Here is a 122601-nt window from a genome sequence, read left to right as displayed (position 1 = left end):
TATTGTACAGCACTTTGTATAAGCTGTGGTTGTTTTAAAGTACTTTATAAATAAAGTTGGTATGGTTTGGTATGGTATAGAATAAATAGCACACAGAGATGGACTGATTACTAATTAGATGACTTGAATGAAGGTAGGTGCACTTGTACAAACACACAAAGAACTTTCTCTATTTTTACTGGCAAAAAGATCTGAAAACCATGTATGAGTTCCCTTTCATCTTACATTTGGGCACTATTTTAAGATGCTCTTTCATCAAAATACACTGAGGTGTATGGAGATGTTTCTTAAATAACAAAATATAAAAACATGTGTGAAAGCATTTGCAAGGTATACAAATTGTGTATGAAACCAGAGTTATTTATTTCAGATTGGTAGAAGTAAGTTTTGTTATCAGCTTATTTGTTTTGTTGAGCTGTCAATATTTTTGCTCTTGAGACTTGCAAATACTATGTGCTTCAGGTGCAAAATGGCTTTTCATGTTGCCCAAGTTGTGCTATGTACAAATATATAAAGAAAATTACACTAAATGTTTGTACTTACTTAAGTATTTGGAAGTTTGAGTCTAGAAAAGCATATTCTTCATGTAAGAAAAAAAATAAATAAATAAATAAATCTGTCCTATGTTGCTGCTTAACTGTAGTGTGGGTTTCAAACAAGCCGGAGCCTGGAAGAAAGAGCCATTGGGGTTCTGGAATTTTGCTTTGGTGGCACAAATGCGATATGAGGTCACCTCGGGCATTAGTCATGAGGAGGGAATGCATTGTCGCTGTTTTTAAGACATGGCGGCCGTCCACATCCGCAGCGGCCGCACAATGAATGCAGGCCTTAGAAAGTTGACTTGAATTGGCTCCGGTGAACAATGTGGACGGCATAGTTCAGGGAATGTTCAACAGCTGGCGGTTGGACGTGGATTAGAGGCACCTTAGGGGAACGGCAGCGGCGCTCGTGACGCCTTTTCAGGCAAAAATAAAACATTTAAATATGTGCTCATCTGAATATTCCTCAAAATGAAACTATAGCATTGTTTTTGCTTTATAACTTTGTGCATCTTTAATTTCAGTAAAATCATCCAGTAAAATGCCTGTTTGCGAAATATGATTGTTCTTTACAAGACAAGAGTTTTACCTTCACACATCATTTGCATTTAATCAATAAAACACTAAACAGACGGGCTAATAATGTACAGACAGAACATTAATAAATTATGCAACAGAAAAACAGTACTGCATGTTTCTTTATACAAGATGCAAAGCTTTGGAATAAAATTGAAACCAAACTGAAACCAAACCATATTGACTGGTAAAAATCTACATAATGAATGATTACATCTTTGCATTTTGTTTACACAGCTACAAACACACAAACTGTCAAAACAAAAAAGCAAACATTATCTTTTTATTATTATTATTATTATTATTTTCTAATTTTAAGAAAGCAGAGCATAACATTTCACATTAGGGATCCATTTCCTCTGAAATTTCTTTTAAACTATATTTCACCTCACTAAATTACACTACAAGAAATGAACTAACACCGTCAAGTAACAAATCCAAATTCATCTGTACAATTTTCCAAAACACAAATCTATAAGTAGGAGGATGTCTTGAACTCCTCTGGGATTTCGCTGTCCAGCTTACAGATCACCTTGTAAATGGCCTTTTTCCACGAGGAGTCTGAATCTTTGGTGGCAGAGATGGCGTTGTAAAACTCATGAAGGGTGATTTCAGCGACCTCCAGGAACCTGTCGGGAACCTAGAATACAAAACCAAAGCAGGTTAAATTATGAGTGGATCTCAGCGTTGAAGAAGCTTTTATGTAAAGCTTTGCTACAAAACGGACTCATATTTGTTTCTCCTAAATATGTGAAATGAGGACCTGTAGAGCATTTCTTCAAACACTCAAGCTGATGAAAGGGAGCTTTTCTCTTTGTTCTCTGAGCAGATACTACAAAAGCAACACAGCAATCATTAACCTTCAATTGTAAGTCTCTTTCATTATAAATTCTTATTTTCTTGAACCTAAAGTAACTACCATTAAGGTCTAAGAGTTTATGCTAAGCTTAAAGCAACAAAAGACAGCAACAAATAACCACTCTGACACGCCTAAAAAAAAAATCCAGGACAATGTACTGCCTTCAGGGTTTATTTAATTGATAGTCTCTGTGAATGTAACACAGCAGACTAAATGGCTGTTGTGACTCTGGAGGAGCTGCAGAGATTCACAGTGAAGATGGGTTAACATGTTGGCAGGATATATGCAAAAAAAAAAAAAAAAAGAAGAGAAAAGTCAAATGACGTCTTGCCTCAAAAAGTGTATCAAACACAGCACACATGTGGATGAAGCTGCTCTTCTTACAACAAACTAAAACTGAACTCTTTGGCTGAGATGTAAAGGAACATGATGCAGTACATTTCTCTGAAAATACATTTCTCATGGTTAAACACTGTGGTTGCAGCATCATGCCATACAGATTATCCTCTTCTGCAAGGGCAGAGAACCTGGAGGGAGCTACATACAGGGCGATCCTTGAAGAAAAGCAGTTAAAATGTGAAAAAGGCTTGATAGTAGGGAAGATGTCACCAACAATATAATGGTTTATAATGGAGCAAAGTGTATGTGTTACAGAGGCCCAATCAAAGTCCATAACTTAATCCAAGTTGAGAGCCTGCATCAACACTTGAAAAATGACATTCACAGTCATGTGATGTACAACATTACTTTAGAGTCTTGCAGCTATTATGCCATGTAAAGGTACAAAATATTGATTAAGAGGGACTGAATGTATTTGCAAGTCACACTTTTCTCCAATTCTATTTGTAAAGAATGTTGAAAATGTATAAAGATCTAAGTGTGTGTATCCTGATTAAAGCATGGTTTGTGATGAGTGAAGCAAATCAAATATTGTGTTTGGTTATCGTTGCAGAAGGACTACAACTACTACAACAGAATCCATTAAAGTTTAGATGCAAAGGATGATGGGAGAAAACCTCAACTCAGCACTTGTTTCCCATCCGTTTGTCAGTTCAGACAACAATTGTTTGCATAAGTTATTTTTCTTTCCCCTCATCTCCTGACACAAAAGCATCCCTGGGAAAGGAATGTCTTGGTCCCAAGGTAAAGAAAACGCTCCCATCCCTTTCCCACCACACAGCCTTCTCCCTCGGAATCCACAGCATCTTTCTCAGCATTCCGCATCAGTAGCAATCTCTGCCCCACTCAGGCGTGCGAGCCCTCTAATCCTGAGTTGTTTTAGCAGGATTTTGTGGCTTCCTCTTCCCACAGTTTGATAAAGCGTCACTCTGGAGTTTAGATAATGCCAATAAAGGCTGGCCAGCCACAGGTGCAGTGTGACACAAATAGGTCAGCAACACAGTCAAACATGTCCACAGACATGCGACCAATGCAATAAAGACTGATTTATGTTTATATTCCTTGAACCTTTTCACATGAACAAGCTAAAATTTATTGTTGAAATTTTAAGTTATAGACCAATATAAAGTTGGTCGGATTTGCTTCAGGCACCAGTAACCAATTGAAGTGGGAGGAATGGGGTAAATATGTTTAAACATTTTTTTTAACTAATAAAACTCTGAAAAGTGTGGTTTGCCTTTGTATTCGGCTTTCTTTAATATAATACTGCTTAAAATCCATTGCAACTAACTGCCTTCAGGGATACCTGCAGGGATCTACAGCAAAACAGGACAGCTATTAGTGATGTAATCTACAATCTGACCTTAATGGAAGAGAAGAAGAAAGTTATTCTTGAAAGAAAAAAAAAAACTTTCAGAAGCTGGAAACTAAATATGCAGCGAGAGTTATGGAGTGGTTTAGATCAATGCATGTTCATGAAGTAGAATCCAAGTTTGTTTTGAAATTTCAGTCCTTTTATGTGTAAAGATGGTAAAAAGATGCCCCAGAGGACTTGCAGCTGTCTTGCAGTAAAAAGTGGATATACATAAAATATTCATTGGGAAATGTAGCTCCGTGCCACACACTTCTAAATTTATTTGTGTATTTCTCCGTCCACTTGGTAATCATGCACTACATTGCATGTGTACATGTTTGGTCACATGTACTTCTTCACATGTTGCTTCTTCCAACCAATTTCTGTGCTTTAAGGCCACACAGGGGATGGTGTTACAGAGATCCAGTGAAGTACCTCCCAGAGACAACACAGGGACAAATAAGACAAATAACCATGCTGACATAATCACACATATGTCCAGTGTAGAATCTTCAGTTAACCTAATTTTCATGTTTCAGGACTGTGAAAAGGACGTAAAAGCACCAAAGAAATTAAACATTCAAATGCAAAAGCCTCAAGATTTAACCTTAAAGCTTCACTCCAGAGGTGCTAACCACTATTTAAAATTTTGAAGAAGAAAAAAAAAAAACAATTGGACAACAAAACTTTCTTAAACAGCCATACACGAGAAACCACAACATATCTGTGTGATGAAGGGTGAGTGGCACCTACGTGAAAATCGTTGGCTTTGTTGTAGTGCATGTTCAGCGCCCGGAAGAGCTCAGAGTCCCTGCTGACTGTAATATCTTTGACGTCGCGGACGCCTTCAGCGATGGCCTGGCGTGCAAACTTCTCCATCTGGATGTAGTAGAACTCCCTGAAGTTACTGAACCACTTGATCAGCTGAGAGGTGATGCAGCGATTGAACTGGGAAATTAAAAAAAATAAATAAAATTGGGGGGGTTAAGTAACAAATTAATTTACCTGCGCTTGCAACAAAAATTCTCGCACTAACAAGTCTGTGCAGTTGGAGTGTGGCACTCTGAAATTTAAAGCTGCAAAATAAATTGAAAATGTAGCTTATTTGTACAGATTAAATGTGTAAAACATTTTTCAAATTGTGCACGAAAGTCTTCAGCACAGGTTTGCACACTTATTAGATTCACCGTAGTTGGAGGACAACATGCCACCAAACAGTCAGTCAGAGTGTAATATTAATTGCTCTGATCTTTTCCCACCAATGAATGAAACAACATCTGTCAGGGCTGTGTTTTTAAACTCAGTCTTGACATTAGTCTTGTTATTCTATCTCATCATCCAGAAAGACAAGAAAAAAAAACGCCTAAGGGCTGGGCAGGCATCAAAGACGCGTCTTCTGTCTGCTGTGGCGGATGAGAAAGCAGCAGCACATAAGGACAGAAGGAAGCTTCCCTCTCATTGACTCGGCTGATAGGATGGAATCAGACACTGGGATTATGTGCCCTTTTGTCCGGTGCCACTTCCCACCACTGGATTGCAAGCAAGAAGGAGACGTTCGCAGGGCTGCAGCACCAGCATCATCCCCCCCTTCTGACCCGAGGGTCAGCGCAGACTGAGGGGCAGGGGCCCGCGTCGGCTCAGAGATCCCAGAGATGAGATAGAATAGGTAATGGGAGAGATGGCTGGAAGATGTTTTTGAGGAGATTTGAAGGAGATGGTCCAGGTAAAATGAAGGAAGAAAAAAAAAACTCACTGAAGATGACAAAAAACTGAAAGAAAAAATCAAAAAGGTCTAAAAACAAAAAAAAAAAAAAAAAAAAAAAACACAGGATGTTGTGTTTAGTACCACATTGCCGCCTCGTCGCATCTGCAAAGGTCTCTAATACCAACTCTGTGTTGACACTCAATAGCAATGCCTTGCCTAGAGAGTCCTTTGTCACTCCATTTGCTGACTGGAGAGGCTTTTTTTCCAAGAGAGAATGCCCCTGTATCTCCCTCTGCCCCCAGGACAAACTAGCAGATCAGCGGCTTTGTTATTTAAACCCTCTGCGCTTTTTGTCTCTCTCCTCCGACACACTGCTGATTATTTCTATCACAAATGCACGCTGACAGGTAGACACTGGAGGTTAAATAGCAGGACAACAATTCTGTACATCTACCTTTTTTTTCTACTGGTAAGCATTTTACCTTGACATCGGGGAAGAAGGTTTTCAGCACATTGGAGCTCGGGTAGCGGGTGTAGAAGAACATGAGCTTCGCCTTCTTCAGATGACTCGGAGTGAGGCCCTCCTGGATGTTCAAGTCGGTGTTAAGGAAAACCCACAATTAAAGTCAACGACAGGACCCGGCGCAAAGTGATAGTGGGCCGGAGGATCGTGTTGCCTCCATCTTGGGCCAAATTGGATTTCGCTAAAGAACAGCTCGGCATTAACTTGGAAGTCAATAATGACCCTAACTTGCGCTTATTGGCAAAACAGAATTACAAATTAGATTAGGGATTTTTAATTAGAGAGCCAAGCACTTAATGCCTAGGAGTTAAGACAGCTTGTGTTGAAATGTTTTGAAAGGAGATACTGATTGTTAGATACAAGCAGGGAGGAGGATTTTAAGACAGCATATGTTGTTGGGGGGCTTTTTTATTAAATAAAGTGGCCAAAATGTCAGCATGCAGACCATACAGTGCCTCGCAGAAAAGTATTTCTGTCTCTATGCTTTATTTTAACAAGATACAAAAAACAAGCTTCTGTCTTTTATATACAGTTTTTTTTATGATTGATCGAGACAAAGCAGTGCATAATTTTGACATTTAACATTTGAACAAATAAAGAAACATGAAATTTGTATTGCTCATATGTGTTTATAACTAAAAATCTAATTTGAAAGTTATCTAAGCAATAAATAAAATAACTGATATCTAAGTCACCCAATTAGTTTGTTAGTCTAAATTAGTACAATTTAATTTCAGCATAAATCCAGATTTTCTACGAAGGCCTCTGAGGTTTGTTAGACAACATTAGAGAACAAACAGCGTCATGAAGCTCAAGACGGACAGGGATAAAGTTGTGGAGAAATAGAAGCAAGTTTAGGTTATAAAACAATATCTGAAGCCTTCAGTATCTGTTCAGTACATCAGTCAGAAATGGAAAGAGTTTGAATGGCCTAGTCAAAGTCCAGACCCAAATTCAAAAGATTTTCCGAGGCAAGACTTGAAAATTGATGACCTCAGATACTCTCCATTCAATCTGACTGAGCTGAAACTATTTTATCATATTTACCCCAATAAAACAACTTTGCCTTAAACATGGCACGAGTTCAAGGGATATGAAATATTTTACAAGGCACCATATTTGTCAAATCTCATCTTTACTTGTGTTATTTATTGAAGGTAGACATGACCCATGAATACAGACTAAGGATTTTAAAAGTTACTGTTTTAAAGCTATGAATTTTTTTCTGTTATTGTGTTTTAAAATCTTTTTAAAGAGATGCCAGGCTGAGTAACACAAAACAGAGTAAAACAGCACTTTACCTCTGCAATCTCCAGCTGCACACTGCAGGTCAGCTGTCAGTAAGAATGCCATTGTCTGTTTTCTACACTTATAAAAAACTGAAATGATTAAAATTTAGAATTTTGTGGCCATAACACACTTGGGTAGTGATGTTGTGGACATTAAATGGAGCCAAATAAAACTCTTCTTGAGGCTACTCTGCTTTAATACCACAGCGTACAAGGTAACCAATCATATGCAACCTGATTAAATAACCAGATAAAAAACAGATTGTTAGACTTGTCTTTGTGTTCAATAAAGAGCATTTTTTTTAAAATTAAACTTATTCTGAACTAAATTTAGTAATAGGCAGTTGGAATATTTATTGAAATGGCTGTTTTAAATAAAATTGATTAAATTATATATTTTTGTTTTAATCTTAACAATAATTTTGATGTTTATTCTATTATACTGTGGTAGTTGTTACTCAAAATTAGCATGATTGTCACAGATATATTAAAGGTGAGTGCCTAATTCAATGTAGGTAATTAAACAATGCAAATAAAACGTATGCAATTCTATCAGAAGTTCTTCTCCTGGAGGTGATTCTGACCATCTCCTATGTAGTTCACTGCCTTTAGGTCATAATATCTCTTATCGGGTCACAACACCTCACTTTTATAAGGGAACCATGCCTTTGAAATAAGGAAGTATGGATGAAAGATTTATGTGGCATTGTTCAAAGAGGAGCAGAGCTCTTTGCACTGTAAAGATAAAGTGAATCCTAAGAGGCACCACGCAATATACCTCTCTAAATCCTTGGCAATACGACCATAGACCAAACTCATCACCTCTGGGATTATATTGAAGAAAATGTATTTTATTTTTGAGGAGACTCTAAGAAATGTCTTTTCCTGTGAGCATGGAGTTTACGTAAATGGTCACGCAAGTAACACAGCAAAACAAGCATGTTCTTCTGGTCCACAACACTAACTCTGTTATTTTCTTCTCAATTTCCATCAAATGTATTCAACAACAAATGCTCAAGACAAGAGCTCAAGTGCAATGGTTGGGAAGCACTTGTGGTTTCCACCAGCACTCACATGTGACCTTTTAGATGCACCCCTATCACTCTGATGATGGAGAAATAGATCCTGCACCTTTTCAAGTCTGAGGAAAAAAAAACTGATGCTTCCTGAAACAGAGACCGAAGCTTTCTCTGCCTTTGAAAAATTGGCTTTTGTTCCCGGCAATTCTTATCAAAGCCTTGTATTCCTTTTTATTTGTCTTTCTCTAGACTTAAAGTCATTACTCTGCTCAGATTAAAGAAGATGCTATAATTTTCTGTGGGGTTAGCAAGATCAAAGGGAAAATTCTCCTTGAAGTTTGTTGCTGGAACTGCCCACGTTGAAGTGAACCTCGACCAGCAATTGTTCAAATGGATGCACTAAAAGAATAGAAAGCCTGGTCTAAATAAAGGGAAAATATTGTGCATATGGAATTTTCTAACGTATGTTTTCCTACGTGAACAGGTGGCATCAAGATCTCCAAACGGCAACCATGTAAAACAAAATATGTTGATGGAAAGCCATGGCGTTTGGTGAAATTATAAAAAAAAGTAGCTTTACAATTGTAACTGCAATAATTCACATAAAAAAACCAAATACATGACTATGATTGTATTTTTTGCTGAATTTTTAAAAAGTGAAATAAGGTTCTACCTGGTGCCTGACAGAAACATTTCTGCATCTTGAAAATTTGCACATTTCATCACAACACGAGGAAGGAGAGTTAATTATGGGTGAATAGCAAATTATTTTTTTTAGAAATAGAAATTTAAAAAATGTAGTGTGCATTTATTTTCAAACCCTCTTAACAGCAATTCCTCACAATAAAAGTCAGTAGAACCAATGTTCTATAGAAGCCACCTAATTAATTCATATCCTCCAAATGATTACAATTAAATCTCAGATTAAATCCAGCTGTTACATGACGGTTTCACGGGTTTGTTGTGGAACATTAGTGAACAAACAGCATCATGACAACCAGCGAAAACAGCAGACAGGCCCAGGAGGACGTGGTGGAGAACTTTAAGCAGAGCTGGGTTATTAAAAAAAAAATCTAAAGCTTTGAACATCACACAGTGTTCACTTCATTCCATCATCTGAGACTAAAAAGTGTACGACACATCTGCAAAACATACGAAGACATGGCAGTGCACCAAACTGACAGGCTGAGCAAGAAGAAAAGTGATCAAAGAAGCAGCAAAAATTGATCAAAGAATCAGTAAAGAGGAGACTCTGGAGGAGCTGCAGGGATCCACAGCTCAGGTAAGGCAATCTATTGACAGCTCAACCATTAAATAAACTTATATAGTGCTTTTCCAGTCATTTTGACAACTCAAAGCACATTCACAAACGCTCACACATTTATACACCAATATGCAGATTGATAGTCAACTTTCGGCTAAGTGCCTTAGCCAGGGGCACATCAAACTTACAACCTTCTGATTACAGGGCTGTAACCACTGAGTCACCCCAGTGGGTTGTCTCTAATCCAACTTTATGGCAGAGTATCATTATTGAAACTATTGTTGAAAGCAAACCGTAAGACATCCGGTCCAATCCTAAATCCAATTAACTTGAATCTGCTGCTAACAGATACTCTAAACTGATTTGACAGAGTTTGAGCTCTAACAAATAAGAAAAAGTGTAAATCTTACTTTTTCTTCATGGAGAACTCGTGTCTCTATGAAACCCAAAGTCATGGACACAAAAGTTAAAAGAAGGTCCAGCAAGTATTGACTCAGACGGGTTGTATATGAATCAATGCAACAGTTTGCAGTTATCTATTTTTTTCTAATTTAAAATCTATTTTTTACTTTCATTTTAGACAATGATTTTTAAAGTGTATGTTACAAAAAGTCCCGTTCAATATTTTTGAAAATTGTGGTTGTGTGAGGAAATGTAAAAAGGTTCAACGGGTGTGAATACTTTTGCAAGGCACTGTAAATTAAGAAACTTAAAGCTGCTCTAGTTCAACCTTCTGGAAACAAAGGATATATTGAGAGACATGTAGGGGTTTCGTTCAGCCAGGCTCTGCAGTTCGCCGCTCTCCATCTTGACATGGGGCAGACAAAGACCATCAACTCCCACCGCTCCCATGGAGGAGGGGCGATGGTGGTGGCCGAAGTGACTGGATGTCACCTTGGATCTCATGGCGACCGCGTCCCAGGACAGGTCCACCGAGTCCGGGGAGGTCCTGTCCATTGAAGGGGGCATGCAGGGGAGTGCGCCAAAGTTGGAGTGGGGCCCGTACTTGAGGAGGTGCTCCAGGATGTGGCTCTCGTGGAGAGGGGGGGTGTAGCTGAACTGGAAAGGCGTTTGATGAACGGCGTACGGCCTTTTCACCGTTGGAGTGACGGAGCTCACTTGGGTCACTGGGGGCTTACGGACAACTAGTGAAAGTGCTTCTGTCTGGTCCTGTGAGGTTTGAGCCTCCGAGCTCTCGCAGAGCTCTGACGATCTGGATTTTGACATCTCTTCGGCTTGTGAGTGATCAGGGGCCAAGCTCTTCCTGTCTGCACCCAGGCTGATCTGCATCTCTGGTGTAGAGCACACACGCTGCTGGGGGGATATGTCCATGTCTGTGGAGGAGGACACCTTCTTGAAAACCCTGTCGATGCAATCATTAACTGCTTTGGAGAGCTCCTGCTTCAAGGTTTCCTGAAGGTTCTGACTTTCTCTCTGGTGCATCAGGTAACTATCTGCTTTGATTCTGTCATTACAGTTTGCCGTTGCTGTACTGTTGTTTGTCTCCAAATGCTCTTCGGGGCTTATGTAGCATGCGTCTGTGCTATTTCCGATGATGTCATGCTCAGAAACAGCTCCTGCGGCTTCTCTCACAACAAATTCTGCATCTTCTTGGCTGTAGACTTGCAGAAACTTTTCCTGGAGTTGACGCAGAAGCCTTTGCATGCTGTGCAGCTGCTCTTTCAGCTTGTGGCATTCCTCTTCCTTGGTGTTGCAGTTATCATTGCAGCTGCTTCCAGGCTTTCTGTTCATCTGCCATCCCATGGTACTGTGCTCCTGATGCTGAGGCAACCTTTGTTTACGTTTGTTCTCCCTGCACGATTCTCTGGCCTCCCTCATTTCTCGGGCGTCTGTGTCGCACCGCTCTCCATCACAATGCTGCCTGCTGTTGGGAGAGCCAGCCATGACTCTAATAATGTTCTCCACTCTAGCTCTCTTGGCTTTCAGATGATCAGGCAAAGGGTGATCTCCTTCTGGGCTGACTCCTGTGGAGACATGATCGCTCGGGGAAACGGCCTCGATTGTGCTGTCCTTTGAGGAGACACTGCTCTCGTCCTCTTGGCCAGAGTCAGCAGCAGCCACAGAATTAGAGAGGTAAAAATGGTTGTCATCTATTGCCCTTTTGTTGTGAATCGTCTTCCTGAGGAGCTGAGAGATGATGGATCCGTTTGAGTAGGCGGCCAGCGGATCTTCGTGCATGTTTCTACGGAAGCAGGGCAAAATTACCTCAGGTTTGTCGTCCTCTAGGCAGCTTTCACTGGAGCTGTGCATGGTCTGGTCAGGAAGACTGAGGTTCATGTCCGGTGCCGATCGTCACACTGCAAATGTCAAAGAATTTGAATGGACAAGACACCAATTTTAAGATAAAAATAATTGAAAAATGGGTTGCATTAACAAAAACATTTTTCACATCATATACATACAGTTTTATCGTCCTTCACACCTTTGTCATTTTTATATTCCCTTACCCCACTTTGTAATTCAAAAACTCTCCACAGCCTTTAAATATAAAATTATCTACATGCATTGTATTTTTGTACGGCAGGCTCATTCATCTTTGTGCAACATGCAATCTGAAAGAGTGTGTAAAACATTTTACATTTCTTCAATTTAGCAAAGAAAAGTAAGAAATTACTAAATACCTTAAATGAAGGAATGTTAGAAATTTTTCATTCTCAGTTTGTTATAGTGGTTTACAGAAAGAAGCAAAGAAAGGCTCTCACGAGAGCCGAAGACCACACATTCAACACAGCAGCAAGAAGTATCTAAATCATGAGATATAAATGAATTTACTTATTCGTTTATTAAAGGGAAATCCAGATTGATTGGGGTTTTTTTAAAGAAAGTTGTGATAAAAAGCTCTATGTTCATATAACAAATAAATATGGAAACTTTTTTAATGGTAATAGGGGAAAAAAATTCTAAATTATTTTGAAACATCAATGTCGGAACTTATAATAAATTACATTGTATCTTATTTTTAGTGGATTCAACTGAAAGATGCTATTTATTTTATTGATTGCCCCCCAAAAATAGCAATATTGAACTATAAATTAAGATATCTCCTTTTATTTAGACTAATGTAAATGTTTACTAACAGCAGTAAACAAAATGTGATTTAATCAAGCTTTAGAGATAGGTGTTACTGTTCCTATTATTAATATTAATATTATTATTACTTGTAGGAGCAGAAGCAACAGGAAAATGATTATAATATAATACAATATTGGAATTAATTTTAATTGAAGATTAGGTGTAGTAAAAGTATTATTTGTTGACATCGGACGACTAAAAATACTAATGTGCACAAAGATTTTAATTCAAGTTCAGCTGCAGAAAATTTGAAACGTTTCAATGAAAAATACGCAAAAATCTGTCAAGAAAATTCAAATGACTGATAAAAAAAAAGTGATTTCAAATGGACAGCAACACTAAATTCATAAGTTAAAAAAAGTAAGCACATCAATGAATTAAGCATCTTATAAACTAGTGGCAATATTTTCAGTACAAACAACATATAACAACGATAGTATTAAAAAGCACGGAATTACAAGAAGCGAAGAGAGTTGCATGCATTCACTTTACCATACTTATTCGTGTGTACAGCCTAACCGGGGTTGGTTCACAGCGGCGCTGATGGGACCTTACCTGTTGCGCTGGGACGTGCTGCCGAGCTGACGGCCTGCGCAGACTGCGAGTTGGCTGCGGGGAGTGCGGCGGAGTCGATGCATCAAAGCCGGGGCGTGGCCATGCAGACACAGGGAGGTGGTCTGAGGGTCGCATCAACCAGAAGATACTCCTGCACCTGAGATATATGACAGGGGTTGTTTTAGAAATGATGACGGACTGAGATCTGATGACAAACTTCAAATAAATGAGTCGATGTGCGCAAACTTATTAAATATCCTCCGTTAATATTTAAAAGTCATTTGAAAGAGACTCAAATAGAGTCATGGCTGTAAAATACAATATAGGTCACTTTGTATTATTATTATTTTTTAAATATGTAAGTAAAGAAAACAATACTTGAAAAATAAATGTAAACAATATTGAAGTTGTGTATTCACTGTTAGACAGGAAAGATGAATTAGAAAAGCAGGTATTCTAAATGAAACATGCAGCTTTGTCTTTTCTTTTAGCATAAAATAATTTCACAATCAATTCATCAAACCAAACAGTTTTAAAAAAGTATTTTGCTGTTTAAGTCAACTGTACTGTGAAAAATCATCTTTACACTCTGGACTTTAATATACTTTGCACTTAAAAAAACCCTCAAACAGTACTAATGCTGGCATTATAAGTTTATCAAGGACTGAATCTAGGCACCTCCAGGCCCAATAAGAGTCAATATAATCCAATTCATAATTTGTGGCAAGTCTGAAAAATGTATGTTCACAGATGCTCTGAATCTGAGCAACAACTTTTCTTGTTTTTATTAAATTCATACTCAATATGTGTAAAGCTATAAGATATAGCCTGAAAAGACTTATGTGTAATCATTCACAATTAAGTAGTGCTTTATGTTGATCTAATCCATAAAATCTATTTTTTAAAGTCTGTAGCAGTATGTTGCAAATTTGAGAGAGAGAAAAAAAAAAGCTAAACGGGAGGTAACACAATTAATTGTACCACTCATGGTGGTAACATACTCCACTACTTTAGTTCTAATTTGTTGTTTTTGTAGACTTCTGATCATAATTTTTGTCTCTGGAGTAGCTAGAAGTAGCTCTGTCATGCAACTAGAAGGATTTTTGCATTACTCTTTTACTTTTGGACAGTTGCAATAATGCTTAAGCTTGGCAATAAGACAGTTGTAATAATGCTTAAGCTTGGCAACAAGACAGTTGTAATAATGCTTAAGCTTGGCAACAAGATATTGTAACTGTGATTACCCAATTAGCACCTCAAAAGCTCAAATAATGCCTGAAATAGGACACATTGAAGGCATCCATGAAGGAGGCTTCATGGATGCCCAGCAGGACTGAAGAGACTCTTCTGTTGTTCATAGCGAGCAAAGATCATCTCTTCTACTCCAGCCTCTCCCTGCCGGCCAATCATACAGCCAAAGGGATGGCAAAACCAAATGAGGTGTCTAGGAGTGATTGTCTATAGCTGATTGTATTAAGAACATGTTACTGTGGAATACTGTTTCTGCTATTGTCTGATATGGAGCTGTTAGCATGTCATGTCACCAAGTCTTCAGTCAGAGGCCTCTTGTTGTCAGACTGACTGCTACTGCAGATATTGCCCACTGAATCACCATCAACAACTCTTTGAAGCTACTTGGATGATATGCGTCATGACAACATTTAATAATTCTTGGGGACATAAATAAAAAAGTATTTTCCGTTTCAATTTAAATTCAATACTTGTGAAACGCAATGAAGCAGTGACATGTACAATTTTATAATGTTACTTAACAATAGGCTAATCATTATTTATTTATTTTTCAATCAGCTAATAATATTTTACAGATTACTAGCTGATTATTATTTGTCGGTATTAAACATAATTTAGTTTGGAAATGGACAGCTTTACGCCCTGTCCCCCCTTCAGCCTGAGAACTTGGTTTATCCCATGCAGCTTCCTCGACTCTTGCCCGCGCCCAGTCTGTCTCATCGGTGTGACCGGAGTTCCTCTTCCGCTGACAGCCTGCTGTCACACAGCTACCATGTTATCCCATTCCCGGTGTCTCACCAGGAATTTCGGCCGCTCCCTCTCTGCCATCCGCCAGGTAGGTACAAAATTTACCAACTTTGGTCGCTGCTTAGCTCTACTTGCTTGTGGCTGCGGAAAAACCGCAGCTTCTGTACGCTCAGCTCTATCCATGCTAGCATTAGCTGCCCCCGCTTTAGGCCACGGCTAGGCCGGAACATTGCGAGCCAAGGACAGGGTGACACTTGTCAGCACAAACCAATACTGCAACCCTCATTAATATGTGGATATCAACACTGGAGATGTTTGACTTGGATATTTAATGTTCATATGAGGTAGTTTTGTTATATTCTCGCATCCTTGTGGAACATGCTAGCTATCCAAAGCTAAAAAGTACTCTATTGTTGGCTAATGCACTTAGCTGTTATTAGGCTGAGGTCATATTGTGAATGAACGCAAATTTTTTGAGTATTTGGGCAATTTTCCAACTAATGTGTAAGTGTGACCGGCGACATTGTAAACTCGTTGGTTTCAGTCCAGGCTTATTGCCGGTGTGTTTATAGTTTCACACTTAGGATTCCGTGCAGTTGTTCGAACTTAAACTTTCTTTTGCACTTATTGATAAGGTCTCCATATTAAACTTACATTTAATATGAAACAACTTAGAAAAACCTATTACATAGTAATAATATCGATTGTGTCAAAGGTCAAAGTTAACCTGCAAAAGTGACTTTTGACCCGCAGCACCTCACTAATATCCTGTCTTGCACTGTAGTCCCCAGTCTTCTGAGGAAGATTTCTGAATGCAATCAGTTTTGCACATTTGTATATGTTTTTAAAGCTGTGGCATGCAGACATAGTATTGATCACATGTACAAGTTTCAGGTATTTTGACTAGATTGTATGTTTTTTGCAGGGAAACAATGTGTTAGCTCGTCGGGCCACTGCAGGTATGCTTTGTTATTGCTTGTACCATAGGCTGACCACATACATGCAAGATGTTGTTTACATGGCTTTTCTATTTATTTTCAGTTCTATCAGCTTGCCATCCTATATCTGTAAACAACAATGTGTAAGTACATACTCTCTCTATAATAGGGATGTACTGTCAAAGTCATGAACATGTTTGATATGGCAGATATGCCTTGGAGGGGGCCATATTTCATTGAGTAATATTTGGCTGCGAACCATGCTGTCCTAAATCTATTTTTATGTCAGACTGACAAATAATCATTCAGTAGTGACTCTAAATTTATAAACTAATTTAAAGATTAATGATATTCTATTTAAATGAGAACGGTAGAGTTGTGCCTACACTCATTCTTATTTTTCTTTCTCATCAGACCATATAATCCCCGTTCCAGTGTCTTCCAAATCCAGTACTTCAGGACATCTGCAGCTTACAGTATGCAATCTGTTTGTCCACCAGTTTTAAACTTATCTGAACATAAAATGCAATGGTTGATGTCTGAAGATAATCCTTTTCCTTTTGACTTTACTCCTTAGGAGATGAAGTTATCACAGTCAAGACTCCTGCATTTGCAGAATCTGTCACAGAGGGGGATGTAAGGTGGGAGAAAGGTAACACCTCTGAGAAGACTATTTTACTCGCTTTTCAGAGGTTATCGGACGCTAATGCAAAGTTATGTGTTCCACAGCTGTTGGAGACTCTGTCTCTGAGGATGAGGTGGTGTGCGAAATCGAAACAGATAAGGTAAGTTTCAAGTAAATTAGTTTACTTTTGATTCTTTGCGATTTCTGTTCAGGTCATGTTATAAATCTGCAAATTTGTGCTTAACTTTATAAGTTCTGTTTCGTAGGTGTAATGAACTGCTGAGCAAACTTGTTGACACTCAAGAATCATTGCATCAATTTGGTAGCAACCAAATCAGGGCTTCTATTAGCATTTTTGTCTCACAAAACCTCAAAAAGAATTGTATTTTACTTTTATAAAAACAAAATCTTGAGCATTTGTTTCATACCATTTAACATATTAAACAATTGAAGGACTCTAAAACACATGTAGAGTGATAAATAAAACAAGAGAAAATCATATAAAGCTGCACTTTTGTTATTTATAAATTGCAGGGAAAAAAAGTTTGAGTGTCAAATACAAAATGACCAAAAATATTTTTTTCTGTTGCACGCTTTATTTAAAATATGATGGATACTGTAATATATCCCCCCAAAAAATCATATCAATATGCATTTATTTATGGACTATTAGTGGATTGTTGTTCTTGGTTTTTGTTTTAATTTTTGAGTATATGTCATCCTTTCAGACATCAGTGCAGGTCCCCTCTCCTGCTGCAGGAGTGATACAGGAGCTTTTGGTCCCAGATGGGGGAAAGGTCGAAGGAGGAACACCACTTTTCAAGCTTAAAAAAGGAGGTATGGAAATCCAGGCTTATCAAGAGTCTCTGATCCTACAAAAGAATTATAAATCGAATTTCACTTTTAGAATATAAAAACATCTGTTTTTATACGTGTTCTTGGATTACATTTTAAATTTCAGCTCTGAAGAAAATAATTAAGTATTTTTTTGGGAAATATCAGTTATTTTATCCAGCACTAGCCTCTTTGTCATGCAAGATTATGTGTTTAATAAACGGGATGGGATAAAACCTGCGTCACCATTAGATATTCATAGTATGTTGGTCTATAAAAATACCACGCTGTCATATTACCTCAGAAATTTAAATTGGCTATATGTAACATGATCTAATAGCTTTCTTTGTTTTGCAATTGGAAATATTTTCAGAACACCTCATGTGTTTCTTGTAAGAGATAAAAAGTTTAGTAGTAGAGGTGTGCCGATCGATCGGCCACCGATCATAATCGGCCGATTTCCGTGAAAAAGTGTATGATCGGTGATCGCCGATCACGGTCTCTTGTTGCCGATCACACAAACCGATCACCTGCATCTAATTTCGCAGCCTTTCTGTGCAGCTGGTCTCCTTTTTCCTTCACACTGCGCAAACGCGCAGCAACAAATTCTAAGCGATGTGGAACGATATCGCACTGAATGAATGGGGAAGTTTCAGCGGAAAATTACCTTGGGGTCGCGGGTGAAGCACGTCAAAATGCATCAACACGACGAGTCTAATATGGCATAAAAACAATGCCATACTTGACGGAGTTTGGCTACATCGAGGCTCACTGCAGTAAAAAAAAAAGACACATGGAGCGATCAGATAGCAGGTAAAGCAGCGCACAGCTACAAACACTCACCCGGATTAGCATGACGGCCAAAAAGCTAAACAAATAACCCGCAAAATTATTTAAGTCTTCGAGCTGCGATGTAAGACTCTGGTTCTGCTCTCACTGTTGAACCGTTGCTACGCGCTACAGGTAGTAATATTTCACAGACGGAGCTTCGCTTCTGCTCCACCTGGTAGTGACTCTCACACCAAACCTCTGTTTAAAGTTGTAGCATCTAACCTAAAAAAATAAATTTTACATGCGTATTAAAACTTTCGCTGTCCTAACATGAGACAGATAATCTCTAAAAAAATAATCGACCTCCTCCCTGTTCTGCATAATTACTCCGCTCAGTCAGAAACAGCCAATCAGAGCTAGCAGTAATCAGCTAGCCGCCATGCTATCAGGAAGTTTTCATGCAGTAACTCAGGATTGTTTATTGTAATGGATCCTGTATTTGCCTTTGAATGTAAAGTTTTATACTTGAATTTTTTGGCAAAGTTGACAGTTTTTTTTTGTTTTTGTTTTTTGACTTTTTGCATTATTTAGCGTCTTCAGAGCCTTCATATGTTTAAAGTTTTTGTCTAAATTAAGGTGAATTAATGGTTCTTTTTTCCACATAATGTAACCAGTAGTGCTTATGATTAAAAAAATAATAATTATGTGATCGGTATCGGTGATCGGCCCTCATGGGTGATCAGAATCGGCAGGAAAAAACCTGATCGGCACATCTCTATTTAGTAGTCTTTGTTCTGCCTGGTGAATAACAGTAATCAGCAACAAGTGAGGGAGGGGCCAGCTTTAAATCCAGGGTCTTCAGTGAAACCTGGAACCGGCCCATATCATAATTGTTACGAATTGTACAAAGAATCTTAAACTTAACTGAAAACCAATTAAATTGACATAGTGGTATACACCTTAAGGTTAACGTAACTTGGGTGCTAAATTACATTTGTTGTAGGGCATAAATGTAAACATGGATCTTAAAAAACACCATAAATTTAATCCACTTTTTTTTTTCTTTTTTTCCTATATATGTTTTTTGTTTGAAACATGCAGGAAACGTCTTATAGCATCTGCCTTCACTTTTTCTTTGTGCCCCTTTAGCTGGGGCTGCTCAGGCTACAGAATCTCCAAAAGCTGCTGCGGACCCTCCACCACCTTCTGCTGCTCCAACTCCCCCACCTCCTCCCTCCACCGTGGGGCCCATTCCCACCACCATGCCCCCCGTGCCACCTGTGCCAGCACATGCTATGGACACCAAACCAGGTTAGTTGTCATGGGACAGACGGTCCGTGTCATGTGAGAACTCATTTGCCCGACATCTGCGTTTGTGTCCTCCAGCTTACACAACTAATTGCTTTGCATCGTTTTGGTCAGCGTCTTTTTTTTTTTGCCATCTACGTCTGGAGGTGCTGACTGCTTCATTGTTTTTCTTGTCTTGAAGTTTCAGCCATCAAACCCACTGCTGCTCCAGCTGCGCCAGCAGCCCACGCAGAGGGAGGAGTTAAAGCAGCAAGGACAGAAAGCAGAGTAAAGAGCACCTTGATATTTTATTTTATATGAAATCTTTTAGGTTAATGATGTTTTCTATAAAAAAAATGTTTTCTGTGGTGTTTCTTTCTTTTTGTAGGTTAAGATGAACCGCATGAGACTAAGAATTGCCCAGAGGCTGAAGGAAGCTCAAAACACCTGTGCTATGTTGACTACGTTTAATGAGGTCGATATGAGGTAGGAAATTCTCAATTAGTTGACCTACATTATTAAACCCTCAAAGCTATTTTGGATTATATGTGAAATGCGCTCTGCTGCCTTCCGAGTACTGATTGGAAAAAGTCAAATTTTAAATCTTTAAATATTCACACATCCTGGTTTCTGTGCAAATCTACTTTTTGGTCATTTGTATTTATTCAGACTTCCTGTCTAAGTGCCGTTTGCATGCACCCCTGTTAAAAGGCACAACAACACTTCCACAAATGGTTATAGATTGGAATCTGCCCAATAAAAAAAGCTTTTTGAAACCCAATATCCTCTTAAACACTGGAATGTAAATATTTGGTCATAATTTCATCTAAAACGAAGATAAGAATTGTTAAAACAGGTTTTATTAATTTACAAGGAAGCGTTAGTGTCTGCACTTGCCCCCCATGCTGAAGAGGACACTTTGAGGATTTCTTTCTCCCCGCAAATGTGTGGTGTCGGCTTTCGGCTATTCAGGGTTTTCTGTGTATCCTAATTGGATTGACATTGACGGTCTGGAGGAAGACTTCCCAGTCCTGGGCTCATCTGGAGCCGAAGGAACTGGCCAGAACAGGAGGCGGGAGCATCTGCAGAGGCCCACAGAGACCTGCGCTCTGAGTGGAAGAGCTGCCTGCACTGATATGGGCTTTTATGACAGCCCAATAAGATTTACAGGCTCTAGAAAGTGAAGATTTTTATCGCTTCTTCTCTCCTTTCTCGGAGAGTCTGTGTCTTGGGAGGGGCTAATTATGTTAGCGGAGAAACCCTAGAGCTACAACAGGGTTAGAGACAGGAAAACAAACAATTAAAAAGAGAGATACAAGAGAAAAATGAGCAATACAGAAACAATTAGTAGAACAACTTCAATAGATGTATACCTCACTCTCTTCAGCACCATTATCAAAAAATAGAACCTTTGTCTAGATTTAATACTTAAATGTATTGCCAAATTATTTTAAGAGCTTTAAACATCCATTGTTATTTAGGGAAAAAGTTAACATCAACATTTAATTTGAATAAGTGAACCTCATTTAGATTGATTAGAAAGAAGGTCATATACAATTGAAACTAGAAGTTTCCACAAACTGAATAAAGACATACAGATTTTTCCTCATCATCTGAACTGTAATCAGACCGAAGTTACTTGTTTTAGGTTAGTTAGAATTACCTAAATTATTTCTATTAGCTACATGCCACAATGATGAGAGAATATGTCAGATTTGTCATCAAAATCAGAAGTGGTGAATGGTTTGTACTTGCATAGCTCTCCATCTAGTCTAGAGGACTCCAAAGCGATTTCACTCCTAATGCCACACCTGGAACACACTGCTTTATTGCTTGACATGATGGGAAAGTCAAAGAAAATTAATCAGCAAAGGCATAAGCAAGAGAACTGTGGAGCTTCGCCAGTCTGATTCATCCTTGGGTACAATGTCCAGATTCTTGACTGTGCAGTTTTCATCTGTTCAGTTATATACAAGTATATACATGATGGGAAAGTCCAACCATCACACTGATGAAATTAATATGAAACTGTTTGGTTGTAATGACCATCATTATATCTGGTGGAAAAAGGGGGACTTACGTAAGCCCAGCTGTGATGCATAGGAGAGGCAGCATTATTTTGTGGGGCCGTTTTTGCTGTAGGAGATGCTGGCACACTTCATAAAATGGATGGCATTATGTGGAAATATTGAAGCAACATCTGAAAACATCAGCCAGGAAGTTATATCTTGGGCGGAAATGATTTGTCCAAACGGACAATAACCCAAAGCAAATAGCCAAACTACTTACAAATGGCTTAAGGACGAGGCCATCGCAAAGTCCTGATCTCAGTTCTATGGAGAAGTTGTGGGTAAATCTGAAAATGAATGTGGGAGCGAAGCAGTCTTCAAACGTGACTCGGTTCCTCCAGTTGTGTCAGGAGGAATGGGCAAGAACTGCAGCAAACTGTCATGAGAGGCATGTGGAAAGAACTGAAAACATCATTACTGTGGTATTGAACAAATGGAAATAAGTTTGGTAATTCTAACTGAATTATTGACTCTGTTCTAAAACAACAGAGTCCATGCAAGTTTTGGTCTGATTTAACTTGAAACTGAAAAATATATAATAAATTATTAGTTTTATGTAAACATCTGCTTTCAGCTGTGTTCTATGCTTTTACTGCTGTTATTTATTGATTATGAGGTAAAGGTAATGTAAAAACAACATCAAGCTATCTGAAATTTAGAATATTACATATTACCAATTAAAAATCAAGACTTTTAATTCAGAAATGTCAGCCTATTGAAAGTAAGTTCAGATCCTCTGCAGTTTATGCACCGATTCTTTCCTTCTGCATGCTTTCCTCATTGAGGCGTGGTAGAGAGGCAACTTAAGGAAGGTTTGTAGGTTTTAGCTCATCTAGTATTGCTCATCTTTCCCCAGACATAGGTCTCCACAAATAATCACAAACTGTGGAAATATCACATTGTTTTCCTTCCACTTAACTTTCCATTTTGAATACAGGCATAACTTGGCCAGAATGGAAAATTTCTGTTAACAAGAACTAATACAGTAGTCTAATTACACTTCTTGAATTTAATTATTTAAATAATTAAATTCAAAAATAATAGCTTTATTTATGCAATATTATGTTTTCAGATGCACTTTTATCTTCACATGTAAAATCTTTACGTGAACATTTATACTTTTCAAGATTTCATTCCCACTTTTATTCACATATTTGCAAAGACTCCGTTCCTTTTCAGGCTTCATCGTTGTCTTAATGCCGTGTTTCACTGTGACTTCTGCTTTATTTCCGCAGTAACATCAGCGAGATGAGGAAGGCTTACAAAGATGCTTTTCTGAAAAAACACAACATCAAGCTGGGCTTCATGTCTGCGTTTGTGAAGGCTGCCGCCTACGCTCTAGTTGACCAACCTGCTGTCAACGCAGGTACAAAATTAAACCTTTCAAGACTAGGAAACCTAAACGTTGTGGTGGATGTTTCACTCTGTCTTTGCACGTTTGGCTTCAAGGCGGGCCAAGTGTGTGTGTGGTGAAGAAAAAGATTTAAGTTTCATTGCCCGACCTCAAAACCAACTCCTAACTTATTTTCTTCCCCTAGACTACCCTGACCTATTTAGATAGACCACAGTGAAACTAGGGTGGGACGTGTTGCTGCCTTTTAAAGATCTATAATGGTCTGCGGCGTTGATTACCCACAACTTTTGACTTGCATGTGAGAGCGAGTGGTTTACAAGAAAATAGCTTTGCCTTGATGGAACTGAAGCGAGAACTTGTAATTTATCCTGGACAAGAGATTTCTGTAACATTCATGTTATTTGTGTTTCCAGTGATTGATGACACAACCAAAGAGATCGTATACAGGGACTATGTTGACATCAGTGTTGCAGTAGCAACACCAAAGGTAAGAGAAGTGGAGTTTATTGTATTAAAATGTTTGCTTCAGAAGTAAAAGGTGTACTATATTTTTTTTTCTGTCAGGGATTGGTGGTTCCTGTAATACGAAATGTGGAGGAAATGAACTTTGCTGATATTGAGAAAGCAATCAATTTGTTGGGAGAAAAGGTACGATTTCGTATCACTTTATTAAGCAGTTTTCTGACTCACTTTTGATGTTTTATTTAATTTATTCGTTTTTTATTTTTTAAATCCTACATTCACAGGCGCGTAAAAACGAACTAGCTGTAGAAGACATGGATGGAGGCACCTTCACCATCAGCAACGGTGGTGTGTTTGGGTCCTTGTTCGGCACACCTATAATCAACCCACCTCAGTCTGCTATTCTGGGCATGCATGGCATCTTTGATAGGCCTGTTGCAGTAGGTGGAAAGGTTGGTATTTAAATTCCTGTTAATGCACCGCAAAGTTGGCTAATTTCACACTTGATCGACGGCTAGAAATGTGCCACACCACACGCAGGTCATGCAAATAGCCCTTCAACTTGGCATGGAAATCATTGCTGAGACAAAGAGTTAGCTGGCCATTTTCAGTAAAACTAAGGTTTAAATTGTATTGTCTGCAGAGGCTTATTAGGTTTTCCTTAAGTAACTAATTTTAAAAACTAAATCTGAGCTTCAGCAAATGACAGAAGCTGACTATGTCACAGCAAAGTTTCTCTGTTTTATCTGATTCTGTTGATCGTGATTTACTGAGGCTGTATTTCTCAAATAGGAACAAGACTTTTTTTTGCCCCCTCCAATAGTTCTTTTTATTCATGTTAGAATGACAAACAAGCTTCCTGTCACTAGGTGGCAGCAGTGCTCAAAGTAAACATGCTGTCTTTTTGAAACAGAATAAGGAAACCAATGTTTACAATTTAAAAAAATCATTAAGCCCAGTGTCCCAGTTTATCTAATAAAAACAGACTGAGCAGACTTGAATAAATGTTACAACAATTTTCAAATTCAGTTTAACCCAATTTGCAAGACTTCAAATAGTAAAAGAAGCAACAACTTAAAACCTAAGTTGCTGCAGCTCATTTTATGAAATTTGTTGTGACAATTAGGTGCATAACAGAATAACTAAGGACCACTGGAATAGAGAAATGTTGAGGCTTTTGGTGATGTCAGAGCTGAGGTTTAGCTCACTCACAGGGACCGCTGTTTCCAGTAGGGCTGCACCATATTGTGCGATAAAATGGGTGAAAGTTGTGATAACCATATAAGTCAGTGTCAAATTTATTTACATAGCATATTTAAAGGCATCAGTTGACCAAAGTATTTTACTATTACAACCGAAATTATAAGGTGATTATAGCTCACTCATGCACAATAATATAACAGTCCAGGCCAGGTTTTCTGACTTATGATAAATAAGTAAACGGTGTTAATTTTTTTCTGCTTGGTGTTCATGATGGGGCTAAACTCCAGATAAGCTACGTCTACTGGGAGAAATATAAAATTCCTTATTGTCATCTCAACACAGTTTAATGAAATAAACAGCAAATGTTCCAAACTATATTAACAGACAGCCTTAATTTATTGCAGTCCAGGCAATTGTTCATAATGCACATACTGCATGCTGCAGTATTGTGATAATGATAAATTTTTGATATATTTTTTAGTTATAAGTTTCAGTTTGTAATTCTAACCCTGCTCTTCATGCATAAAGCCGATATTAGATTCTAAATACAAATCGTTAGTTGCTGAAGTTGCATTGTGAAGTGTGCAGTCACAATTTCTTTGCTTTATAATAATGGTGAAGTCCTTATGAACTGCAGAGCTGTGTAACATGTAGCTCCTCCCTCCTCCCCTTTGAATTAATACTAATCCCCTCCACACCCCCATAAAATTAGTTATATTTTCACATTTATATCACACCTAAATGTTACTAAAGATTTGCACTTTTAAGTCAGGAATAAATAAAAATGAAGCCTTTTCATTTATATATTAGCATATAAAGACTTGGCACCCAAAATGTTTTCAGACTCCCCTCAGTTCAGATGTAAATGCATCTCCAAAGAAATAATCTTTCTATTTCTCATTTTCTCTACAATGATGGCGATAGACTGTAACATCTTCATGTAACTTAAAAATGAGTTTTACTGTAATTCTTGATTTTGAGTGGTTTGAGTTTGATCGCTTTAGCTGAAAGCTATGCAGTTAGATATGATTAAAATGGGATGAAATAAAACAAATTTAATTTCACCAAATCTTCAAAAACAAATTTAGTATTCATGGTTCCTGAGGTGAAATCTGATCCTTAGAATCAGACAGATTTCTGTCTAAAATCAGAAATCTGTCTGATTGTAAACGGAAATCTGTCTTTTCAGATTTTATTTTATTTTTTTTTTAAATCAGTAACCAGAAATCATCCACAATGTCTTTGTTTGGTGCATCTAATTCCAGTGGCACCAATTTAAAACTAAAATTTCTCAGATTTGTATTGACGGAACTGAAAAAAAGACTCCAAAATGTATGTATTCTTTTGCGTAGGTGGAGATCCGTCCCATGATGTATGTCGCTTTGACGTACGATCATCGTCTCATCGATGGAAGAGAGGCCGTCACTTTCCTGCGTAAGATCAAGTCTGTGGTGGAGGACCCCAGGGTGCTCCTCCTCGACATGTGAGCCTCTGTCAACTCTGGGCCCACTAAACCAACCCCACGCCAACAGCGGCTGTACACACGTAAAAAAAAACACTCAAAAAAAATTTACCATAACTGCAGTTAATGTATTGTTGTCTTGGTTAACTAGGGGAAAAAAAGGTTTGTTTTGAAAAGTTCAATTGTGAATGGACATTTGTAAGACCAGCTGGGCTGCACGGTTTGGCACTGGGCTCTGCGGTTTCAGGTGCTGGTCTCTTGATCAAAGAAACAAAAAATAAATATTCTATAACTTGTTTGCCAAATGTCATTTTCTACACAGAATTTAATAAAATCCAGTTGTTGTGAGATGACAGGCAAGTAAAGGTGCAACTGCATAGAATTTTATTATTGTGGTTGAGAGATGAACAATGAGCACATATTGGGCTAGAAAACAAGGAACACTATGTTTTAAAAATCTCCAAAGTGAAGGAATCCTCAGAGGTTTTATGCCGTCTAGTCCATGAAATTCTCTTTTTGCTGTGTGACATAGACTATTTAAGAGAAAAGGAAAGTTTTAAACAATAAAAACTTCATTACCCCACTGCTGGTTTTCTGCTGGATGGTTTTTGTGGATAATTGTTGAATGTTTAATCTGTGGACATGAACTACAAATAACAAAAGAAAAAAAAAATAATAAAAATGGGGTATTGTGCTTTAAAATGGTGTCAATTCCTCCAATAGTGCTCAGACTTTAACTTGTTTGACGAGCTCTGACGGTTTGAAGGTTTTGCAAGTGTTTCCAGGTATGTCCCATTATGCTGATAATAGTTAAAGAAAGGAAAATGTGCAGCTCAAAACATGAATGTTATTTAATGTACCATGATTGTAGCTTAAAGCTAATTCAAATCTGCAATCGCTCAGTTTAACAAATCACTTCCTAAAAAAATATTGATACTTAAGCTGATTCTATGTTGGAAAATAGTGATTGACAACTATTTGGAAAAAAAAAAAAAAAAAAAGAAAAAAAGAAAACTGAACAAATTGATAAGTTTGTAAAACTGGAATCAAAAAAAAAAAAAAAAAAAGAAAACTGAACAAATTGATAAGTTTGTAAAACTGGAATCAAATGTTTTGACTGCTTTCTTTCCAGCAACTGAGAAAAATGTTTAAAACCACAAAAATAATCTTAATGTGGATATTAGCATTTCAATTCCAGTTCAATTTTTATCTAGTTCTCTTGAATCAAAAACAAAACACATAGATTGCTTTATCCTGTGATGGCTTCTTTCATTGTTACAATAAGTTATTTTCCTGTCAACAATGATTAAAATCCATCCACAATTTTGATTTAAAAGGGATTTTATTCACATGCATGGTGATTATGAAGATATGTAAAACCTAATTATCAAAATTGCATTAAAACACATCCGAGTTCCCATGGGATAAAAGTAAATCTGTGCATTTAAGGAACACAGTGCCTTGGAAAAGCATAATATTTTTCACATTTTCCCACATTACAACCAAAATGAGAAAAACGAACACGGTTAAGTGGTTAGCAGAGATGTGGTCGGTAGAACAAACTTTTTTCCCCCCATCATAGTGGCAGCATCATACTGTAGTGATGCTTTTCTTTCTCTTGGACTGAGAAACTGGTCAGTTAATGGGAAGACCGATGCAGCTAAACACAGGATCATTCTGGAAGAAAACCTGTTAGAGGGGTAAAACATTTCAGATTGGTGTGAATGTTCACCTTTCATCAGGACAACAGTAAACAGATCCGGAGCCGCAATGGGGTGGTTCAGATCAGGGGCGCCAAGTCCGGTCCTTGACAATTACTACAAGGCATATTTTAGGTAAATCCCTTCCCCAACACACCTGAATCAAATACATACTTTGCTACCAAGCCTGTGCAGAGCTAAATGAGATGTTGAGGGAACTAAATCTTTTGATTTAGGTTTTTGTTGAAAACGTTAATGGCATAAAAGTTTTCCTGATAGTAGCTCTTGGAAGACTGGACCCAGGTCCTCCTGGTTTTGATCAAAGCCTATTTTCCATATGTTTATAGAATAAAGATGGTTCACTTCAGGGAGATAAACATCAGTGCACTTCATATTCAAAGATTAAAATCTTGTAATTGTTTTGGAAACCGTGCTACTTTGTGTCACTCTCCCACATAAAATTCCAGTAAAACAATGTTTGTAATGTGACAAAAGTCAAAGGGTATGAATACTTTTGCAAGGCACTGGGTATCCCCAACCTTTGTTCAACCGTTTCTTTGGGAAGCTCCTGTAAAATTGCAGGATGTTTCAATCCAGCTGATCTGTTTTTTTTTTTTTTTTTTGTAAGTCCAGTATGGCACAAACAATGGGAGGTCTGCTAGCAGGACAGAGCTTTCCAGGAGACTCCGCTGAAGAAGGGGTGGCATTTGATGTCGCTTACTCCTCCACCTCCAGAACCCAAACGATAACCTGCATCAAACTGAAGCAGCTATAGAGAGAAAAAAAAGTCAGTTACACTCTCTAGTTTTTTTTTTTGTTTGTTTGTTTTTTTTTGTAGAACCTTACAAAACTGTTCATGTAGTTTAAACTTAAGCTCTGAGCTGGAAGGTTGAAGATAACATTAGAGCTGGTGCAGCATTTTGAACTGGGACAGACAACACCAAACATACAGTCAAGAGTTAAAAATGGTTTTGATGAAAGCATATTTATGTTGGAATGGTCTAGTCAAATCCAGATCTGAATCTATGGCAAGACTTTAAAGTTTGTGAAAAATGTGATCAAACATTTATGTCCCTAAATGTTCAAAGCTAAAATCTACTTAGATTAATGTTTGTGGTGGGTGTGAATACTTTTGTAAGGCACTGTGACCTCTAACCTCAGTGAGCAGGGATGCAGCCGCAGCACTTAGGTGGTCGGGGATGAGCAGCTGGGTGTGGGAATGGATTCCTGCTGGATGGAGCTGCCAAAGGGGCTGGAGGAGCAGGAAAGATCTTTAGCTTCATCACAATATGTGGAACTGCTACGGAAACCAGTTTCACTACTTTTATTGCGTTCATCTCACCATTCCTGTTAGAAGTTCAAAGAGCAATGCCCCGAGACTCCACCAGTCACAAGCCTCTGTAATCCTCGACACTCCTCCGATTTCTAGGAACGCACATTGAGCTGGGTTTAGTTATGCCCATGTTTAACATTCCTTCAGAAATCTCCGGTACCACCGGCTTGTTGCCACTAGATGGCAGGTAAGACTAAGGAGCCTGGAGCTTGAGGTGATGTGTGTGTTTACCTGGAGCACAGTACATCTGCTCCATGGCTTTGGAGCTAATCTCTGACTGAACCTCACTCCACTGGCTGAAAAACGTCAAACACACCTTTCCTGTGAAAACACGTCACTTAGTTAAACTTCACATTTCATTTTGTGTAGACTTGAAGCGGACATTCAAGTTTACGCACCCCTGTTATAGCGCCACATTATTGGGATGTAAACAGTGAGACTCAGGTGATTACTTCTCAGAAATGTTTGCCTTGTTTAATGTGTCCTATAATTGTAGGAATTTAATTGAAAAACCAAGAACTGGAGATTAAAGTTTTCCAATCTCCCACCCAGAGATCAAACCCGTTTTTGATTTAATATCTGTGGCAAGATATTCAAGACTGGTGTGAGTTTAAAGTGTTTTTGTAAACAAGAGTGGGCAAACAAAAAATATCAACACGGGCTTCACCAAAAATATTAGTTCAAGTATGCACACAGTTTGCTGTTCAACTGTGTTGCACATTTCAAAGGTCACATTAAAGTTAGGGAAAAGTTCTGAAATAATTTATCTGGGTCTCATTTTTTACATCACTTAAACCTGGTCATTTGACAGGGGTGTGAAGACTTGTTGGTCTTACCGTTGCTGGTGAGCAAAATGTTCCTCGGGTTGAGATCCCGACACAAGACGCCTTGCTCATGCAGACTCTCCAGGGCCAACAGAATCTGCGCCCCCCACACACGCACCTCCCCTTCTGGAAGCCCCCAGTAGCTCTGCAAGGCCTTCTCTGCAGGCGTGGAGGTCGTGGCAGGAAAGCGTGGCAGGTGACACCAGCCGTCCACCTCGATGATCTGGTCTTCTTCGTGCCTCTCTGGTCCCTCCGTGTTCTTTCTGTCGCTGTGGGATGTGGCTCCCAGTGGGTCGGGAGAGAACCAGCTTACATATGATTCCGCTTTTAGGTTCTTCGCTCCAGGACTCAGTACCTCACACGCCACGTCTGTACCCTGTTTTTCACATGTGGGACAATTTTCTCTTTTTTGACATACTCCTGATGACTTCACCTGTGCATTAACGCTTCCGTGGAAAAGAGAAGCAGGAAAATCACGAGAACTTTCCAAGATGATGGTTGTGTCCGCATGGTCAGAAAATACTGCTCTGTCCGTACTCCTGATGACTATCATTCCATTTCTTTCTTCTACAATGGGACTGCTTTCTTGCTTTGACTCTGCATTTATCTCTTCAGAACTTCCAGCAACAAAAGATCCCTGATGAGAGCCATTAGTTTCCCATGATGCCCTGCCACGGATTTGGGTTTGGCAATAGAGAGGGAGATGCAGAATGGCAGGAGAGGAACTCAACGCGTCTTTTTGACTTTTAGGAGGTTCTGTTCTTTTAAACGAGATCTGATTTGTCTGAGGTGTTGCTCTTTGCAAATTATTGCCAGTCACTGCATAGAGGTTGGTTTTGTTATAGCTGTGTGTTGGGTCTGCAGCTTTCCAGGCTGCCTCAAAGTCTCGACTGCACTCTACGAGTCCCATCCCGGCTTTCTTTTTATGGAGATCTGACATGACATCGAGAGCTTGGCTGACACGGGCACAAGAGAGAGGAAGAGCTGGCTTTTCCTGAGCTTCGTTGGAATGCAAACACAAACTAGGGGCTGGTGGATGGATGTGGGTGTTGACCTGTGTCCTTGTGAGGCCGGAGAGCAGCGTCTGCTGATCCAGCTTGGTGTAAAACGACGCGGCCGATCGGGTGTTCTGGAGACAACCGGTCTCCTCTATGTAAGAGTGAGTCCCGCAGCTGTCCAGCCGCTGCTGAGTCTCGTCCCATGAGTTTGGGAAGTCTGTATCCGGACTCTCGTCGGTCAGTTTGCGAGGAATCGCTGCTGCTGTGCTCCTGCCGTTGTGCTGGTAGTCTCTGCTGATTTCAGGTGAGGTGTGGCTTGTCTTCAGCTTGACGTTGTGCTGCCCAGAGGTGAAGCACGGGTCCGGGTGTTCCCTGGCTTTCTCACTTCTAAGTTTGTGCAACTTAGAGAAAAGCCTCCCACCTAGGAAAAGACAGAAAGTTTTCCTCTATGTTTTTGATGTTTCTTGTAAGAAATACAGGGCCAGACGTAGCCACTTTACCCTTGACATGCTCCAGATGCAGGTACACGGCATCCTCACTGACATAATACCGTAGCAGCTTCACCATGTAGGGCACACCTTGAGGAATAATGGTTGTTTGGTCTCTGCTCTCCCAGCTCGATTTGACTAGGCTCTGTGAAAGCACACACATGTAATCATTTATTTAGACAATTACTCTGAGATAAGTTCTGGCTCATCCCTTTGGAAGTGTCTGACACCAGCGTCTTGTCAAGATATTAAAATCACTTGAGCTTTTTCACATTGTGTTACATTACAACCTTTTATCAACAAAAAGTTTAAAAGTCAACTTTTGCCACAGATTGGACTTTGTTTCTGACTTTACCTCTGAAGTCTTCACAGAACAGCTGTAGTTCTACTGAGTTTAAATTACACACAGGTGGAGTCTTTTTAATATTTAAGTGACTTCTGAAGGCAATCGGTTACGGTAAAGAGGAAGGAGCGCAAAAAGGTTCAATACAAATGTTAGGTCATGCTTTCCAGATCAATAATTGTAAAAACAAAACAAACAAAAAAAAAACATTGAAACCATGTGTTATTTTCCTTCCACCTCACAATTATGCACAGCTTTGTGTTGGTCTGTCACATGAAACATTTAGTGAAATACTCTGAAGGTTTTGGTTATATGAAAAGACGGAAAATGACAAACGTATTAATACTTTTGTAGGGCACTGTAACTATTACTTTAGCTGAAATTTAAGATGCACTTGCACCGTCTAAAATCATGAGAGCTCTCTAGCAGATTGATGCTGAGCAATGATAATGGAGAAAGGATGGAGACAGTTTCATTGACTGCTTTGATTACAGGAACAGGCCTGCTGCCAGGTGAAAACCTCTCATCATGTCCAATAATCAGCGGAAAGATGCTAGCAAATGAATATGTAGGTTTTATGTGGCGTATTGAAGTGGATGTGATCATTTATTGGCTTTTAATTCAGTAGAGCATCCTTACCTTTACAACAAACATCTCTTTGTTGACCATGCTTTGCACAATCAGGACCTTTGGAATGAAAAATGCAACATTCTCAAGCTTACACAGAAAAGCAGGTAGATTATTACAATATATATATATATATATTTTTTTTTTTTTTTGCATAACGGTTAAGTGCAGTGGATAATTTAAAACTTCATTATGTCGAGCTACAGCTCTCCTTCAGAGTTTTTGGCCCTGTGGAAAGGACATGACATTTCATTTCCGTATTAAATAACTGTTGAATGAATGACTTCATTTATTGGCACTTTGAATACCAATGCCGTGACCGTTCTTACTCTGTCACTCTTAAAATGAGAAAAACAAGAGAACTTTCAATTCAAATTGGCCAGATATTTTTTGTTTTTTAAATCCTCAAACCTTTACCCTTTAACAATAAAGGTTTGCTTTTTATATGGTGAGATGAGAGCAGATTTGGGCTTTTCAGTTACAACCACTTTAGATGGGTCTGATGTGAAACAAAGGACGATCTTTCATCGTCACTGTTAAGTATGCTGGAGTACCTTTGATGCTGTGGGCCTATTACTATTCCAAAGGCTCTGGTTACCTTGTTGCACAAAATGGCTTCAAGGACTCTCTAAAGTACCAAACAGTTCTAAACAAAAGAAATCTGGTGGCCTTTACCAGAACACTCAAAAGGAAGTATTTTAGCAGATTGGTATCCAAAACACAGTTAAATCAAAAGACAAGGTTGACTAGATGCAGAAATAAGCTTCTTCTGTCCACTTGGCAAAGGAAGATTGCTAATTGACAGGAGTGCCAGTCATGGGGAGCCAATAATTTCATAAACAAATAATTATTTAATGTGAGACTTGTTTTCCCCAAAAATGTACTCAAATATGTTTTTTATTTTGCACATCTCCACCTGGGGTGTCAATCAAAGATTTAAAGCTACACCACAGTACTTAAGTAAACTATTTTGTTGTACTGGTTTACAGTGAGAGAATGACACCTACCTTATCACTGATTCCCACCACTTTACACATTTCCAGATCCTCTACGGGAGAACTCAGGTGTCGGATCGGGCGAAATCTCAGACTGCTGTAGCCCTGGGAATCAAACCCACAGATAAGACAGCAATGCCTTGATTGGACAATGGAAATGCTTGTTTAAATGCAAAAATCATGTGACTGAAGTAGCTTTGCGCTTTGAATTACCCTGTAAGTGAATGAGGCTATACAAATAATTTTGCCTTTCCTAATTTTAATTTATTCTATGTATATTCTGTTAAGATATTGCACACAACAAAATATGTCTACAGCTTTCTGTAGACATATTTCTGTAGACAAAAATATAATGTTTCCAAACATTATACTTTAAAGAAATATGAGACGCAGAGGTACTGCGGTGCTTTGCGGTACCTCTGAGTGTCTGCAGCTTATCATCAAGTTCTTTGTTGATAAGCTACTCAAGATGGTTAACTTACCCCTAAATGAGTGCCTCCTTTTCCTAGGTTATCCTGTAAATGGGTTATAAAGATTTCTTCGGCTCGCTTCAGATACTGGGTTGTCTTCCTCTTCACAGCCTCCCTCCTATCTTTGTTTGGGTCCACTATTGAAGAAACACAATGTTGTGTTACCAAATAAAAAAAAATACAATCTTACTATCTTACTATGTGGGGGGAAAAAGCTTAACCATCAAATGAATCTGTGCTTAGCATTTGCCTTCTGACTTCCTGCTCTTTTTTTATGTCATTGTCACATGCCGGCCTTGTGAAAACCCGGTTATTCCTATCCCCGGTTGAATGATTCATGCCGTCTACTCACACTGAACTCCATTCAGCAGCAAGTCCACTCCGTTCTTGTAGTAACTGAAGGCCGCCTCGTAGTCTTCGTTGACCTCGCTGTCCAAAGCCATTCGGATCTGCTTGGCAGCTTCCACCAGGTAATCTCTCTTTGCCATCTCTGAGATTCTTCTGGGTCTCTCAAGGTCCAGATGGGCCTGTTCACAGCGCAGATAGTTGGACATTGGTGCGGACACATTAAGACATGAACAACCTGTTTAATTAAAACCCAAACTGAAAATGACGACAGCGTAGCGGCTGTAAGTGAAATATAACAGGGGAGTTCTGCTTTTACAGAGTATTCAGTCACCATAAACTGGCCGTCACCTTTGCTCCTGCGTCTTCTTATCAGCAGTAGGAAACATCTCTGTCTGTTGTCACCGTGTTCTTTGCATTTCGGCCCCAAGGGACATCAGGGCTCGGGTCTGTGTTGCAAGGCATGATCATCTGAGCCAGTGGAAACAAACGGTTAACGTCTCAAGCAGAACAGGAAGTGAAAATAGGCACGTGTCTTCTATTTTGGACAAAGAGAAAGAAAAAAAGAAGAGCATATGTTAAAGGCAGAGAGAAATGACACATGACAGATGGATTAGGGTAAGATCTGCATGGTGAAATTATTGATGCACATGTCTTACACATCAATCTGACAGCATGCAGCAAATACAGGTCTATGAGAGCTACATCATAGCCATGTAAATTTCTAGTCAGTAACACACAAGCCATTTGAAATAGATCATGCATGAGGTCTCTTTCATACACTGCCTTGCCAAAATAGTCATATCTTTAAATTTCCACATATTTTTCATGCTACCACAACAAATCTCAGGGTATTTTCGAGGGTATTATATAGAAGGTTCATCTCCCAGCAGGAAACATACGACCACAGATAGACTGGTTTAGGTCTAAACAAATTAAATCTAAACCTGACAGCCTAGTCAAAGTCCAGACCTGAATGAAATTGAGAGTATGTGGCAAGACAATTTATGTTTACAGATGTTATCCATCCAGCTTTTTCAAACATGAGCTATTTTGTAAATAAATGACTAAAGAATTTTGTCTCTGAATGTTGGAAACTAATAGAAACATACACCAAAAGACTTGGAGCTGAAACTTTTGTAAATCTTGATTCTGCAAAGTATTTACTAAGAGGCCCTGAACAAATTTGCACCCCACATTTTCATTTGCAAAACACGAAAGGCATCCACTTCACAAATATCCACAACGAGGATATTTGGATATTGAGTCACCTTAAAATCTCAATAAAATCTATTAAATCTTGGAGGTATTAACAAAATATGACAAAGTGCCAGAAACACTTTTGCAAGGCACTCTGCGTGGCATTGTGGGCTACAGCTGAAAGAGTACTGTATGAAATAATGTCAGTTTTCTCACAATGTTTTAACCACAACTGAGCCCCCTGGCATCTCACATGCAGACATTGAGTCTCTGTCATCAGAGCAGAACATTTTCAGCGACATAAGGAAACACAAAAAGCCATTTTAAGTGTCCTCCATCAGTATCCATCATCCCTTCAACATGGACTTTCACAGCCAGTGAGCTAGCAATGTATCATCATCCATAATTACACTAAAACAACAGAAGACACGTGTGCATGCAGTTATAAGACAAACTGTACCTACTGTAGTGTAAGCATGGCCTGGACTCTGAGACCCAACAGCAGCATCAGCACCAGAAGCGACCCGGATCATCAGCAGTAGGAACATACTCATCCTGCTGAGCAGGAGAGGAGGAGGGAGCTCAGACGAGGCTGCTGATTGGCTGAGCATGATGTCATTTAAGGGTACCATTTCACACAAGGCACTGGCTTCTCCCCACTCCTCTTCATAGATGGTGAAAGATTTAAAGAGACAGCGCTGCTTTGAGTGTGTAGACCGAAGAGGCCATTTCAGCTCTGATTTATTGTAACAATGGAGTTCAGTGTTCACCCTATAATCCCACCGCTAACTTGAAATAATAGTTACCATGTTTGGCTTTTCTCTGCTGTGCACTTTGGGATTTACTCCACCCCCCTATCCTACTTAAATATAAGCATCGGTGCTCAGTACCAGAGGGAGTCAGGCTCCAACTAACAGCACAAAGAGGAGTCACCCCCAACCACGCATGCATCCTAGGGGAAGGCAGGTTTACAGAAGGGGGTTAGGCACAGCAGCATGACTGAAATCTGATCCTGCAACCTTAGCCACAAGAATACAAGGATGCTCGAGCTCAAATGAATCCTTCAGTGACTGTTTTTGTGTCATATGAAGACTTTTCCCTCTAATTAGAATAAAAACAGACATTTGTCACGTCTAAATTTACTTGAGAAACAACAACCACAGCATATTATCAGCAAGAGAGATATTTTTCAATGTGTTCATCACATTAGTTGGAGACTGTTTCATGGGGCACCTCTGATTTGATTATCATGTGTCATGCGTTTTGGTTCTAAATAGTTACAATATCATCTGTGGCATGTTTTATGCCAAAAAACATATGAACCCAACCAAAATGTGGTTGGTTTCATCTCACCAACCACATTTTGCACATTAAAAAAACGTCTTTATCTAGTAGTTTAATGTGAAGGGAAGCAAGAAAAGCAAGAATTGCATCTTGATTTGTGTTTTTAATGTGTAAATGATGAGGAATTTGAGGCCTCTTATATTTAATTTTCATCAGTGTATCACAGATGAGCTTGTACTCTCCATTCAAAAAGCCATTTTTTGGTCATATGCACATTTAATACATTGTTATTAGATTTATTAACCAATGGATTTGAAGTAATGTTTAATCTCTAATCTTTCATTTGAAACTTCTAATAAAATTGCGGTTACTGTTTTTGTTTAATTTCCCTTAAAAAAAATAAATTATCTTTAGCAGAGTGCAAATATAAATTTTCTAATTTTGTTTTAATTTCAGTTAAATCTAAAGAAAACAATTGACTAATTCTGGATTTGTGCAGTTGTAAAAAAATCCTAAATGGGTCACCTTTCCCATGCAGCAGATGACAAATGTAACATACAGAACACAGCTGACAAAATGTGAATGCTTCAGTTTGATTTATTCAGGAAATGTCAGGGGAAAATCTATAAAGGTTTTAAAGAGATCTAAAGACTAAAAGTGGCTGCAGATCACTCGGATCAATCACAATACGAGGATCGAACCCATGCTGAATCACTCTTTGTTAAATTTCACATTGTACGACACATAATAGCCATTGTTGTACATGTAGAGCTTCTGATCAGAGGGGTTGTAGTCCAGGTTGCTGTATGACTCCTGGAACTTCTTGAATTGGATGCTGAGGTTTCTCTCCTGCTTGGTCTTGGTGTCGTAAGCATAGAAGATCTCCTCAGTGTTGATATCTACTGTCCTGGTGGCATACATCACTCCACAGACCATGAAAGCATTGCCAGCAGACTGTTTGTACACACCAGTATGCCACGTATTCTCAATGCCAAAAGACTTTTCATCAATTTTAGCAATGACGATTTTCCCCTTGTTCTCATCCGAAGCATATATTATCCACAAGCCTGTTTCATCGGCTGCAAAGTCCAGGTTCTGACTGCTCGAGTAAGCATAAGAGAAACTTGCGCTTGCGTCAGAAATCACTCTGTAGTCATACTTGGAAGAGGTCAGGTTAAATTTGGTCATGCTGAATGGGGAGTTGTGCTGGTAATAAATGGAATTACTGTGCACTATGTAATTGTTGCCAACACCCACCCATTCATTTGGAAGGGTAATGCGTTTGAAGTTCTTCCTCAGGAGCAGATTTTCATAGTTGGTGTAAAAGTAAAAGTCGTAGACACCTCCAGGACTGGTGTACGCGCCGTAGAAGTGCAAGTTCTCATAACCTCGGATGGGCTTGGAGTCTTTCCCCCAGCCACCGTACACATAACTTGAACTGAGATGACCATTGAACTGCACCACCAATGGATTGCTGAAGCTTAAGATTCCCGTGTGATTGCAGTTTCCTGAAAAAAAACAAAAGAAAAAAAAAAGGATGTTGGCAATGCTGCTCCATCTCAGTAAATTAGAATATATATAAAAAAGCTTATTTCAGAAATTCAAGTAGTGTTTTATTTGATCATTACTGTTGCAGTAAAAAAAAACAACAAAAAAAACCAAAAAAAAAACGATTCTAAGAATATTTAAATTTCAAGTAGAACCACTATGAATGGGGTTTTTAACAGAATTGCTCTACTGAAAAATGTAGGACGTGCAAGAGAAACTCTTTCATTAATGAGTGTCTCTTAGATGAAATCCTGCTTTGTGTGCCATGGCATGGAAGGGACAATGATGAGGCATAAAGATTGTTGCTTTGAAAGGAGCCTGTAATCGTCCCTGCTGTTTGTAAACTTTTTCACACACAGTTTTTCCTTCCACTCAACTTAATAAACTTTGAATCTACACTATAAGAACTGCCAGCCTCCTCAGCAATGACCTTTATCTCGTTCTCTCCTGCTGGACACTGCGTTTAAAATGATTTTTAATTTGATCGTACTTTAGATAAGTATGATCAGATAATGATCATACTTTATGATCATTATTTGATCTTAAAGTATGATAATGTTTAGATAATGTTTTAATTTTCTAAGGAACTGAAACTTTTCATAAGCTGCAAGCAATAACTGTCAAAACTAACAGAAATGAGAGGTTAAAATATTTCTCGATATATAATAACAGCAATATGATGGACTTTTCTGAATCAATAATGATATTATTTACAAATATGCATTTTTATCTGTTGAAGTGCAAATTGTTGTTGATCATGTTAGGCAGAACTCTTACCGATATCTGGTTTGATTATATCTTGGTCCTTCTGACACTCCTCTAGTTTCATCTGCAGCTTGGCAAACTGATGTCGGATCACCTCCAGGTTGCTCTTGTCGTAAGTCTCCAGCTGGTTCACAAGGAGCGTCATGTTGTGGATCTGAAGACAGAACAAGAATAAAACGACAATTACATGTGAGAAGGAACTCTACCAAAGGGTGTCAGGTCTTGAGAGGAGTATTTCAATACAAGGGTTGCTGGTTGCAATCCAACGTCCAATCCTTTTGTAGATTTTATTTGTAAGATGTTAAAGGACGCAATATCTACGTATCGTGAGAATCTAAGAAGATGTTTCCAATTTGTGTTTTACCTCAATGTACAGACTGTTGAACAGGGGTGAAGAAGAGTTGAGGGAGTCTTTGAGCTGAGACACCAGCGCCTCAAACTCTCTGAGTTCAATCCTGAGCATCTCAAAGTCCAGCTTGATGTAATCATCAGGACTGCTTTCCAGGATGGTCAATCTTGCCTCCAGTTGCTTCAGATCTTCAAGATATATCACCAGTTTGCCCAAGTACTTCACCATCTGAAAAAGACAAGAGCAACTATGATATGATTTAATCGTATTGCACGTTTCTAGTTTTTATTCTTCATGCTATTCCCTAACCACACCTTATTCTTCTGGATTTCCACCTCCAGGATCAGATCTTTGCTGACTTGCTGCATGTGCTCGACGCGGTCTGCGGGGAAGGTGGTGTCAGGGAGGAAAACATGGCAGACGCACTGGCCAGACGAATCCACAGAAGTCGTCACATTTCCAGACTCCCAGTCTTGCACTGGCTACAAATGAATTTCAAATTTACATTTCTTAGAATAACCACAAATTATGCCATGAAGACATCATAGAAATAAAGACTACTCACTATCCAGGCCAAAGCAGGACTAAAGGCGCTGAGGAGCAGAACCAGAACCGACAGCATCATGAGCCTCCTCACCTCTCAAATGCCTCTTCAGACTTTGTTGGGGTTTTTAAAGACTGCTCTTATCAGATTGTCATGAACACCTTCTGTCTTCACATGGTTATTACCGGATTCAGCATTCAAGCAGATGCTCATTTACAAGCAGCCTGTGATCGTCTTTGTTTACACATGATGCAGTAAAGTCTTGGGAATCCAGAGTATAAGACCCAAATAGGATGTACATGAGAAAATTCCCACATGTGGTAACATCATAAAGCACTTTTTGTGACTCCTTCTATTAACTGAGTCTTTGTATTTGTATTTGGCGTAGCAAAGACGTGTTTAGACAGCATTAGTTAATTTCTAGACGTAGATTGTGTTAGTGTTCCTGTTTGCTTCCTGAAACAGGTGGTTATTTGCCAGCGCAAGGTTTGAACTGAACATGGAGACCGAATTGGTCATCTGTCATGACAGCTAAAACTTTTTATGGTCTGTTTATTGAAGCATCACTTCAGAAAGTTTCAGCCTGGAAAATTGTCAGTGTTTAACTTTTTTTTAAATGTGTGGTTCAATTTGCAATTTCCAAAATGTAACTCAGAGAAAGAAAAATAAAACAGTTTGTTCACTGTATAGCTTTAATGTACTGCATAACTTTATTTGTGCAAAGCCAGATTTAATTACAAAAAAAGAATTCAAAACTAATGCCATTTTAAACATAATAAACTTTGACGTGTTTTTTGTTCCCAAGCAAATCAATCAATCATTCAAGTTTACTTTAGTACCACATTTCAGCAACATCAAATCTGTTTCTGTACTCAGTGGCTGATGATGTGCAAAATCGTGGTCCTGTAACTTTGGTTTAATCAGAAATGATTCCATCAGATGCTTTAATTATTTATTATGTCATTTTAGCTGGCATAGTTGGGTATTATTGGTCAATTTGATTTCTTTTTTGCTTTAAAGCTACAGTATGTAACTTTTACAAAAAAATTGGGTTTTTAAATATTTGTTAAAACTGCCAGCATGTAGTAACAGTAAAATATGAGACAGATAATCTGTGAAAAGATGAGGCTCCTCCACTTCCTCTCTGAGCTACTATTGCCATCTGAAGAAATGCACCCCTCCCAATTTGTCCCGACCAAAAGCAACCAATCAGAGCCAGGAAGAGGGTGTTACGGCTGTCAATCAATGTCGTATACATGCTGCTAAAATGTACTAATGGCAAAGAAACAACTGACCTTTGGGATTTTGTTGAGGCACTAACTATTGCTATTAAACAATTTTTTTTTTCAAATTTGCTCAAATTTATAATTTCATTTATATATTTGTTAATTTATTTAATTTATCAAAATCCCTTCAAAATGTAGTCTTTTAATATTTTCTTTTGGGTATAGATTGATTTTTTATTAAATGTAAAACTACTAAATTTTCATATACAGTTTGAAAAAATACAATTTTTGATGACTATATGCAATAAAAAAGTCCAAATTGATGTTGCTACTGATTTTTGAAACTACCAAACTCAGATTATACCACTTTAAAAAATCCTATAGACATATGATGCAAAAAAAATCTTACTTAGTGGGAGAAACATTAATGGATTTTAGAAAATATCTGTGATGCAAGGTGGGAAGTGAATTTAATAGCTTTCCTGAAGAAAATTTGGAAAGAAAATGGCTATAAAATTAGTATAATATTTCTTTGATAAATTTTTAAAGAGCATTTTTGATTGCCAAAGGCACCCAGGGCAAGAACAAAATCAAAGGACACTTGAAGGTTCAATTGGCTTAAAATTAATATTACTTTTTATGCTTTGAATGTTTCTATTGATATGCATTGGTGCATTTGTCAACATTTATGATACACATTTCTTTTGCCTTCCCAACAGGCCCTAACTTACACCTTAAACTGTTGCATAAGTGTTGTTGATAAAGTTTCATTTACAGAACATTTATTTGGTTTCATTTGATTTTGAGTTCATTTTCTAAATTATTGGTCTTACGTCGAGATAGCAGAAAACCGATAATGAACAGTTGAATAACCAAACAACACAACACCTTTTGAATGCTTCAAATCATTTATTAGCAGTGAAGAAAGGGGACGGTACAAGAAAAAAGAGAAAAAGAAAATCGTTAATCATTCATACTAGATTTCTCTTATGAAGGAGAGAAAATTATTTAAGTCACCAGTAACATGGGTGGCGCCACTGTGGCTTCAACTGTGTTGTTAAACCAGAGATGGTAGCTCACATAGTAACCATCGTTGTACATGTAGAGCTTCTGGTCAGTAGGATTATAATCCAGGTTTGTATACCTGTTTTGAAACCTCTCAAAGATAATGCTAATGTAGCTCTCCTGTTTAGTTTTAGTGTCGTACTTGTAAAATATCTCTTCAGTTAGGGTGTCCACTGTTCTGACTGCGTAAAAAACACCACAGATCATGAAGGCATTAGTAACACCTGGCTTATAAACACTGGTCAGCCATTCCTCCTCAATCCCAAAAGAGGCCTCGTTTATTCTAGCTATGACCACCCGACCCCCAGACTCTTCAGTGGCGTAGGTCACCCACAAGCCTGTTTCATCTGCAGAAAAGTCAAAGTTTTGATTGGGGGAGCTGCTGTATGAGAACCTGGAGGAGGCCTTGGAAACCACCCTGGACTCATATTTCATGGTGGTGAAATTCAGTTTACCTAGTCCGAACGGGCTACTTAACTGATAATACAGAGTGTTATCACGCATTATAATGTTGTTCCCATTGCCGTAATAACTACTGGACAGGGTGTGATGGAGAAAAGGGGTTCTCAGAATAAGGTTCTTGTAGTTAGTGTAGAACCGGATGTCCGTCATGGAAGTGGTAGTGTAACCAGCGTACCAGTACATGGACTCTCTATCAGAAATAGGGTTTGAGTCTTTCCCCCAGCCTCCATAATAGTAGCCGGCACTTAGATGGGCATTCAGATGGCTCACCACAGGTTTGCTGACCCTCAGTAGGCCAGAGTTAGCACAAGAACCTGAAGAGAAAGAGGACAGTCAGTTATATGAGTTTAGTGATTGTTTCCACCTCATGTGACTGTGTGAATCAGCTCACCGATGTTGGGGTTGAAGAGCTCCTGGTGGCGTCTCTCACATTCCTCGAGCTGAAGCTGCACCTCTCTGTACTCTCTGCGAGTTGAAAGCACCAAATTCTTGTCATAGGTCTTCTCCAGCCTGTCCAGGGTGGCCAACATGTCAGCTACCTGTAAGGTAACACATGCTTTTGTGTTAGTCAAAGACTGACTTTTTTTTTCCGGGTGACCTTCTGTGTGTCTACGGCTGATGACTCACCTGTACATGCAGGGACTCAATGACAGTGACCGAAGCATTGATGGAGAGTTGCAGCTCTACAATCAGAGCCTCTACTTGTTTAATCTGCACATTTATCTCTTCAAAGTCGGCTTCATTGTAGTCATCAGGATTCTTCTCCATAGTTTCGATTTCCACCGTCAGCTTTATGATCTTTTCTTCATACTGTGTAATCTTAAGTTCATATTCCTCCAGCTGAAAATAACACATTTCAATGCAAATTTAGGGATTCTTCTTGTTCATCACTAATAAGTTACAGTGCCTTTCAAAAGCACCCATACACCTAATTTAAAGTAATAACAGCTGAAAATCCTTTTAGTTATGTTTTTTACCAGCTTTGTACATCTAGACTGAAGTCTTTGTCCATTCGTTTTGAAAGATAAATCAAGCTCCAAGTCTGGATGAAGTGTATCCATTCCAGATACACATGAATGGACTTTGATTGGGGCATAACTTTGTAGTCCCTGCTATATTTTCCAGCTTGGATGAACCTTTACCCCAGTTTCAAGTCTTTTGCTTCCTCTGACATTTTTTCTTCCTGTTATCTGACTGCCACACTCTTCATATTTATATTTGTAAAAAATCTTTGAAAAGGTTGTGTCCTTATCCTTCCAGTTCACAATAAGCCCTACTTTGAGTTGGTTTAGCTTATAAAATTCAAACTAAACACATTAACATTTGAGATGTGAATACTTTCACAAGGTCTTGGTCAACACATCATACATGTTCCTTAGTACCTTGCCCATCTCCAGTTCCAGCTTGTTTGAGATCTCCACAGCGGTCTGTTCCATCACCTCCAAATCACCGACAGGAAAGATTGAAGTGGGCAGGAAGGCATTGCAGGTGCACCTCTCCTCACCTCCTGTCTCATTCCTTAAACTCTCTGCACCCCACAGGCCAACACCCTGAGATGAGGAATGAAGGAAACAGAGATCATCTCATGTCTAAATCAAGGAATGTACAAAAAATGATTTCAAAGTCCTGCCATACATACCCCCAAGGCCACCGTGGAGCTCAGCAGTGCTGCGAGTATTAGAGTCTTGATCATTTTGCCGTCTGGGTCGTTGTGATTGAGGTAGCTTGTTCTCCACCATTTATAGCCTATTGGAAGCCACTCCTGGATGCAACACCTGCCACAGTTCACAGTATTGTTGTCCCAGGCTGGTGACAGGATATACACCTCTTGTCAGGTTTAGCACCCGGGTAATAACTAATCAGATGTTTGCAGAAAATTATCCCTGTGCGTGTGTTGGTATCCCACAGAGGAGGTCATGAATAGTGTACATACAGTAAAAGCAAAAAAAGTGAATAGATATTGTGGAGTAAATATGCAAGTTTATTTATATAGTGCATTAAACATGATTCCAATTTAAAACTCAAACACTAGCTGAACTTAAAAAAAAAAAACAAGAAAGAAAACACAACTTAATCAACAAAAGTAAATAAGGACATGGAAATATTACAAGAGATAAGATATTTATAGAGCAACAGATTAAGAAAATGCTATGCAAATGGCTTTCAAGACTATTTTAAAACTCCATTCTATATATACTTTGGCTCTTTGCCTGAAATCAACATTTTTAAATAACCGGACACATTTAAATGTGACAGAAATTCTAAACTGACTAAATTTGTAACAGGGAAATACTTTTCACAGAATAAAGCGGACTATCAAAGAAATTCAGTAAGACTCCATATTTAGTATGAATGCTGAAGGTCAAGATGCTAGTCCTAGAGGCTATCATTTGTATTTCAGCTCCCTTTAGCTTTTTAGCTCATTTTAGCCGATATTGTGACCTTACAATTAACTTTGCAAAGAATATTCTGAACAAATTTCTATTACTCTTTGTGTGGGATTTTTGCATTCACTGAAAGTTTTCACTCCTCTTCTTCAGTATTTCTATTTGTGTTTTGCAGGCTTTTGCTTCATTCTTCTGCTTCTGCCTATTTCTCGCATTTCTGCTAACCTGACTTCTTGTGCGTCTGCAATTTTCACAAAAATATTCAGCTTACAGCTTTTACACCTCATTGTACAATGCAAATTTTTCTAGGTTTTAAATTTTTTTATTATTATTATTATTATTACAAAGCCAGTGTTACTTGATGCTTTTTGTTGGATTCTGTGAGTCTTTTACACCGTGCTTCTTCACTTTTCGTTTCTTTAATTTCTTAGTTTTGGCCTTGCTCTCTGGCTGCTGTGTGTTTAGAGCAGGCCTGGACCTGGTCAGGCTGTTGCCAGTAGGACTTAGCTTGCTGTAATCCGTCTCTAGATCGGAGCAAACGCCCTGAGCGGAGATGGATTTGCTTGTTGGAGAGTTGGAGGAATCAACCAGGAGGTTGGGCTGGGAGTAGGATCGCATAGCTGGAGAACTGGTGGGACGGTAAGGGGAGGTTCCTCCCAACATGGGCAGATGAACATGGTCGCCGCTCATATTAGTGATGGAGTAGCGACTGCTGTTTGACATGACGATGTGGTGCCAGGAACTGAGAGGGGTAGCAGAAAAGGGCTGGGGGCCGCCTGAATCTTCCTTGGCGCCTCCTGGGGAGAAGATCATGGAGCTGCGAGGCGTGACAGCTTCCACCGCCGTCTGGAAGGTCTTCAGTATGCGGTCACTCTTCTGCTTTTCTTTCTTCTGGCGGGACTCCACCTTCTTCAGCTGACGACGGTGATCTCTCACCATCTGTTTTCTTGTATCTGCCAGTCCCCTGAAGGAAAGATTAAATACATAAAAAAAACAATCTAATTACTATGAAAAGTAGAATAGGATAAAAATTGTATTTATTGTCCCAAAGTGGCGAAATTTGGAAAATAATAAAAAAAAATTAAAAAAAAGTGACATATTTAATAATTTTTTTTATTACTATGGTATGAAATAAAACATAGATTAGTGATGTTGTGGTGGTAGTTGGGTTCAAATAAAGGAGGGACCCACAAATTGAATTCTGTTTAGGGCTCCATATAATCTTGGACCGGCTCTGGGCAGATAAATTGAATGTTGTGGCAAAATATGAAAAACCTCCATGGGAGTGGGTACATTTGCATGTCAACATGATGTCATCCATATTTGATATCTAAGTCATGTTGTCTTCAAACAGCATTAAACCTCATTATTGCACAGATGTCTACACGCTGTTACACAGTGTTCATTTCCCATCCTTAAATCAATGAGGCTCGTCAGTGAACATAATCAGGGTGGGATAATCTCACCTGTAATCTACCATCCCTGTTCGGCCCCGATCAAGTCTGTGAATCAACTCCTCGATCTGAAATCGACTCAAAGGAATGCTCGATTGCTAACAGTTTCACACACACACACACACACACACACACACACGCACACACACACAAAAGTTATAAGGAGATATCAGGAGCACATTTCATTGTCTGATGGATTACTTCAAAAGAGTCAAAACTCACTGTAATCATTTGATGTATATATTCCCCTGTCTTTCAATGTACCTTTTTCATTTTTAACAAACAATGTTTAAATGGGATTATATAAGAAAAAGCTTTCAGAAAGCCAAGCAAACTGCTGCTCAAACCATTTAAATACAAGGAAAGGTCTGCTGGCTCTAAGCAAAATGAAGTGTAACTGAAGGCTGTTGGACAATAATGTATTAATCTGCCACATTATTGTTGCATGTGATTTATTAATGGGCTTGGAAACCTGAACTGCTTTCCTGAAGTCAGTGACAGGGACTCGCATGGTGCCATCTTTGTCGATATTCCGGAAGAAATCCCACAAACGCAGCTTGCGTTTATCAAGATAATCCTGCCAGAAATAATGGGAGAAAGCGCTTTCATGATTTTAGTAGCATAAAAATTTGCATTTTTGTTTAACTTTAATTTTTATTTATTTTTTTGTTACGTTTTCTATTAACATACTTTTTCTAAAAACTGCTATGCAAAGTTTGTACAGTCTCTTATTTAAAACAAGCTGCAGCCAACCTGAATGACTTTCATTGGGTCAATGCGTTTGGGTGACTTTTGAGCTATAAAACCTCCGACCCCTTCATACTGCACATCCAGGCCAGGATGCTCCTGACACGTCAGTTCCAAAAGGCTCACAAAGTTCTCATTCACCAGAACGTTCTGTTCAGACACAATGGACAGAAATGTATTTTGTGTGTGATTTGACAAAATATGTTCTTCATTAACTTGGCTGCAATAGCTAATATAACACCATAGAAAGTACAGCACCCTTCAAATATGCTACAGCCACAAAACTGCATGGATTCCATGGGTGTTTTAATTAATGGGACAATACAAAATAGTGCATACCTGGGAAGTGGTATGAAACTGATACAATCTTGAAATTATTATTTTTTTTAATCAGAGAAACGTGTTATGCACTTTACTCTGATATTCCAAAACAAAACCCAGAGCACAGAATTACCTTCAGCTGTCACTTAATTACTAAATTAAGTTGTTGAATTTTAGGGCCTTCTGTGTTTTCTGTTTATTACATAAAATGTTGAAGTTTGTAGCTGTAACCTAAACATTTTTTGAAAAAAAAAAATAATGATGATAATAATCAAGGGTCATGAATTCTTTTGAAATTTTTTCTAAATGTAAATCTTATTAGGTCATCTAACATAAAAGAGTCAGAATCACTCACACATATGTTGATCTGCTCCAGAGCCGTTTTCGGTGAGTTCTTCACCACATTTACCAGGGCAAGAGCTCCCTCTACTGTTACAGCGTTATAAGCCAGCTGCAGAGGTAAAGGAACAAAACATTGTCCTGCAGTGCATCTCCAGTCTGGCCAAATGAACCCAGATAGTTAACCCACCAGGAGCACTCGTAGCGTTTCATTGTAATCCAGACCTCTGCAGAGCATACTGACTCCTTCATTGGTGATGCAGTTGTTGCTGAGGTTTAGATGCACCAGAGTGTTGTTGAATTTTAGGGCCTCGCCCATGGCTAAGGCTCCCTCGTTTCCAAAACCGTTCCACGATAAATCGAGATGTTTCAGCATCGTATTGACCTATAAATATAAAATGGAGTAAGATCTTTTATAACGGCTGAAATGCTGTTTGTTAATTAGTCAAACCTTAAGTCCAGCAGAAAAAGCCACGGCCCCTTTCATTCTCAGGTGATTCCAGCTGAGATCCAGAACTTCCACGCCTTCGTTGTTTGCTGTTGAAGTTAGAGGATGTCTTTTTTGTATTCTTTTCAACTTTCTAACCAGTATAAATTAAACACATTTACTTTACCATACCCAGCAGCTGTCCCAAATATTCTCCTCCTTTTCCACAAAACTTATTATGGCTCAGATCCAGATCCTTTATTCTGAAATTGGTCTAAAAGGAAATGTGAAATCAATGTGATCATTTTAATAAACAACCAAAAATTTGTTTTATTCATTTATTGACAACTTACTGACAGTGCTTCTGTGAAATGCTTAGCATCATCATCTAAGAAACCATTTCCTGAAAAGACATAAACAGCTAAATAAGTAAATTAATAAACTTTGTCTCAGTCGTAGAAATGTTTCATTTCAGCGTCCAACAAAAACACACAAATTAATTTAAGTCTAAATTACCTGAAAGTTTAATAGACTTCAAAGAAATGCTGTCCATCAACATTTTAGCTACATGCTCAGCTCCTTCGGATTTCACATGATTGTTGGATAAATCCTGAAACAAACACTAATTGTTTTAAGGAATTCTGTTTTTTGCACCCTCTAGTGGTTAGTTTTCAATTTTTACATACCAGATGCTGAATGGTAAAATTAGCCCTCAGCAGCTCCGCCAGATATTTAACCCCCTCAGCTTGAACGCGATTGTAGGCCAGCTCAAGAGTCCTGATGTGCACATCAGACTGGAATAAATGCAGCAAATGAGATTTATCTTTTGAAAAACACTGTGACAATGTGAAATTGCATTTTGAACTCACCACCAAAGCAATAGCAAGTGCTTTGCAGCCTAAAGGTCCGAGGCCATGGTAGGTGAGTGTCATTGTTGGGGAGCTATGGTTTCGAATGAAGTAGGAAACTGGAACCACACCCACCAGTTTGCAGGCCTCCAGGTACACTTCAGCAATAGACATGTGTTTGCTGAATTTCTTTTTCCCTGAGTTTAAATGACACCGTAAAAAATAACTCCAGCAACCCCTTTCATGTGGAGACAATGTCACTCAGAATCACATTTGAAAATAAGGATGTTTTTCTTTAATATATTCAGGTGCATCTTAAATTCATTTTCCACAAATAACGGTAAAAAATCTAATTCACAATTTCTATAGATTCTTATTTGACTTTGTATTTCAGTTATTGTTGCTTATTTTATCTTACACTTAATAGTATTCTCTTTTCTTCATTTAGTTTTTTTGTGAAAATTGTAATCTTTATTAGATAAATGCCCAGCTTCTGTAGTACATCTAAGTATTGTATAGTGCATCTAATATTGGTAGGAGCTCCTTTTGTATGAATTACTGTATCTGTGCAGTATGGAACTGTGACAGTTGTAGCCCAGCTGCAGCCCATGCCTTGTGAATATCTGTAAAACTCCAATGTTTGTGAACATTTTTTCTAAGACTTTTTCCTTCCTCTCAACTTTCCAGCAAAATGCTTAGATGCAGCAATTCCACAGCAATAACTTTTGTGGCTTTTTCCTCTTTGGGGAGAGTGTCAGTGACTGCAAATGTCTTCCCCATGATTATGTAAGCCAAAGTGTGAAAACATTTCTATTTATTGGTTTTAATCTTCATCTTTAACCTAATTTAAACACTTGAAATATAATCTGGAGCAGAGTTCCACTTTTGTATTTAGTTACAATAATAAATTATTTTTGTAAAATGATGGATGGATTTTCGAATGTGTTGAGACTAACCTGAAAAGCATCCCATAAGTCTAATGTTTCATAGCAGTAAAAGCTTTTTCAAAAACAAAAACAATTTCAGAAACTCACCATCGGACTCCAGTTCTTGGTCAGACTCAGTGTCTGTGGCTTGTGACTCAATAGGTGAAAGACAGTCTTCATCTTTCAAACTTAGTTCTTCAAAGGAGGGTATTGACATCTGAGCTTTACGTCCAAGCTAATGTGATATACTTCCCTTTTAACAACCTTTTCATTTCTGTTGCAAGAGTTTATACTGGGAAAAAAACATTGGGTAGTTACGTCCAGAATGTAATTCTACCTTTGAGATTATGTGTCATGCAGAGAGCTATTAACAATTCATGCATCAGCTTGGATCCCATCCTCTTCTTGCAATACTTACTGTAGGCATTTCAAAGCAAAGCAGCAAGTTCATGTTTTATAATATATGGTATTTATAGTTAAAAGTAACAAAAAATTGTTTAGCCTCAAAGGAGTTAGGAGTTTAATTATTCTACCATAATGTTTGTAGCAGTTGTTTGGTTAATTAAAAGCCATAGACGTTGAGGTTATGCTCCAACATGCATGTCCCTAAGTAAATAGTATTTTCTTATGGGCTACTGAACACTTATGATTTAACAATCCAAAACCCTTTCTTCTTAACTTTTTTCCTTCCTGAAAACCTGACACACCTTTAATTAAACTTAGCTAAATCCTGTTTTACACATATCTTAATTTATTTTTTTAATCTACTTAACAAATTCTTCAGTTTGTCTTTAATATGTTTTGTATTTTTTTTCTAAATCTTTCTAAATAATATATAATAAAATCGTTTTAGCTATATTTTAGATTGTCTAATATAATTGGATGATTATTTATCCCCTGCTGTTCTCATTTACGATTAAATTATGCTTCCTCAGTTCAATATTTTATATGCAGTTTTATTCTTATTGCCAAATAATTACAAATACAATGATACTTACTTAATTTAGCATTTTTGGGGGGTGTTTTATGATTGTTTGACAGACTGTTTTTGGTATTAACTCTTTATGCTACAAATTAATACATTTAGCAGGGAGCTAAACTCCTAACTGGTTGTTTTTGGTCGGTCAGACCAACAACCAGTCTAAATAGACTTCATTGAAGCCTATTTCTTTAGACGGTGTAACAACGGCAATAGTTATGGCATGTGGACAGTTTTAACACATATGTAAAACTGTGTTAAAATAAAAATAAAAAAACTTTTATTTTTTAAAATAAAAGTTACATGCTGCACTTTTAAAGTAAGACAGCTTTGTTGTTGACAGAATGTTCTGCGCTCTACAGTACTGCATGTAGTACAGAGGTCAACAAAATTGTACATGAATCTCCGCAAATTATATGAGAATTTGGCTTGCCATACATTGCTTACCAACGCCACCGACATCAAAGTACGCATGCGCAGATTACATTTCAGAATCATGATTGGTGTTTTGCTGTTTTACGCGTTCTATCCGCTAACTTGGTTCTTGTTCCGTCGACCGTCAGGTACATGTAGCTATAACTTGTATGAAGGCTTTACTTAGACTTGTTTTACCCTGCTGCTGGTGGCTAATGGTTGCTAAGGTTAAGTTTGCTGCTGACCGAGCAGTTTCTTGTCAGTGTACGATCTGAGGAGGTGTTTTTTTGTGTGTGTTCATTACTCGGTCTAACACAAATTGCCTGGTTTTAAAGGTCAACAGACATTGCTCCTCTCCTGAATGTTTTTCCCGTGTTGCATATTTTGTTTTAAACTGCTAACTGGCGGTAGTTGTTTGCACTTGTTCTTATGCCCCTATGTGACGTCTAAAGCATAACACGTGTTTACATGTTTTGCAGTTTACTGATAGCTGAGCTAAAGCTTCGCAGTTTTTGAAATAAATTACTGTAGCAAGAAAATAAATACAATATATTAAATTAATTATTAGCAGAGGATGAATGCACCTTTGTTGTCCTGTTTTTTTTATCCTTTCTTTCAGAGGCCTTGAAGAGAAGTGTTCCTCAGTCAGTTAATGGCACCACAGTGTGGGATGGTGATACTTTCACACTTAGGAGCATCCAGTCGGAAACAATCATGCAGGATCAAAGTGGAGAGATGAAGGAAAGGTTAAAAGAACCAGTGCCTCAGGAAAACACTCCAAGTCCCAACAGGGATGAAGAAAACCTGCCAGCTGTCCTGCAGAAGGACATGAAGAATGACGCAGCTGCACAGACAACTGACATGCAGACTACAGTGGAGGAGGAAAGAGAAGATCCCAAAATGGGAGATGGGGAAAAGGTTGTCCTCCATGACATTATGCATGACAATCAGAATGAGAAAGAAATAAGCACTTCTTCAGGCGATAATGTCGATGGTATATTAAAGATACTGACGTTGGACGGAAGCATGGAAAAAACCAACTGCCCTGAACAGAATCGTAGCAAGACTGAAAACAGGAAGGAAATGCTTCAAGCGTCCGACGCTGACACGTCAAAGAGTCCAGATGAGTGCTGGGATGATTATATAGTTACCACTGGTAACCCCCTTCTCTCCAACTCCCAAACATTTCTTAAAATTGATGAGCAACATGATGCACAAACCGGCTGGCACTTTCCCGTAGGACCTGGTCTAGCACAAGAAGTTTTCTGCCCACAGTGGAGCTTTCCTGCTGCAAGTTATTACACCACTGTGGAGCCAACTGTGCCCTTTGAAGGTAGGAGGGATTTTTATTTTTAAGTAACTTTAGGCTAGATCTTAATACCTTCCGGATCACTCAGGTGATCTGGTTCTGGTCTGCATGTTTGACTAATGAGTTGGATTTTATCAGCTCAAAAAAATTTATTAATTATATACCATGCATTTTTCTTCCACTTATTTTTCTGCCAATATGTTTGGACACAGCACTCTGTATGCAGCAAGCATCTTCAGCATTGACCGTTTTTGGCGTATGCTAAATGTGGAGTCTGCCAGGGGCTGTTTACTAGATTTTGGAGGCCATGACATATAAAAAATTTGTCATAACATTTTTTTAGACATTTTTTGGAGGAAGTGGGTTTTAGGTTTTATTTCCTGTAAGCTATAACATTTAAGATGGAGAAAAAATCAAAAATATTAAAATATATCTTTCACTTTTTGAGTCATCATACTGAAATGAACTTGCCTATACTCTAATTAAAATTCACCTGTAAGTGGTTCGGTGTGTGTTTGTTTTGTCACCCAGTGATGTGGAGAGTGTGGGAGGACGTGGATGCTGATTCTGAGAGCGTTCTGACCCCAATCACAATCAAAACGGCCTCTCTGGACTTCACTGTCATGTCCTACAACATCCTTGCCCAAGACCTTTTGGAGCTGAACCAGCATCTGTATGCACACTGCCCCCTAGAGGTGCTGCAGTGGAGCTACCGCTGCAACCTGCTCTTGAAAGAAATCGAAAAATGGGCACCAGATGTGAGTCAGATCCGTGTGACTTCTTATGTATCTGATGTTGTACAGCAACTGATTGTTTTTGTGTGTTCTTGTCCTTCTGTGTGTAGATTTTGTGTCTGCAGGAGGTTCAGGAGAACCACTACCATGAACACCTGCATCCTGTCCTTTCTCAGAGAGGTAGGGCAGCTAAGTCGACACAGATGAGGTGTATTGTTCGATGACGTTGCGTCACAAACTTCCTAAATACTCTGCTCATGTTTTCCCCCAGGCTACATCTGTGTGTACCAGCGGCGTACAGGAACAAAGACCGATGGCTGCGCTGTTTGCTATCAAAGCTCACGCTTTGCCGAAGCCGCCGTTTCCAAGCTGGAGTTCTTCAGACCCGAGACCGGGCTGTTGGACAGGCACAACGTGGGCGTCGTCCTGCTGCTTCGCCCGCTGGTCACCACAGAAGCAGAGGTCAAGGAGGCTGGCCCGCCCCTCTGCGTGGCCAACACGCACCTGCTCTTCAACCCCAGGCGAGGTGACGTGAAGCTGGCCCAGTTGGCAATAATGCTGGCAGAAATCGATGCCGTGATAAAGTCCTGCAAGGCCAGAGGTGAACACTGTAATGTTGTCTTCTGTGGAGACTTTAACTCTATCCCACACCTGCCTCTGTACCAGTTCATCACCACTGGTGAGCTCAGCTACCAGCGTATGCCAACATGGATGGTGAGGAAACAAAACAGAAGAATAATTGTGTTCAATCTGAGCGTTGGTCATCCTCCTGCTGATCCTTGTGTGTGTGTGTCCTATATGTGTGTTGTGTCTAACAGGTTTCCGGCCAAGAGGACCTGTCCTATAAGCCCAGTTATCACAGGCTGTTTGCTCCTCTGTGGCCCAGCTCTCTGGGGATCTCAGACACCTGCCAGTACACAACAGATATCAATAAAACACGTAGTCAGAATTCAGGTCTGTGATTGTTTTCCTAGGTGTATTTGATATAATGATCTGAATAGCAGGTTTACATCTCTAGTACAACTGTTTCCCATGATCCCCTGCTCTCCCATTGTAGGGACTCGTGGCTACTCGCATGAATTCATGCTGCAGCTACGCTTCTGTCCAGCCGCATGCGTTCGTCCTGAGAACCTGGTACTGATTCCTGGAGTGACCGACATCAAACCAGGTTGTGCACACAAGCAGACAAAAAAAAAAAAAAAAAAAAAGAAAGAAATCTCTTCTGGTTACAGTGGGACCTGTGCAGAAGTAAAAAATGTATATGCTATTTTATATGTAGACAAGCAGGACAAATGAATATTTTTGTTTAAATTCTCTAGCGATGCCCTTGAAGTTTGTGAAAAGTGAGACATAATGGTCTTGAATAAGGGTGATATCTCCTTCCAAAAGGATTCAGATCTCTTAATGTTTCCTACATTTTGTCTCCTTATGCCCACAAAGTTCATTTTAACAGAATTTCATTTTTAAATAACACAAAGTAATGCTGAATAGTGAAATGGAGGGAAATGTTTTTACGAATGCCATAAGTGTGGCATTTATTTTGTATTCAGCCGTCTTTACACACCTGCTATCCTTAAATATTGAATTTCTTGTTTATCTTCTCTTTGAGCTCAGATACTTCAGAGGACGCCCAAAGTTATGAGAAAAGGTTAGTTCACCAGATATTTTGGTTTCCAATATAATAAATATTACATAAAATGTTTTTTATCTTTAAAAAGTCACAATCATTGTCCATTTTAGAATCACACTTGCAATAAAACGTGTAATTTACCGACAGGATATTTAAAAGCAGAATTAAGATGGGTGCTGAATCTGTCGCAGGTTCAGAGACTGTCTCAAGCATCAGGTGGACTTGGAGTCCGTCTATAAACACGTCCTTCCTGGTTCTGGCTTTCCAGAGGTCACGACCCTGCACTCTGAGGGTGGAACTACTGTTGACTACATTTTCTATTCTCCAAAACGTCCTTTGACCAAAAAACAGAGAGGTAAAAGGACAGGATTGGAAGAAGCCAGCTACTAAGTGTTGACTTTAAATTGCTTATATTGTTTGTATTTATCTTTTTTTTTTTCTCCTAGCTTATAAAACGTCTGGAGGAAAAGGCCTGAAGCTCGTTGGCTCGCTCTCTCTCCTGTCTGAGGACCTCCTGTGGTCACTGAACGGACTTCCCAACCACATATTCCCTTCGGATCATCTCAGCCTGGTGGCTCGATTCCAGCTGGAGCTCGATGACGCATGAAAAAAAAAAAAAAAGTTAAATGTTGAGTTGTAAGAACTCACTCTGTTTTTTTAGTGTAGAAATAATGAACCATTTTGTTCATAACACACGTTTGTAGTTTTTATTTTTTTGTACAATATTTTCCACCGAATGGAAGTAGAAGTTTGAATAAATATTTTTCAGGTATGCGTGGCTCATGATTCGGCCCCGTCGTAAATAAACCTGCTGCTGTTTAATCCTCAGGATCTCTGTGTGATTCAGAGCTGGGAATCTGACCTCAGTATCTGCTCTCAGGCATTCAGTGTGCATGTGTGTGTGTGATTAAAGCTTGAATGAATAAATGACGTGTACAGTTAATTTATGTATGTTGGCCCAGAATAAGAGCTTCTCAAGTTTCTTTAACCATATTTTCTAAATATTGGTGTATACGTAGATTTTTTTTTTTCAGTTATTAAATACTACAGAAACCTGGATCTTCTGGCATTTACGGCTTTAATGGAACTCTACGGCTCTCACAAACTCTTAAGCTAATTGCCCTTCAGCAAGTTGCAGAGAAACGACTTACATTTTTGAGCCATCAAAAAGCTGCTGGGATATTTCTGCTTTTACGATTTGGATGTGCTCCCTGATCTTAATTCTTGCAACCAGTAAAAGTTATCAATAAAACCCCTCAATATGAGGAAGGCCAAACCTATTGGTGCTTACCACGATTACAGGATGCTGCATCAGCTTGCAGATGAAGTTTTGAAATGGATAAACGTTTGCCTCTGAAATAGAAATGTATGAAACAGGCATAAAATGCAGGAAATTAGGAAATATAGTTAAATATTTGGTCTGAATTATGACATAAAAGGATCCTGCAACATGAGTCAGAATATACTTAAAAATCTAAAAAGACTGATCCATAAATATGAAATGGACGGTCCTGGTCCAAGTCAAAGTCCAGATCTTGATGTCATTCAGCTGCTGTGGAGGGACTGAAAACAGGCTGGACATGCAGGACAATTGTCAAGCTTCTGACAGCTGAAAGTGAAGAGTGGGACAGAAACTGATAAATGACTAAAACAAGCATCACAAAAATTATTTTAACCAGTAGGGATGAGACTATTTATTGGGAGTGAGCATCCCAATTCTATATGATAATATTTTTTTTTGTAGGTATCTTGTTTAAAAACTAAAAAAAAAAAAAAAACATGCTTTTGGTGATTTGCTACAATGAAATCACTTTAATTTCCAAAGAAATAAAAAAGGGAATGTAACAGTAGGTTAACATTTTGAGAATAAATATTTCAAGCGTTGTCCTAATTTTTCCCACATGATTGTAGTTTACTTAACTTCACCTTCTTAATCCTAACCTCATGAGTTACTGATGCCAACTATTAACATCTGTTTTCAGGCCAGATTTCATCAAATGCACATTTTTCCCCATGATAAAGCTTCTGGTGGTGAATAACGTAACACGCATGTTTTGATTGTACTTGCAATAAATTTTGTCCATAATCTTGCTTCTTGCAAAAAAAAAAAGCAATCCATAAAACAAACAGATGTTAAACAAAATTAAATGCCCAGTATGCAACATCTGGAGAATTGCAAGACTAATCTAAAATTGAGATTAGTGAATTTCACCCTGATAATCATGATAATCAGTTAAGTCATAATGTGCTGAAACCTAACACTCCCTTTCACCCCGTCAGTGTTTTTATTCTCTGGCTTTTCTGCTTTCATTTTACAGAGTTAGTGGCTTTGACTTTCTTTTCCATAAACGTAAGACAATACTGGAACTTAGACTTCGTTTATTACTACATTGAAATATTTCTTGGTTTGTTTTAACAGTTCTCAGCCTGCTCTCATTATTGTGTTGCCCTTCAGCTGAGAACGTGATTTTAAAGTGAAATCCTGGTGAATGAGACACATTCCCGGCCTGACATCCAGGATACTTATACTACTTCTAATAGTTTAACTAATCTCATTAGCTAAGGGATTTGGAAACACAGTCTATTCCCACAAGAAGTAAAAGAAATCTAACAGAAGCAAACTGATGTGACTCTTTATTGTGGTCCTGTAAACTGTGTTTTTGACACAAAACAACTGCATTACAGAGCACTGAAAAGAAAATGAAGAACACTCAGTGAGCAGATCAAACTGTTGATGGTGGCAGCATTCAGGAGAATGTGCAGTGTTTACTGATCACAAACACTGTGGGCACCGTAAAACAATGCAATTTCCAGTAGAAAATACAAAAGCCCAGATAAAAAGTGCTGTAAAAATTTCTTTACACCTAGTCGACACCATTTAAGGCAAGAGAAAGATGCTACAATTAAAATTTAGACACACATATAAGAGCTGGTATACCATATGTGCAGTTTGAGTCAAAAGTTTACATGCTGGGTTTTTGCAATGATCCCAAAAAGTCACCAAAACTGTTTTTGGAAAAGACAAAGCGAGGGGGGGNAGTGAGAGAAATCTGAACCATATAAATTTGTGGACTATGCCCAAAGGCTGGGTTCACACCAGAAAATAAATCAATGATGAGCGTCTGTAAACTTCTGACCAGAACTGTACAGTGACGAAGATTTCAAATAGTTGACATCTATATATTGAATGCTGTGTTTGTTAGTTAGCTATATGGGGAATCAATTTAATAGACAGACTGACAGATTTTATATCCTCAAAGGTTTTGGATTGTTCATTAAAGCGCCTTTTTACACTTGGAGATATACATTACATGTATATAGGTGAAGAAAATCTTGATTTTTCTGTAGACAAAACAGGTTTTGGGGTCACTAAAAGCATTTTTAAACAAGGCACAAGGGTAGCAGGTATAAACAAGTTACTACACATGTAGCTGTTGTCTAGTTGAATCTAAGTGATGTTATACTACGCAATCTCTCTTACACTTACAGTACAGTGATACAGATTGTAGAAAAGCCTAACAGCATATAGATGTGATATGTAAATTAATGCGTGTACACTTAGCTGTACTTATTCAAACATCATTTTGGGTTAAAGTAGCCAAACTGCACTTATTTATTCATGTAAAAAAGCAATCTGCACATTTACTCCCTCTCTTCATAAACTGGGAGCTTTGCCAGCACCAATTACTGGAACGGTTACAGAAAAAAAAGGCCTGTAACAACATAAGGAGAGCTGAATGAGGTGCTTGTTTCAGGAAGAACAGTTGCTGGTGACCTGTTCCAGAATGCATTCAGAAAACAGGCCAATGTCTACTCAAAGGAAGTAACCCGGTAGGTCCATCATGCAGATGTGTAGTAACAACAGAATCCTTCTTCAGACTCTAATCTGGTATCCATTAATATCGCTTGGTTTTTGCTCCAAAACCTTCTTCTCTCCAGAGGGGCTGGAACAAAAACAGAATTGCGATGATTAATTCTTATGCTATTTCTATAGCCTGATTCTATGAGCAACCCTATTATTAATACAGTGGAAAGTCTGCAAACCCGTCTTAAAATGCCAGGTTTTTATAATGTAAAAATGAGACTTATTTCAAAAGTTAACTCTGTTTAAAAAAAAAAAACATCTTATGTCTTTTCAGGGAACAATTTAAAAAAAAAGTTGAAGAAAGATTGATTTCTTTTTCTACTAAGTTGTACAGGTTTTAAAGTCACATTAAAACAAGAGAATGGGTATAAAATAATATATTTTTTTCCTTTTTTTCAAAAATCAATAAAACTTGCGATTTCACCAGGTCGATGCATGTCTTCTCTGTCTACTGTACATTAAGTGGCTATATTGTTTTTATGAGAATGGATCATTAAGCGCATGTGATCAATCCTACCGTCTCTCAACTCGGCTGATCCTCCGGATGGGGCTTCCTGGTCCTTTGAGAGGAGAACCCATGCTGTTTCTCCTGTCCTTAGTAGGAGATGGAGGCGCTGGCTTTCCAATCTGCAAAAAAAATAAAAATTATGTCACTTATTAAAAATTACATTTGAACATCAACAGTTCCTCTATTCTTCCCTTCTCAAATACCCCTAGCTTTAATCTGTTTGTGCTTTTAAAGTGATTGTGGACTCCGTAGGAAGGCCTCTTACTGATGGATGGAGCCGTTAGTTTTATTACTCACAACGTGCTGTGTCATGGCTACACTCATAATCTTGGCATGAGAGGTGATGACAGAGAAACATCTCAGATAAATTAATCAGCTCAGAGTCACAATGGAGCAAAAGATCAAAGGAAATGCTGGCGCATCTTAATTATTATGATGAGTATGTTAATCACCTTCAGTAAATGAGTCCAAAAGGAGATTCAATTTTTAATACAAATTCAAAACTAATTTTTGGAATAATTATAACATTATGTAAGACTAATATAAACTGTTTTTTTTTTTTTCATGAAGACATGTCATGGTGATGTTACGGCCAACACAATCACAGAGAAGACTGCTGACTTTACTCCAGTTGGATCTGAATTTTTTTACTAAACAAGAAAATGTAACTTCTCACACACGGAATTGCAGATAGACACTAGGTGGTGCTACAGCTCCTGCCCTTTTTCCTCTGGGACAAAAAGTGCCCTTTTGAAATGTTTTGTTTTTTTTTGTTTTTTTTCACAGTGTAGTGTGTGGCCTGTAATAAATCCCACACTACTAAGTCGGCAATTCCATGTGCCACACAAACCTTTTTTATACTTGATATATCTCTTCTCTCAAATAACTTTTTAGATTTGTAAAAAAGCAGGATATGCTTCACTATATCCTGAAGCATATAGTGTTATGCTTCAGGATATAGCATAACACTATAAAAAGTAATCACCATCAGTAATATATCAAAATACACAAGCAAGAAATTTGAGGTCCAACTGTACCTTCAGCCTCATGTCTCGAGTGTGTCTCTCCAGCTCCTTCCGCAATTCCTCCTTGCTCAGCTTGTCCACGTCCAGTATGGAGTGTTTCCACTCTATCTGCTCCACACTATGAGGGTCATGGGACACGTACTGGCCAATTTTAATCTTGCGCAGGGTGTGCCAGTAACCCCTGTAGGCTCCTTCAAATTCCTGAACCAAGTCCATGAGTGTTCGAAACTCCAGAGGCTTGAACATGAGGTCGTCCCTTCGGCTCATGCCCAGGGCGCCGAACCGTCCCCCGCTGTGAACCCCGAGCACAATGTGGTAGAAGTGGTTCCCTGAGAAGTGAGATTTAAAGCTGAGCGGGAATCGCTCCACACCGGGCATGTTGTTGGTGAGATGGCTACATCGTTACATGTCAAGGAACTCGACGTCTGGAATTCCTTAAATATGGAGGCAGTGGCGGTTCTAGACCAGATTTACCAGGAGGGTGAGTGTTTTTTAAGGGGGCACAGAAAAAAAAGAATGCATCTTCTGCCACCAGATGAAACTCTGATCCTATCTCAAGATGGCAAAAGCTAAAAGCGCAACGCCTTAATTTTTATGTCATTGTTAAAGTAAAACTTAAAAAGTAGGAAATCAAATTGATCCAAGGGACCAGTTTTTTTTTTTTTTCTTTTTCGGTTTTTGTGCCAGCGCATCATAAGAAATGATTTAATAATATGTTTTTTTTGTCATTTTCCAAAGCTATTCCTGGGTCAAAATCACAACAGCAAATACATTTAACACAATCTGAATAATGCAACACGCTCTACAACTTTAAAGATACATGGCCAGGATCACCGCCTCTAAACATTTAATCGGCAGAGCCTCTCTTGTCATCTCTTTAGCGATGTCCATCAACCTGTGGAAAAAAAAAAAAAGAAACAAAGAGAGTTGTTTATGTATTTATGTTTGCACAAAACATAAACACCAAATCTACATGTAATAAGTGCGAAGATTGTTTTTGTCTTCACCAGGCCAACATTGTTTCCATGAGTCAAGGAAATGGGATCTAAATCTAATAAAGCGAGGTCAGGAAGCGTGTTTCAGGCATCTGCTGACTGACATTAGCAGCTACTTGCAAAGCCCGGGGGTAAACAAGAGATGCAGCTAATCCGAATGCACCCTGGCAGATGCAGCACCATCCCAGTTACCCTCCGAGGACGGAGATCTGTTTGTGTCTTGATTCCAGAGGAAGAGTAACTCACGCAGTGAGAGGACGGCTTTTCTTAATCTCAAAAAACTGTGTTCCTGTGTGATTGTACCTGTAAGATACAGTTAAGGTTGAACTGTTGCACGGGCACGAAGAGCAGCGTGAACAGAGACGAGGGCGCAGCTCTTTAGTGCTTTGTTATATTCATAGACTGCTGATTAATAATGAATGACTCTCTGCACTAAGTGGAAATCATGGTTTTGGTACAGAGTGTAGAGTTTACACTGGATAGACTATATTGCACAAAATCCCTCATTTAATTTTACAAAACAAACCCCCAGCTAACTCATTTAGCATTAAATGAAAGCAATCAAGTACTGTAAATGCATGGGAGGATACTGTAGTTCCCTGATGTACTTCTGTATGGCTTCCAGGCGCTGTGGGATGGTAGTCGTAGGTTGGTATGAAGGCACACTTGGTACTGGAATCTGTATTGGGGTGGGAGGGTCAAACATCTGCATGACAACAACAATCACAATATTCACAGCAACTAAACTCAGTTTAACTGGGTGGAATCATACATATGAAATGGAATTCAAAGAGCTTTAGAAGAAACTTGAACAAAAAAAAATGTCAGCATTGCATAAGAAGAAAGAAACAGAAAGAAATGAAATATAAAAGAAATAAATAGCAGAGACATAATAAAAAAATGACTTCTTAAATAATATTTGACTGTAATGGGAAAGATGTTGCCTCTTTATAACACTAGACAGACAACACTGATCACAAGAGGATTCTAAATGGTTCACACCTGGCAAGCAGCTTTGAAATGCATTTAGGCCCAACACCATTCAGTGCCTTATAGACAGATAACAAGATCTGAAAAACTGTTTAGAACTAGGGGGGCATGCATGCATTGATTTAAAGAATTTTATTCCATTTTTCTTGTATTGGTCAAGACCCTGCCAGCAGTGACACACAGAGATGTCTTAAAGGCAGGGTGACAATAATTTCACCCAATGAAATTAAAAGCTGATTGTATTATCTCCATGTCTGGATAGAAAACTCTTTATTCTGGAAATGTTTTGAAGATGATAGGAGGTTGGTGTAATAACAGACTTCACTTGGATGTTAAAATTTAGGTCACCAATGTTTTATGCATCCATTGAGGATTTTAGCCTCATTATGTCAAAAGGTTAGTTTTTATTTCTAACCTTATCTTTTCTGGATTGAGTTTGAACAAATGTTGCTGTATTCACCTGCTGACAGTATGAGCACAATGACTTAGTGATGGCAATAAACTGTGGTCATGCAGCGGCGCTGATGCCAACCTGTGTGCTGTCAGCATCATTATGTTGTAAAAAGATGCTACAACACTTCAAAATCTGAGTTGGGGGAAGCAAGTAAATGTTGAAGTAAAAGTGGCATGAGAACTGAGCCCGGAGGAACACCACATCTGGTCTTCACTTTCTCATATTAATAATTGCCAATTGACACATCGTAGTCTAAGTCTGCAAAGTAATCATGGAGCAAATTTAACAGAGAACCAAACAATGGTTTGGTTCTCTGTTGTTCATTGCAACAGTCAGCATGTTGTGGTGTCAAATGTAAAACTGACACTCAGCAACACCAAGATAGGTGCTTTTTGATGAATCACCAGCCATTAAAGTTTTATCAATACTGTATTCTGGTTGCAACTTATAGAAACTATTTAGCAAAATGGAAAAGTTTAGATATGGGCATGTCACACTCCTTTCAAGTATGCAATTTTGTTTAGACTTTGCACTCATCTCAGTTTCATACAAAACAGTATCTTGACTTCTCTCTCACTCCCATTTTAGTGAACTGTGAAATAGTATGACAATGTCTGTACTTTATTTACTTGAACAATTACAATTGATGAAATGTCTTGTAAGTTTTTTGTTTTTTGTTGTTTTTTTTTACCTTAGGTAGGTCAGTGGCACCCCTTATCTCCTTGGCCAGAATTTCACCACCTGGGTGGATTCTGGCCACATGGCGCCACATCCTCTCCCAAGTCTCCTCATCCATCGGGAGGCCTCCTCTGTTGACGTAGAAAGGCACCCCTCCATCCCTTAACTCTTCCTCCCCTTCGTCCTCCTCATCCCTCTCCTCTGCGGAGCCCACGGTGGCCCTCAGCATCCCTCCTTCAGCAGTCAGCCACACAGTCCAGATGCAGAAAAGTCCTGCCTTCGGTTCTGTCACTGGTTAATCAGCTTGCAGGTCTAAAGCAGGTTCCAGCAGCAGATGGTCATCTCATGACCTCCAGGAGATTATGGCATCAGTGTCTCACAAAAACAGTCAGTGAAGCTGTTGTTAAAGGGGATGGCAAATCTCTCTTTGGTTCCTCAGGCTGAAGCAGACATTTAAAAATTGAAAAACAAATATATATATATATATTTTATTTTGCAGCAAATGTTTTACACCTATCAAACAGTCTGGAGGCCTTCCAGTAAACAGCTATCCATGCTTGTTAATAAGACAGTAAAGGCGACATAATCATGAGAATGATCCCCATAATGAATCTGTTCATCTTTCTACAAGTATTCATATTCTCCCCAATGCAACACCGCTAACGAGTCTGTCAGGTGGTTGACTTTGCAGGCAACAAAGTATTAGAAAATCCTAATTCCCTGTACCGCTGGAGGTCATTCACGCCTCAGATTTGCTAAAAGTCGATGTTCCTTCGAGGTCCCATTTCTGCGACTTTCTTCATCCTTTCAGTCTAGGCTCAAATTATAAAATCCTTTCCACCCAATCCAGCCGGCTCATTGTTCCTGCAGATGCTCTTCTAGAGTGGTTTCTGAATCCAACGAGCCGCTCAGACACTCCCCGAACTCCAACTACTGCGCATGCGCCAGTCTCAGAACATGATCTCAGCGGTGACAAGTGCTGCATTCAGGTGCTCTTCGTAAGAAATCCGCGAATTATATTTACAGGTGCATCTGAATTGAATAAAGCCTCCAAAAGTTGATATATTTCAAACCTTAACTCAAGACGTGAAACATATACATATATTCTACTGATTCATTACAATCCAAGCCGTTATTTCAGCTAAGTTTGATGATAATGGATTACAAAATCATAAAATTCAGTTTGTTATTGGTATTAGAATGTTACATGAGACCAATGAAAGGTATTCACACAGAGATGGCTATGGCCATGTTTTGCCATAAAAATCATGAGGAAGTCTGCTGTCCAAAGCATCATTGCTGTCTAATCTGGCTTGCTTACACTGTTGTATGCAAGTGGAAGAAAAAAGTGTGGTAGAAACAGTTGTACAAAGAAATGAACTTTTTCATTACATTCTAATTTACTGAAATGAACTTGTATGTAGATCGGGTTGTGTGAGAATTTGTTTTTATTATTTGACACTTTTTTGATATTTATTCTAAAAAAAAAAACAACAAAAAAAACAGTTCAGTTAGTTAGTTATTTATTCAGAAATTAAATGGCAACAAAATGTTTGAAGGTCACAAGAAATAATACAATTTGAAAAGCTGAAATATTACCAAACCCACTCTAGCAGTAAGTCAAATCTGAACACCTCTGCACTTTTACTACAACAGTTGGTAGGAATCCTTAATTTATTTACATGACTAATTTCAGGGCAGAAATATCAAAACCTTGGGGCTCCATAGTCGTCAGGCATCCGTTCAATATTATACCTGCAAACAGAATAAAAAAGTATTAATAAAAACATCTTTGTTTACAACTAAAACATGCAAAGTGTCCTGATTCTGAGACAATTTGATATTTGTTACCTGTGATTTGAGATGTACATGATGGGCACTCCAGGTATTTTCCTGACTCTTCTCTTCAGATCTCTGTCCACAGTGGCCAGGATGTAACACTTGTGCTGCATAGAAAGTTGTATGTAATCAATCTCTATATTCATAATCACCCACCACAATATGATGCATTTAATTGATTTAACATGGTATCACCTAAAATAATATTATTCCAAATAGATTGTCTTTGTAAATTTTAACAGAATATGACATTTAGCAGAAGCAACTGATGGGACAATTAGCACTTTTGCTACTTAATTATAAAGCGGTTGTTTGCCAATAATTTGACCATCTTGTTTTTTCTCCATTCTCCAACTGTGTCAATTGCCTCATTTGTTTGATTATTTCTCTTCTGTGGCCCTTCAGGAGATTAAGGTCGAATCACATTTCACACTTTTCTACACCAACTTTCAGAATAATACCTACAAGCCAAAACTCCTCACATCTGTTCAACCTGTAATTTTACCCTTAAATTTTTTTTCATAAACCTGTCATTTGAAATTTTCCAATTTATGTTTTACAATATTGCGATTGTTCTTAATTTTTTTTATTTTTCCTCTAATCAGAGCATAACCACAATTGGTTCCTGTGCCAAAAAAAAGGATATGCACAGCCCACAAATCAAAATGTTTTTATGTCATGCTTCCTAATAAAAGACTATATGGGCTGATCTTGAAGTTTATTTTACTGATCAATGTTTTATTCTTCATAAGTGTTTAAATTTAGTTCACTTGAATTCACTTTAGCAGCTAAAAAGGCTAAAGTTAGACATTTCACATATTTTATGCCACTATATTCCTCTGGATGTTTACTGCTATGCATTTATTTTACCTGGGTCACCCTTTGCACCAAACAGTCATCAGCATATGTGCCCTTATGTGCGCATGGCAGACGCTCAAAACGTGGATCCTTGGCTATCCTGTCAAACAGAAAACATTGTTCAGATGGAAAAGAAGAACTACATACATGTTGTATGTCTGCAGAATTAAATGATTGCTGGAGATGATACCTGAGAGCCACTCTGTATTTCATCCCCAGCTTCTCGATCTCAGCCATCACACAGTCTGTGATATAGGGTATACCTGAAGCAAATCACATAGCAGAGGGAAAATTGTTTAATTTTATCTGTCATAACCATTAAATAACATTCTCTAACAGAGCATGCATTAAGTCTACATTTAGAGTTCCAATACTTCTTACATTTGGCATACAGGCAGTCCATCATAGACTGAACAATGTCCAGCTTGGCTTTAATGGAAAAGTTGATGAAATTGGTATCAACAAGGATATGGTATGGTGGGCCAAGTTGGGTGTTGTACTGGAAGAACATGCATGATGGATACTTGGTGCTGCAATGAGAATGAAAAAGAAAAGATCAGAAAGAGCACAGACCACAGGTTAAGATACAATTTAGTGAGTTGAGTGGCTAACGTACACTTCCCGCTCCTTAACTTCTGAAGGATCTTTCTTCTTCTTGTCTTTCTGTTTAGCACGGTCCTTTTCTTTTCTATAAAGCAATGGCAAAGTTCAAATGAGCTAGTTTTTTTATGCTGAATCCAGTGGTCAAAGAACTGAAACAGGAAATTTATCAGGAAGATATGCAACCAAATTAAACTGCATATTTTAGGACTTACATCCTATGATCTCTGAGATTAATCATTCTTTTCATTGCAGCAAATTTTTTTGTCTTCTGCTTCCCCTGGAAGAAACACACACAGATATCAGATGAAATAAAATAATCGGTATCAAATGTTTAGAGCATCAATTCCCAAATCACTAAGAGCAAAACACTCTAGTGACAGTTGTGTATTGAAGCATAATCAGTAAATCAATTAAATTAACAGCAAAGTATTGTTTTGCCAACTATTTAACATTGTTTTTCTTTTTATCAGTTGTAACATTTACAGTACATATATTTTATTTTATTTTTTTATTTACTCTGATTTTTGAAAAAGGATTTCAAGGCTCCACACTTTATGGCTCAATCTTAAATTTAGAAATAATAATAATAAGAAACATTGCCAGAGTTTTTGTATTGTTCTTTTAAAACTAACTCCACTTTATGCTTTATGAATCCCCCCTACACACTAGAATGGGCATTTCTTCTCAAGGCTGCAACCACCCCATTACTTTTTCCTTCCACTCAACTTTCTAATAATATGCTTGAACACTGCACTGGGTTAGCATCCAGCTCCTCTACTAAAGATTATTGTGGCTTACTTTTCCTGCATAGGTCATGACATAAGAATTCATCATTAACTTTTTTCTTTTTTTACTTGCTTGTGCTATATTCAGTTTTTCTGAGAAACTTTCAGGTTTGCCATAGCTACAAAGTTATTCATCAAATTAACAGAAAGCGCCTGAAATATTTCACTCCCTGTGCAATAAACAATCGTATGCGACTTCAAATTACATTTTCAATGATACCCTGACTTATGAATTTAGATTAATCTTATGTTTATAAGGTAGGATTGCAATGCTGGCTTTTTTAAATGCTAGGCTAACTGTGCTAAAGCTAGTACTGTATATCTGAAAAGCATGTCTCCATAAAACACTGTAACAACAAACGCTGTAAAAGTGTAACAACCGAATTAAAAGTATTTCAACTTGAATGTTAACAGGTTAAGATGAAGTAGGAAGAAGTCGACATTATTTACCATATTTCTGCGTTTCAGGCTTTTAGTCTCTGGAATCAGCTACCTTTCCTCTCCTCGTGTGTCGATAGTAAGACGTCATAAGTAAGCGACGACTCTGTCCGAACATTCCGGTTGCTATGCTAACGACTGACAGACGAAGGTAAATGCAGTGTTTCTTAAACATGTATTACTTGCAGATTTTATTGGCAAATGTAATACCTTGTTTCATCTCTGAAGTTGTATGTAGTTTTCTGTAAATATATTTGATTGTGCGACTTGATAACTACCTATTATTGGCTCAGAGGTTTCTAAAAGGACGCCTGGCTAACCTGCTAGCTGTTAGCGCTGTGTTTTCTTTCTGAATGCTGCCGTCGTAGCAGTCAGCCTCTGAGCGAGAATTGATGATGTTGCAGTTTACTTCATTGTTTCTCGCCCTTATTGATTTCCATTTGTCAGCCTACACGTTAAAATAGATTTTTTTTCTTAGCTGTCTGCCAGGATTCCTTTAATATATTAAGCTAGCTCAGATATCTCTTCAGTTTCAGTGTTGTTTTCGGATAGGATTGTAAACACAATCAGATTGAGCTCGTTTTCCTGTGGTTTTTCCTCACTATTCAATATATTTACAAGGCAGTTCATTTACCTAGTGTTTCCATTCATTGACAAACTTCATTTTATACTGATTAACAAGCTCAAAGCAAAGCAGTACTTGTTCAGTCTTGTGTACATTTCATAATTTTGTCTTCACTTTTCTCATTCCGTGGCAGGAGTTTGGGCTTGCCCAGCGGTGTGTGGCAGTTGTGAAAGCACGGAGGAATCTAAGTGAAAGGCTGAAAGATGGTCTGATGGACCGCCGCTTCTTCCTGACCCTCCTTTTCTGCTCTCTGTCGTGGATCTTGTTCTGGGAAGTACGGTGGAAGAAAAGAAAAGAAGGCCAGATTGAGGAATGGCTCCAAGTACATAGCCTTTCTCAATACAGTCACTTATTCGAAGGTAAGTTTTTTTTTAGACTAGTAGTATATACTAGTATGAGTTGCAATATACAGTGTTTGTTTTCAGAAATTTCTGGGAAAATTTTTCTGACTTGATTTTACATGTCCATAGTTCTCAAAATGTGATAAGTCAATTGTATATCAGTATTTGGGTGCTCAAAATAGATTTTGGTATTTTCAAGGTGAATGCTGCATTAACACATTACCTGTGCTTTATAGCTGAAAGTATTAATGTTAATTAGTTACTAAGAGTTATCAGTCAAAAGAAATAATGTTGCCAATGTCCTGTTTGTAGGTTAACAATAATTACAACTTCATTGTTTTAACAGTAACAAATGTGGTAATTTATGTAATTTATGTCCCTGGATTTACATGGAGACCAGTAAAAATCACAAACGATATTGGCATCAACTATTCAAAAAATGTTTATTTCATGCTTGTTTTTATTTTATTCCATCAAAAACTGACATTCCTTACTGTAAACTGCATTTTCACCAACATAGAATATTCTGAAAATTATTACAGTGATAATGTTTAGTATTAGTACAATCAGCCGAAAATCTAATTACAATTGACAACATATTTAGTGACACTGCTTTTGGGAAAAAAAACAGATTTGACATCAAATGCATCATCTCATTGGAGGAAATGTGAGCAGAATGTAAGCGTGGATATTTAAACACCAAAGGGCACCAAGTATGACATGTGGCAGAACTTTAAACTTTGCATCTCTGCAAGGATGGCTTTTTTAACATATTTTTTCAACCCTTCATGCAGAGAGAAATTACAGTAACAGCTGCAAGTAGCTGCCTAAAAGGCTTAGTAAGTTAACATTAAAGTGGTTGCTTGTGCTCTTCAGAATGGTCTGTTTAGCTGGTCCAAAAACTCATCATAGTTATTGAACTACCAGCATTGTATCAGAGAGTCTGATTACACTCAACAAAGCAGCAAAAATAATAACACAAGCATTTATTACTCTGTTTATGGTGTTAATATAGTAGATCCTTAGAATTAAAACCTCATACATCCGAAAGGACGATTAAAACTGCTTAAAGTATCCTGTTTCTCGTACAAGCAGAGCAGTCTGAATGCTTGGTGCATTGTGTGTGATTTTTTTTAAATTGGGATTCCCAAGTCTGTGTAATTTTCAAGGAAACCCCCTCTGTTTGTTTTTGGGTAATGCCTAGTTTAAAGAACAGACATCAGCAGAGACTTGAATATTCTTGTACTTTTGGACATTTCTATGTGGTTTCTATGTGTCGCACAGATGTGCAGACACTGGAAGAACTGAGTCTGAGCGCGCTGAGTCGTCTGGAGGAGGTGGTGAAAGAGCAGCAGCACTGGAGGGAAATTGCAGAAGCTCACATCAAGCTGCTTCGTGACTTTGCCTTCCAGGAGTGGCTTAGCTCGCAGAACCTAGAGCACTACCACCACATGTAAGCATAAAAAGCTGTGTGACATGAATTCATGAACGCCCTACTTAGGGATTAGTACTTTAAATGTCATCAACTTTTTTATTTTAGGCGCTGCATATCTTTATGACTTACCTTGTTTTGGTTGTTAGGTTAAGGTTTTCTAAATGCTAGAAGGGATTATGTTTAGATATTCACGTAAATGCTTTACAACTTTTTATCAATTTATTTTTGGCCATTGTAAAGTTGTTGTTTTTTTTATGTGTGTGCGTGTGTTATAATGTTTTTTATTGTGAAGCACTTTGAAAAACCTTGTTGCTGAAATGTGTTATGAATAAATTTAACTTAACCATTTAATAGTTAAGAAGGCTCTAACATCTCGTCTTGATTTACTCAGTTAAATTTAAGTCTTTATTACTCACATATTTCAATAAAATATTCTGTTCTCACAGTCAAATTAGTTTGATAGAATATGATTGCAAAGCAAAATGTTAAGTTCTGAAAAACCTAACCTGAGTGATATTGTGACCTTAAGTCCCTACTCAGATTGGTGTTGAGACTGTGGATAATAATGTAGCTAAATAAGCTTCAAAATACTATGGCAAGTAATGCTGCACTGTTCAACACAATTAAAAAAGGGAACAATGGTATAATTCTAAAATTGCATATCATGGGGAAGGAAGTACAAACACTACCTTTTTTGGTTTTTATTTCATATGTCATCTTGACCATACACTTAGAACTCATAAGTACACACACAGTAGCTGCTTACGCAGAAGGTTAGACCGACAATTAAAACTTGCAACAGGAAATTACTGTTTAGCCATAAATAGTTAATCAGTTTGCAGAGTATTTTTTTTTCTCTCCTTGTCTAAAAAATATATTTAGAATGCATGCACTGGACAAGCTGCTTCTATGATTCGCACCTTGTTTATCTGAAAACACTAGGATTGCCATCATGCACAATTTCACAGAAACTGGTTTTGTCCAAAGGACTGCCTCCTATGTGCAATAACAGCAGCTGTGTGGCTTAATAGACGGTAGCGTACAGGAACAGCAGCAGCCACGGTGGAGTGGTTTTACAGTAGAATGCTATCTTTAGTTATTTATCTACCCAAAATACTTTCATTTTTGTTTTTTCTTCTCACACCAGACTGAAAACCTTGGGTTGTATAAATCTGGATGACCTGTCTCGATTCGACAGTCAGCTGCAGCTCTCTTTAGCTGCCTGGGGTTACTATTACGACGACTACATAAAGCTGTCCACAGGCATCAAGATTCTGCAGACCTCTAGAGGGAGTCGAGACCAGGACTACGAGATCCGGCTGGTGCGCAGCCTTGCTGAGAGGCGCCTGAATGAGAAGTGGTCAACTGGTGAGACGGATTATTTTTCTGTTTCGTTGAACTGTGGTCGCTTCCCTTCAGCTTTTACAGACAGGGTGTAAATAAGGGACAGGTTGCGTTTGAGTATGTCTGTCTTTAGAAAGTTCACTTGTTGAGTGTGACTCAGTAAGGCAGAACAAAAGTTTTCCATGATGATACTCGTGCATGTGTAGCCTCCGTCAACTTAAGCGTTGCTTTACTTGTCTGCAGAGCACAGAATTTTGTGTTTTCTTTTTCTCTCAGTAAGCCGTACCTTTTACGTTCACAGTGATAACAATAAGTTGTTCTAAATAATAATGTATTACAGCTAAAGGTTGTCTTGTTCTTGATGATTAACTATTACTCTTGTTCCTCAACATTCCTTTCTGTAGGTGTGGTTTTCACCATGCCGTAGCTTAAGACAAGTCATGTGGAAGATCATGATAAAATGCAAAAGTACAATCATTAAAATTTTATTTGATGCTTTAGAAAAACAAGTTCTGTATAAATGTAATCATTATTGTATTTTATTTTTTTGGTGTTCCTCAGCGGGAGCTCTCCTTTTTGGCTGTACTGTGGCACTGTGCTTTTTGATAAGGGACCTCATGTTTTACGTGATTGGTGAGTTCAGGATAGGAAAAAAAAAACAAAAAAAAAACTAACAGGCTAGTAAATGTGTTTGTGTAGCTTAAATATAATATAATTCTGCCCAGTAATTCCTCCTTTCTTTTGGCAGGTGGAATTACTGTTTCCATCATAGCGTTTTTCTTCACCATCAAGTTCCTCTGTGAGCTCGCAGCTAGGATCGTTAGCTTCCTACAGAATGAGGATCCTGGAAGAAGAGGCGACCGCAGCATCTACGACTATGTCCGCGGCAACTACCTGGACCCTCGTTCCTGTAAGGTGTCGTGGGACTGGAAGGAACCACAGGAAGTCGGGCAGACGATGACCTTTAGAGTTCAGGTAAAAACAGATTTTATAAAAGGGATTAAGACTAAAAATATACACACTGCTTTCAGCATTTTGTCCTGTCACAACATGTGTTTGTTGTTGTTATAATATTTTATATGGTCTCTCTCTTTATTTTTGAAGTTTTTACTCATTGTTATTTGTAGTCAGGCTTAAGCTTTGGCAGGTGGCATGGGAAGCATCAGTGAACATCAGTCTTTAAATCTCTTTGTTGCAGTGCTGACTTTGTGGTTCAGGTAATTTCTAGGTGATTCTCCACCCCAGTGACAAGCCTATCACAGCTTCTAGCAGCTTTTCTTACTGGATTGACCTGAGTTTAGCTCCACCTATCAATGCACCAGCTGCCACCACAATGTGTTACTGAGGTGTTAACTTCTCAGGGCAGTTTGCTCCACTTGTTTTTATTTCCTGCTAATAGAGTAAATGGGGCTGAATACCAATGTATGTGAAACCTTTCAGATTTTTATTTGTTACAAATTTTTTAAGTTGTGCATCCTTTTTCCTGTCTCTTCCTAATTATGCAAAGCCTTGCGTTGATCTGATGCATAAAGTCCACCAAAATGAATTGAATTTGTTGCTGAACCACTGCAAACTGTGAAAACGTTAATGGGATATCAATAAACATGAAAGACTCTGTATCTACTATACAAGCCATAATATCTGTCTCTGAAAAACAGTGTTGATAAATATAAAGTTGTTATTCTCACATTGTGCTTATGCTGTTTCAGCTTTTTTACAAGAATGGTCAACCTTTCCCTGCGCATCGGCCTGTGGGTCTGAGGGTGAACATCACCCACATTGAACTGGCTCTGGACATCCCGGTCACCCAGGAGGTTCTGCAGGAGCCGGAGTCCAACGTTGTGAAAGTGGCCTTCACGGTGCGCAAAGCTGGACGCTACGAGGTTGCTGTAAAACTGGGTGGCCTCAATGTGGCCTACAGTCCTTATTACAAGATCTTCCAACCAGGTGTGAACATAGTTTTATTTTCTTGGGCTTGATTTATGTTTTTTTTGTTGTTGTTGTTTTTTTGTTTTTTTTTTAAGATATCTCATACATTCTTTTATCTTGTAATTTCTTCTCACAGGTACAGTTGTTCCATCTAAAACCAAGATAGCCTACCATTTCTCCACCCTGGTGCTAACAAATGGCCAGCAGCACACTTTGCAAATTGAACCCAGGGACGAGTACGGAAACCCCACCAGTAACTCCACGTCGCTTACAGATGAAGAAAACTACAGTGTCCATATTCACTCTGTAAGAGAAAACATCTTGTTCTGACAAAAAGTCAAGTAAAAGTAAAAGTCTGGATTTATTTTGAAGCCCTGTTAATTTTTTTTTTATTTTTGCCTACTGTCTTCACAGTGAGTTAAACTTTGTCGGTGTTCATGCTGCTGTTTTGTTTCCTGTTTTTTTTTTTTTTTTTCCAGCTTGGTACTGTGGACGATGACAGCTCAGATGATTTCTACAGCAAGTCAGTTTCACTCAACAAGCAGCAGTGCCAGGTTTTGCTAAGACTCACCCTGAGGAAGACGGGTTGTTTCAGGGCCCGGATCTCTTATAAGGATCAGCCGCTCAGCAACGGGGAGTTTGACATAATTGTTCTCAGTGGTGAGCTTCCTCTTTTTGCCCAGTAGGTCGTTTTTGTATTAGCCTGTGTCTTCAGAGCCTAACACTCACATCTTTTCAGAGAATGAGAAGTCCTGCGTGGAGAAAAACGTGTCCACTCCAGGCATTAGTATCTACTTCGAGGCGTATCTTTACAGCAGTGGCAACTACAGCAGTTCATCGTGGCAGTTACCGGCCTCCTCCCTGCTGGCTCCTCAGAGGAGGCCCTCTATGGGTGAGGAGGATGAGGAGCACGACTCTCCTGTGGAGGGACAACCGGAGAAGGTGAAGAAACCAAAAAAAGTCTACTGCTACATATCGCCAAAGGTGAGTAGTGGATCTTAAAGATTATGTCTGCTTTTTCCTTGTTTAGTATTGGATGTGTTTAAGTTCACCTCAGTGATTTTTTGGACGTTTGTCAAACAGCAACTATCTGTAAAGGAGTTCTACCTGAAAATTATTCCATGGCGCCTTTTCACCTTCCGAGTATGTCCAGGAACCAAGGTAAGTAAAACGAGACTCCAATTAAGGGTCATTTTTACTTCATGTTAAAGCTAACAATAGCCCTTTTCTTTTCAGTTTACCTATTATGGTTCAGACCCAGTTCATAAGTATTTAACTCTTGTGGTGGACGACGGCATACAACCTCCTGTGGAGCTCAGCTGTAAAGACAGAAACATCATGGCTGCCACCTTCATTCGCTTCCTGCACAAAAACATTGGTTTGTCTCAGCCTTGCAAGGATTTTATTGCTCTTGGAAAAATAAAAAATAAAAGACCGATAAAGATCCTGTGGCAACAATGTCATGTTTTTGTCTCCAGGCGGCTCTGAGACCTTTCAAGATAAGGTAAACTTCTTTCAACGTGAACTCAGGCACATTCACTCCAAGAAACCTCGCACCAAAACCTGCCTAAAAATCACTCGACATGCTATTCTTGAGTCAGTGAGTGCGTTTTCCTTTTCTTTGATAATAAAAGCAGTCTTCAAAAATAAAAATAAAAAATACAGGAGTAATGTAGTCCCAGCAATGTTGTGACAGCTGAGGTAATTTTGATTCTTGTTGTGGTTTTGTGCAGTCGTTAAAGGTTACGAGGAACTTCTCTGTGTCAGACTGGAGTAAAAACTTTGAAGTTGTGTTTCAGGATGAGGAAGGTAAAAAAAAAACAAAAAAACATTTTTACATACAGTATCTTATGAACGTATTCATACCCCCTTGAATCAAATTAAAAACACACTATTATATTGAGATTTTATGTTTTATGTAACAGACCAACACAGTCAAAGTCTGGAAGTGGGAGGAAAGTGATGCATGATCAAGTAGACATCTGAAAAGTGGGGTGTTAGCAGAGGGTTTAATTCGTGCTGCATTCTACTTTTCATTCTACTGCTCCTTCACACACTGCTTTGTGTTGGTCTATGACATAAAATCCCAGCAGAATAGACCATTAACAATTTGTAGTGTGATTAAAAAAACATTTAACAGGTATGAATACTTTTGCAAGACCCTGTAACTATCTAATTTATCTAAGTTAAAGTGACGCATGGAGTTGATGACCATATGGTTTGTTTCTTCAGCTCTCGACTGGGGTGGGCCTCGCAGGGAGTGGTTTGAGTTGATTTGCAAGGCCCTCTTTGACACGTCCAACCAGCTGTTTACCCGTTTCAGTGAAAATAACCAGGGCCTCGTGAGTTATTCCTTCTAAATATTTCCATGTTAAACCGTTATTTTCCAAGTTGGGCAATATATTGCTATAGAAACTACAAAGAGACCATCCTTCATTCTCCAGGTGCACCCAAACGCTGACAGGCCGGCCCACTTACGCCTGAAGATGTACGAGTTTGCTGGTCGAGTCGTCGGAAAATGTTTGTATGAATCCGCTCTGGGCGGAGCCTACAAGCAGCTGGTCCGAGCTCGCTTTACGCGTTCCTTCCTGGCCCAGATCATTGGCCTTAGGATGAACTACAAGGTGGGAAGATCGTTGTTTTCATTGTTTACACTGGTCTGTCATTAGGGGTGTCTCATCATTTAAACATACTTCACAAAGCCAGGAGACGTAATCTGGTTCTCGGGATTATTTATAGAAATCCAGTCAGCATGTTGTGGTGTTTATCTAACCTGCTACGGGTTTCTAAAACTCTCCCTACCCTTTAAAATCTGTTTTTGAGAAGATCAGAAGGTTTGTTTGTTTTAAAAATGCAAGTTTTCTGTGTTCTTGATCTGTTTTTCCGCTTAGTACTTTGAGACAGACGACCAGGAGTTCTACAAAACTAAGGTCTGCTTTATCCTAAACAATGACGTGAGTGAAATGGACCTGGTGTTTGCTGAGGAGAAGTACAAGTCAGGCCAGCTGGAAAAGGTGAGGCAACTCTTTGGAAAGGAAGCCCCCTTCTAATCTTTAAAGCAATTTCATCTAGATAGAGGCAATAAACTAAATAAAATTAACCAGATTGCTTGTTTGGCAATAATGTTCTTTTGCTTATGAAGTGGAAAGTGGTGGTTTCATACAGTGGAATTTCTTGCATGCTTTTTCTTTAGCTCTACGGTTTAAAAGCAGCTGCCAAATAAAATGAGCTTTAAAGTCCTGTGGCTGAATTATAAACATCAAACTTAACTGGATTAGTTTCTGAAAACATCAGTTTTTCACCAACTCATAAATCAGAAGACGAGCATGCTGCCGTATTGGAAAAATGTGTTGCGCAGGTCTAAACAGAAGGAATCGAGTTGCTTCATGTGAAACATTAAGTTTCACATCGTTTGTGTGTGAAGATGAAAGCTGTAGAATACACTGTTCTGCTCATTCAGGGCAGGGCGCACTACTTTAAATGGGACTTTGCTGCCTTGTTTTATTTATTTTACATATTTAAATATCAACTGATCATTTTATAAATTAATGCTCTTAGTGTCCTCAAAAGGTCACATAATTGACAACTAAATCAATTGGAAAGTAGGTCAGTCAGCTTAAAAGTTTAAGCAGTCAGCATGCAGAGGTGAGTGAAACTACTTAAGTATGTCATGTCATGTCATTGCATTGCATGACAAAGTAATGTTATTGGATGGTGCAGGGAGTCATATATGCTAATTAGGCATAACATATATTAAACAGCTTGTGAACATTTTGTCATTAAAGTTGATGTGTTAGAAGCAAAAAAAACAAATAAAATGCTGAGCAGTGCACCTTCGGGTGTTTACTATAATCCATGCCTATCAAAGGTCCTTTTTGTTATTTCACCAGGACGTCATTCATGTGTGAACAGTAACGTGATCAGGCTGCTACATCCAACACAAGCTGATGTTCTTTATTGGATTCTGATTGCAGGTGGTGGAGCTGATTTCAGGAGGAGCCCAGATCGCCGTCACCAATGACAACAAGATTCATTACCTCAACCTGCTCGCTCAGTACAGGCTAGCCAGCCAGGTGCGGGACGAGGTGGAACATTTCCTGAAAGGTTGGGTGATGTCTGCAGCCACACTCTCGCTGTTTGCGCAAACCGCTTTCATTCGATCTCTCCAGTTGCGCTTACATCTAGAGTATAACTTCCTAATTCATTGCAGGTTTAAACGAACTAGTTCCAGAGAATCTGTTGGCCATATTTGACGAGAATGAGTTGGAGGTAGGTGTGTTCTGTTTTGGGACACGATTCAAGATTCACCCTGACTTGTCCTTCAAGTAATCTTTAAAATGATCATCAGATAATCATGTCTGTTTACCTGTGCTCTCATCAGTTGTTGATGTGTGGAACGGGTAATATAAACGTGCAGGACTTCAAAGCCCATGCTGTGATTGTCGGAGGATCATGGCACTTCAGAGAGAAAGTATGTTAACGAAGTTATCTCTCTGAATTACGTTCCGCCAGCAGAGTGCTGTCTGAGAAAGTCATTTATTTCTTCCTGTTTCCTCTATTTTTCCCCAACAGGTCATGAAGTGGTTCTGGGCAGTGGTGTCCAGTTTCACCCAGGAAGAGCTGGCTCGTCTGCTGCAGTTCACCACCGGCTCCTCCCAGCTTCCCCCTGGAGGATTCAACACGCTCTGCCCCTCATTCCAGATCATTGCAGCCCCTACACACAGCACATTGCCCACTGCACACACCTGGTAAGGAAAGACGCACAGGGCAGCAGTTTCATGAATGTCAGCAGTACAGTGGATATACAGTATTTGCAGTGATCCATCTGTTAAAAGCTAAGCTTTCAGATAATGGATCCAGGAGAATGACCTTGTTGCTGCAAAGTTACTGATTTAATTGTCAGTTTCTTTTCAAATTTGCATGTTTGTGCCCAGTTCCTCTTGAATAGTACAGAAAGAATCTTCTTTTTTTTTTTCTGGATTCTAAAGACTTTTTCATTGGCTGCACAATATGCTAAAGATGTGTCATTATCTCATTACGGAATGCAGTGTACCTATTGCAGAAAACACCTGCAATAAATGCTATTTACGTCCCATGCACTTGGGTTCTCTAATACCTCTGAAGACACTTGTTTAATGCAGCAGAAAGTTTTAGAAAGTGAAAAAGTGACAAAGTGGAAAAGTTAATAAGAAACTATACCTTTGTTTATTATTAAGGTCGTGGATACTCTTGCATCATAATTAACTCCAAAAAATGAATGTTTCTGAGGAGCTCTCCATTCACTAAAAATAAAAAGCACTCGTGGGGAGGTTTCTAAGTTTTATTTTTTAAAAGGTTTTAATGTCTGAAAATAATAGGAATATTCTCCTAATTGACTTCATACAAATTCATAAGCTAAATGTTATTTTGTGGTTAAAAAAAAAACAGACCAACATTAGCAGCTATCTTTTCTCCTGTAATCACAGCGGGAGGCTGACCTGACTAAATGAAAAATAATAGCTAATCTACCACCAGTAATCATTAGCATCATGTTGGATTAGTGAGAACATTTATCATTTTGGACATAATTAACCTGTCAAACATGTAAAAGAGCAGTATTATATGTTTTCCAGCCACATGGTGCCATTTTATAGCACAATCAAGTATCTGTCGCATTCAATTGTTATATAAATGCTGTATATATCAAATTTGACGTAAATATGACAGGAATTTGACTTTGTAATTTAACTCCTAGAAATTGGCCCTCTGGTTCTTTGCAAACTCCTGCTGCAATCAGGAAGTCAAGGCATCACTACTCTTTTAACATTTTAACAACAAATCTTGTTAAAGTGTTTGGGTTGTAATTTTACAAAACGCGTAAAAGTCCAAGCATCATGAATAACCTCGCGAGACCTCTGATTTGATCTGCTTTTAAACACTGCTCTGTGTGTGACTGCTGTAAACTTCACCTAAATCTGCCGTTGTGTCCAGTTTTAACCAGCTGTGCCTCCCGACCTACGACTCCTACGAGGAGCTGCACAAGATGCTGAAGCTGGCCATCAGCGAGGGCAGCGAAGGCTTCGGCATGCTCTGACTCCTCCGTCACTGTGGCTCCTCTCATTCACATGAAGACCAGCACTGCTCCACTGCCCCGGTTTCCTGCATTCATCACCATCCAACAGCCCCAACATCTCGGCGGTCCCAGTGCGTCTCCATCAGGAGGAGAGAGATATTCATGAAGTCCTGTTAAACTGAGACAAAAAAAAAGACTGTGGCTTCAGTCATATGAACCTTGTTACTACTATATGTACATACAATTGAATTTAGAAATAGAAACTGGGGGAGAGGGGGTGGGGGGAAACTGTGATATTGGGAATAGTTTTATTTCTGCTTCCCAGAGTTTGCTTAGCTTTATGCGCTTTGAAAGACATGTTACAGGAACAAAGGCCTTGAGTTTTATTGTATAATAACTGCTTCTTTTGCATTTTGCAAACAGAGGAACACTTTAAGTGCAACAGCAGCCTCTACATGCTGTGGGTCATTCATCTGCAGCACTTTGGCCTTAATCGATCAGGGACTGATATGTGTTTTATGTAAATATATAAGCTCATTCTTTTAATTCAGAACCTGTACAGAGTAATGTGTGTGTGTGTGTGTGTATAGACATTTTCTTTTGATGTGTCGTTTAAGGAGAAGGGATTTAGTTGTCGCTGCATGTGTGCTAGAATTGTATTTTTTGTTTGTTTGTTTTCATTTGCCTGCTGGATGTGAAGAAGGGGTTTTAAAGGAAGCCAAGTAGTTTCTATTCTGTGTTTTTACCTTTTTGAGTTTTGGGAAAGTAGTTTGTTGACCCATGTTTAATAACCTGCCTTATCCAGTCCCTTTGCCTCTGATTGTAACCAGACAGTTGCTCTGGTGAGGGAAACATATGTGACAGTAACAGAATATGAATGAATGAAGGAAGTTTTTGTTCAATCCCTACGTCAGATTTATTGTATTGTTTCTTTGTAAGTCACCGTCTTTCATGTGTTTACCTCAGGATGTCCTCTTACACCTATGCATCAACTGCTCACCAAGTTTCCACCCTCACTTTAACACCTGTAGCCATGTATTTTTGCATTCTGGGTAATTTGTTGGACAGCTTTGTACTTTTTGGGATTTTTTTTTTTTTTTTAAAGTTATTGTGAAACTATTTATTTTAATGCTTTGAGAGTTGGCAGTACTCTGAGCCAATGGACGTTGTTGGTTTGATTTTTCTGTGCGTAGTTGTTGCATTTGTTGCTGTTAAAGAGTTTACATTATCATTAGTCATTTTGTAATAATATGCCTGTAGGGGTGTTTGTACTGCATTGAGTCCATGAGAGGATTTTTTTAAAATTATTTCAATATTTCTAATATGCGTAATTCCCACACACAGACTAAGTTTTACTCTCTGTTGGCTCTGAATTCAGTTTTTCTGAGAGGTTGAGCTTTTCAGATGGTAAAGACACGTCAAGTAATTTTTTTTTTTTATTATTTTTTTTTTTAGCTGGCCTTTTGAAACAATAATCACAGACTTGTTCTTTTTTGGGTTGTGCAATGTTTAGAACTGAGGTGAGAACTGAAATGTGAATATTTCATCAGGGCAACATTTCAGTGTGAACACCAATGGCTGAAAACATATTTCTCTGTACGGAAACGAGAGGTTTAAGCATTACTCGTGTCATATGAAGCTTCAAAACAACAGTGAACAAGGTTTGCTTTGTTGTTATTAATATTTGTTGTTCATGGTTTTACTTTTCTAGCCAATGTAATGCTTGAATGGGCTTCTGGGTGAGATGGCCTGAGCGTGACTTTTACTGATGTATATATTGTGAATTGGGGATGTACTACTTCTGTTTTTCCTTTTTTTTTAAAGACAAGCCTCTGCGGATGAATGTTCAAAGATTATCTGGATTGCAGGTCCCTCATGTATTGGAATAAAAATATTGGGATAAATTCATCTTTTGAGCATGTATTACAAGCAGATTGGGTGTATATTCAGCCAGGAAAAGTATGGCATGGGAAAAGAAAATGTATTGAAAAGTTTGTTTCGACACTTTTATTCTTTTTGTTCTGATCAATCTGTCATTTATTTTTTTTAATTTGTCCATCCATTCCTCTGTTCATTATCCATCAGTTTGTCTGTTGCCTTTGACCCATTAACCAACTAACCTGCCAGCCTTGTATACATCCATCTATTTGTCCATCACACATTTCAATTTTTGTACCACCAAAAGTTGGTGTCTGTAATTACTCATTTATTTCTCTCTTCATCTGTTCATCCAGCCACCTGTGTCTCCATCTGTTGTCCCTCCATCTATCTATTCATCCACCTTTCTAACTGTCAGTTCATTTCTTATCTATCCATTTGTCCATTTTCTTCTTTTCTCACTTTTCTGGGGTTCTACCCTTGAGTCTGAAAAACTGAAGGAACCCTAATAACATCAACTGGTGCATATTTTAACCACAAGGGGACGCTAACTCTGCATGTGACACCACAGTAGGTCAACAGTAAATGACCCTGCTCGCCTAAAGATCTGTGTTTAATTTTAACTCAGACTAATCCACTTAAAATCCTTCCTTTTCACAAATTTCCCTAAACTCTGATTTAAAAGCCGTGTTAACACCAGGCTTACTGAGGTCATACTTTGCACACGGCCAAGTGGAAAACAACTGGCTCCCCTTTGAACGCAGGGGAAGAAGTGGCATAACTGACAGCCATATCAGCACAGGATGTGATGGCATCCCAGTGTTGCCTAACTAAATGTTTTCTTCCTGACTAAGTGTCTGAAATCATTCTGAAGGGGAAAAGAATAACACTTTGCTGTGAACATTCATCTCTCATGGCCCTCCTTGCTTGCAGCACACCCACATGCACAGGGGAGGTTTCCATACGGTGTGGTCTGGACGTTAGCAGCAGCCACCAGAAAGGCATCTTGAAGCACTTGGAGGCAGGGGTATACTTATTCTGCTTTGGCATGCACCTGTTGATTTACATAATGGTATTTCTCAAATTACCCCCTCAGAAAGTCATTATCCTGAACTACAGTACCCTGCATGCTGGGGCTGTAAATTAACATATATGGATGCATGGTGCAGCTGCAGGGAAAGAACTGGCAACAAATGAATGAATCCATCTTTTATTACCAACACTACTGCAGTTGGTCTTTTCTTTTTCTCTAACAGAGTCCAGGTCCAGGCCCTAAAATCTACTCTCCTGCAACTTGTAGTTGTCTCTCTTCTCCAACACACCTGAATCGAATGGCTCATCAGCATCTTTTAGCTCTGCAGAGGCCTGGGAACGAGCCATTCGTTTGATCCAGGTGTGTAGAAACAGATGCACATCTAAAAGCTGCAGGATAGTAGATCTTCAGGACTGAACTTGTGGTTTTCTACAGGATCTGAGGAGGACAAAGAGAATGACGTGTGACCATTCATGTTTGTGCAAAGTTTCTATATCGTCCAAACTGTAAGTTTTCTGAAAGATTTAGGTCTGAGGACTGGAATGGCCATGAACAAGGCTCCTTCAATCCTGATTTAGACCATATTTTTTTTGTATCATCAAGCTGTTAATTATTTTTATTTTATATAGTCAAATAAAGGGATGGATTTTTTAAAAACATTTTTAGTAAGACATTACACTGCTGAAATAAACAGATTTATTTTAAGACATTTCTATGAGTGCCAACACATTTCTGGGAATTTCCTGAGAGCACATCACTACACTTGTTTACTATTCTGTAAACAATTTCAACACTGACTGAGGTTTGCGTTTGTAAAAAAAAAACAAAAAACATCTTGGGTTGTATCTAATTCTCTTCTTCTGAATCAGACACACAACTTTTTGTTGGATGTCCATCAGCTCCTCTGATTAAATGTAATTGTCTGCAGACAGTGGGGTTTCCCTGTGCTGCTAACAGGACCTCTCCTCCAGCTTCCTCCCAAACAACCAGGCTCTGTCTGCTTTCCATTTCAAAACTCAGTTTCTTATTACCTGATTGGATGCTGCTGATTAACTGCCAACTCGATTGGCTGAAGTTATTTGTCATCTGCGGTGATTGGGCCGGTCTAAAGCCCGGTCCTAATCAGGGCCAGTCAGCCACAGGGGAGTCTCATCCAGTAGGGTTTCTGAATGTAAATGCACTTTTTTTCTCTCTCTCTCTTTCTCTCGTTCCCGGTGTTGTTGTTGATAACTTGAAGGGAAAACAGCTGGAACTTGAAGAAGTGCATTTTATAGTGATGACAATAATCTGGCAATGAAGCACAGCACAAGATCTTTATCAGTGGGATACCTTTACTGATTAAATTTTTGCTTTGTCTTTTGATCTCCTGATGTTTCACAGATTTCCTGCTGTTGTTATTGATTTTTTATTTTATTTTATATAATCTAAGGCTCCATAACCAGGGACTCAACATCCAAAGACGGAGATGGCGCACATTCAATGCGGACAGCATGCTTGAGGTATTGAAAAAAAAAAACAACTTTGTGGATGTTATTAATTGTGCTTCAGCTGATGACTGTCTGGGTCACATATGTAGAGACGATTCACCGGGGCAGTCTTCCTGCAGGGATTCACAGTGGTATTGTTTTCATAGACATTGGAAACATTTCAGTTCTTATATTCTCTCTTCAAAGACGGGGCCTCTAATGTGGATTGCCCAAATGTTTGACAAATACCCACTCCACCCTGGCTGTCAGCGGAGTGTCACTAAAGAATATATAAACATGCTTTGTAGTGGGAATCACCCTCTTGCCTAAAGTGCAGCAACAGACGCCATAACGGCAATGTTTTATCTTTGTTTGCTGTTTTAAATGTGTGCGTTTTAATCTGGACCAAACTGTCTCAGATAAGAATTTTTGTGTCTATGATTATTTTAGACATTTGCTATCATTTACAATTATTGCTTTTATTTTTTGTTTTCTGTAAAAAAAAAACAAAAAAACATGACATTATTATTATTCATTCACATCATATGAAGAACAGATGTTTATGTTGTTAAACTTGACATACTTTATATGTCTTGCTGCAAATCTAGAATATTAGCTTTTTCTTGGAAGCAAAACTGGCCCTTTTCATTAACATTTACGGTTAAACATATTTTATGTCACGGTTTGTGCTTCTTGCAGCATAAAAATGACGACTGACTTCTCCCTGTGTTTAGGATATCTTTTAGACCAGCTTGACTTTGTTGTGGATTTTCTCTAACTCACACAAGGTTACAGAGTCCACTGAACATCGGTGAACATTCCCAGGGTTCGCCCGCCGAACAGAATCACTCCAAGATTGCACTGACAGCTCATCCAGGAAGTCTCAGAAGAGCCCAAAACATCTAAAGAACTTAAGAGCTTAATCATCTCAGTGAAGGTAAGGTTTATGATTCAACAACAGGAACTGAATGGAGCTTAAATAGCATCCATGAAGGAATCCAAAAGGTGAAAACCACTGCTATCCAAAACAAACACAGACATATTGCACACTTGCCAAAAATATCCCAAAACCCTTTTTCGAGACATTTCTTTAAGCTGATGAAACAAAAGTGTAACTTTTGCAAGGTGTACACCCAGTTACAGCTGGTGTGAAATTAACAAAATACCAACGGGGGATGATCTGGAACTGCTTTGCTTTTTCAGGAAATGGACAAATTGCTATAATTGATGGAACCGTGAATTCGTATCTCCAGTAAAAGATCCTGAACTTTACCAGTTCATGGCTATAAGCTGAAGCAGGACAATGATGCAAAGCACAGCAGCAAACGATTTTGGAGGAGCCTCGTAAAACTCAGGTAGAAAATTCCCATTGAGATTCCATGAGATGGTTTTAAATGTGCTTTGAATCCACAAAAACCTCATAATTTGTCTGAATTACAACAATTCAAAGTGATTCATTGCCAGTTATTCCTATCAATAGGGTGTAAAAACTAGGTATTATGTCGAGGGGCTAAATATTTGTAAAAAATAAATAAATAAATAAATAAGACCAACTTGATTTGAACTGATTTTTCCCCATTAATAAAACCACAATTTATATTTACTCAGATCATCTTTGTGTGATATTAACATTTCTTTGAATACCTGAAAATTTAGGAACAACAGCTAAAAATGAATATATTTGTCAGGAGACCTGTGCCTTTATCTCAGTACTGCATTATTGGATAATGGTTTGCTAAATGTTGCTAACCAACCAAATGTATAACAAGGATAATTTAAATTCAGAATTAAGAGCCAAAATAAATTTTTGAATTCTAACTGTATGTGTTTTCATGCTTACAATACAATCTGGAAGCTAAACCAATGATGTTACACCCATAAAGTAACATCAGTCATAACTTATGCAAAAAGATGGAATTTTCACTATTTTTAGTTCGTTATTAAAATATTCGACCCAGAGTATTTCAGAGAACCCATCCCCCACCCGACGTCTTGGTTTTGTGGTTCAGGCCAATTACATTCTAGAGGTTTTATTGCTTTGGCTGGAAAGTGATTTGAAGTTTGTTTTCCCTAAGTCAAACGAGGATTCGTTCATTCATACTTTCATCACATTGAGGATAAGGTTGGAAGAGAGATTTCACAGACCACAAAGTTGCAAAATACAACAATAGTAGCCACATCTGGTCAGCACATGCGCAACCTTTCATTGTCTACATCAGCAGGAAAAAAAAAAAAACAAAAAAAAACAGCAATGTGTGTTTACAGTCCACAGATACATACTGCCTTCACCTCTGCACTGTGAGATAAAAATGATTTGATGAAAGCTACAAATATTAGACAAATCACTATTTTTTTTAATTTACACACATACAATGCTGAAACTATGTATCGACACTCGAAAATACTAATGAACCAAACTTTGTATTATGTGAAAACGTAATTAAATCCTAAATCTAATAACTCTGCCACCTTTGGCGAATAACAACTGTTGTGAAACAATCACAACTGACAACCTGCATGAAAGAATGCAGAGGAAGTTTGACCCACTCCTCTCTTCAGATGGGCTCAGTGTCCTGTTCTTGCACAAATAGGACCAATATCATGTTTTATAACCCAACATGACCTTGCTTTTCTGACGCATGGCTCCTCAACATGTTTTTCAACCAATTTTTGTCCCGCTTTTCTTACTCCTGAAACTAAAAATTGGTCTTAACTGGAGCAAATGAGGCTTCAGTTCTTTAAATGTTATTCTGGGTTCTTTTGTGACCTCCTGAATGAGTTGTTGATGCACTCTTAGTGTAGTTTTGGTAGGAAAGCCAGTTCTGTTCCATGTATTCCTCCAGGCTCACACTGGTTCATTTAGTCCAAAACTTTTTAGCCCTTTCCAGCCAAATAGATTTCAGTGTCTCTCTTATCTGTTCCTGTATTTCTTCATATGCAGGCACAATGTTTTGTTTTTGAGACCTTTTAACCTACTTCCTGCTGTCTAAAGGATCTGTTTAAGCCATTTTTTGATTTTTACAGGTCTGTGATAATCATGCCTATGAAATTGAAGACAGCTTTCTAAAAATTTGGTCAGTCACAGTTCAATCACGAAATATTAGGGCGGAAAATACTTTTGGCACGAAGGTAGGTTTGTTTGGAGAATTTTCTTTTAGTTTTTTTTTTCCTCTCAGCTGAAAAGAAAGTAGGAAAAGTAGTCTTTGACTTAGGCTATATTTTCCTGATATTAGCACATATTTGATTAATTAAAAGAAGGAAGAGGTATGGTACACCTGCCGATAACTGCTGATTGAGGGGAAGCGTGTTCCTGTCTGCCACGGTGAACTCTGCCAAGTCTCTCCGAACGGAGCGGCTCCGCTCAACAGGGACCACCCTGTTCAGAGAGAGGAACTGGGCGAGGCTCTGTTTAGACTGACAGGAAGATCGACTGAATCCTATTAGCTGTTGCTTCCCAAACATGACCAGCTCTCACTTCAGATAATGGCTGGCTGCCGGATGAACTCTTTGAGGAAGAGAATGCATGTTTTCACGCTCATTTAATCTCAGCTATGTTTCTTTGGAAACCCCAGCATAATGTGGTTCTTCTTCAATTTATAAAATTTGTCTCCAAATAAATCCTCTACGGACATCATGTGTGACGCTGCGATAATGTCGGTCAGGCAGAGGTCCTGTTCCTGTCTGAGAGGCCCCAGTGGGATGATGGGCACTCGGGGGCAGACACAGAAACATATAAGGACACGAGGGAGGCCACGGCTTGAAGAGGAAACCAACTGAAACACACCTCTGTTTCCAAGGGGAAGCACTGAAATAAACCTAAATTTTCAACTGCAGGTCACCTCTAAAGAGCCCTCTTTTAACATCAAATTCATAAATTTAATTAGTTTTTGTGAGCATAGGAATAATTTGTCCCTTAAAGTAAGACGTAGCGAGTCATGTGATACTGAAACAACGAATGCATTCATGCTGTACATGAACAGGAAAAAAAAACAAAAACGCAGCTGATTCTTTAAAAGAGGGAAAATTCTTCCAAGAAAGATCAAGCTTGTTGCTGTAAAACGTTTGCATGAGGTCAGTCAACGAACGATTCCCTGCTCTGGTCTGACTGACAGAGCCGGGAAATGCTGACACGCTTGTGATTTAGATGTTTCATTTGGACCACGCCGAAGACGGAGGGGAGAAACGAGAAATTCACTGAACGCACAGAAAAACATTTACATTTATCACATCCTTTGCCACTGAGCTGTCGTCACGGTGATACAGATTGACTGTGAGCATGAGTTTAGCTTCATTCCTTGTTTCTTTTCCTGCATCGCCACGGCCAGTTAGTCAACATTTCAACATTTTTCTGAGAGCAGATACAATCGTCCAACTTTTTAAGGTTATCCAGTTCAGAATACTGTTGTTTCAAAAAATGTACGGTATGGGCCAGCTACTCATTGTGAACAAATTCAGAGGAAAGCGTTTACATCCTGTGAACATTTTTTCACTTGGTCATATTAAACATTTTAACTTCACTGTTTTTTTTTTTCCGGGATTTCATGTGACAGTCCCACACAGAGTACAACATAATTATGAAGTGGAAGGAAATGAACACTTTTTAAGTTGTTTTACATATAAAAATTTGAATTGTGTGGCATGTGAATCAACATTTTAAATCTGATCCTGCTAAATAAAATGAATGTAGAACTCGCCTTAATACTTAACAGAGTCAGTCTGTATGAAATGTATTTTCAATGTAAATCCAGCTGCTCTATGAAGGCCTCAGAGGTTTGTTAAAAAACATCAGGAAACAAACGGCATCATGAAGACCAAGGAGCATGTCCATATAGACCAAAAGGATAGCTAGAGAGAACAAAAATTAGAGAAGCAGAGAATAGTTTATGGTTATTTTGGAGGAGCTGCAGAGATCCACGACTGGATAAAGAACTTTCTGGCAATTTCTCTATCAATTATAGACTTGTTAGAGTTGAGAAGATGTGCGAAGAAAAACACAATCCTGGGTTATTGTCCAGAATGGCAATAACCCCAAACATGCAACCAGAGCTACAGTGGAATGGCTTAGTTCATGTTTTACAATGGCCAAGTCAAAGTTCACACCAAAATGAGTCTTAGAATTTGTTGCCAGATTCCCTCGAGCTTGAGCCATTTTCTGAAGATGAAATGACAAAATTAGCTTTTCCATGTGCCCAGGCTTGTAGCTTAGCCAGGCACTGGACCCAACTCTGTGAGAAGACATCATTTGTGATGTTTTCCATCTGTGATCCTGTTACAGTCATTAGAAAGTTTAGCAACAACATTTTGGGGGCAGAATAAACACTGCATTATCCGGGAAGTATTTGTGTGGAAAATAAATATATAGCACAATACTTTTTACTTACAACTCAACCACGCCCATTATTCATTAACTTTCCATCTTCCACCTTTGTGCACAAATCGAACATGAAATATCGCATCAGGCTGTTATGCAACTAAAATGTTTCTGGTTGTTTGCAGCAATGAGACTGAGCTATTTTGTGTTTAGGTTTGTGATTAGCAGCACCCAGGTTGCTTCCAGATGTGGCCTAGCCTCATGCACACACACACACACACACACACACACACACACACACACACACACACACACACACACACACACTTACGCACAGCGGGATTTTCGATCAATTGACCAATAAAAAAGTGAACCTACACAACATTTCTTGTTGGAAACATGGAATCACTCTTTGTGCTGAATACTGGACAGATGGTTATGCCTCTGCAAGTAATCGCAGGGGGTGTTTACCATACTAGTAAAATGGTGAGATAAAAACACTGAGGTCGATAAACGGTAGCTGAACAAGGAGAAATGTCGCCATTGTAACCTGTGATAGAAGAGGTTTTGTGCAAAATATCATCAGCTTTCTGTGTTTGTTACCTAAACCCCAAGGAATGTGTTTATTTTCAGTGGGAGACTTAACATTTTCTGGATCAATCTGCATAACAACAAACAGACTGGCTTGTTTATAAGCATCAGTTACACCCTTCTATTTCATGCTGCATTTGCCACAAATAAAACCTCTGCAAAGGTGGACAAGTTTCAAACACAAAATGTGGCACAAAATGAAATGTCCAAGACCTTGAGGCCAATTTAGCACTGGGTAGATGAAAACATCTCACAGGTCAATTATGCAATACATGCAGCTTATGAGTGTTTCCCAATCATATCTGTAGTTAGGTCAGAAATCGTTGAAGTCAGGTTTATGAGTTTATTGTTTTGCTAAGCCCTCTTGATGATTGTTACGGCTGTCATCTTGTACTTTTTTTCCCCCTATCCAGCCGTCATCTTGTTTTTATTCATTCATTAATTTACTGTTTCTTCAGATAAACATTATTCTTAACTGTGCCAAGAGAGTCCACAGAGAAAATAAGAGGCTGGGGGCTGATTCTGCAGAATTTTGCAGAAACAATTTTGGGTCAGTTGTATTGCAATCTAATGACAAAGTGATAAAGAATAAGCTTGATAATGTGTGTGTGTGTGTATTGATTTAGATAATTAATTGCAGCGCATTTGTTAGGAAAACCAAGCATCAAATAGTCCCAGTACAGAAATAACTAGCTGGAGGGCGTAATTTGAAACGAGTACAATGCTGAAGGTTGATAAACAGTACAGTGTGAACACATGAGAAACAGTCGTGAGAGTTTCACCATATGTCAATGTCGATTTATTAGCAAGGCATGTTTAAAACCACACAAAGTGCTGCACGACAAAGTCAAACAATATATATCAGAAAGAAAAACAATACAACATAAACAGCTAAACTGAGGTTCAAATTAAAATAAAATAAAAACAAAGTTTGAATAATAATTCAATTCTTTGGAAGGAAATAAACCACAGGAAGATTTACATCAGGATGATAAACTTTAACTCTAACTAAAAGCCAAAGTATATAGACACATTTTCTAGAGAGTGCATCCTGCCACTGCAAAGCCATGACCATTCCTGTTTTTGAGTTTGTTTTGAGGAACATGGAAGAACATCTGGTTAGTAGATCAGGGTATAGGTAATTAGATGGGTGTTGGTATTTTGGGCCAGTTGGAAGTGACGAATTGACTGCTGATCTAAATCTTTTATTAAAATCCAATCTACTGGATCTACAATTCCGGCCTGATCCAAATTTTATTGAATAGACATGGAAAAAGATAAGATTGCTTTCTGTCTCTTAATGTGAAATTTTAGTTGAAAAATAAAGGTGAAAACAAATCCTCAAAAAGAAGTAAAATTACCCCAGGAAATTGGACATTCCCTGGGTACTGATGGGGCTGGCCTTCAACCAATGGTCTAATCAAGCCTGATTTTTGACATTTCTTTTTCATTTCATGCTTCATTTCAACATTTTTCTTGGCAAGATAAAATTATAGACTGCAGTAGCTGCCCAGTAGTATTTGTAAGGTATACTCATACATAGTTTGCATGCTTGCAATCCTATTAAAACCTTGTCAGAAGTTGGAGCTCAACCTAATTTTGAATCATATTTGCAAGAGCAAAATCTTTTGAAAGACAGTCTTCTAGAAGATGATAAGGTTCATGGTCAGAACATTTTTGACGCAGAAGGATCTGAAATGATGCGGTTTAACTGCCATGAATTTCCTGGGTAATTGGGCACTTAAAACATGCAGATCTGCTTCTCGGTGTGAGATAATAAGATAAATGTGTCTTAGCGGTGGAATGCTCAGGTATGTTGTTGGTATCTCTAAGCTACATACTTCAGCTTTATTTATTTATTTATTTTGGCAATCTTGATGGAAAAAAATTGATCTTCAATGGCAGTACATTGTTTAAACTTTGTGAACAACCCCTCGAACCTATTCAGTCCTGCATTCCAAACTTTGTGAATTATCTAATATAATTTATATAATTGTATCCTGATTAGGACTAAATAAGATATATGAAATTTGTTTCTTCAGTGTGTTGCTAATGATGGAAACTAAAGTCCTAAAGATCAGGAGAATAAGTAAGCTTACATCCTCTGGCACCTGAGGCTGTTCAACAGCATGTTTGTCTGCAGGTTTATTAAAACTCACCTCCCTAATGAACATTTGCCCTTAAAGCCTGCTGAGTACTTAGTGCTGCTCCGGAGATGGGGCTATGGGGCTCTGGGGCTCTTCAAGGCCTCTCTTCCGGCTCCCTACTGAGCACTTGGTATAAAACTTAACAGTATGAGCAGGCTTAGCAGTCAGATGAATATTTTCTACATTGCAACAAACTGGAATGTTCACAAAATGCATAATAATTAGCTTGTTCCTCCGCCTTTTTTAAGTAGTTTTGCAAGCTGTTTCCTATTGTCTTGTCCCTGTTGTTTTTGCCTTGGGTGATACATGACTTAACACTCCAACATGCCAATTTACATGTCTGCATGAAAACTATGGCCTGAAAGCTAAGTGGGTCTTTGGATTGTAGACAGAGTTGCACAATAATGAGTCCAGCCCAAAGGCTCCCAAGGGGGTGTGATTTACGAGCCGGGCAGTGACAGAGACATTCAAGTAAGGCCTATTAACAGTCACAAAAATCTATCTATCTATCTATCTATCTATCTATCTATCTATCTATCTATCTATCTATCTATCTATCTATCTATCTATCTATCTATCTATCTATCTATCTTAAAAACCACTTTCACCAATACAAATTATGAAATTTGATTTCACATTTTGACTTCACTTCACAATTTAACGCCTTTAAATTGGGCGTCTGTCTCTTTAAGAAACTCCTGCTCCTTAAAGAGACAGTTGTGCTCGGACTTCAGCTCGTCATCATAACATTTCTCTATTAAGCTTCTAACGTTTTTTCTATTCTTTTTCTCTTCTTCCCCACCGCCCCCAGCGTTTCGCTGAGAAGTAGCTTGTATAATGAGCTCAACAGATGCTCAGTTCCACCAGGTGTTTGCTAATTGCTGCTGCTGCTCTTCTGACGGAGCTGAGTGAGGTTCTCACCTTGGAAACTGCAGCTCCGAGGAAGAGCTTCGTGGAAAAGGCAGCGGACGGTGAAGCCATGGAAGATTGAACGATTTCTCTAGCGTGGATGAAAAAGTCAAAGAAACACCCCAGGTATATTTTTGACGAGGAAATAACATTATAGCATGATGTACAGCTCAGTGAAGTCAATTTTACATAATGCAGCCCCTTTAACGTTTAATAATCAGCTTGAACTTGACTAAAAAAATGGGAAGCCTAAAAACATAAGAAGGGATTTATTGCTATACTGCCAATAAAACTGGAAAGATAATTAGCTACATATTTTATGATGGGTAGCTAGAATAATAAACTAGAATTGAATTTAACAACTTGGAACTCCCTATTATTTTCTTTATATTGATTAGTTAGTTATTATCTGAATATTTTATAGATATAGCTGTCTTGCTGGGTTGCTATTAGCCAGTTGTCTGTCAATAATTTATCCGTTTTTGCTGGAGATAAATGATACACAAAATGTAAGAGCAGTTCAAAGAGATTCCAACAAAAATGTCATGATGAATGGGACTGTTTTCTCCAACATCTGTAGGAGGCCTTAGCTTCTGTCTGCCCTTGGGGCTCTTTCAAGCAGGTCATAATTGTCAAAGAGACGTCCTCCTTACCTATTAATCTTCTCTTTATTACTATTTCTTGTATGCCATGCTAACAGTTTCATTGGCAAAATTAATTTTACTTGAAGCATGATGCTGCTGCTTTACCTCATTGACCTCTGTGCTTGGCAGAATGCCCACCCAAAGTTGGGGATGGATATTTAGTTCAAGTATGTTGGGGAAAAAAAAAAAAGAAAACAAACAAACCTTGAAGTCGTCTCAACTATTTTTCTGACTTTCTGGGTTTATTTTGGTTAATATTTGCTTGTTAAATAGAACAGGCCAAGGGGGTCTGTTCTGATTAAATGGTCTATAAGAAAATGTTTAATGGAATGAAAAATAACAAATTTATCATGCTTAATATAAAGCAATTCAGGTTAAATTGACCTCATGTGGATGGTTAAATCACATCAAAACTGTCTGGGCACTTGATCTTCACAGTTAATTGGAGGAAGTGAAGAAGATTATTTATTCTTAAAGCTGTTGCTAAAGAGAGCACATGATTCCCTGTTCGAGTTTAGTGCAGTGGGAGCAGAAGAGAGTGAAAGCCACTGCATGAGCAATGCTGGCTGGTAAAAACTAAGTTAAAAACACTACTAGGAATCACTTTGATTCAGCTACATACCAAGTGGCATTGCCATTTCAAAGACGCACGTGTCAGTGGTGAGTCATTTCTCAAATGAGGTTCATCCCTCAACTGTTCCCAGAAGTAGCAAAAGAATCACACACCAAAATCTGTGTTGCTCAACTGTCTGCAGACTAATAGCAAAACAACTGGCTCTTTAGCAAATCCCTGCTTGGTGGGGTATGTGGGTAGAGTGGGTTGGGTGGCTGACTTAAAAATCAAACAAGGAAAAAAGCTCTGCACATTCCACACTATTAAATGTTCATTGAGCTTTTTGTTTTATTAAAGTCATTCTATTTTGAATGTGAAAACAAAATAATTTTAAAAACACATAAATAATGCATCTGCATATAAATTGTGGCACTCCTTTAGTAATTACTATATTTATTGGATGCTGCATAACTCAAAAAAAATTAATCCAGCGGAGACTGTTCCGAATCCTAAAAATCTTGTTTAAAATAAGACACTGTATGGTTGAGTTATGGTAGAGATTTTATACATAATAAATGAATAACTGTGTAGCGATGTTTTGTGCCAGAAGCCTTGCATAAAATTCTTTAGTGACTGTCCCACCTTTGCCCCAATTTTTAAATTACAGCTTCTAATGCTTACTTGGCATTAATATTGCTGTCTCTTATGAAAGAATGCTTAAGACAGTCATCAATTTTTGGATATAATGTGTGTTTGGCAATTAGTTTGTCCGTGGTGGTTTTGTGGGAGGAAGAGTAATTGCTGCATATATCAATTTCTGTCCTCCTGGTGAAGCTGCTAATGTGGAAAATGCTTGACCCTTAATTTTCCAGAGTGGGCTGGTTGAGAACCTATGAAAATGACACAATGTCCAGTGGGTCTCTATTGCCAGGTCAGAGCCAGGAGGAAGAGGATGATGCGTGTTGGGAATGGTTGGTGAAAGGTTACTGAATTAAAAACTAAAGTGGAGTGAGGTAATAAATAGGGAGAAAGAGGGAAAACATCTCTCGCTGATCATAAATATTAACTTCATCATACAGGATTCTCCAAATCTTTCATCTACGTTACAGTTTTCAAACTTTAAGACAGCCTTTATTCAACAACTCACACCCAAAAACTGTGACTTGATCTCTTAGCCTTAAAAAGGCGTGCAAAGTGGACATTTTGCCAGCGTTGTGACATGTGTCAGAGATGTTGCCAGCACGCCTGAAGCCAGTTTGAATTTGACAAGTTTCTGGATCTCTCTTCTGTTTGAAAGATTAATTGTTGCTTTGTTCTGTGTCTAGTAGTGCTGTGCAATGCTAGAATTTGCAGTGGCTTGCAAAATGTGTTCATACTTTGACAATCTTCTAAATATTCATATTTAGATCTATGATGAATTGATCTCAATACAGATACAGACTTTACTAGCCTGTCCATTGCCTTCCTATGCAATTCCGCTTGAAAAAGTTCTCTCTTCCAGCACAGTCTGGGCTTTCTCCCCTAGACTTGGGATTTCTCCGGTCAATTTTTGACCAGACCAATCACTGAACAGAAGGAGAAGTTGTGAACGATAGTTTTGTTTTAGAATTGTAGTGTGGCTGTAGTTTTAGCAATGGCAGTGGAGGAAGTGAACAAAACCATTTAGCCTGTGTTGTCTAGGCTTCCAAATTGAATTAACTTTAACAGCTGCCTCGTAAGAACTTTTCTCTTCGCAGAGGATGCTGATTGTTTACAGATAATTTTTGGTAAGCTTCTTATCGTCAAACTGGCGCTTTACAGGTGTCACAGATAAATGTTAGCGATTGGGTAAAATTTAAAATATCCACACAGTGCACGCCTCCAGGGCTAAATCGAGAGACCAGGTCCTCTGTGAGAAGCAAATAACATAGGACAAAGGACTGGTTTTCAGCAGGCTAAGACTGTAAAATAGAGGTGTATTACTCTCTTCATTCAGGCTTAAACAATCCTCCAGTCACTAGGTGGCAGCAGTGCTCAAACTAATCAACAGGCTGCCTGTTCTACCCAGTAGAAAAAGTACTATTGGTTCAGAGCTGAGAAGGAGCTCTGTACGCCTCTGTGCTTCCACAACTTCAAGTTCAACAAAGTATGAGATGGGGGTAATATAACATATGCAGGCACTTTTATTATTTTCTTATGTAAAATAATTTGGAAAGGTTTGAATTCATGGCAGTCTGCCTGTCCATCCCAAACAAAAGCTTTCTTGAAAAAAAAAAAAAAAATCTCACAAGAAAACAAATAACTTTTGCATTTTGCAAAGTATATCTCTGCCAAAAGTAATTGCTTTTCCACATTTCCCCCCAGCCTAGTACAAACAATGTCAGCATTATGTTAGCTCCAGGAAAAAGAAAGGAGAGCTTAGGGCCTTTGATACAAACAGCGAAAAGGTAATGAGGAGATTGACATTCCTTGTTGGTGCTCTCCATTGAAAGTCATCACAGAGACTGATTCACACAGGTTACTTGAAATTCTGGTGGTGAGGCTAAAAATGTGCTGTTGATTTGTACTTATAATAGGAGCCCTACATTCTGGCTGTATTGATACTGTTTGGCTTTCTAATGGATATGCTCGAACTCTGACCTTCTACCTGCTCAGTGACTATAGGCCACTTTGTCCAGATTGAGTGGATGTAAATGTGAGAGTCATATTGACAAGTAAGCAGGTGGTGATTGTTCCAGCTTCAAAAACACTGCATCAAATGACTGAAACCTGTCTAATAAAATAAAAAAATGAAGGTATTATAATCAGTGGACACAAACCCAGTCCAACTTTAGTTGTTTTTGTAGCAAACACACACACAGAAATTTAAAGCTTAAGTTTTGTTATTGTTACTGCGCAGTCCTTTGCCTCGTGAGAAACTGTGCGGTGTAATGCACTTATATTTCTGCAGCGTTTGAAAAACGATAGGAGTGGCTTAGTCGTCATGCCAGAGTTTTCAAAGACCTCTTTGTGTAGAAGTGTTGGTCATGGCCAGAGACATCCAACTAGCATTTATTCTAAAGTTCCTCCAGATGCTGCAAATTGTATCAGCTGGGACTATGTTAATATGCATTTTTATAACATGGATGGTTGCGTCACAGATCATTAGTGATTCCCAAAAAAGGCGTACTTGTGAATGAAAGGTAACTCTTGAGCTTTTCAGTAGCACAGTCAGGATTGTCGACCAGCTGCATTAATTAGTCTAAGAAACTTTAGTACCTTTAAATGATCATCATCTCAACGTGGAAATGTGAAATACTACATAGAGCAACAATGTTTTTAAGAAATGGATTTTGTAAGCTGTACTGTTATTAAATGTTTGTTCATGTGTTTCCCTGCAGCTGCACTTGAGACCAGGAAAATACCCAAGTTCACTTTGCCAAATACATCACATTCTTTGGCAAAACAATCCTCATCAAAGGGACAAAAACCTTCAGAGTGAACATAGATGTAGCTCTCCAGAGCTTTGGCCCAACAAACTTATTTAAGGATACAAAGTTATTTTCCTCCCAGGTAATTTCTTTAGCTAATTTTAAGGTCAGATTTTGTTTCTAGGGATGCTTGTAATAGCTCTAAGGTAGTTTAAGGAAGAATGGAGATTTCCAAGTTATGCCAATACTTTCACGAGTTAGAAGTAATATGTTGAATTAAATAAGCAAACAATTGGTTATTGTTAGAAGTACTTAAAAGCTGAGATGAATCTTGAACCTTTTCACATAATTTAGTGTGTTTTATTGGGATCTGATGTGCTATACTAACAGTTTTTTAAAGTTATTACTCTGTTAGAAAACTTGTTTCTAACAGTTTTGCCTTCCAGGATTGTCCTTCTCAAACTATCAGCTCAAATTAGATTTCCTGATTTGTAGAGTACACAAAAAATATCTATCCTAAGGACAGACTCCCCCACTTAAGCTCTTGATCTCCACTGCTCCTCCAAAGTAAGGTCTCAACTTTTTATCATGTTTTATTAATGGACTCCAAAGTGCTCTGTGGCATGATAAGGGCCATAATTGCTCAACATATCGCCCCAATACAAGAAAAAGCCTAAAACTTTTATGTAAAGCAATTATTATTGGGTCACACTGTAGACAGGTTTTCTATTGGACAGATGTTAACACCAAAGTTCTGATTATTGTAATGAAATATTCTCAGGGCCGGAAAACATAAATCTTCCTGTTGAATGTTGTTCTTAATATGACTGTTCATCCATCTCAGACCTTAAGAGTCTCCTTCACTTATCACCTAGGGATCTTCCAGAATGAGCTGGAAAGTGCTGGTGTGGAAAGGGATGCTCGGGTCTCCAGAACTGGACATGTCCGATATGAGAATAAGAGGAAAACAATGGATGAATGGATGGATCCAACAATTAATTAATCCCAAGTGAATAGAAGAAGTATTTCCTAAAAGTCAGACGACATGACCTGATATCTCTAAAAGCTCAACAGAAAACACAAAATTTTAGCTCATTGCTAATAAATTAAACTCACTTGTTTTAAATAAATAAAGTAGCAATGGCGTGTGAAAACTTTGAATTTGTCAATCCACACTTGCGTGGAAAGCTACAGTTACTGTCCAGGTCAGAGGTGTATCATTTTGAGCTTATGCACACTAAATTTCAATTTGTTTTCAGAATGCGTTGGTGTTAATATAAGTGTCTAGGGGCTGGGTCACCGAGATCTCCACGTTCGACTGCCACCCCATCCTTTTGGCACCGGTCTTTCATGGTTATCCCTGCAGGTGGTAGACCCACTGAGGATAGCCTAACACCATTCCTATTGGCTTGGCCCCGTGAGGAGTGGCCGGATTACCAGCCACTCATGGCAAACCCCAGCCCCAGGACTGGCTCCAGAGTGGGGCCCTGGCTCCACCGTACTGGGTGATGTCTGATGTCTCCATCTTCCGGTTATCATGGGGAATGTTGAATCACTCTTTGTCTGACCCTTCACCTGGAGCCTATTTGTCATGGGAGACCCTAAGGGGCAATTAAGATTGTAGCCCTACGTAATTGCGCACACTGATGATGAGTACATGTAAACCTCTGACTAGCCCTGTGCATCTTTAAGAATTATATTGCATGGTCACTCTCATGGATGTTGCAGTTTAGCTGACCATTCTGCTTTTAAAGGCAATAATAATGCAACCTCATTACCCTGTTTTTTTTATTTTTTTTATTTTTTGTATTTTACTTTTAGAGATATTCTTCTCAGGATAAGTCACCTTGAAAGTTCCACTCTGTGGGATTTATTCAAGTGAAGAGCGTGAATGGATGCGATACATTTTGTGTTTTTAATCTGATAAAAAAGAGAGGAAACCATGCATCTTTGTGGGCTAAATGAAAGGAACATGCCAATTGTCTCCAGGCTGTTTATGATCTTGTGGGAGAGGAGAAATGTGTTGTTTCCAGTCAGTCAGAGGGAAAATGATGATGCAGCATGGATGAGAGAGGATGGGAAACGTGATCTGTTACATAACTTGACCAGTTTTCCAACATTTAGGTTAGAGTTTGATCTGTGCGAGCTACCAAAATACAGTATAAAGGTATATTTTAAAAAAAAGAAACCCTCTGAAAGCAGCAGGGTGCATTTGTACATAAAATCCACAGCCATACTAAAACTAATCCAGCAATCAGAAACGCAAACTCTCACAGGGAAACATCTGGAAGTTGTGGTAATCTTAAATTTTATGACATTGTAATAGTTTGTCAGTTCAAATATAAATTGACGGTAATGATCGAAGCAGCTGCATCCGCGCTCATTCCAACTGCGTTCAAAAGAGTTGCAGTAAGAAACCCATCATGTAACTTGGCAGAGGGAAAAATGTGTGGCCACATGGACTTGTGTGTGGATGCAACACAAGGGGGTGTTACTTCTTGCGGAGCGCATGCAATCCCCTGCAAAAAATTCCCAGTGACTTCAGATCCAAGGAGGAGGTGATATCCATGGGAGCACGGTTCAAACTCTCACTTGGAGCACAGCTTCAGCAGCCTTTCAGCCGCTGCTCTATCTGCGCTACTTTTCCTCTTAAGCATAAACTAAAGCAGATTGAATAATGTTTGCTTAAAATAATAATAATAATAATAATAATAATAAAAAAATTTCTGGAGATTTTTTTTCTACCCTTGGACAGATTTCAGGAGGTGATTTGAGAACCTGAAGACATTCTGTATGAGTGTTACCTGGGCATTATGAAAAGGTATCCAGGCGTATTTCACTGCTGGGAGAGGATGCTTGTTTTGTAAAAAAAAAAAAAAAAAAAAATTGCTTATATTTTTTTGGCTTGATAAAAACTGTAACGCGATCTGCGACATTTTGCGCGCTACTTTTAAGACTTTGCATGACCGAAATGGAGCGCACCGGATTAGCTGTTTTAATGGTTTTAAGTATTGCGCTCATGCGGGTTGGCGACGGTCACCAGGAGGCAACAGGTGGGAGGACCGGGGCAAGCCAGGTGGTCCCCGACCAGCAGATCAGTCAGGGACACTCTCCCAAAGAAGCTCTGGACCTCTCGAAAACACCTACCACCGGCCAGTCGACAACTCTGCACCGCATGTCCAGGGGAGCGTCAGCATCCAGAGGTGAAACTGTTCACGCTGCTGGCGCATCCGGGGAAGACTTCGTCTCATCGTCGCACGACAGAGCACAGCGCACAGCCAGACACCCGCGAACGAGCAGAGTGAACCGCAGGCAAAGCAGCAAGCCCGGCTCCTCCAGCACAAGACGACTGGCTGGGTAAGAGTGACAGCTTTCTGCTCCATAATAAACACCCAAACATTTTGTTTTCAAGCCATGCGGAGCAGCAGGAGCAGGAATTTGAGTGACCTATTTTACTCTAGCAAGCATGAGTCCCTGTGGTTTACTGCACTGCGGTTGTGGCCCGCTTTTGCAGATTTTTTCTTCCAGTAATGGAAACCAGCAAATGATGTAACAAGAGCTACGAAGTTTTGTGTATATGCTCTTCAGTATATTGCAGCTTTGCTGAGAATTTAGCTATGGAGTCAAATCAAAACAATTCATTGTAATTTCATTGTGTGCTAATACAATGTCCTTCCAAATGATTGAAATGTGAAAAGTCCATTTATTTTCAGTAAGTCAGAAACGCACATATAGATTTCACACAGTGATATATCTCAAGTATGCACTTCTGTCAATCTAGATGATTTTGGAATATGTCTGGTAAAAACCCAGATTATAGTGTCTTTGACATACAAAATACAATAAAATGCCAAAAAATAAATGAATAGACAGTCATGGGGAATACTGCTGACTTGACAGTTTTTCAACAGTCATTGCTGCCCTGCATAAGGAGAATCGAGTCATTGCTGACAAAACTTGCTCTTCATAGAGACATATCCAGGAATACGAGTACGTTTAATGGTAGGAATAAATATGGTAGTAAAAAGATGCACAGTCAATAGGAAAACCCTCAACAATGAGAGAACTGTCAAACAAAGCCCATTCAACAGGAGATTTACAAGGCGTGGACTGCATCTGGAGTCATTGCTTCCAGAGTCACCACTCACAACATAGCCAAGACATGGGCCATCTGTAGCACTCCTTGTATTAAGTCACATGATATTGTCAGAAGTTTCTCAACTGGATTCGGGAGAAAAGAAGATTGTTCTTCTGCTTTCAAATGGGAGAACATTTTACAAGTCCCACAGGGAGTTTATGTGGCGTTGTCACGAGCAAAATGCCAGACACCAGACCAATCAATTCAGAGAAGCTAATGGATGTTATTATAGAACTTGGCCTTCCTTAGGTTTTCAACAGAACCACTAACTGATCACTCAAATGCCCCAAAGCACCGCTCCAGTAATTCATCCAAAATGAGTGTAGCAATTATTGGGTATAGATATACTGCACAGTACATGGGCATATATTTCAGGAGGAAGACATTTCGGTAATAAATTGTTACATTTTAAGAGAAACTGAATCATAAGATCATCAAAATGAACAGAAATAAATGCTTGAAATATATCTCTGCATAATATTAAGAGCAGATCAGTATTTTAATATGTTTAAGGCAGGAAATACTGCCTTAATATGTTTAAGGCAGTATTTTAATATGTTTATGTAGTGGTAGTGCAGTTTATGGTTGTAAGGAGTGTCTATATTCCCTCACTATCCTTTGCAGAACCTTCTTGTTTTCCACAGTGTAACTTGAACACCACACTGAGATGCAGGGTGATGGCAATTTTCTACCAGCTATCAGTGTGAAGATAAATGGATCATGTGTGTTTGTGCTGTTTGACATGGGATTATCACACTGCCATTACTACACCTTACGATATATTTACATCAATCACAGCAGTAGAGCGGCAGCACTACTGTAGTCTGTGGGCCTCCGTTCTGTGTTCTTGCTGTGACCATTTATTATAGTTGCTCAGCCAGAGTTTTGGCTCATGAGCATTTGCAAATTTGCACCATGATCAGAAACACCTGTTTCTCCAGTGGCTCTTTCTTTTTTGGTTTCTGCTTAACTCTAAAAGGATGATGGGTTGTTTCCACAATGGAGCACTTTTCATTTTGTTAAATGAAGCCTTCTGTATCCTCTCCTCCATGCTCCACAGGGACATGGCTTGAACTCAACTAGATGGTGAATATTTATATAATAATCAGAGCGGGATTATAATGGCTCACCTTAGGCTGCAGACAGTGAAGTATAAATGTTTCATTACAGAGCTGTTTTTGGGTTGAGGAAACTGTCTATGTGACTAGCTTATCGAAGGTTTATTTTAACAGCAAGCAGGAGGATTCAGATAATAGGTTAGGAGAAACATGAACATCATGCTTGGTTTCAAGCTAAACCTTGACAGACGCAGCTCCTTACTTTAAAAAATGTGGTTTGCATAATGTTGCATTTATCTCTGTGTTTTATTTTTACGCAGGGACCGGATAACTTGGATGATAACATTTGACCTAAATAATTTTAAAACTAGATTTGAATGGACAAGCTTGCATTATGGATTTATTGTGGATTTTGCCTCATCCACATATGGTCTTAATCAGGGATGCCCAAGTCCAGCCCTGGAGAGCTACTGTCCTGCAACTTTGACGCAACCCTGAAAGTTTGCAACACAAACTTTCTCTCAACCTCGACACACTTCAGTTACAATTCTGGCAGATTGTTTTTTTTTTTTGTTGTTTCTGCAGAATTACTTTCATTCAACAATACTGATGTTTTTTTTGTTGTTTTTTTTTCAACGTCACGGCACAGGATGTCTATCGGATTTAAATCCTAATCCTCTTTTGGATAATTTTCCTGTTGAATAACCCAAGTGAGCTGACCTCAGGTTAACAAACTGATGGTGGACATTCTCCATCAGATCTTTCTGCTAGAGAATGTCAATTCATCCACGTGCTGACACAGCAAATCAGCCTCAGATCATCACAATACCACCAGCATGTTTCACTGTTGGTATGAATTTTTTTCTGGAATGCTTTGTTAATTTTACACCAAGCCTGACTCTATAACAAGACTCACATCTTCTTAAAAGCTCCACTTTCTTCTCATCAGTCCACAGAATATCTTCCCCCAAGTCTTAATGAGTTCATCAAACTGTTCTCTTTTTTGGTTTGCAATTCTTCGCTAATCAGTATTTTTCCCACACATACTACTTTATCCTCTGTCTTTAATGTCGTTCTGGGTTATTTTGTGACCTCCCGATTGAGTCATTGTTGAGCTCTTGCATTAATTGTGGTGGGGTGACCACCTCTGGGGAGGTTCACCACTGTTCCTTGTTTTCTCTGTTGAGGATAATAGCTCTCATCGTGGTTAACTGGAGTCAACAACACTGAGATGAGGCTAGTGGTTTATATTTTTTAAAACAAGGCTTGGATACACAAGCTTGCATTGTGGATTTATTGGAAATTTTGCCTCATCCACATATGGTGGACTGATAGATGTTTATCCAGTGTGGAACAGACAATCAGTTTGCTCCAGACTGATTGATGTCAGTGACTTTGATTCCCGTCTCCTCTGTTCTCTAATTTCGATAGATCAGATCACATTATGTGGCCTCTTGAGTTTCTTTTGTGTACTTTATGATGTCACACAGCTTCTATACATGATTTCTTGATTAATTGGGATAATTAGGTGTAGGTATGGCTACTGAAGTTGATTGCAGCTGTCTAAAAATATGGTTAAATAAAGCAAAATCATAATTCAGTTTTTGGGTGATTACGTTTTCACCAAATCAGGCTAATTGAAAAAATAAAACAACTTTTTTTCCATTAATAAACTGCTTTTTTAGTTACGCAGGTATTATTCACTTGATAGCAAAATTTTGTCGATAATTTGAAACATTTAAGTGTTATTGCAAAGCAAAGTCAGAAGGAAATGGTTTGTACTCTTACAGATTATCAGAGGGCAAACCATTTTTCACTCCACTGTAAACACTTGAGCCAGCATGTGTCACTTTGAGTCTCTTCAAATCAGAGAAAATCCACCAAAAATTCAAATGAATCCACCCATTTCCTGTGTTTAACCTTCACTGAAGTTGGTCATTTTATAGTAATACCACCCCCTCAAAAAGAACTGTATCATCACAAGCTCAATTCATGTTAGATATGAATCTATGTGTGAACCATAGGTTCTATAGTGTGAATTAAAGTTATTTATATTCCAACACAGCCAATAAGGACAACCTTCTTGAACTCTAATTACAATGAGGCATACTTGAATTATCTGTCTATTCAATCTCTGTGCAAAGTAAAATACCCAGCCTCAGTATTAGATTCTTCAAAAAAAAGCACATGGTAAGTGCTTTGCTTGATTTTCTCCTCAAAAATACATAGAATGAACGGGTTTCCTTTAGTCCTGGGAACCATAAAAGAAGTGTTACATAAATCTGGGAAACACTGCCTTAAAGTAGTCTGCACGGTGAGTTTTATGGTTCTTATTCAAGCGTTTTCAGATGAATCATCTGCAGCCGGTTAGCAAAAGTGAATATGTGACACATTTCCTCTTGGAATTCCCACTCCAATTCTCCTGTTTACTGGATTTCATACTCTGGCAGATCTGGGTACACTTAACTCTTAATCACATCCAAGTTGACTCAGTTGGACTCATGTTTTTTTTTTTTTTTTTCTCTCAGTGCACATTACAGATTTCAGGTTGCTTCGGATAGCCCTCCACATCAAGTATAGAATAGGTGTAACTGCCTATACATATTGTTCCATGGAGCCTAGTAGTATTGTTGCATTAGCGTCTCTATTACATACAGAAATCCCTTGATGGAATTTGAATGTGATGACTGATATCTTTGGCACGAGCTTGGCCTGATGTGCTTGATTAATGACAAAGCTGAGCTTGCCAGAGGGCCCAAACGACTGCATGTTATCCCCGTGACGCCTCAGAAACACTTGCAGCATCTAATAAGCGCAATCCATCTGAGGTCAACGAGTCAATCCCTGTTATCTTCTCAAATCACCATGAGTCAGACATCCACTTACTGTAATATCTTGTGAAAGGATGATGGGGCGCAGATCCATCTCAGCACGTTAACTGCTGCTCTGGAGTTGCTTTTGCGGTCTGGTGCCTTTTTAATCTGCCTTGCTACAAAAATTTGGCCTGGGCTACAGGTGTGGATTAGAGAGTGCAAAGAATCCAGTTCAGACTGTTTAAAACTTGCCATCTCTCATTTGCTGAGTGATTTATAGAAAATGCGAGGTGTTTTTCATGTCCCGCGTGTCTCAGATAATCCCTGCAAGGTTCAAATAACACTGTTTGTGTTCACTTTGGATTCTCATCTAATAGAACAGGACCTTGTTGGTCCACAGTAAGACAGGGATTTCTGAAATATTGATTAAAAAAAAGAAGTTTGGTACAGCTTATTCTCAAAAGTGTTATAGCTGCAGGCCAGTCATACCAGAAGGATTAGAAAGTACATCATTATTAAAGAGACATTTTTTTGTTAGAATCCTCACTAACTCAGTTATCCTTTGACTCTGTTGCCTCACAGCAAGAAGATCCAGTCTGGGGCCTTTCTGTCTGGAGATAGCAATGTTCTTCCTGTGCATGCCTAGATTTCACGCATGTTCAGTTAATTGAAGATAGTAAATTGTCCTTAGGTAAGAATGTATGCATAGTTGTTCTACTTGTTTGTCTCTCTTTGATGGACTGGTGACCTCTCTATAGTGTACCCCACCCGTTTTTTCATTTTCTGCTGAAGATTGGGACTGCTGCCCCAACAATCTTGCACAAAATCAACTTTGCATTAAAGAAAGTAGATGAATTATAAAGCGTGTAAGGGGATACATTTCTTAAATACCATCAAACTTTTAAGTCACTCTGTTTTTTGTACATGTGCTTTCAGGCCAAATGTCTGTGGAGGTCAGCAGTGCTGCTCTGGTTGGGCAGTGGCTCCAGGAACCAACCGCTGCATAAAACGTAAGTATTATTCACAGTTTTGCACTTTATGGAAACTTTAAAACCTTTAAAGTTAAACACAGTGTGAAAGTTGGTTTTCATCCCAGTCTGGGTTGAAAACCAAATTGAGTTGGTAGAATAATGATTATTGTTCAAATTTGTTTGTGAAAGTTTTCACATCAGTATTTTTTCTATTTGAACTTTTTCCCATTTTCTAGTTACAACATTGCACATATTTGCAAAAAGAAACAAAATTACCCCTTTCCAAATGTTTTTACAAATGACAATCTAAAAAGTATCATGTGCAGTTCCAGTTACCCGCTTCGTCCTCAGGTTAGTACTTTGCAGAAGTACGCTGATGCTGCTCATGATTAAACTCATATAATTACACTCCTTCAAACTGAACGGCTCTCTGATAGCAGTCGGCGTGTCAATGGTCGACTGCTAAAATATATGAGAAATGTTGTTAGGAGTTTGCTGTGTGGTACTCACGAGCCAATCAATAAATGTGATCAGCTGTAAATCGGATCGCTCCCACGTAGTACTCAGATGCACAACAATCTGTAAACAGGCTGAGCCGGGCTGGTTCTGCTAATGGAAACAAATCTGGCTGGTGTGAACGGAGACCGAACCTCAAGTGGAAAAGCGCCTGTAGTGTTTTGCATGTAGGCCAAAAACTTCAACATCTGACCAGACTCCATTAACCATGTGTTTGATGCGTCCCTTACATGACTTTTGACAAACTGCAGATGGGACCTCTTATGAATTTATTATTTCTTTCTCTTCCCACTCTTCCATATAGGCCAGCTTTGTGGAATGCATGACTAATAGTTGTCCTATGAAGAGATTCTCCCACCTGAACTGTGAATCTCTGGAGCTACCTTGGGCCTCTTGGCCCCTTCTTTTGTCTATCCTATGGTGTATAGCTATGTATTACTTTGTGTTGGTCTATTCCCATAAAACGCATTGCATTAAGCGTTGGTTTAGTTCTTCAACATAGGCATTTGTGATTTTACTTTCTAGACCTATCTAAAAAACAGAATACCCAAGGGTATATTGGATGCCATGTTTTAATTTTATGTTAAACGGCGCCATAGTTTTCTGTAGACTGTAATAACAGGTTTTAATAAGGACTTTTTTCTCATTAAAAGTTATCTTTGAATTTTACAAGTGAAGAAAAACACTACACTGCAAGCGACATCTCTGTTGAGCAGCAAGAGAATGTGCCTGCTGCTTCTCCGGTCCTTTTCAGATAATTATTTCCTCCCCACACATGCAAACACTTTTCACACACACATTTTCACTGGTCAATTACACAATAGGCTTGAGTGACCCGGCAGTCTTCCTATTAGGCCTGCTTCCCTCTTTCACAGTTCATATATTGCACAAGCTCACATAGACATGCTGTACAAACTGTGTATTGCATCCAACATAAAGACACATACTGAAAGAGTAAATTTCATCTACCTGAACAAGTTCTGCCTAACGCGTCTGTGTTAAGGAAGAGAGTACACTTTAGTAGGCCAGGGGTCTGTCCAATCATCCGGGCCCCCTTAGAGCTTGGCCGTCACCAAAGTCTGACTGGAGGCTATGTTACTGGCTCCATTTTCGGCAAAGTGCCAGAACGTAGGCCATAGACTGGAATAGAGACTTGCGAATACCCCAGTTAGAAGAATTTAGTGGACAGCTTTATTCGGTCCCTCCCCGAGTCCCAGGATACTTTTTAAGGAGATGCCAGTATGGGAAAACATTTTCACAGTGGGGGAAAGAAAAGGAACAAATCTGTCACATCTGAGAATAAGCGAGAACATAAATCTGCTGAGCTATATTTAAGAACTTTCTACTTAAGTGGATGATGTAATGTCTAACGTCCAAAGTGTCAACTGTGGGCTTTATAGCAATGCCTTCCTATCTAAGCAAATATAGGTGAGGAACTGATTGCTGTTTTCTATTGAAACACATTTAGTAAAATGGAATACATCCGTGTGCGTGGGCTGATGCTGAAAATGTTGTTGTTGAGAACTTAACCCCCATGTATGTCCTGACAAGCTGAGGATAGATTATTACCAGACGTGTTTGTTTATGAAGTAATTTCTGAAAATAGCCGGTGTTGCCAAATACTATAAGTTTTTATTTACTTTGATTTACTTGACTTTTCTGTCGTTTGGTTAAGTTATGGTACTGATTAAGGATTAAAGTTGATACGTTTATGTAATGTCATATATTTTAAGTAGCTGAAAAACTGTTTTGTTTTTTTTTGTTTGTTTTTTTTTTTGCCTTGTGTTGGTACATGAATGAAGTGTTTTGGCTCAGCCTTAGTGTTTTAGTTTCCTAAATTATTTTAGGTTGCTTCAGATGCTTCACAAAAGTATTCATACCACTTGAACTTTTTCACATTTTATCACAATATAACTACAATCCTCAATGTGCTCTGACTAAAATTTTACTTTTTAGCCAAAAACACTGTGAGGTGGAAAAGTAATACTCTACAGAACTCTGAAAACAAAATCCCAATGTTGAAATTTAGTGTTGGCAGCATCATGCTGTGAGGGTGCTTTACTTCTGCAAGGACAAGGAAGTTGTTAGGAAGACAGATGCATCTAAGTACAGGGCAATTATGAACCCTGCTAGAGGCTTCAAAAGAGCTGAGCCTGGATTTTCACCTTTCAGCTGCACAACAACCGTCAACATATAACAAGAGCTACAATGGATCAAATTCAATCAAGTTACAATTATGTGTTAGAATGGGCCAGGCAAAGTCCAGGCCTAAATCCAACTGAGAATCTGTAAGACTTTAAAATAGATGATCATAGATGCTCTCCATCCAGTCTGCTACAAACTTTCTCGATTTGGCACAAATAAAACCAGTTGGAGTTTAATATGTTGACGTTTGTGGTTGTAATGTGACCAACTTTTAAAATGTTCAAGTAAAATACATTTAAAATCACCGTATGTTTTCCAAACATTTGGTAGGTTTTATAACAGCAGATGGTTCAGAAACAGGGTGTTCTGCTATCTGCGCTAATGTTCATGCCAGTGTCTCAAAGACATGCTTTTCTGGAACACTGCAGATGTCAGTTCATTATTAGTTTAGATAACATTAATCACTAGATAAGATTTAAATACATTTTGTCCTGCCAGTAATGGTTAGCCATGGGATGTTGTACAGCTGCCAAAACAGTAATTTTCCAAAATGAGGAAGCGGTACATTGGTTTACTACCAGCAAATTTTCTATCAATGGGCAGCTTGTGTTGAGGATGGCTTCTGTTTACAAAATAATAATTTACTTAGACGTGGAATTGGAGTGCAAGTTAAAATTTCTGCCCTGTTTGATGGTAAATACAGTAACCATCAATTATGTGTCTTGTACATCAGTATGTAATTACAGATTGGAGACTCTTAAAAGTCCTATTACTATAGAGAAGATTTAGATCATATATTTCCTCATTTGTATCTGCCTGCAGAAAATTCCTTAAGATCTTTAGACTCTTGAATGAGGCTTTCAGTCACACCAGCATTAGCTATGGGTAATCTCACCAAGGGATCTTGTTTCAGTATCACTATTCATAATCTGAATTACAATTACCCACTGATATAGCTCACTGATCACATGAGTCGTTTTGGATTTGGTTGCCTAGACACAAAGCCTGTGACTTTGACCTAATGGAAAAGGCCCAACTCTCAAATCTTTACATCTGGTTTTTGATCTGATTTTATTCTGACCAGGAGTTTCAGTTTGTGTTTCTGTTGAATTGGCACATCTTTCAGGTTTCTCTTGTATTTTTTTAAATCTTTCCTTTATTTAATCTAGAAAATCTATTTATTTAGATTGGCATATTTAATATACTTTGCCTTATTTTTGGTGAAGTCACGTGCTCATCTACACTATGTAGAAAGTAAATCAGTGGAATTTAAATCAGAGAGAGACAGAGGGCTGTTAATTGTTCATCTGAGAGACAACATGGGGTAATAAACTGTTTCCATGACTGCTGATTGGTTTGAGATGCTTAACTGTGTCATAGCCACTGTAGGTTTTATCATATATATGGCCAATTGCTTTCTGTCATCGCTACAAAACCTTTCAGACATAATTTACCTCTACCCCGGTTTTACCCTCTATTTTTGGGTAATTTCTCCCTGCAAATCCTCTCAAACTCAATCAGCTTTGATGGGTATTGTTGGTAAACAGTCATTTTCTTTATATCTTTCAGAGGTTATTTATTAGGGTTTAAGTTAGACAAGTTTGAAATAATCCAGTCCCTATTTGAAGGTCTGAGTTACAAAAACCCTGTTTACTGTGCATATTTTGTGGTTTTTGTGCATATCTAAGTGTAAAAGGCCCCACTGGTAAAAATAAAGGAATTTGGAAATACTCCACAATAAAGGTTGCACAAATCAAAACTGTTGTTTAAAGAATCTCTATTTGGTGTAGATGTATCCAATTCTGGTTCAACTAGTTCATGTGTTTTAGACAATAAACCAGAGACAATCAAATGTGGTCCAGACTCACAGTAGATTCCAACTTTCATCATTAGCGACTAACAAGTAGCCAGTGACAGTATTCTCACAGTGTCGCATATTGTATCTGGTGTTTCTTTTTCTTGTTGCATTTTGAATATAGGAACTAATTGTATACCTTTAAAGGTTGTGTATGGTTACTTATGATGGAAAAAAGTGAGAAATTTAGAAAATAATTCTTTTGATGTGCAAGTCTTTTGCTTGTAAGTTTAGCATCAGTGCTGAAGAAATGTTGAAACACAGCTTTACGATTTCCTCTCTGTCTTTGGACGTACTAGTGAGTGTTAAAGGGTTAATGCCCACATTTTACTCTTCCATGTGGGAGGCAGCTGCAGAAGTATCATAACATGTGTGAGCATTTTCTGACCTCAAAAACAACCTCCAAATATTTAGGTCCACCATCTTATATATGGCTCAAACCATTTCAGTTTACTTTTTCTTCCCCTTTATGACCACACTATGAAACATAAATATTTTGACGCTATCTTTTGCAGTCTTTACTGTGACCAAATCTCACCAGTCAGCCTTCTAAATTCATATTCACGGTGCAGGGATTTTTTTTCTCTTTCTGCGTTTTAACAAAAATCACATGGATTGAGAATATTTGCTGCTGGAACCTTTGACGTGCCTTGATAAATTCAAGGAACTGACCTGACGTCAATGCAAACCAAGTCGACATAGCTGCATTCTCTGATTTACGAGAACAGGAGGATATTTTAAAGAATTCTGTTGTTTCTGGTGATGTCATTTAGCCAGAGCTGAAAATCATGCAATGAAGACAGCCGCTGCGTCCTTCTTGGCTTTTAAATGTCCGGTGTGGATTTGTAGGGGTTGCACAGTTTACAGTTTAGAGGCCTTGATACTCCTTTTGAGAGAGTTATAGTTTATTTGGCAGATCCTGTAATCAATACACACTCTATAGTCTAGAAACCCCATCATTAACACAAAGGTTGGACAGTTCTTTCTGGGTTTGCCTTCCAAAACCAGGAATGCTACTTTCGACGCTCCAGCTGGTGCGTCTGCTTGTAGATTGCAGTTGAGTTCTGTTTTGATGTCCTGACCCACATATTTTTCCAATTGCCACTGCTGACAAAGACGCATTGGAAAGGAGGTCTATAATTAATAACAATTAAATGTAAGACCTTTTAAGACCACACAGAATCATGCTTATAAGCAAAACTGTTCCACAGCGGTTTTGAAGTTTCAAAATGCAATCATTATTTTGAGAAACCAGCTTATTATTTTAAGAAGGGCCAATCCAATGGGTAAACAAAGTGTTACATTTGTACTTGACTAGAAGTATAAAACATTCTTGGATAATGTTTTTTTTTATTTTATTTATTTTATAAGCTCTGGTCTAGGCAGCAAGAATTATGTGCAGAATCATCTCAAAGAATCTGTAGAAGAAGATCAAGCTTGATTGACACTTCTGTGCAACATGAACAACAAGCAACCTTCTCTTTCTGCAGCACATGCACTCACCCAGGCCTCTGTGTTGTTAGGGTACCATATATCATCACGCCCTTCTTTTTTAAGACCATATGGAAGCTGTTGGGAGGTGACCGCCCCCTCCCAGCAACCCCCCCCCCCATACCCCCGCCCCCTCTAGATGGATGGGATTTGTGGGGTTTTCTGGTGAACACCACGTCTCTCAGAGTTGAAGCTTACAAGTTTGTCGGCGCACTCCCCCGAAAATTCAGATATTATCCATGGAGGGTCCCAGCATGTGGCCCATTAAGAGCCGAATGCTGGAGTTTGTGGGTAGTGGTGGAGGCACGGTATGGAATGCCTGAAAGTAATGTTATGTGTGTCATGGGTCGGATGTGGGTTATCAAAATTCCCTCACAGACATGAGGTGGGTTCAGAGAGTAAAAGCTCTGACTACTGTATTGGACCGGAAAGCCTATATTGTTGCTGCTGACAGAGACATCTTAATTTGGTAAAACAGCCAATTATACTTGTGAGATTTCCCACAAAGGGCAAATGAAAGATCACTCAAACAGTGGTAGCCTCTTTTCTCTCTGGCTCTGATTAGAAAGAAAAGTGGTGTTTGTTGTGGAGTTTTTTTTTGTGTGTGTGTGTGTGTGTGTGTGTGTGCGCGTGTGTAGGTGTGTGTGTGTGTGTGTGTATGAAAGCTTGCAGAGTTGCAGACAGTAAAGTTAATATTTTTCTGGCCTGAACTGATAGTTCTTGCGCTGCATGCCATGTGGAAATCACATGTTGGAAAGAGATTTACACTCACTTGAAATGATTAGCATTGAGGGGCAATTGTATTAACTGCTCAATAGACCAATTCTTACTTCCTCAGTGGACAGTATGCATGGATGAAAGGCAAATTTTCGAGCTAGTCTCTCCACTTTGCCTCCCACAATCCTGAACACTTGACCTCCTTCTTGAGATCTGTCAGGTTCTTTGGTGACCCCTAAAGAAAAGCTCCTGCTGTCATCGCAGGAGGTCTGCCAGACTTAATATTCTGCCTCAGAACTTTTTCCTCTGTCCTGATCTTATGTTTGACTGTGAAAGTTTGAAAAGCATATATTGCTAAGTAAATATATATCTAACAGGGCTATTGACATAAACTTTACACTAGAGTTCCATAATAACCCAGGTCATCCATCCATTTTAAGAAATCAATCATTTGAACAATGAAACCCCAGCTTCATTGATTTTAACGCACTCTTTAGTACAAACAGTCTTCAGATATTCTGTTGCCTTTTGTAATGTCGCACTGTAAATTTTAGACAAATGAAAGGTTTTTATTTTGATCAAACGTTTTGTGGAGAATGTCTTTCAGCATTAGAAATATTTTTTGTCACTAGAACAATGGAGCCAACAACTCCTAATCTATAATATCCTGTTTTCTTGTTACATAGATAGGATTTCTTTTAGCCGCTCTTCGAAATGGGCAAGAACACGATATTCAAGTTATGGGGTTATGCTACTGAAAAAACCCCAAAAAGGTTTGATTTAAGATTTTATGGTAATCTTTACCAGTAGTGCCAAGAATTGTGGACTAGCTACTACTAGGACTAGGTAATGCTGCTCAATCAAAATATCAAAATCTTATCTTTTACCTGAACTTCCTGTGTTGGTGTCAATGTTTAGTTGCCATAAATCACACCTTCAGTCATATTCAACTACATTTTAATCTCTATAAAAGCTTCTAGCTGCTAGATCTCATGAATATGTGCAATGCATTCAGTCAGAGAAGAGATCTTTGTTATTATACTTTCATGAATAATATAATTTTCAGAACCGCCGAGTTACATTTGGCAGCACTGGTGACAGATGGGAGATTTCTCTCCAGGTTTGAATTAAGTCTGGTTTTGGTTTCAGATTGCCCCTTCCTCAATGGACAGGCTGTAAAGATTTTATGGTTTGTATTACCTCTGACTCAGAGAGCAGGTAAAGGAAACCTCTGGTGGGCTGAAATGAAGCAGAAACAAGCACAAAATTAGAATTAGAATCCAGTGGTAGAGGGAAAGATTTGCAATCTTAATTAGATGCAAATACTTCAACTCAGATAACTATAGCCAAATCGAGAAATCTGTAAATATACCAACAGTAATAAAGCCCAAATCACTGCCTTAAGGTAAACACTCACTTAACAAACATTGCCCAGTATTTATTATTAATATATAAATTACCCGTGTTTTGCAGCCTGTTATTGAAATGTAGACATATTTGTATCAGTACATCTCAGGGATGGCCTGAACAGTGATACTTAAGAGATAAAGTGTCCCATTTGTATTTTAACACAGACTTAGCTATTAAGACGAAAAGCAAAACTATGTTCATTAGAAAAACATTCAATATAAAATGCATGCAATTTTCCTAAAAAATGACTTTAATAGGTCTATACAAAGTTACATTATTATCACAATATATATGTAGAATAAACTGACCACAAATGTCACGTCAAGAAAAGACTTTGTACTCAAAACTCCAATTCAAGTCATTCACTCTATGCAGTTAATGTGAATCAATACGTTTAAACAACTGAACAAATTCAGCTCATTGTCTAATGCCGTCTGTATAAAAATATTTATATTAAAGGCAGCCCAGAAAATTGCATTGCACTGCTGGCTCTGCAGCAGTTCCTCATATTGAGGAATTGTTGGTAAGAATAGAAAGGGACAATATGAAGAAACCTCCAACAGAGCAAAGCTTAATGAAAAGGAACACAACAAAGCAGCTTTAAAGCTGGTTTAATTTGTTTAAACCTGATATCAGCCCAGTTTGTCCTGACATGCTTTCTGCTCCATGTAGGCTCCTGTAGGTGTTTAAAGTTGGATTTAGCCGTGTGCATTTGTCTCGAGATGTGAAAACAGATCGGATGTTAAAAAAAGAATGCAGTGGCTTATTATCCAAAGAGAAGCTGCAAAGTGAAATAACTCAGCGCTGACTCCAGAATGTCCCAGACTTTATTACACTATATTTAAAAAAACCATAAACTTTTATAATGGAGTTTTCCCGCTTGTCAGAATGATGTCATTAGCTAGATTATGCTCTCCTCCATGTACTGGTTGGCATTTTTAATAACCATCTGTGGGCATAGACATCCTCTGTAATGTAGACATGAGCCTTTAAATATATGCATTTTTGTTAAAAAAAAAATCATAATTACCATTTTTCTTCTCCACAACGATTGTAAAATATTTCCATTTTTACAGCAAAAAATCAAGATGGTAAAAAGGTTGTTCAAGCATAACAATCATTCACTGAGCTTTCTTCCTTGTGGATGATGAAAAGTGTGCTTTTTTCACACAGAGAAGGAAATGCATACTTAAAGTTTCTCTTAGCATATTTATGTTTTCTGAGAAAATATCGGTTCCCTCTTCAAGAAGAGGCCAGCATATTCTAATGGGTTTTCTGGAGACACTAAGGCCTAAAATTAAAAAAAAAAAAAACAAACATATTGTCAATGTATATTTTGGTATTTCAAAACAATGCAACATGTAAATCATGGTGTTGGCAGCATCATTATCTGGGGATGCTTTTCTTCAGCAGGGACAGGGAAGCTGGACTGGTTTATAATACTGCAATATAGCAAGAGCCCATTGCACCCCTAAAAGATGGTGCCAGTGAAATAATTATTGAAGAATGAAAGATTTAGATATTTTTATGTAGTTATTGGTCAGTAATTAGTTGTTATTGCCACACGCTTATGTGCTGAGACTGAACTCCGAGTTTCAGTCTGATAGTCTCCTCTTTTCAGATGACTGGATGCAGCCTTCTTTCCAGAAAACGTAGCCAATTTGACTCAGTCATAATTAAGGCTGAAGTGGCAATGCCAGGAATGTTTGCCATTTCTCCTCTTTTATTTCTGACGGATTCTCATTTTATGATTACTCTTGCAAAGTAATAATTGCTGCACATATTTCCGAAATGGGTGGAATGTGAGGCAATTAGTTTTAATGATGTGCAAGACAAATCTGCACGACAGCAATTACTGTGACAATGTGTTCAGCAGCCCAGAGGCAGGACCCAGAGACAAATAGAGATAGTCAACGGCAATGTACGCCACGGGCGCACATGCTGCATGTGAGGCCATATGTCAGGCCTTGAGTCACTGACCTGTCTGCTTTGTTCAGCACAGGCGACATGTTTGTCTCCTGTCATCACCGGGACTCACAGATGAAAACGGGTAATTGAACATATACCATCGCCGACCAGTTCTGGATTGTTTCTCACTTCAGTTCGGACAGTTTTATTGGAGGAATTTGTTCTCACACGTTGTCCCCCTTTCACCATAATACCCGAGGAATCAATGACCTTTTTGATCTGATTCTGCATCCAGGGCTTGAGTTTGAGCAGACATCGGGTTCAAGTCGGCAGCGTTTAGACAGCCCATACTTTAGCTAGCTGGGGTATTTTACTTCTTGCCAAAACAAAATACAGGCAATCCCTACTTTATCTACTTTATGCCATAATGGAAAATTTGGATGACTTACCAAGTTGTACAATTCCCAACCACATCTCTCTAAATGTGTACAATTAATAACAACAACAACAACAAAAAAATGGTTATGCTTCCAAAAGTGTAGTTAAATGTAATATTTATAAAACTTAGATGATGTGAATCATGTTTGCTTATTGCATTTCTTTTGTCATAGGCTGATGCTGCACATAGAAGAAGACTTTAATGTAGTCATAGATGGGAAACTTATCTGGTCATTGTTTGTAGGATCCATATCATAACAAGCGACCAGAGTCTGAACAGCAATGCAATAACAGGAAGTGTTGAGCAGGTATGGAGTGCTGTTCTCAACCAGTTCTGTCCCTTTTGGCTGCCAGTTCGAGCCGTGGCACCGATCCTGCCTGCGATCCGTCAGCGTTCACAGCATCTGTGTCAATAGCATTCCATAGCTGTTGACAGAGCGCCGCTGTTTGCTTTAGCCACCGCAGACCAGTGGCCTAATGTACTGGTTGAGGACAGTGTCGTAAATCCTCAAGTGCTGTACGCTCCAGTCATTGGTGACACTAGGTCAGCTTGCTTGTTTTAAAATGGGTACCACAGTGTCTTTCCTGATTTAAAGTAAATGGAGTGTAAAGGCAGGCCCCAGTAAAGAGATACTGATTATCTTCCTTTGACTGTGAGGTACCTTGATCACGCTGTGTTTGCAGACAGGTGGAAATTATCACATACTAATCACAAGCTTTGTCTGAGGTGCTTTGTATTCTTGAAAAATCTTTAGACATTAGGAGTATGGAAAAATTACCATCCTACCAAGGTATGGCCATTCATTTCAACTAACAGACTTGGTAAAGACTGCATAAATCAGAGAAGCAGTCAAGATGCTGATGGCAACTCTGGAGGATAGGAGAAATCTGCTATGAAAGATAATATATTGCTATGATAACTATTAGTTGTGCTCTCCACAAATCTGGTTTTTATGGAAGAGATATGTTTTTCTTGTCTGGGAAGCTGGTTAGAGCTGAAGGGGGAAACATGAATGGAGTCAATATTGGGATTTGCCAGAAGAAAATCTGCAGAACTCTTGAGAATGGAGCAAAGATTAACCTTCTAGCATAAGGCTACTATTAAATGGTTTAGCTCAAAGCTTATTTGTGTTTTAGGACGGTTCAGTGAAAGTCCAGATACAAAAATCCATTCAAGAATCTGTAGCATCCATCCAAACTGACTGAGCCTCAATTACTTTGCAAAGACAAATGCGAAATCACTCAGTCTCTAGATGTACAAAATTGATTAAGACGCCAAAAGACTAACTGTGGTAACAGCAGTGAAGGGTGATTATACAAGGTATTGATTCGGGGTTGTTGAATAGCAATGCATTCCACCCTTTTCTGAGTGTTTTTGTGCATACTTGTAAATCACATCCATTATTTTCCCTTTACTTCACAATTTTTTGCTGTTTTGGATTGGTCCTTCCCATAAAGTCCCATTAAAATTCCTTAGGGTAGTTGGATTTTCTGAGTCTGCCTCCAGCAAACAGTGTTACTTTTTTTAACCCATTTATGACCTCTGTATTTTTATGGCCTGTTTTTAAACGGCCATTCATTACAGTGAAAGAACGCGCTTTATTCTTGATTAGAAGCAAAACTGACAGAGTAGAACTGCCAGCAGCACTAAACTAATCCACAAGCTTGTTTTACAGCTGTACCTCCTGCAGAATTAATGTAAGCGATCATTTACATTTAGACTAAACAAGGCTGGCTAAAACCTCAGAACTAACAGAACCAGACAACCCCGCCATGCTCTTTACAAAATGGAAAGCATCAAAATGACTCAAAAGTTAAATAAGAGGCCTTTTTATTGAATCATTTCACTATGAGCCACCGTGCTGAGATCAGGAAAAGCCATTTCTCCTTCATACAAGGGGCCATACGCGCCAATGTGTGCTGCTGAGAACATGATCCCCCTCTGTGCTCTCTCTCCCCCAGCTGACTGCCAGCCCCCCTGTCAGAACCGCGGCTCCTGCAGCCGACCACATACTTGTGTGTGCCGCTCAGGCTTTCAGGGTCCCCGCTGTGAGGAGGTGGCCCCCGAGCAGGTGTACATTCGTGAGCGGGGCACTCTGAGGCGCATTCAGCCAGGCACCAAACCCTTCCAGAGAGACCCACCACAGAGAAGACCCTCGGAGAGGAAGGCCGCAGACACCACCAAGCTCCAGACCCCGCGACCTGTGACCACCAAGCAGCCTGCCCAGACTGCGTAAGTAGCTCCACAAATGTTTCTCGTCATATCCAGAAGGGCTTTCACACTCGTGTCATATATGTTAGTCTATGTAAGTCGTCACGATCTGAAGTGTATTTACAGAGTACGTAAAGCTTTCTCTTGGTAAATTGCTTTAATTTGCTTCCTAAACATGCTGTATTTGTTAACTCTGCAAGCAAATGCACAGATGGGAGCTATTCCACTGAAATCAACAGATTTTTTTTTTAGCTGTTGAAATTGGCTGAACATTTGTGCTTTCATTTGCTCTTAATGAGAGTTTGGATTAGTTCTGATCCAAAAATATGATGAACAATCCATTTCAACGTGCAGTTTCTTTTTATTTTGCATAATATATTCATTTTTATAGCTACCATAACTTTTCATGAAATGCTGTCATGCTGACAGAAAACATACCATATGAAATAAAGTTTTTATTAAAAAGAACTGCAGAACACTTACACCCATGATCTGCTTGTGTTTATTCCTTTAAATTATAGATAGATCGATCAGAATTTTGACGCCCATTTCCATTCTCTGACTGGCTTTGTACAAAATTTGATCATCCATGTATATTTCTGAAATTATTTTAATTTAATCCTGTTCCGCTGTTGGGACCAGAACTCCGTGGAAGGAGAAATGTATTTCAGTGGGACTTTCCTGAGAAATACTGTAGCTTCATTTATGTTTCCTCACATGGCAGATGATGCAGTTTCTTTTCAAAAAGCTTCTTACATCATCACTGAAACTGGAAATAGCCATTTTTGAATCTTTCTTATGGAATGTGGAGGATTCATTGTTTGAATCCTGAGTTGCTGTCTGACCGGTCAGGGCCGATCAGGCTGAAAATCATCTGAATCCAGTCACCAACTTGATTCTCCGGTTACATACATCTTCTTTCCAGACATGGCCTCCATAAAACTTATGTAGAACATTAATTATAGAAGCAGCTAAGAAGCACCAACTAGCCCACAAATCTGATCTGTATGGAAGAATAATAATAAGAAAGGAACACATATTAAGTCCCATTTGCTATTTGCCTCAGAACATTTAGGGAACACAGAATAATGTACTGCATCATTACCATCATTGTGAAACATTGGAGTGGCAGCATCATGCTGTAGGGAACTTTTCTCCATCTTGCACACTTGAGTCTGGACAGGCTTCCTGGAGATAAATGGAGGCATGAAAGAAAACTTCTCGATACGGTTTGAATGTTATGATTCCATACATTTTGCGCTCCAGTGTAAAATAAAATATTCCACAAAGCAGGTAATCTTTCGCTGCTTTTAAAAAGTCATACTTAAAAATCTCTTAGTTTTAATCTTCAAAACATTAGAAAACTTAGTGGCTTTCCAGACAGATGTACTAATCCATACTGCTTGACGGAACAAGTTGTTTTGAAATGCATTTTTTGGGGGTTTGTGACTGCTTCAGTTTTTCTTTGATTTTTTTGGAGCAATGGTGACTGTTATGTATCCAACTAATAATTACCCAGACAAAGGTTTCTTTCAGTGCGTTCAGCTTATTCTCCAAAGACTGCTAATCAGACAAGCTTAATAGTTTCTTGGCCTGGATGTCTGATTGTTTAAGACTCAGTCTTGTTGGAAATTGCATTTTTGGTTTGATTAATGACTGCCGCGGTCACAACCATATTTCCGATTAAGGAAAAGCAGGGTAATTGATTTCGGGAGTGTTTTGATGAAGATTCATATTGCTTACAAGCCCTGACTTATCTTGTCAAATAGTTATCTGTTTTGACCTTGTGCCCAGCAGTTTTCTAGTTGTTTATGTGCTACAATTTATTTGGGCACTAAGGTCATAATTTACTAATTTACCAGTTTGTCATTTTGGTAATTTCTTTCTACCAAACCACAGACACATTTTTAATTATTTCTGACATTTATGATGATTCTCCTGCTAATTAGCGAAAGTCTTATGTCATTTTGAGCTCTTGCTGGTGTTGTGGAATGATGATGGCAAAGGCAACCACGTGCTTGTGGTAGCTCAGTGAAACGCGGCTAAATATCTTGGCACTCGCTTCACAAAAACGCATTTTCTACATCCTCCTTCCCTAAACAATTATCTCGAAGTCATAGTAAATCTTCTAATCAATACAAGATCTCTGGAGAGTGCACAGTTGCTATGCATATGTTTTCTTTGTTCTCGACTCACAGGACATATTTGTGTTCTGAGTCACGGATCTGGGGTAAATAGAAGTAGACTGGACTGCAGGCATAACGCTCCGAGGAGCAGACAGTGTTCCTGAATCACAAATACCACCACAATGACTCTGTTTGCTGTCATGTTTTTGCTGAAGCTGACTAATCCCGTAGTCCGTCCGATTCAGTCTTTCCAGCTAACTGAAGAATAAACTGCAGTAATCAGTGTACTTAATCATTTTCAGCTCTGACTAAAAACTTCAGCTTAAATTGTCTACACTTTAACACTAATCTGATATTTATTTGAACACTTGCCCCGCTCTTTCCAGTAAGGTACTGGAGCCCTTGTGAACTACCGTGCTTTTTTTTTTTCTTTTCGCATTCCCTCAGTCCATAACGATCTTTCAGGGGTGGAACCGTGCTCCCTCGGGGTACACAGCGGATGCAACTCGTGGTTTCAAATATCAGGTTGAAGATCCACCGCTTCCAAAGCCTGGAAAGCACGAGCGATGTGAGGTCACGGAGACTAAGAGTCAGAAAGCGAGACCAGTGCCAAGACCTAATAAAGGAGTCTGAGTAGGCAATTAGAGAGGTTAGGTGCTCGAGAAAAGATAGATTATATTGGCTTTGCATCCTACTTTTTTTTTGAATCGACAGGCAAAAGTTGCATTATGTATTCAGCAACTATTTATTTTCTTTTGTTCAAGAGACACTAAGAGGTACATTGCTTGTCTTGTTTACAAGAGAATTGGCTTATTATGCCAGCAGCATTTTCAAAATGACTCAGCTTGGCAAGTGGTAT

At 38.6% G+C, this 122601-nt stretch overlaps 11 protein-coding genes across 17 annotated transcripts in view; 4 read left to right on the top strand and 7 right to left on the bottom strand.

Moving 5' to 3' along the window:
* Positions 1-1034: 1034 nt before the first annotated feature.
* On the bottom strand, positions 1035-13308 carry prox2 (prospero homeobox 2). 2 transcript variants are annotated; one of them, XM_007549273.2, is made up of 6 exons: positions 13176-13308; positions 11754-11845; positions 10278-11675; positions 5915-6022; positions 4481-4675; positions 1035-1755 (listed from the first exon to the last, which is right to left on the bottom strand). In XM_007549273.2, the coding sequence occupies exons 2-6, from the start codon at positions 11823-11825 to the stop codon at positions 1588-1590; spliced, it is 1941 nt and encodes a 646-aa protein (XP_007549335.1). In that variant the 5' UTR covers positions 11826-11845; positions 13176-13308; the 3' UTR covers positions 1035-1587. The 2 variants fall into 2 exon arrangements, with proteins under 2 accessions (XP_007549335.1, XP_016525531.1); XM_016670045.1 differs by having other exon boundaries at positions 10278-11845.
* Positions 13309-15128: 1820 nt separating this feature from the next.
* On the top strand, positions 15129-26761 carry dlst (dihydrolipoamide S-succinyltransferase). Its single transcript, XM_007549271.2, has 15 exons — positions 15129-15261; positions 16099-16132; positions 16215-16254; positions 16526-16587; positions 16689-16763; positions 16841-16896; positions 17465-17573; positions 19491-19652; positions 19831-19916; positions 20017-20114; positions 22933-23063; positions 23465-23538; positions 23616-23699; positions 23798-23965; positions 26069-26761. Exons 1-15 carry the CDS (start codon positions 15199-15201, stop codon positions 26201-26203), a joined length of 1377 nt encoding a protein of 458 aa, XP_007549333.1. The 5' UTR covers positions 15129-15198; the 3' UTR covers positions 26204-26761.
* Positions 26762-28481: 1720 nt separating this feature from the next.
* On the bottom strand, positions 28482-36074 carry rps6kl1 (ribosomal protein S6 kinase-like 1). Of its 3 annotated transcripts, none has more exons than XM_016670119.1 (12): positions 35962-36074; positions 34653-34772; positions 34309-34483; positions 33969-34093; positions 33499-33591; positions 32504-32551; positions 31534-31666; positions 30048-31454; positions 29443-29532; positions 29221-29303; positions 29035-29130; positions 28482-28647 (listed from the first exon to the last, which is right to left on the bottom strand). In XM_016670119.1, the coding sequence occupies exons 3-12, from the start codon at positions 34442-34444 to the stop codon at positions 28537-28539; spliced, it is 2322 nt and encodes a 773-aa protein (XP_016525605.1). In that variant the 5' UTR covers positions 34445-34483; positions 34653-34772; positions 35962-36074; the 3' UTR covers positions 28482-28536. The 3 variants fall into 3 exon arrangements, with proteins under 3 accessions (XP_016525605.1, XP_016525606.1, XP_007549332.1); XM_016670120.1 differs by having other exon boundaries at positions 34653-34839; positions 35966-36074; XM_007549270.2 differs by having other exon boundaries at positions 35966-36074.
* A 1258-nt stretch (positions 36075-37332) lies between these two features.
* Positions 37333-40722, bottom strand: olfm4.2 (olfactomedin 4, tandem duplicate 2). Its single transcript, XM_007549354.2, has 5 exons — positions 40013-40722; positions 39762-39929; positions 39463-39675; positions 39111-39252; positions 37333-38293 (listed from the first exon to the last, which is right to left on the bottom strand). The coding sequence occupies exons 1-5, from the start codon at positions 40070-40072 to the stop codon at positions 37497-37499; spliced, it is 1380 nt and encodes a 459-aa protein (XP_007549416.1). The 5' UTR covers positions 40073-40722; the 3' UTR covers positions 37333-37496.
* A 1390-nt stretch (positions 40723-42112) lies between these two features.
* olfm4.1 (olfactomedin 4, tandem duplicate 1) lies at positions 42113-44656 on the bottom strand. Its single transcript, XM_007549352.2, has 5 exons — positions 44384-44656; positions 44127-44294; positions 43372-43584; positions 43136-43283; positions 42113-43058 (listed from the first exon to the last, which is right to left on the bottom strand). Exons 1-5 carry the CDS (start codon positions 44435-44437, stop codon positions 42226-42228), a joined length of 1416 nt encoding a protein of 471 aa, XP_007549414.1. The 5' UTR covers positions 44438-44656; the 3' UTR covers positions 42113-42225.
* Positions 44657-44773: 117 nt separating this feature from the next.
* Positions 44774-50476, bottom strand: lrrc74a (leucine rich repeat containing 74A). The gene is made up of 13 exons (XM_007549269.2): positions 50302-50476; positions 49289-49464; positions 49106-49213; positions 48936-49029; positions 48773-48822; positions 48612-48693; positions 48444-48529; positions 48183-48377; positions 48009-48104; positions 47339-47482; positions 47058-47162; positions 46598-46683; positions 44774-46095 (listed from the first exon to the last, which is right to left on the bottom strand). The coding sequence occupies exons 1-13, from the start codon at positions 50408-50410 to the stop codon at positions 45486-45488; spliced, it is 1941 nt and encodes a 646-aa protein (XP_007549331.2). The 5' UTR covers positions 50411-50476; the 3' UTR covers positions 44774-45485.
* A 1149-nt stretch (positions 50477-51625) lies between these two features.
* Positions 51626-56186, top strand: angel1 (angel homolog 1 (Drosophila)). Of its 2 annotated transcripts, XM_007549268.2 has the most exons (11): positions 51626-51735; positions 52206-52742; positions 52827-52919; positions 53427-53653; positions 53740-53809; positions 53901-54343; positions 54448-54583; positions 54687-54797; positions 55244-55277; positions 55451-55614; positions 55706-56186. In XM_007549268.2, exons 1-11 carry the CDS (start codon positions 51645-51647, stop codon positions 55864-55866), a joined length of 2067 nt encoding a protein of 688 aa, XP_007549330.2. In that variant the 5' UTR covers positions 51626-51644; the 3' UTR covers positions 55867-56186. The 2 variants fall into 2 exon arrangements, with proteins under 2 accessions (XP_007549330.2, XP_007549329.2); XM_007549267.2 differs by having other exon boundaries at positions 52206-52919.
* Positions 56187-57866: 1680 nt separating this feature from the next.
* Positions 57867-81931, top strand: arel1 (apoptosis resistant E3 ubiquitin protein ligase 1). 2 transcript variants are annotated; one of them, XM_007549265.2, is made up of 22 exons: positions 68363-68448; positions 69056-69281; positions 70548-70716; positions 71846-72066; positions 72604-72675; positions 72791-73017; positions 73752-73989; positions 74108-74277; positions 74451-74631; positions 74711-74955; positions 75055-75132; positions 75208-75349; positions 75450-75571; positions 75705-75780; positions 76204-76313; positions 76416-76595; positions 76863-76985; positions 77946-78075; positions 78182-78240; positions 78353-78442; positions 78544-78719; positions 79942-81931. In XM_007549265.2, exons 2-22 carry the CDS (start codon positions 69134-69136, stop codon positions 80042-80044), a joined length of 3060 nt encoding a protein of 1019 aa, XP_007549327.1. In that variant the 5' UTR covers positions 68363-68448; positions 69056-69133; the 3' UTR covers positions 80045-81931. The 2 variants fall into 2 exon arrangements, with proteins under 2 accessions (XP_016525581.1, XP_007549327.1); XM_016670095.1 differs by lacking the exons at positions 68363-68448; positions 69056-69281; positions 70548-70716 and adding an exon at positions 57867-58294 and having other exon boundaries at positions 71962-72066.
* vash1 (vasohibin 1) lies at positions 57877-64720 on the bottom strand. Its single transcript, XM_007549266.2, has 7 exons — positions 63788-64720; positions 62243-62331; positions 61899-61955; positions 61478-61552; positions 60670-61051; positions 59642-59751; positions 57877-59203 (listed from the first exon to the last, which is right to left on the bottom strand). Exons 1-7 carry the CDS (start codon positions 64001-64003, stop codon positions 59134-59136), a joined length of 999 nt encoding a protein of 332 aa, XP_007549328.1. The 5' UTR covers positions 64004-64720; the 3' UTR covers positions 57877-59133.
* On the bottom strand, positions 65431-68399 carry fcf1 (FCF1 rRNA-processing protein). Its single transcript, XM_007549264.2, has 8 exons — positions 68310-68399; positions 67287-67351; positions 67088-67159; positions 66853-67001; positions 66662-66734; positions 66484-66571; positions 65626-65720; positions 65431-65529 (listed from the first exon to the last, which is right to left on the bottom strand). Exons 1-8 carry the CDS (start codon positions 68310-68312, stop codon positions 65481-65483), a joined length of 594 nt encoding a protein of 197 aa, XP_007549326.1. The 5' UTR covers positions 68313-68399; the 3' UTR covers positions 65431-65480.
* Positions 81932-100494: 18563 nt separating the features above from the next.
* LOC103136150 (latent-transforming growth factor beta-binding protein 2) overlaps positions 100495-122601 on the top strand; it is a 106771-nt gene continuing 84664 nt past the window's right edge. Inside the window, exons 1-3 of one of the 2 annotated variants that reach the window (XM_016670093.1) lie at positions 100495-101301; positions 106890-106963; positions 119367-119637. In XM_016670093.1, coding sequence (XP_016525579.1) covers positions 100907-101301; positions 106890-106963; positions 119367-119637 — 740 coding nt within the window. In that variant the 5' untranslated portion in view covers positions 100495-100906. The remainder of the gene's footprint in view (positions 101302-106889; positions 106964-119366; positions 119638-122601) is intronic. The other variant, XM_007549263.2, reaches the window with a different exon arrangement.

Source organism: Poecilia formosa, unplaced genomic scaffold, assembly GCF_000485575.1.
Source record: "Poecilia formosa unplaced genomic scaffold, Poecilia_formosa-5.1.2 Scaffold30, whole genome shotgun sequence".
Classification (NCBI taxonomy): domain Eukaryota; kingdom Metazoa; phylum Chordata; class Actinopteri; order Cyprinodontiformes; family Poeciliidae; genus Poecilia; species Poecilia formosa.
Note: the sequence above shows the minus strand (reverse complement) of the source record. Positions and strands in the feature narration are given on the sequence as shown.

Excerpts from the sequence above, each read along its gene's own strand:
- prox2 (XM_016670045.1), bottom strand. The coding sequence starts at position 11,825 with ATGAACCTCAGTCTTCCTGACCAGACCATGCACAGCTCCAGTGAAAGC. Across the intron at positions 6,023-10,277 it reads ACCCCTACATGTCTCTCAAT|ATCCAGGAGGGCCTCACTCC; the intron begins ATATCCTTTGTT and ends ACCGACTTGAAC. Across the intron at positions 4,676-5,914 it reads CCTTCTTCCCCGATGTCAAG|TTCAATCGCTGCATCACCTC; the intron begins GTAAAATGCTTA and ends TTAATTTCCCAG.
- dlst (XM_007549271.2), top strand. The coding sequence starts at position 15,199 with ATGTTATCCCATTCCCGGTGTCTCACCAGGAATTTCGGCCGCTCCCTC. Across the intron at positions 16,133-16,214 it reads AGCTCGTCGGGCCACTGCAG|TTCTATCAGCTTGCCATCCT; the intron begins GTATGCTTTGTT and ends ATTTATTTTCAG. Across the intron at positions 16,588-16,688 it reads CAGGACATCTGCAGCTTACA|GAGATGAAGTTATCACAGTC; the intron begins GTATGCAATCTG and ends TTTACTCCTTAG.
- rps6kl1 (XM_016670119.1), bottom strand. The coding sequence starts at position 34,444 with ATGGCAAAGAGAGATTACCTGGTGGAAGCTGCCAAGCAGATCCGAATG. Across the intron at positions 33,592-33,968 it reads AAGGAGGCACTCATTTAGGG|GGCTACAGCAGTCTGAGATT; the intron begins GTAAGTTAACCA and ends TTTGATTCCCAG. Across the intron at positions 31,667-32,503 it reads AAGAGATGTTTGTTGTAAAG|AGCCTAGTCAAATCGAGCTG; the intron begins GTAAGGATGCTC and ends GTGCTTTCACAG.
- olfm4.2 (XM_007549354.2), bottom strand. The coding sequence starts at position 40,072 with ATGATGCTGTCGGTTCTGGTTCTGCTCCTCAGCGCCTTTAGTCCTGCT. Across the intron at positions 39,930-40,012 it reads GTCCTGCTTTGGCCTGGATA|CCAGTGCAAGACTGGGAGTC; the intron begins GTGAGTAGTCTT and ends ATTCATTTGTAG. Across the intron at positions 38,294-39,110 it reads TATAATCAAACCAGATATCG|GAAACTGCAATCACACGGGA; the intron begins GTAAGAGTTCTG and ends GTTTTTTTTCAG.
- olfm4.1 (XM_007549352.2), bottom strand. The coding sequence starts at position 44,437 with ATGATCAAGACTCTAATACTCGCAGCACTGCTGAGCTCCACGGTGGCC. Across the intron at positions 44,295-44,383 it reads GCTCCACGGTGGCCTTGGGG|GGTGTTGGCCTGTGGGGTGC; the intron begins GTATGTATGGCA and ends TCCTCATCTCAG. Across the intron at positions 43,284-43,371 it reads TTGAGTCCCTGCATGTACAG|GTAGCTGACATGTTGGCCAC; the intron begins GTGAGTCATCAG and ends GTTACCTTACAG.
- lrrc74a (XM_007549269.2), bottom strand. The coding sequence starts at position 50,410 with ATGTCAATACCCTCCTTTGAAGAACTAAGTTTGAAAGATGAAGACTGT. Across the intron at positions 48,823-48,935 it reads GAAGTCTATTAAACTTTCAG|GAAATGGTTTCTTAGATGAT; the intron begins GTAATTTAGACT and ends ATGTCTTTTCAG. Across the intron at positions 48,694-48,772 it reads ATTTCACAGAAGCACTGTCA|ACCAATTTCAGAATAAAGGA; the intron begins GTAAGTTGTCAA and ends ATTTCCTTTTAG.
- angel1 (XM_007549267.2), top strand. The coding sequence starts at position 51,645 with ATGCGCAGATTACATTTCAGAATCATGATTGGTGTTTTGCTGTTTTAC. Across the intron at positions 52,920-53,426 it reads GCCAACTGTGCCCTTTGAAG|TGATGTGGAGAGTGTGGGAG; the intron begins GTAGGAGGGATT and ends TTTGTCACCCAG. Across the intron at positions 53,810-53,900 it reads TCCTGTCCTTTCTCAGAGAG|GCTACATCTGTGTGTACCAG; the intron begins GTAGGGCAGCTA and ends GTTTTCCCCCAG.
- vash1 (XM_007549266.2), bottom strand. The coding sequence starts at position 64,003 with ATGCTGAGGGCCACCGTGGGCTCCGCAGAGGAGAGGGATGAGGAGGAC. Across the intron at positions 61,956-62,242 it reads AAGTACATCAGGGAACTACA|GTACAATCACACAGGAACAC; the intron begins GTATCCTCCCAT and ends TGTATCTTACAG. Across the intron at positions 61,052-61,477 it reads GAGGCGGTGATCCTGGCCAT|CCATCTCACCAACAACATGC; the intron begins GTATCTTTAAAG and ends GTAACGATGTAG.
- fcf1 (XM_007549264.2), bottom strand. Across the intron at positions 67,002-67,087 it reads GAAGTTAAGGAGCGGGAAGT|CACCAAGTATCCATCATGCA; the intron begins GTACGTTAGCCA and ends TTCTCATTGCAG. Across the intron at positions 66,572-66,661 it reads AAATACAGAGTGGCTCTCAG|GATAGCCAAGGATCCACGTT; the intron begins GTATCATCTCCA and ends TCTGTTTGACAG.
- arel1 (XM_007549265.2), top strand. The coding sequence starts at position 69,134 with ATGGACCGCCGCTTCTTCCTGACCCTCCTTTTCTGCTCTCTGTCGTGG. Across the intron at positions 76,314-76,415 it reads GTGAAAATAACCAGGGCCTC|GTGCACCCAAACGCTGACAG; the intron begins GTGAGTTATTCC and ends TTCATTCTCCAG. Across the intron at positions 78,076-78,181 it reads GGTGGAACATTTCCTGAAAG|GTTTAAACGAACTAGTTCCA; the intron begins GTTGGGTGATGT and ends AATTCATTGCAG.